The sequence below is a fragment of the Jaculus jaculus genome, chromosome 10, assembly GCF_020740685.1.
Source record: "Jaculus jaculus isolate mJacJac1 chromosome 10, mJacJac1.mat.Y.cur, whole genome shotgun sequence".
NCBI classification, from domain to species: Eukaryota; Metazoa; Chordata; class Mammalia; order Rodentia; family Dipodidae; genus Jaculus; species Jaculus jaculus.
In genome coordinates this window covers 35,208,601-35,352,779 of record NC_059111.1, presented here as the reverse complement: position 1 = coordinate 35,352,779, position 144,179 = coordinate 35,208,601, and the positions used below count along the sequence as shown (strand labels likewise).

Genomic DNA, 144,179 nt, shown 5'->3' with positions numbered 1-144,179 from the left:
TTTATTTTTACCAATCGAAATGCACAAGTGGAAACACATACACCCTCCAGAGTAGAGTGGATTGAGATGAGAGGCAATGGTACTCATATCTGGATTTATAAGCCTTATTTTAAAATTTCTCCCTCCTCTGTCCCCTGGAGTGTTATCCTTGCTGGAATAGACAGGGGCTTTCTTAGAACCCCTTCTTTCCCAGTCTGTTACAAGTAGATGCAATGAGATGTAGGGGTAAGTGTCAAAGTGTAACTATCCATCAAGTTCATAAGGTGCTTAGGACAGGGCAAAGGTGACTTGCCAGAGATTCTCAGGGGCAGTCTTCACTAAAGACCACCTGAACCTTCTGATACCGCCTCACCACTCTTTTCTCAGAGTACCTTCCTTCCCCTCATCTAGTTGGCTAGTCTGTTTCATATCCAGCTGGAAGCCCTCATATTTTTCTGCCCTAATGTTCCCAATCTCTACCTTTTCACTACAACAGTTACTTTCATATAACAATCTGCAAATAGTGACAAGATAGTCTCTTCTTTAGTTTGGATGACCTTTGTTTTCTTTCCTGATTGTTCTGTCTAGAACTTCTACAAGCATGTTGAATAAAAGTGATAACAGTAAGTATCTATGTATTGTCTGCTATCTTAAGAAATACAGCTTTTAGACATCCCTCATTTGGCTTCAAATCGTTTTTAGACTTAGTACACATATGGTATTGGTTATGTGTAGATATGGTCCTTCTACACCTAACATTTTCAGTGTTTTAATTATGAAGGTAATTTCAAATATGAAGAGAAGTGACTTTTTTATTTTCATTAAGATAATAATTTGCTTTATCTTTCTTTCTGTTTGTGTGAAATATCAGATTTAATGATTTGCATGTTAAATCTCCCTTGAATCCTTGGGATGAATCCCACTTAATTATGAATTTTGTTTTTGTTTTTGGTTTTTTTTTGTTTTTTGTTTTTTATTTTTCGAGGTAGGGTCTCACTGTGGTCCAGGATGACCTGGAACTGAGTATGTAGTCTCAGGGTGGCCTCAAACTTATGGCGATCCTCCTACCTCTGCCTCCTGAGTGCTGGGATTAAAGGCGTGCGCCACCATGCCAGGCTTATGAATGAACTTTTTTTTTAAATTTTTTTTGTTATTTTTGTTTATTTATTTGAGAGAGACAGAGAGGGACAGAAAGATGCAGATAGAGAGAGGGAGAGAGAATGGGCACGCCAGGGCCTCCAGCCACTGCAAACGAACTCCAGACGCGTGTGCCCCCTTGTGCATCTGGCTAATGTGGGTACTGGGGAGTCGAGCCTCAAACTGGGGTCCTTAGGCTTTACAGGCAAGTGCTTAACTGCTAAGCCATCTCTCCAGCCCTGAATGAACTTTTTAATATGCTATTGTGCTTTGTTGTCTAGCACATTATTAAGAATTTTTGCATTTATGCTCATCAAATATATTGACTTATGGTTTTAATTCTTGCTGTGTTCTTGTCTGGTTTTGCTATCATAGTAATTCTATGCTAGCATTTCAAAAGAAATTCCCCTTTTCATTGCTTTGAAGTAGCTTCAGAAGAACTGATTAAAGTTTGGTAGAGAGCTACCATGAAACCACCTGCTCCCTAGTTTTCCTCTGATATTGACTTTATATTACTAACCCAATCTAAACATTTTAGAAGTCTTTTCAAGTTTCTTATTTTTTAGTTTTTAAATATGCTAAGTTTTAGATGCTCAGAAAGTTGGGCTTTTCTTTTAAGCTAACAACTTGGCTGAAGTAGATGTTTATAATAATATGTAATGGCTCTTCATGTCTATGGTGTCAGTTATAATGTCACATTTTTTGTCTCTAATTTTGTTTATTTGAGTCATCTTTTGTTCATTATTTGGCTAAGGCATTTTTCGCTTTTATTTATTTTTTCAAATAACTTTTATATAATCTTTATATCTGTATTTAATTCATTTTTGCCCTATTCTTTATTTCTTGCTTTTCTTCTACAAACATTGGGATTGATTGATTCTCCTCTCATTTTTCCTTTAGAAGCAGGAAGGATGGAGTTTGCTCTGCTTTGAAATGTAGGTGCTCATTACTATAAGCCTTACCATTTGTGTCAGTATTGCTGTTTCTCACAGTTGTTCACATTTTGACTCAATTTTCTCTTCTCTTATTTTTTTTTTAATTCTTTATGGCTTTCTGCCTTGATCCATAGATTATTTAGGAGAACCAACTATCTTTAATCTCATAAATTAGCATAGCTTCTTTGTTTTTAAATTATTTTCAGTTTATTATATTGTTGTTTTATTTTTTTAATTGAACAATGTTTTATATGCTGACAAGATGCTGTTAAGTGCCATGTTCCATGGAATAGTAGTCTGGTGAACAATGAACTTTATCTTTCTTTGACTTCTGTTAACTTTCAGTGAAATGGTAAAATTTCCTCTTATTATTTCATGTGACTTTATCTCTCCCTTTTGGTTATTAATATTTGCTTTACTTATTTAGATGCTCTGATATTGGGCACATATGTACCTAGAGTTATTTTGTCTTTATCATCATTTATTCATGGTAAAATGACTGCCCTTGTCTCTTTCAAGTCTACTTATCTGATCAAAGCATGATTGATTCTGTTTTCTTGCAGACTCAATTTGCATGGAAACTCTCATTTCATTCCTTCACCCTCAGCCTATATTTGTCCTTAGAAGTGAGGTTTTCCACGAGCTTCATGGAGTTGGTCTTGGTTTGGTTATGGTTGTTGCTGTTGTCTTTTAATTCGTGTGTTCAATCCCTGGACATTTAATGACTGATAGGTGAGGTCTTACTACAGATATTTTATAACTTGTTTCTAGTCCTCTCTGTTTTTCTTTTTCCCTACTCTCTTACCTACTTGTTCATTTATAGACTGTGTAATTAAGTGATTTTTTTCACTGTGTGTTTGATTCCTCGGTCATTACTTTCAGTTTTTCTTTACTTTGCATTTTCCACAAAGCTTACAATTATATTTTTATTACACCAAGGTGTTTTAGAGATGATAGTAATTTAATAGGGTTGCAAATGAAAAAAAAATAGGAACATTTACTACTAAAACACACTTTGAATTTTTAATTACCCTTTACATTTTTGTACATTGACATCTATTTTCAAATAAATTTATTATTTTTATTTTTGTTTTCATGCAAAAACACAAATGGTTTATGCACCATGTGTATAGAATTGCATATTTTTAAGTTTCAATGATTTATTACTCTTATAATTTAAAGATATAGTTTCCAAGTATTTGTTTCATGCTAATCAATATTTCTACTTTTTAGTTTGAACAACTCCATTTAATTCAGGTCTGGTGAGGATGTTATTTTTTCAGCTTTTCTTCTGGGAATGTCATTAAGTCTCCTTTATTTTAAAAGGAATTCTTTCCTTGATACACTATTTCCGGCTATCAAACTTTCTTTTCTTCAATAGTATGAAAATATCTCCTGCAAATTCTCTTTTGGCCTGTAAGGGCTTTGCTGACATTACATGTACTCTGTGAGGTAAACGAAGACATAGTTTTGTGCTGTGACTTTTCTCTTGCTGCCTTGAGGATATCTTTCCTCTCACCTTTGTGCAGTGTGTGTATGCCATGTGGTAAGCTTGGCTGAGCTACATCCCGCTGACCACTTTTGACCTTCTTGGACCTGGATGTACATATCCCTCGCTGGGTAGAGGAAGCTTTATATGATGATTGATCTCTTTGACTATGATTTCTACCCCTTTGGCACTTGGGTCACTTGAATATGCTTTCTTAAAGGTGTCCCAAAGTTCCTGTAGTTTTATTTTTTTCCAATTCTTATAATTCTTCATTCATTCTTCTCTGAATATACATTTTTTGTTTATTTTTATTTATTTGAGAGTGAAAGACAGGGAAAGAGGCAGATAGAGGGAGAGAACGGGCACGCCAGGGCCTCCAGCCACTGCAAATGAACTCTAGATGCATGTGCCCCTTGTGCATCTGGCTGACCTGGGTCCTAGGGAATCAAGCCTCAAACCAGGGTCCTCAGGCTTCACAAGCAAGCGCTTAACAGTTAAGCCATCTCTCCAGCCCTGAATATGCATTTTTAAATAACCTGTCTCCAGGATTACTACTCTGATCTATTATTTGATTTATCCTGATACTGATGGTTTCTATCATGCTATAGATCTTGCCTAGTATATTTTTTAAATCTTCTAATACTAGGTGTGCAATGTTTCCTAGACTTTGAATTGCATGTGTCTAGGAGTAGGCTTGTATGTGTAGCTTTCCAGAAATTCTAAGCCCTCAAACACACACACGGGGTGGGGGGGCACTAGGTGATTTCAACTCTAGATTTACAATGAGCCTAGTATAAGTACATAGTCACTGCTTCAGCACTAGAGTATGATCCAAGCCCAGGTTTGTTCCAAATCCACACTGATTTGTCATGCAGTATTAACCAGCAGACAAACTAATGGTTTAGTCCCTTCCTGCAAATTCTTTCTGGGGCTAGTATAAAGCTAGATGTCTCAGCCACATCACATTTTTATGGTCAGGCACTACAAGTCTGCCTGGATGTAGGAAGAATCACCAAGGAAGGACCAACTAGAGGACATACACTGCAAGATGAGTCACACCCTGAGCTCACATTCTGCCTGGTATAGCAAAGCTCTAGGTTAGGATGAAAGCCCTAATGTAAGGGCTGTCTCCTGCTGAGGTGGACTTATGTCCCAAGACCACTGCAACAAACCACTTGTCATATGGCCTAACTAGAAGTCTAGTAGACTGAGATTTGGTGTCTATGCCTGACCCCTGGGGGTTTTCCAGAGTCTCTTTCCCCAGTAGCCAATTCATGTACTTGCAGCTATGACTGGAGACACAGGCTGAAACAGAAGCCTGTCCTTGGAACATAAAAATCATCACCTGATGTTGGTATAGATACAGAGGTATCATCTGTAAGCTATGGACTGGAATAGAGGACATTAGGACATTGGATTTATCTGATGCTATGTTCTCATCTGCTATGCCTCACTGAGCTTCAACACAAAGTGTTGAGCTAGTTTTCCTGTGCTGCTTCCCAGCAGGTGGGATCTCATTCTTCTCTCTGCTGCATGAAGTTGGGGGAGGCAGTCAGCAACCCAGCAAAGGAAGTGCCAGTGGCTTAGTCCCTAATTATTATTTGAGGATAGAGGTGTTTTGGCTTTGCCTTGTAATGGGTCTCAAGAGTACACTAGGTTTCATGGCCAACACATGGTTATAGTTTGTTCTTTCTGTCCCAATGACAGAAATCTCTCTTTACACTGCTTCGGGTTGGTGTAAAGATGATGTTGAGATTTCCTTCCTGCCTTCTTCAATAAATTCTTTACTATAAGCTCACTCATTCATTTATGTGTGGATCATGACTGCTAGGAAAGTGGTCTATTGCTGAGCTTTGATCCCAGTACCTCTTTTTATTTTTATTTTTTTATTAATTAGTTTTGTATTCAGCAAATACAGTCAGTTTGGTACCATTATTAGGCTCATCCATGACCTACCTCCTGCCCATTGGCCCTTCCTTGTTGAGGTATATAGGTCATGCATCGTGGAGTTAGTCCACAGTTATTGGTACAATAAATGTCTCTGCATATCAAGACCCAACATATGGCTCTGACATTCTTTCCACACTGTCTTCTGCAAAATTTCCCTGAGCCATGTTGGGTTCATTTTTGGTCTGCTTCAGTGATGAAGTGTTGGGGGCCTCTGAGGATCTGGCTCTCTGATTTCGTAGGAGTTGATTTTTCTCTGTGTTGGTCTCCTTCCACCTTGTGCTGGTATCTGGTTCATCAGGATAACAGCACTCTTGCTTGTTTTACCAATTTTCCTTAGTTTTAGCCGGGGCCCTTTTGAGGTATGATGGGGTGGCTCTCTCCTTAGGTTCTACATCTATCTGAAAAGAGAAGCAGATTATCTGATGGAGAGTAAGTTAACACCAGGACAAATGAGCTAACCCTTGCTGTTTTTTTAATAGAGAATTTAATAGATGTAGGCCCTCTTGTAGCCCATGATTGATGGTAGCTTGATATTGGAGAGTGGGCTTATGTTTGGATATGGTTCTGACTTGTTTCTCAGCTCCAGCTATGGGTCCCATACCACTGAGGGGTTCAGTTAGCCAAGTAAAGAGCAGTTGGTTCCCCACCATGGCTGTGTGCCACCGTCACACTGATTACCCACAGAACGAGAGAAAATATTTGGGGGTTATCCAACTGATAGAGGCCTAATCTCTGGAATCTACAAAGAACTCAAAAATCTAAACAGTAAGAAGTCAAACACCCCACTCACAAAATGGGGCAAAGAGTTGAACAGGTAGTTCACAAAGGAAGAAATACAAATGGCAAACACACACTTAAGAAAATGTTCATCATCCCTAATTGTCAGGGAAATGAGAATTAAAACAATATGAGATTCTACCTTACCCCAGTAAGGATAGCAAAAATCAAATGAAAATAAATGCTGGTGAGGATGTGGAGAATTAGGAATACTCATCCACTGTTGGTGGGAATGTAAGGTAGCACAACCACTTTGGAAAGCAATATGAAGACTCCTGAAAAAGCTGATTATAGAGATAGCAACAGACCGAGTTATTCCCTTACTGGGCATCTACCCTAAAACCTTTAAACCACAGGCCAAAGAGATTTGCTCAACCATGTTTGCAGAAGCTTATTTTGTAATCGCTAAGAGCTGGAATCAACCCAGATGTCCATCACTAGAAGAATGGATAACTAAGATGTGGTTTATCTACACAATGGAATTCCATACAGCAGTAAGAAAAATGACAGAATGAAACTTGAGGAAAAATGGTTGAACCTAGAACAGATCATTGTCAGTAAACTTACCCAATCACAGAAAGAAAATCACCACATAGTCTCACTCATCTACAGCACCTAATCTGAATCTACCCAAAATACCTTACATAGCCAGCAAGCATCTCATGGACTAGACACTAGGATGGAAGGGGGGGGGGAGGGCATCGAAGGGTGGGAAACACAAATCTAGACCCAAATGACAATGGTACCATAAAGTTCTACTTCCTAAAAGGCAGACCAAATGGCTGAACCTTCACCATGTCCTTACAGGGAACACCTGAACCACAAGACCCTGGAGAGTGTAGGATCAAGGCTAACCTTAATCTACATCTTCCCTCCTTCCATCTCTCTCCCTCCCTCTCTCCCTCTCTCCCTCTCTCTTTCTCTCTCTCTCTCTCTCTCTCTCTCTCTCTCTCTCTCTCTCTCTGTCTGTCTCTGTCTCTCTCTCTTCTCTCTAACTCTTGTATACTAGTTATCTTTTTTCCTCATTTTCATAGTGGGCACTGACCTGTAACTCCCAGTACCAGCATGGGGCTTATCATCCACAATGAGCTTTTGGTCAGAGAGACATACAAGGTTTCCTAAAAGACAGACAGATTTCTGTCAGAGTACTTGATGACACACCAAAGGTTAGTGGTAGGACCCTACTGCTGAAGACACCATATGCAGTTGACAAGTAAAATGGAATGGCATGGCTGGAAGCTAGAAGAAAGTCATTCCCCAGACTGTCAGCGCATCTAGTGCCAGAGGTACTACATGGGCGACTGGGGGAAAATGACCAATATCTCTCCGAGCAACTCATGGTCCAACCTACTTAGCACCCGCCTCTTTTTTGTTATTACGTGAGGACTAGTGACTATGATCTGGTTTCCTGAGTGCTTGTGAAGGTAGCTTTGTGTGTGGATAGCTGTTCTCATTGGTGTGTCTGTGAGGAAAGGATTGCTGGGAGCTTTCAGTCACCTTGTTCTGCTACCAGATGAAGTATCTTAAACACCAAGTAAAAACATTAATCTTGGGCTGGAGAGATGGCTTAGCAGTTAAGGCACTTGCCTGCACAGCCAAAGGACCCAGGTGTGATTTCCCAGTACCCACATAAAGCCAAGTGCACAAGGTGGTGCATATGTCTGGGGTTTGTCTGCAGTGCCTAGATGTCCTGGCATGCCCATTCTCTCTCTTTCTCTCAATCTGCCTCTTTCCCTCTCTCTCTTAAATAAGCAAGTAAAGATTTAAAAAAAAAAATCCTGTATTTTTGTCAACTCCTACCAGGAAAACCTTAAAAATAACTGCTATTAGGCTGGAGAGATGTCTTAGTGGTTAAGGCACTTTCCTGCAAGCCTAATGACCCTGGTTTGATTCCCCAGTGCCCAGTTAAGCCAGATGCACAGGGTAGATCAGGCTTCTGGAATTTGTTTGCTGTAGCTCAAGGCCCCGGTGCACCCATATGCTCATTCCCTCTCCTCTCTCTCAAATAACTGTATAAATAAATAAAATGTTTCTAAAGATAACTGTTATGAGCCACAGTTATAGCCATTCAGGGGAAGGCATGTGTTTGAGATTCAGTGGTGTGGAAAGTAAATGTGCTTGGGGGAACACAGTGGCCTGAGACTAGGCTGAGGCATGATTTTGTAAATGCACAGCACACTAGGAGACTACCAACTGCTATTTTAGTACCTCAGCTTCTCATGAACACACTTTATCATCTGTACCATTAGGATTCTATCATTTGCAAATGCCAAAAATGCAACTTCTACTGAGATGGAATTTAATGATTTAAGCAATTGAGAAGTTCCCTACATGAGTGAGGCTAACTTAAAGTATATCTGTTTTCCACAGCTTAATTATCTTTCTGGCCCTATTTTTCCTCCATTTTCTTTCCTTTTGAGTCTTCTCCCCTCTTCTCTTTTACTTTCCTATACTTCCCTTTATTTTTTCATGGTTCCCTCTTTCCTTTGTTTTTAAATCTGTAGTCTTTAATTTCCTCTGTTTTCTTCACTCTTAGAAGCATACTATATAATGAAAATGTTGGTCATCTGTACTATAAAATTTAATTCTGAAAGGAAAGAAACCTTAACATTAAAAATGCTGCTTCGGATAGCCCTGCTAAGTTTCATGGGCTATCCTGGTTTACCTGGGCTGGTTACTCAATGTCTCTAAACCAATGACAGTTTTTAAAACTGTGGTGTTATAAAGTGACTAAAACTGTCTCATATAACATTTCTGTGACACAAGGAGAAAACAGAATTAGCAGCTTCCAAAGTCAGAATCTCAGGCACAGGTAAGTGATGGCATAAGTGATCCCATGATTTTACATATAATGATTCAAAATGAAGACTCTTAAGACACATATAATAATTAAGTAAGCCGATGTGGGGCCAAAAATCCTGAACCAACCCTCCCAGGCTGTATGGTTGTGTGGTTGTATGGTTGTGTGGATGATGCTGGTTTGGGAACTGTACTTGGAAAACCATTGCTACTTTGTAAGAGATGCCAAGCAAGGAAAAGTAAAAGATGCTAGAGAACAACCTAACCATCCAAGCAGGTTTAGATAAATTTCCATATTAAAGTTTCATAAGCCTATTCATAATAAACAATTTATTTTTCATGAAGATAGGATTGGTCTTTCATAATCCCACATATAATAAAGAAAATCTCAAAAACATTTGTCATGTAAGGAAATGATATTATTATATAGGTCTGACTCTATGGTAAGGAATGTTATCTGTATAAAAATGATAGATTTTGAAGTGTTCTATGTTATGCTAGATGATGAATTTTACCGTGGTTGCAAATAAAATATACTTTCATATAGAAAATACTTCTTTGTCATGTGTGTGTGTGTGTGTGTGTGTGTGTGTGTATAATAAAAACTTCCAGGTCACAAATTACTGTTATTACTTAAAATTATAGTTTGTAAGGACATTCTCATGCACAACAAAACTGAAATGCTTATTCATGTACCAAATGGCTTAATTAGGAAGAAATTAGGTATTAAGGTCTATGATGTGTGAGCATGCCCTCCTGTGTCTGTTTTGTCTGGGCACTTCACATCTTTTAGGTGGGTGGTTAGATGATTACAAATGACCAAATGGCTAGATAGAACAGATTTTTTTTTTTCTATATAACAGATTTCTAGCACTGCTCCAACTGTCAAATGCCCACACTCAAGAATGAATGTTGTTGCAAGCTAAGACCATGTATCACAGCATGAGGTTTTGGTTTTTCTGAGTTTTTATCACTTCACTTATTATGATTCTTTCCATATCCATTTCATCCATTTTCATGTAAATTTTGTGATTTTATTATTTTTAATACTGATGAATAGAATTCCATTGTGTCTATTTACCACATGTTCATTAGCTTTTATAGTCAATTTTTATGTATATATAGGGGGCAAATGTGGATAAAACCCATAAATTAAACCCATTAAACTAAAGAGAATAGAAAAAAGATGAGCTATGGCTGGAGAGATGGCTTAGCAGTTAAGGCACTTGCCTGAAAAGCCTAAAGACCCAGGTTTAATTCCCCAGGACCCACATAAGCCAGATGTACAAGGTGGCGCATGCATCTGAAATTCATTTGAAGTGGCTAGAGGCCCTGGTGCGACCATTCTCTCTCTCTCTCTTTTTCTTTCTCTCTCTCTCTCTCTCTCTCTGTCTGCTTCTTTTTCTCTCAACTAAATAAATAAATATTTTTTTTTAAGGAAACGAGCTGGTGGATAGGGGAGGGAAGGGCAAAATAATACTTGTGGCACAGTGGAAATAGAATTGAGAGGGAAAGTGCAAGGGGGTAAAGGAGAAAGATGGAAGTCAACAAAAATAAATGGTATTTGAAAATGGCAGAATAAATGATACCTAAATCTCTGTATGCTTAGTAATGAGGACAAATGAAAACTAGAGGAGATGCCCAAAAGGAACTATTCTCGAGATTGTAGTAATTATTTATAGGCTATCAGGTAAAAGTATATGTCATGTTATTGTCTTGGTGTATTGTCAATTTTATCCAAGTCCTTTCCTACAATTAATGTTTAAAAATTTATTGTATTTATTTGAAATTTTGCCTAACAAGAATGAAATTTATTTCAATCTTTTTGAATAGTGATATTCTTAAAAAATCACTTTTCAAATATCTTTTTGAATAGTTATATTCTAAAAATAAATCACCGTTCAAATATGAGTTACCGTACAATTACAATAAAAAGACACCTTTTTAAGATGTAACCTTTCAGTGTTAGGTGTTTGAATTCTCAGTTCAATCCTCAGCACAGAACCCTTCATTATATATGTTCAACTAGATATCTCATGTGAGAATCATGGTGATACTTTAGTACCCATCAAATAGTGTTCACAGGATGATAGGGTGTATACGCTCTATATTTATACATCTAAAATGTTTAATTACTGTTTGTAGCATTCTTTGTATTTCATATAGCATTATGCTATAAATAGTTGAAGGAAATTTGTTTCACTTGTCATTGAAAGGTAACACTCAGCTAGACATGGCATGGCCATTGTACTCATGAATTCTTCACAGTTGTAAAAGACCTGTACAAGATAGGTCCATCACTATGAAGACAAGGGAGCTTTTGAGCTGTCCCCCTCCCTGAAGTCAATGGTTGCTTGGGAAGGAAAGCCATCCTCTTTAGTGATGCATCTGCAAGTATATAGGAGGAAGAAGGCAAAAGCAGGTGAGGGAGTTCTCCCTGCTGGGAGGGGTGTACCACTGGGTGTGGATCTTTAGTTTAGCCCTAGGTATTTGCTCAGAGTCAGTTCATGCTTGCTGGTGCTGGTTGTTGTCTTCTGCTGTAGATGTATAATGAAGTAAGCCAGAGTGAGCCAGCTTCTTCTGCCATGATGAAGCTTCCACTGGAATCTGTAAACCTGAAATATACCCTTACCTACCATAGCTGCTTCTAGCTGGGTGTTTGTCCCAGCAACATTGAGAAGGTAACTGCAACAGTTACCCTCGGAGCATTCATGCCACAGTTGCACCTTTGGAAACCTTTTGTCTGCCAAGTCAATACTGTAGCTCATAGTTTTCACACCTGGGGAAAACTGTTGATAAATTTTCTTGCCCAGCAGCATGCACAAGACCTTCTGTCACTATCAGAGCTAGCTGGTATGGAGGAGCCTTCTGGAAAGGAACCCAAATCTTCTATAGTGAACAGAGCATGCCAGCCATGCTTTGTGAAGGTAGCATTGTCTCTGCCTCCAAGGCTACAAGACAGCCTCTGCTCTAAACAAACACACAATGCATGTCTTCTAGAGTTATTGTTGTAAACAAACATCAAAGGAGGATAGTTTAAAACAAAAATGGACAGGCATGGACTCATAAGACCTGTAGAAAAAAGGCCATTGAGATGATTATTTTTTCCTTTTTCTTTCCTCTCTCCCTGAGTGTTTTCATGTGTACATGTATGTAAATTATGAAATATCATATATCTTTATGTTATGCATATATTTATAGTATATTGTATATTAATATGTATTATATATTATATAGTGTATTTAATGTGTCTATGTAATCTGTATTATTTGTTTTATATGTTCATATATGACATAATATATTATATGATATAGATCATGTTGAATTTATACATAGAGAAAATAATTAAATTAAAAATATAATGTATTTTATATGGATATTAATAAAGTTAAGTGTCTGATTAATAAACATAAGCTCACTATACCACAGTTCCTCACAAGTAAGATTTTGAATTTCAAATGAGACAACATATACAGCACAAAGTTATACCTGATTTATGTGTTAGTGCAAAAACTGCTCACTTTTTTTATTGTTTTATTCTCATATTAATGTTCAGATTCTATCCTCTATTTTAAAATAATCATCTGTTGGTTACTGCTTATTTAATAAGCAGTTGTTAATGGGATCTGTCTATTCTATCTAGGTATATGTCTATATATCTATGTAAATATAATGCTTTTGCATTACAGAAATATTTGATCTATAACTATATTTACTGCTGAAACAAGTTAAATAGTATACTTTTATTCTTAATGTGAAAAAAATCTGATTATTTTCTTATTGTTGTTGATTCAAGCAGAACCAAACTGAAGTGTAGGATCCACTAAAAAATAGAGGAAAAATATTGGATTATGAAATTTCTCTGTAGAAATCCTTAAGTACCATAATATTTCTTTTTTTTTTTTTTTCACAGGTACAGCCCTGTAATATGCTGGTAGTCATCCAGATGTCGCAAAATAAGTAGATGAAGTTTGGGAAAGAAACACAAAAACTTGTTTAGCAGTATGCTTTGTCTTTTCAAAAAGAATTCATGAGGAGCTGTTAATAGAGTGAAATCTGTTCCTCACATGGGAGAAAGCCTCAGGGATAGAGCTATTTGTATGTATGTGCATTTTTTAAGATTTCATCTACCAACAATTTCCTCTTTAATAGCTGGACCAAGTCCTACTGCCAAGATGTACAATACTACAAATGGCAACTTGCCAGCTGCACACTGGTTACTGATCATCTTTCATTTCCAATGGATGAAAGCTTAGGAGAAAGGCAAGCTCAAGTAATAGCAGGCGGGCACTTTTAGTAATTTGTATATGGGGAGGTAGAGGGATAGAGCCTGGAGGAACATAGAGATGGCAGTTGTCAGATGGAGCCTGTAGGATTTATTCTTATGTTAAATATTCTGCATTAACTTTTCTCTCTTGGACTTCAAAGTCACAGTACCTAGCACTCAGCTTGCTGAAATCACACAGGAAATGACAGAGCACTTATGATCTGGAAGGAGATTCACTGACAAGAGTTTTAGGGTCCAAACATGTCAAAAAAAATTGAAGCCTGCAAAGTCTTTTCCCAATGTCCACCTCTTTTTTTGTTGTTGTTGTTTTGTTTTTTGGTGGTACGGTTTCACTTTAGCCCAGGCTGACCTGGAATTCACTCTGTAGTCTCAGGGTGGTCTTGAACTCATGGAGATCCTTCTACTTCTGCCTTCCAAGTGCTGGGATTAAAGGCATGTGCCGCCATACCTGGCTCCACCTCTGTTTTTTTGACTGTCTTACTTTCAATTCATGGTTTTAATTTATCTTTTGCATCTTACTTTTCAATTTTAAATAAAAATTGCCATTATTACATAGCACTATTTGTCTCCTTCCACTTGCATTTGGGATCTAGTGGAAATTTCTTTTAACAAAAACTTTAATGGCTAGAGAGAATGCCCACTTGTTGGAGGCACTTATTTGCAAATCCTGATAGCCTGGTTTCAAACCACCAGTACCCAGATGAACTAAGTGGCTCATTCATCTCGAGTTCAATAGCAGTGTCAGGATGCCCTGGTGTGCCCATACCTACACTTCCATTTTCTTTGCTTGCAAATAAGTAAATAAAAATATAAACAGGGGCTAGTAAAATGTCTTAGTGGTTGAGGCATTTGCCTGCAAAGCCAAAGAATCCCAGTTTGATTCTCCAAGACCCACATAAGCCAGATGCACAAGGGGGCACACACATCTGGAGTTCATTTGCTGGGGACTCCACCAGCAGGGGCGGTAGTGCTGAGGGAAGGACCAGGCCTGCTGTTTCCTCCCAAGGGGTTAAGGAGGAAGATGAGCATATGAGCATATGATGACTCAGACTTCTCCTAGCCACCAGAGAAAAACCACACTGAGTCGGGAGTCTTTTCGAAACAGGAACTCGCTTTATTGCTATGAGCAGTTGCCTATATCATGTTGGGGACGAAGGTGGGGATTTTAGGACAGGGCTGGGAGAGGTAAGGGCCAATAGTAAACTGTAACTATTGAAATGGTAATTTCAACTCCTGGGTGGAAGTAGCAGGCCAGAAGCCATTAGGCATCTTGCTGAGTCCTAGCTGGCCAGAGACAGGTCGCCAAACTTTAGCTAGGCTCAGGAAGTTCCACTAGGCCTCACGCCTGGGCCCAACAGTTTGCAGTGGCTGGAGGCCCTGATGCATCTTCTCTCTTTCTCTCTCTCTCAAATAAAATATATTAAAATTATATATATATATATATATATATATATATATATATATATATATATATATATCATGTAAAAATGTATTCATTTATTATTTGCATGTCTGTGGGTGTTCCAGAACCTCTTGTGACTGCATATGAACATCAGGCAGTACTATCACATTTTTTGTTTGTTTGTTCCAGGTAGGATCTTGCTCTAGATCAGGCTGTCCTGTAATTCACTATGTAGTCTCAGGGTGGCCTTGAACTCACAGCAATCCTCCTACCTCTGCCTCCTGAGTGCTGGGATTAAAGGCGTGCGCCACCACGCTTAGTTTTGTGCTACTTTTTGTGTCTAGCTCATCGGGTAGGGTGGTAGGATTTTCAAGCAGATGACCTTAACCATTGAGAAATCCTTAAAGATGCCCTCCCCCAATTTCCTGTTATACTGATAGTAGATGGGTTTTGCTTGCTTGTTTACTTATGTAGTTTTTTTTTTTTATTATTTTTAGTGAGGCAGGTTGGTCAGGAAATCTAAGACCCCACCCAAGATTCCCACATAGGGGCTCCTTATTTTCTTAATTTATAGAATAAGAGTAATGATAATAGCTATTTTATCAGTTTGGGATATGACATGAAACAGGCATCTCTGTAAACAGTGGCATATGATTAGAACTTTTGTTTTGAGTTAAGGTTCAAGTTCATTCAGAAGCTCCTATATTTTTGGTTATCACAAAATTTCAAGGAAATTTTTCTTAAATGTTTTCAGACTATATAGCAAGTAAGGAACCACAAATTAACAGGTGGGAGGAGCCATTCTTTACAACTGCAATTATGTCAGAATGGTTCTTGACAGCCTGCTATTTGAGGTAATGAACAACTCTAAAAGAACAATAAAAATCTTTATTACTTCCCAGTACAGTAATGGGCACTTATACTCTTCACATGGAGAGTATAGTGTTCTCAGGTAATGGCTTAAAAAACACTTAGAGTATCTTTAAATAAAACCTCAGAAGTTAACTCCATTAAAAGTTTCAAAAGAAGAAATAACTTGCCCATAAAACATATTTTATTAGGAACATAGTTACCTTGTCATCCTTCTTTATATTGAGTAGACATGTATATTTATCAAGTAAAGAAAAACCTCATTAAAATTATCTTGTTCAAACTTACAGAGAAAGACTAATCATAAGCCATTAGTCATATATGGCATCTATTCCAATATAATAAAGAAAATGCATTATAATACATGTTCATTATTCATCTATCCTCACATGCTTTTATTTGGGGGAATTTGACTGTGTATCAAGCTTCAGTTATCTGAAAATATTATGTTGTAGAGTATTAGTATAATATTAGGCACAAATGAAGAAATCTATAACATATTTAATGGCACCTTGAACATTTTTACCGTGGTCTTAGGTAAGTTCATCTTTTGTTATTCTTTAATTTCCTCAGAGTATGAGCAACAGAGGACAGGGCCTGCCATCTGAATTTTGCTTATGATCAGAATAGGAATATTATAGGCTTTTGTCTTGCATTAAAACCATCAATGAAACTTAGCTACTGGCCAACTGTCTGGTTATCTTCATGATTTTGTTCAATGTGTCTAGTCTGTGTTTTGATATTCCCATATGTAAACAGCAAGTGGATGACTCAAGAGAAAGAAGTTGAGACTCACACCATATGGTGGTACAAGCGTAAATGGCAAAGAGACCCAGCAGGCTACCATAGAGAAAAATTAACCACCCAGAATTTGTACTATACTCAAGGGTTGAAAGGAGCACCTTACTGAAAATAAGACTTAGAAAAGGAGAGAGAAAGGGGGCAAAAATCTCCTGGTGCTTGGACTCTTAGTAGCATAAAACATTTACTCTTGTAAGCCTCTGTTGCTTTTTGAGAGGCTGGATTAGCCTCATTGCTCTCCTGACGTTTTCTGGTTTTGCTTTTCCCTGTCTTTCTCACAACTTCACTATTTATTATGACATTATGCATGGTGTTTATAAAAGCCAACAGTATATTAATTATTTTTATGTTTTTAAATATTTAATTGTTTCTATTTTGACAAAGCTTTTTCACAAAAGTAATGTATTATCATGCTATTTACATAAAAGGATAAGTGACATTATTGGCACATTTAAATATATTAAGCAATTTTTGCATCAAACAATTCATAAAGGATTGAAAAAATAAACCACAAAGGGAAGAAGTACTATCTACACAAATTCCTAAGAACAATAAGACAAAAATACAATAGATTGGAAATACTGGAAAAGAACTAAACGGACCCTACAAAAGCTAAACTTCCAATAACACATAAATTCAGGAAAAGTCAGTATATCTTATTAATAATAAGATTAATTCAAATTACAATTACTTTAAAATAATACTACCAGATTTGTTACCATCAAAACAGTTTCAGACATGTCTGTAGTGTGTTCAAATGCTCATGTATATGTGGGTACACATGTGTATGGAATTGTATGTGCATGTAGAGGACAGATGATAACCTCAAGAATTGTTCCTCTCATATATCATCCACTTTTGTTTGAGATGGATTATCTTCTTGGACTCAAGCTCCCTGATTAGGCTAAGCTGACTGCTCAGCAAGCCTTGAGGATCTTCCTGTCTCCACCTCCTCAGCTTTGAGATTACATCCCTTTGCCATCACATATAAGACCAATCTCAGGTCCTCATGCTTTCAAGGCAGTCACTTTACTTACTAACTGAACTATTTTTCCAGCTGCAAATACCTTTCCAAAATATAAGAGATAATCAGTAGAAATATAATAGTCAACATTTCCAAGGTGATGCTTCATTTAATCATTTCAACAAAGATCCTGTGTTTTTAAAAGCCAAATTTATAATTTCACTTGCTAGACTCCTCTACATGTTAGGCTTATTTCTGGTTCATTCTAACCGAACAAAACTGTATCCCATATGCTGAGATGGACTTTTCTTCCTAAGGTAAGTTTTTAGTACCAGACTAAGCCTGAATATCATAAATCCATATTATATTTATTCATTTAATAAGATAGATTCTACCCTTAATATGCTTACTTATTTCTTTATTTATGAATACCTTAAGTAAATATTCTGTTTCTTCTGGCTCCTAGGCATAAAACTGGGCTCTGAGGTCCAGAGGCAGTCATGCCAGTCATGTTGCCTGCTGCCACAGGGTTTCAGTGCTGGTTAATCATCTAGCGTGTAGGATCAGCTGCTTGTTAAACTGTTCTGGATGACTTCTCTCCCACAGAAACCTGAATAGCACTTTCTAGTGCTGCGGCATCTAGCAGCAGGGAGGTGGCTCCAAGCTCAGTTCCAGCTTGATCTCTGTACCCGGTACTATGTTGTGTCTTCAGCAACAGTGTCTTATAACAAACAGGATCACATGAAACCAAAGAAATGCTTTCATATAGCCAAAGAAAGCAGCAGATGAGTCAAGAATGGGAGAAAATCTTTAACCATTATACATCTGATTGCGAATTGATATGTAGAATATACAAAGAACACACAAAAAAAAAAACTAAGCAAAAAAAAAAAAAATCAAGAAGCCCATTCAAAAATGGGGCTTAGAGGGCTGGAGAGAAGGCTTAGTGGTTAAGGTGCTTAACTGCTAGCCTAAGGACATATGTTCTACTCTCCAGATCCCACCTTGGCCTGACATACAAAAGTGAAGCAAGTGCATGGTGGCACATGCCTCTATGTGGCACATGCCCACTAGGTGACACAAGAGTATGGAGTTCTCTCCTCTCTCTAAAAATAAATAAATAAATTAATTAATTAATTTAAAATGGGCCTTACAACTGAACAGATAGTTCTCAAAAACAGAAATAAAAAGGGTGTAAAAACACTTTAAAAATGTTCAGGGCTGGAGAGATGGCTTAATGGTTAAGATTTTTTTGCCTGGAAGCCTAAGGACCCAGGTTTGATCCTCCAGGTCCCATGTAAGCCAGATGCATAAAGTGGCCAGTGTGTCTGAAGTTCATTTGCAGTGGCCAGAGACCCTGGCACGCACATTCTCTCTCTCTCTTTATCTCTCTCTTTCTCTCTCTCTTTCTCTCTCTTTCTCTCTCTCTCTCTCTCTCTCTCTCTCTCTCTCTCTCTCTCTCTCTCTCTCTCTCTCTCTCTCTGTCTGTCTTTCTTTCTCTCCCTTTCTCGCTGTCTCAAATAAGATTAAGGTTAAGGTTAACCTTGATCCTACCCTCTCCAGTGTCTTGTGATTCAGGTGTTCCCTGTAAGGACCTGGTGAAGGTTCAGCCATTTGGTATGCCTTTTAGGAAGTAGTAAAAATAACTTATATAAAATATTCACCATGTTTAATTATCAGGGAAATACAAATTAACAACTTCCAGATTCTATCTCTCTCTGGTCAGAATGGGTATCATCAAAAATACAATTGACAACAAAAGCTTTTGTGGGGAAAGAGGAGCCCTTATTCACTGTGGGTGGGAGTATAAACTGAGGAAATAAATATGGAGGGTTCTAAAAGACCTTAAAGTAGATCTACCATATGACCTAGCTATACTGCTCCTGGGCATATACCTGAAGGACTCTACACTGTACTTCAAAGATACTTCCGCAGGCGTGTTTACTGCTGCTCTATTAACAATAGCTAGGATATGGAAACAGCCTAAGTGCCCATCAACTGATGAATGGATTAAGATGTGGCACATACATACACTGGAATATTATTCAGCTGTAAAGAAAATGAAATTCACAAGAAAATGTATCCATTTGGAAAAATTGCATTAAGAGAGTTAACTGAGGCTTGGAATGACAAACATTGGTATGCTTCTTCTTTTGAGAACTATATGTTCATTTAATTAGCTCATTGGCTATTTTGTGCTAATTTGGCAGTTCTTTATAAATTATGGATCATGTAGCTGGAAAAGATTTTCACCAATTCTATAAGTTCTCAGTTCACACTGTTGAAAGTTCCCTTTGGTGTGAGAGAATTTTATCTTTAATATGTCTTCATATGTCCATTTTAGGGCCGTTTCCCTTTGTTATGAGAGTCCTGTTCAGAAAGTTACTATCTATACCTATATCTTGTAAAGTATTCCTCAGGTTTTCTTCTAGTAGTTTCAGTATTTCAAGTCTTTTGTTTGGTTTTTGTTTTGCTTTGCTTTGTTTTTGTTTTGTTTTGTTTTTAGGTAGGGTTTCACAGTAGCCTAGGCTGACATGGAATTCACTATAAAGTCTCAAGATGAACTAGAACTCACAGTGATCCTCCTACCTCTGCCCCCCAAGTGCTGGGATTAAAGTAATGTGCCATGATGCCCAACTATTTCAAGTCTTAAATGAATGTCTTTGATACACTTTGATTTTTGTTCAGTGTATATACAGTTTTGCCAGCACATTGTTGAATATACTCTCTGTTTTGCACTGAAAGTTTTTGACATCTTTGTCAAAAATTATGTGACCAAAGCTGTGTGGGTTTATTTCTATGTCCTCTAATCTGTTCCACTGGTCTCTATGTCTGTTTTTGTTTCAGAACCAGACTGTCTTTGTCACTGTTGATCATTATTATAATTTCAGGTGGGTCTTGAGACAGTTCCAGCTGAGATTTTTTGTCAGAATTTTGTCTATTCCTGCTCCTTTGTATTTCCATAATTTTCATAAATTCTTGGACTTCATGTTTTCTAGTTCAATGATGAACACTATTAGAATTCTGATGGGGATTTCACTGAATCTGTAGATTATTTTTTAGTGATATGACCATTATCTCAATATTGGTTCTGCCAATCCAGGAGCAGGAAAATTCTTCCCATTGTCCAGCACCTTCTTTGGCTTATTTTATCATTATCTTAAAGTTTCATTATAAATAGTTTCCTGATTAAGTTTTTTTCTAACTACTTTATTATTACTTTTGGAGCCATTGTGAATGATATATTTTTCTAATTTCTTTATCTATAACTTCATCATATATACATATGTGTGTATGTATATGTGTGTATATCTATTTATCATCTATATCTATATAATCTATTAATCTTTCTATATATACTAATATATATGTTTATATATAGGTATATACATACTTATTTGTATGTATGTGTATATATATATATAGATAGATAGATAGATAGATAGATAGATAGATATTATACATATGCCTATCAAACTTAGTATGTTTATTTTTCATCTTGCAACTTTAGTGAAAATGTTTATTAGATGTGGAAGTTTTCTGGTCTATAAAATAAATAATATAATATAAATAATATAAAATGACTTAATTATAAAATCATGTCATCTGATAATGGGAATAGTTTGACTCATTCCTTTCCTTTTTTATTTTTTTTATGTCTTGTTTTTAATGGTGAGTGGAGGCCATTTACATTTCAGTTCATCATTAAAACAAGCTTTCTATTTCCAAAGAGTTTGTTGGGTCATGTTCTGGTTGCTGAATATTGGCATTACTTTCTGGTGAGTCTGCTGCTTTGCAGTGTTGGAGCTGACTGCTTCTTTCCCAGACCCTCCTTGTTTGTTTGTTGCTTTCAAATACATTCTGTCACATGTCTTTCCTTTATACTATTGCTTTCAGAATGTTCTGTAGTTCTGGCCTGATTGGCTTGGCTTAGATTGAATTGTTTTAGATTATGTATGTTACTGAAATATCCTTACTTCTCCATCAAGTTTCAGAGATAGCTTCTGGGCATGGCATTCTTGGTTGGCAATGCTTTTCTGGGTTTTGAGTATCTGTGAATGATCTGAGGTTATTCTGGTGTTCCTGTGTACATGTGAGTTGGCCTTTTTTTTCCCTCACAGCTTTTAGTATTGTTTCATTATTTCGTCCTTTTGACATCTTCACTATGACATGTCAAAAAAGATTTTTCTCTGGTCATGTCTATTTAAGATTCTAAATGCCTCAACTTCTTTCTCCAGGTTTGTGAATTTTCCTCTTATAATTTCATTTAGCAATCTATTATTTTGAGTTTATCTTCGTTCCTTCTACCAAATGAATTCTGAGGTTTGGTCTCTCGATTATGATTCAGGCTTCTTGAATATATCTTTAATTTATTTCTTTATGTAGGTCTGAGTGTATTATGACCTTAGCTTCATCTCCCATCCCCTATTATTAAAGTTTGCATTTATTTACAGAGATATGAGAGAGATATGCTACATAACAGGCCAGTCAAAGTAAGCATGTGTGATCTTTCAGATGAAAAGAATAGTTTTAGTATAAACTACTTCTTGCCAGTGTTTCCTAATGTGAGACACCTGCCCCTAGGCCAGATACAATCTAGTTCTCATGCAGGTATTAGGTCAAGATTCCCACTGGCAAGGTATTCTTTAGTTCAGGCTCTGAAGAAATGTGAATCCCTGTCCATTTATGCATCTCAGTGTGCTGTTATAAGGTTCCCTGATGGCCAGCAGCTGGTGGAGAAATATTTTCTCTGGCTTGGATAGTCTCTGTTCAGGCTTCCTAGCTTCAGGTTTACAGATCCTCTCTTGCACTTTGTGAAGAATATTTTCCAAAGTTCCTGAGCAACATGTTTGTGAAGTTTGTGGTGGAGGCAGATGATGTATTTCACTGGGAGATGTGGCCAAGGCTGTGTGGTCCCTGAACAGTGGCAGCTACCAGGAGCTGGTAGCAGCGTGTCTACAGGGCTCTTTGATTGTGTTGCTTGGGCATAGTTTTCACCCAATAAATGGCTGTGGTGTCTCCACGGTCTGCTCTTGCAGGAATACCTGAGGCAATTAGCCATAGGTTGTTGCTTCAGGGACAATAGTCCCTGGTTATGTCGTTTTTGTGGGATGTTCGCTGTAGGAAGTGTTGAGGCTGTTTTGGTAAGTATCTTCATCCACTACTTCTGAGGTGAAAGCCTGCTAGAGCTACTATGGTGGGCATGACATCTGATTGTGGACACAGCTTTGTGGCCTGGAAAGTAAATGCTAGCCCACCTGTTAGTCATGGAGTTCCCTCTTTTCAAGTAACTATGTTTCTTCACTCCTCAAAGGTAGCTTCTACTCTGCCCATTTTACCTATATCTTCCATACATTGCTATACTATTACATTAATGGATGGCATGCTATTTTTTTCTGCGTGCTATACTTATTTTAAATGAATAATTACTGTCCTTCCTAAGCCATTGACTTAACCAACATTCTATCTGGAACATAATTCTCCTCAGTTGTGTAACTTATTTCATGATAATTCAATATAGTCCTATTCTCATATGTTCACTTCAGTAGGACTTACACCTAAACAAATATTTTCATCAGTTGTCTAAGGAACACATTTGTAATTGCATATGCTGAAAATTGAGAAATGGAAAAAAATACATATCACAGAAATCTCCATGTGAGTTTGTATTAATTCTTCTCCAAAGTGTCAAAGAAGATAAAAGTTAACTCTAATAACCTATATTTCAATTTGTTCTTATAAAGAAGATTAACTGTGCTAAAATAAAATCTATAGTCCTTCCTACCTCATAAATATGAGGAATATATCAAAATTAAAACAAAATTAAATCTTTTATTTTTCTCAAAAATTTGCCTTCAATGCTTTTGATGAAAATATTTAATGTTTGGGCTGTAGAGATGGCTCAGCAATTAAGGTGCTTGCCTGCAAATCCTAACAACCTGGGGTTTGATTCCCCAGTATCTATGAAAAGCCAGATACATGAAGTTGTACATGTGTCTGCTGTTCCTTTGCAGAGGCTTAAGGTCCTGGTGGACCCATTCTCTCTGTCTCAAATTACACATAAATAAATAAATAAAATCTAAAAATAGTTAGTGAGATATTATTTATTTGAAGAATATTTCACCCAGAATTTTCTTTCAAACATTAAAAGCTATTAATATTTCACACAGGCTCATTCTACTTTTCTTAACCCTTTATCATTAAATCTTTATATTCACTGCCTTAAAAATATACTTGATATTTCTTATGAGGGAAAGGGTTTATTTTGACAGTTTGGGGGGATACACTAATCACACCATGGAAAGTATAATGTCTACAGCAGGAGGCAAACTGGTCACATTGCACCCACAATCAGGAAGCTGGAACAGGAAGTATGGCTGGGCTATAAAACCTCAAGGCCCAGCCCCCAGTGACCCAGCTAAGCTCCAGCTCCTAATGATTACCCAACATTCCCAAACAGTGCCACCAGCTGTGGACTAAGTGTTCAAATCCATGAGCCTCAGAAGGTCATTTTTAACGACAACAATATGTTTTCATGAAATAACACATACTATGTACAAAAGAATGAGAACAGTACTTGGAAACATTTCCATCTGGAGCTTCCTTATCTCTGTTTAGTAAAGTGTCACCCAAATATCTCTAGCAATTTCATCTAACATAGATAGCTGCATAGACTTTCATACACTAATTCTGAATACTTCTTAATTTATTAATTTTTTAAATTAATTAATTACTTTTGTACTCAGTGAATACAGTCAAGTTGGTACTCATCCATGTCCTACCCCCTCCACCTGGCTCCTCCTTGTTGAGGTATATGGATCAGGCATTGGGGAGTTAGCCCACAGTTATAGGTAGGAGAAATGTCTCTGCATATCATGACCCAATGTGTGGCTCTGACATTCTTTCTGGCCCCACTGAGGGGATTAGTTAGCCAAATCAAGAGCAGTTGTATTCCCACCATGGCTGTGCGCCACTATTGTACTTGTGTGAGCATCATGACAGGTTATTTGCTGCTAAGTAGGTTAGACCATAAGTTGCTTGGACAGATATTGGTCATTTTCCAACAGTCACCCATGTAGCACCTTCTGGCACTAGACATGCTGACTATCTGGGGACTCTTCCAGCTTCAGCCATGTCCTTTTTTTTTTACATGACAACCTCAGGTGTTGCCTCTAAGGGCCTGGTGAAAGTTCAGCCATTTGGTCTGGCTTTTAGGATGTAGAATTTTATGGTACCATTGCCTTCTGGGTCTAGATTTTGTGTCTCCCACCCTCTTCCTTTGGTCTGAATTTCTTCTCTTATTCTATTCCAATGATCCTGATATTAGGAGGTTTAAGGGTATCCCACAATTTCCTCATGTTCTGTTCACAGAAACTTTTGAACTCTCAAACTACTTCTTCTATCTTGTCTTCTAGTTTAGAGTTTCTATCCTCCACATGGCTGACTCTATTCTTGAGAGCTTCTAGACAGTTTTGGACTTGTTCAATTAGGTTTGCATTTTCTACTACTTTTCTATGTATAGTTTCCATTCCACTGTCAAGCTCCCTTTTCTCACCATTTTCTGATTTGCTTGATGCTTCTTGGACTTCATCCTTGCATTTCTTTATGTCTTCATTTAGCATTGCCAGCTGATTTTTGAGGTCCTCTTTCTTTCACTCTCCTTCATATCTCCTGTCTTTGAATTCCTTCCATTTTTTTTTTTTTAATCTATTAGGTCTAGTCTAGTGATGGAAACATCCACATGATTATCAGTCCTTTGTTGGTTTTCTGAAAGTTCTACCAGTAGCTTGGTCAGGGTTGCATTGCTCATAGCTTCATTTTGGTGTTCTAATCCTAATGACTCTTCTATTTTGTGATTAGAGATGTTCATTGTAGGACTGGGTGATCTAACTGGATTTTCTTGCATTTGATTTTTCATGTTATTTCTTTTGTGCTGTGGTCTGCCCATTATAGTATATGGACAGGGAGAGTATGACTGTGGTTTCAATGGGTGGGGGAAGTGGTGCCTCCTGGGGGAGCTGGCTTGGGCTATCTGTCAGGCAAGCAGAGGGGCTGAGTGTTCTTGAGTTAACATGTAGGTGGGTGGATCAGCCTGATCTAAAGCACAGTGGGAACCTGAAGCCACCTGAAGCCGATGCCAAGCAGTCTGAGCTCTCAATTAGTGGAATGCTAAAGCTGCCTGAGTTCCTGATTGGCAGGAGTGAGCACCAAAGTTGCCTGAGCTCTCACATGGTGATGCACTAAAGCTGCCTGAAGTGGCGCTCAGAGGAACACTGAAGCACCAAGCACCAAAGCAACCTAAACTCATGCATGGTGGAACACTAGGACCCAAAAGCAGTCTGAGCTCACCCACAATAGGACACTGGTGGTCAGCGGCATGGCAGACAGGGAAGAGCTTGCACCTGAGCTGGCACAGGCAGACAGCCAGAGTGAACCTGAGCTTGCATGGGCAGGTGGAATGGGTCTGGGCTCCTGTGTAAATGGGTGGTGGCTGGAGCAGTAACTGAGCAAATGGGCCCAGCATGCTTAGCTTGCACAAGCATGGATCAGCAGCATGTGTGTGGTGGGCAAATGGACTGAAGGAGACTGAGCTCCAGATAACCAGCAGGCAGAGCCTGCCCAAGGTCACATGTGGGCAGGGGTAGCAGGTCAATTGCCCATGTGCAGTGAGACAAGTGGAATTATGCTGGCCTGGGTCCCCTTTCCTACAGTAAGAGCAGGGGTATCCTGAAGCTGTAGGTACAACATCTGCTTTGGGGGATTGGGGGACTGGTGGGCTACCTGCGAGCGAGGGAATCAGCGATTCCCTGTTTGTTTCCCCTCTGTGCCCTCCAACTGGCAATCTATTAGAGATTGCTCTCCCCTAAAAGACCCTTAATGTCTTGCCTTTCTTTCCAGGGGATGTGCAGCGCCGTTATGCTGTCACCATCTTGGCCAGAAGTCTTTGAATACTTCTTTAACAATATGAATATTGGATGTTATCAAGTGTGTGAAGGAAGCAGCAAGACACAGGAAGTAAGAACCATGATAAACACAGATTCTGAGACACAGTTTACTCAGCCCTTAGCTTCTTTCTCTGCAAAGTGGGAATAGTAATTCTTCCCTCCAAAGTCCAGACAAGACTTAGATAAGATAATTAATGGAGGGTCCGGCGACCTTGTGTTAATAGAAGACAAGGTTCCAACTCCTGATAGAAGTGGATGGCAGTAATCACAAGAGGGTAGATATGATGGTTAAACAAAAAGGTTACAGGGTGGCTGAAGAATGGCTTAGGGGTTAAGCACTTGCCTGTGAAGCATAAGGACCCCACTTTGATGTTTGATTCCCCAGGATCCAGATACACAAGGTGGCACATGCATCTGGAGTTTGTTTTCAGTGGCTGGAAACCCTGGTGTACCCATTCTCTGTCTGTCTGTCACTCTCAAATAAATAAATAAAATAAAAATATACAAACAAACAAACAAAAAGGTTATAGGTCTGGAGAGATTTCTTGAGGTTAAGGTGCTTGCCTGCAAAGACTAAGGACCTAGCTTCAATTCACCAGTGCTCATGTATACCAGGTGCACAGGATGGCACATGCATCTGGTGTGCATTTAAAGTGGCTGGAGGCCTTGGCATACCCATTCTCTCTATCTGTTTCTTTCTCTTTCTCTCTTAAATAAATAAATAAAATATTTTAAAATTTTTGTTCGTTTTTTTAATTTAATTTATTATTTTCTTTTCAGTAAATACAGGCAGTTTGGTACCATTCTTTAGGATCATCTGTGATCTACCCCCTCCCATTGGACCCTCCTTGTTGATGTAAATGGGTCGTGCATTGTGGAGTTAGCCCCCAGTTATTGGTATGATAAATGTCTCTGCAAATCATGACCTAACATGTGACTCTGACATTCTTTCCGCCCCCTCTTCCACAAAATTTCCCTGAGCCATGTTGGGTTCATTATTGGTCTGCTTCAGTGCTGAGGTGTTGGGGGCCTCTGAGGCTCTGGCTCTCTGATTTGGTAGGAGTTGATTTTTCTTTGCATTGCTCTCCTTTCCCTTTGTGCTGGTATCCAGTTCACAGGAAAACATCACCCTTGCTTGTTTCACCAATTGTCCTTAGTTTCAGTCGGGCCCCTTTTGAGGTATGTTGGGGCAGGTCTCTCCTTAGGATCTGCATCTATCTGAAAAAGAGAAGCAGATTCTCCAATGGAGAGTAAGTTAGCACCTGGAAAATTGAGATAACACTTACTTTTTTGATAGACAGTTTGATAGGTGTAGGTCCTCTTATACCCCGTGATTGATAGTAGCTTGATATTGTAGAGTGGGCTTGTGTTTGGGCATGGTTCTGACTTGTTTCCCAGCTCCAGCTATGGGTCTAGTACCACTGAGTCGATCAGTTAGCCAAATCAAGAGCAGTTGGTTCCTCACCATGGCTGTGTGCCACTATTGCACTTGTGTGGGCATCACATCAGGTTATTTATTGCTAATTAGGTTAGACAATGGGTTGCTTGGACAGATCTTGGTCATTTCCCCCAGTCGCCTATGTAGCACTTTCTGGCACTAGACACGCTGAGTGTCTGGGGACTGACTCTCTCCTGGCTTCCAGCCATGTCATTGCATTTTACGCGTCAGCTGCGTATGGAGGAGTCTTCAGCAATAGGGTCTTACCACTGGCCTTTGGTGGATCATCAAGTACTCTGACAGAAGTCTGTCATTGTTTTGGGAAGCCTTGTTGGTTTCTCTGATCAAAAGCTCATTGTGGATGGTAGGCCCAAGCTGGAAGTGGGGGTTACAGGTCAGTGTCCACTAAGAAATTGAGGAAGAACATAACTAATATACAAGAGTTAGAGAGGAGAGAGATAGAGGGAAGACGGGGAGAGGGAGGGAGGGAAGATGTAGAAGATATAGGTTAGTCTTGATCATACCCTCTCCAGTGTCTTGTGGTTCAGGTGTTTCGTGTAAGGGTCTAGTGAAGGTTCAGCCATTTGGTCTGTCTTTTAGGAAGTAGAATTTTATGGTACCATTGCCGTTTGGATCCAGATTACTGTTTTCCGCCCTTTGATGACCTCCCCGCCCTCCCATCCATCCTATTGTCTAGTCCATGAGGTACTTGCTGGGTATGTAAGGTACCTTGGGTAGATTCAGGTTATGTGTTGTAGATGAGTGAGACTATGCATCGATTTTTTTTCTGTGATTGGGTAAGTTCACTGAGAGTAATCTGTTCCAGGTTCAACCATTTTTCCTCAAATTTCTTTATGTCGTTTTTTTCTTACTGCTGTATAGAATTCCATTGTGTAGATATACCACATCTTTGTTATCCATTCTTCTCATGATGGACATCTGGGTTGATTCCAGCTTTTAGCTATTACGAATTGAGCCGCTACAAACATGGTTGAGCAAATCTCTCTGGCCTTTGGTTTGAAGGTTTTAGGGTAGATGCCCAGTAACGGTATAACTGGGTCTGTTGGGATTTCTATAGTCAGCTTTTCCAGGAGTCTCCATATTGCTTTCCAAAGTGTTTGTACCATCCTGCATTCCCACCAACAGTGAATGAGTGTCCCAGCTTCTCCACATCCTTGCCAGCATTTATTTTCATTTGCCTTTTTGATGTTGGGTATCCTTATTGGGGTAAGGTGGAATCTAATAGTTGTTTTAATTTGCATTTCTCTGATGATTAGGGATGATGAACATTTTCTTAAGTGTGTTTTTGCCATTTGTATATCTTCCTCTGTGAATTGCCTATTCAACTCTGTGCCCCATTTTGTGAGTGGGGTATTTGTCTTCTTATTGTTTAGACTTTTGAGTTCTTTGTAAATTCTAGAGAAAAGGCCTCTATCAGATGGATAACCTGCAAATATTTTCTCCAATTTGTGGGTATTCTATTGGCTTTGCTTATTATATGCTTGTCTGTAAACAAACTCTTCAGCTTCATATGAACCCAGTGGTTGAGTGACTGTTAAGAACTTGAGCCACAGGGGTTTTGTTCAGGAAGTCTTTTTCCATTCCTATATCATGGAAAGTACTTCCTAAATTTTCTTCCAGTAGTATTCGAGTTTCTAGTCTGATGTTGAGGTCTTTGATCCATTTGGATTTGAGTGTAGTGCATGGTGAAATGTGTGGATCAAGTTTTAGTTTCCTGCATGTGGTTATCCAGTTTGTCCAGCACCATTTGTTGGAGATGCTTTTTTCCAGTCTATATTGTTTGGGTCTTTGTCGAATACAAAGTAGCTATAGTTGCTTGACCCAAAATCCAGGTCCTCAAGTCTATACATTGTTCTATACTCCTGTTCTTATGTCAGTACCATGCTCTTTTTATTACTATGGCTTTGTAATATAGCTTTAGATCAGGTATGGTGATGCCACCAGAGGTATTTCTTTTGCTGAGGATATGTTTGGATATGCGAGGCCTTCTGCCTTTCCATATGAAATTTGAGATCATTTTTTCTGTCTGTGAAGAACACTGTAGGGATTTTAATTGGAATTGCATTAAATCTGTATATTGCCTTTGGTAGGATTGTCATCTTCACAATGTTAATTCTGCCTATCCAGAAGCATGGGAGGTCTTTCCATCTTTTCAAGTCCTCCTCAATTTCTTTTTTGAGAGTTTTTATATTTTTGTTGTATAGATCTTTTACTTCCTTGGTTAACGTTATTCCAAGGTATTTTTGTTGTTGTTGTTGTTGCTATTGAAAATGGGACTATGTCCTTTATGTCTTTTTCTGTGTCTTTTTCATTTGCATACAGAAATGGTACCAATTTTTGTGCATTGATTTTGTATTCTGCTACTTTGCTATAGGAGTTAATCACCTTCAGGAGTTTTGGGATGGAGTCTCTCGGGTCTCTTACATATACAATCGTGTCATCAGCGAATAGAGTTAACTTAACTTCTTCCTTTCCAAATTGTTTCCCTTTTATTTCCTTCTCCTGTCTTATTGCTTGGGCTAGGACTTCCAGAACTATACTGAAAAGCAGAGGTGAAGAGAGGACATCCCTGTCTTGTTCCTGATCTCAATGGGAATTCCTCCAGTCTCTCTCCATTAAGTATTGTTTGGGCCTTTGAAGCTTTGTATACTGCCTTTAATATGTTAAGATGTGAACCGGCCATGCCGATTCTCTCCAATGTTTTGATCATGAAGTGATGTTGGATTTATCAAAGCCCTTTTCTGCATCTATCGAAATGATCATGTGGTTTTTAGGTTTAAGCTTGTTTATGTGGTGTATTACATTGACAGATTTTCATATGTTGAACCACCCTTGTGTTCCTGGGATAAATCCCACTTTGTCAAGGTGGATAATGCTTTTGATGTGTTGTTGGATTCAGTTTGCGAGTATTTTGTTGAGGATTTTTGCATCTATGTTCATTTGGGAAATAGGCCGGTAGTTTTTTTTTTTTCTTTTTTTTTTTTTTTTTCTTGTGTCATCTCTGCCTGGTTTTGGGATTAGGGTGATACTAGCTTCATAGAAGGAGTTGGGTAGCTTTCCCTGTTCTTCAATTGTGTGGCACAGTTTTAGAAAGATTGGTTTGAGTTCTTCCATGAAGGTTTGATAAAATTCGGCTGGGAATCCATCTGGTCCTGGACTCTTCTTTTTTGGCAGGTTTTTTATTACTTCTTCAATCTCCGTGAGTGTGATGGGTTCATTGAGGTGATTAATCTGCTCTGAGTTTAGATTTGGTAGATGATATGCATCCAGGAATTTATCCATCTCCTCCACATTTTCCAGTTTTGTGGAGTAGAGGTTTTTGAAATAAGTCCTGATGATTCTGCCAATTTCACTTATGTCTGTTGTGATCTCTCCTTTTTCATTTTGAATTTTTTTAATTTGGAGACTCTCCATTTTTTGCTTGATCAAATTGGCCAGAGGCTTGTCAATCTTGTTTATTTTTTCAAAGAACCAGCTCTTTGTTTTGTCAATTGCCTTAATTTGTTCCTTGGTTTCCAATTCATTAATATCTGCTCTGATTTTAATTATTTCTTTCCTTCTGGAGCTCTTTGGGTTGGATTTTTCTTGGTTTTCCAATGCCTTTAGGTGGATGGTTAGGCTATTGATTTGGGATCTTTCTGTCTTTTTTATGAAGGCATTGAGTGCTATGAATTTTCCCTTGAGGACTGCCTTCATTGTGTCCCATAAGTTTTGGTATGATGTGTTCTCATTGTCATTCAATTCCAGGAATTTTGAAATTTCATTTTTTATTTCATCCACTATCCATTTATTGTTTAAGAGTGTGCTATTCAGTTTCCAGTTGCTGTTGGGGTTCTTGTTGGTTTTTCTGTTGTTGATTTCTAGGAATATAGCATTATGACTTGATATCATGCAGGGAATTATGTCAATTTTCCTAAATATGTGGAGGCTGTCCTTGTGACCCAGTAAATGGTCTATTTTAGAGAATGTTCCATGGGCTGCTGAGAAGAATGTGTAGTCTGTGGATTTGGGATGGAAAGTTCTGTAGATGTCTGTTAGGTCTAAGTGCTCTATGGTTTTGTTGAGCTCTCTTAATTCCCTGTTGAGCTTCTGTTTCGATCATCTGTCTATTACTGATAACGGTGTGTTAAAGTCCTCAGCTATGATGGTGTTGGTGGTTATTTCTGTTTTATTGTCAAGTAGGTTTTGTTTTATGAACTTTGGTGCCCCTGTGTTTGGTGCATACAGATTTATGATTGTAATATCCTCTTGATGGATTGTTCCCTTGATAAGTAGGAATTAGCCTTCTTTGTCTTTTTTGATTGTTTTTGGTTTGAAGTCAACTTTATCTGATATTAATATAGCTACACCTGCTTGTTTCTTATTCCCATTTGCTTGGAATATTGTTTTCCACCCTTTCACCCTGAGGAGGTTTCTGTCTTTAGTGGTAAGGTGGGTTTCTTGAAGGCAGCCGATTGAGGGTCTAATTTTTTGATCCACCCTGTTAGCCTGTGTCTCTTGATGGGTGAATTAAGGCCATTAATATTTAGGGTGATGACTGTGAGATTTGATTTGATCCCTGTCATGTTGTGGTGGTAGAGGTGTGTTGGCATTTCCATGGAATTTAAAATTTTTTCTGTGTACTCTGGGTTTGGTTGCTGTGATCTGATTCTTGTAGGCATTTGTGTTTGGTTATTTGTTTCTTCTCTGTGGAGAATTTCCTGGAATACTTTCTGTAGGTTTGGTTTTGTGTTCATATAGTTGTAAAGCTGAGTTTTGTCATGGAAAGTTTTCCTTTCACCATCTATTATAAGGGAGACTTTTGCTGGATAGAGTAGTTTGGGTTGGATGCCATAGTTTTTTAGATTTTGGAGAGTTTCGTTCCAGGCCCTTCTAGATTTCAGGGTTTCCATTGAGAAGTCTGAAGTAATTCTGATGGGGTTTCCTTTGAAAGTGGTGTGCTGTTTTTCCCTAGCTGCTTTTAGGATTTTCTCTTTGGTGTCAATGTTTAGAGTCTTAATGATAATATGTCTTGGGGAGTTTCTCCTTTGGTCAAGTTGGTTAGGAGTTCTGTTGGCTTCTTGTATCTTGATGGGCCTTTATTTTAAGAGACGGGGGAAGTTTTCTTCAATTGTTGTGTTAAATAAGTTCTCCATGCCTTTGGTTTGAAATTCTTCTCCTTTTGGTATTCCAATGATTCTGATATTAGGACGTTTAAGTGTATCCCACAATTCTCTCATGTTCTGTTCACAGGAACTTTTGAACTTACTGAAATTTTTGGACTCTCGAACTGTTTTTTCCATCCTGTCTTCCAGATCAGAATTTCTATCTTCCACTTCGCTGTCTCTATTCTTGAGAGCTTCTAGTGAGTTTTGGACTTGTTCAATTAAGTTTGCATTTTCTACTACTTTCCTATGTATCACTTCCATCGCTCTGTCCACCTCCCTTTTCGCCTCATTTTCTGATTTTCTTGCTGATTCTTGGAAATCATCCTTGCATTTCTTTATGTTTTCATTTAGTGTGGCCAGCTGATTTTTAAGGTCCTCTTTTTTTTTTCACTCTCCCTCAACTCTCTTAGCTCTCTTTGAATTCCTTCCAGTGTCTTATCATATTGCTGTAGCTTAGTGATGGTAGCATCCACATGATTATCTGTCCTTTGTAGCTTTCCTGCCAGTTCTAGCTGTAGATTGGTCAGGGTTGCATTGTTCATAGCTTCCACTTGATGTTCTGATCCTAAACACTCTTCTATGTTTTGGTTAGTTGTAATCCTTGTTGGACTGGGTGATCTGTCTGGATTTTCTTGCATTTTATTTTTCACCTTATTTCTTTTGCGCTGTGGTCTCCCCATGTCAGTATATGGGCAGGTAGGTGGGTGGAGCAGCCTGGGATCTAGCTTAATGAGAATCCAAGGCAGCCTGGGGAAGTTGCAAGCAGCCTGGTTTTTTGCTCTCTCTTGCCAAAGCCACCTATCTATAGCCTGACAGAGGTGCCAAAGTTGCCTGAATTATCACCCAGTAATGCACCAAAGCTGCCTGCCTTCGAGCTTGAAAGGGGACTGAGGTAGCAAGCCCTGAAGCTGCCCATACTCTGGCTGGGAACACTGGGACCTACAAACAGTCTGCGCTCTCCCGCCTCAGGGGAGTGGGGGATGGGTGGCGATGTACAGGTAGGGGATGGCACCTGAGCTGGCGCTAGTGACTCAGTGTGGACTTGTGTGGCCCTTGCTGTGGGACTGGGCCTGCTGCACGTGCAATTGTAGTGCAGAGGCAGCTGATGTGGGTACGGGATCAGGACACAGCAGTGGCTGGCCGGCTAGCAATGATGGGAGCACAGCAGCAGGGGATCTGGCAGCCACCTAATCACGGCAGAGGTGGCCCCCACAGGCATGTGAACCAAGCACCACGTCGCTGGCCAACTCCCAGGATCAGAGAACAAGGGCAGAGGTTGCAGTTGCAGTGCAGCAGGCTGGTGGGCGTGGCTGGAGAGTACAAGATCAGAGCACAGCCACACGGGTCACGAGGTGCGTGGGGTGCGGCAGGCGCGCAGGGAGTGCAGGAGCCGCGGGGCATGCGGGGCGTGGCAGGGCTCGGTGTGGCGCATGGGACGCGTAGGGGCGTGGGGGGGGGCGCGGAGAGCGGGGGGGAGGGGTGCGGGACATGCGGTGCGTGGGGGGCGCGGGTCATGGTGGGTGCAAGCCACCGGGGTGTGTGCTTCCCTGTTTTTCTCCACTCTATGCCCTCCCACTGGCAAAAAGACCCTGATAGCCCTTAAATACTTGCCTTTTATCCCTGGTATCTGTAGTGCAGCTAGGCGGTCGCCATCTTGGCCAGAAGTCTCAAATTTTTTTCATTTTTATTTATTTATTTGAGAGTGACAGAGAGAGAAAGAGGCAGAGAGAGAGAGAGAAGGACACTCCAGGGCTTTCAGCCACTGCAAATGAACTCCAGACGCATGTGCCTCCTTGTGCATCTGGCTAATGTGAGTCCTTGAGAATTGAGCCTCAAACCAGGGTCCTTAGGCTTCACAAGCAAGCATTTAACTGCCAAGCCATCTTTCCAGCCCAATAAAATATTTTTAGAAGGTTATATTCTATTTTGGAAATACAAGATGAAGGGAACTATGGTTATGTTTTTTTCCACAAAACTATAAGGAATGTGGTACCTATGACAAAAGAAAAAAACAAACAACCATCAAACACCATAGTCCTATGAAGCCACATTTGGCTTACCTTGACAAGTCCCATTCACCAAGCCCATGCTGCATTCAGTATAGCTTATCACTATGGCTCCACTAAGTGACCACCTATGTTATTGAGGAACATGACCAACTCTTTATTTCCAAAGCATGGCTAAAGAGTACAATTACCACACATGGATATTGTGCTTTGGATAAACTTACTTGAATAACTGAAAAATATCTTCTCAGGTAACTGTTCTGTAAATGATGTAGGGACATGAGTAATTGCTTAGATTAAAATATTTCTACTTGATATTATGTACTATATTAGCACCATGGTTTCAAGTTAATTTTTTTTTGATGAAATGGGATGATGAGTATCCAAATATTTCAGTTCATTTTCTGTGAGCAGGGAATGTGTATAGATGTTTTCAAACATGGAACAATTAAGTCTCCCACAGTACCCAGGCTCTATCATCAGGACAAAGCTGGACATTTCTCTGAGAGCAGCCAACTATATGTCATTAGCTTTTGATACTATTAAGGAAGGTGACCCTTCCTTGGAATCAGAAGAGAGGGAGGCACACATTTTCTACACCTGAAGAGCTTAATCTTGGAAGCAATAGTCACTGTGCCACAGGAAAAATGTTAATGGGGCTTTGAGTGAATTTCTTTAGAGTTACCACTAAGTAGGCAGGCCCTCAGTGGAGTGGAGGGGAAGGATGAGGGGAATGATGATACCAACACTTGATGTATCCATACAAAATTTTAACTTAATAAAAAATGTAAAAGAGGTAAAACAAAATAGGATGGAATTCTGTATTTGGAGCCTAAATTAGCATTTATAAGATACTTTGTGGCTTTTATTATTTCCATAATAAAATAAATAAATAAATAATTCCATAAATTATAGCAATGACTGAATTTTGTAGCTGAACAGGTTCATTATTTAGAAAGAAGATAGGAAGGATACATTACTGTGAGAAGGAACACATGGACAATTGGCATACTACAATCATGAAAATGATATATAATAGTATATGATATTTATATATAATGTGCCCTGGTCTAGAGTGAGACCCTACCTCAGAAAACCAAAAAATGTCTAACTCCAGGGTCTTAGTTCCTTGGACAGACAGTGTGTGGGTGAGTGTGGTGATCTGGAGTGAGTAGGCCAGACCCATTTCTAGGCTCCTTTCACTTCATGGGTCTGAGTTCCTTGCTCAGACTGTATGTGGGTGGGTGCAGTGGTCTAAAGGGAGTAGGACAGACTCCTGTATCTGGGCTCCTCCCACCTCCCCAGTCTGGGTTGCCTGCACTGGACTGTGACCTGGAGAGCACAGCATGAAGTAGACTAAATCCCTGTTCTCTTGCTTCTCCCAGTACCCTGCTTTGTATAGGTCCCATTGTACCTTGCTTGGGGAGGCCTGGTCTCTGTGTGAGCTGTGAAATCAGGCCTTTTGCTCTGGTATCCAGACTAGCAACGAGGTACTAACAGCCCTGTTCACCTGTGTCAGCAGGTGAATGGGCCAAAGGACAAAAACTTACTTCCTCCTCAATAAAATAGTCTTTCTAAAATGGATAGGCAACAATGCCAAAAAAGGCAACAAGTTGAGAGATTGCCACCAAGGATGCCTAGTCCTACAGAAGCCTCCAACGAAATCATAGAAAAATCAAAAGAAATTCATTCCCAAAATATAAACACAACAACCAATGAGACCCTGATTAGAAAAATATCCCTGAGCTTGAAGCAAACTATCAAAGTATCAATAATCATATCAATGAAATTGAACCGAATCATCTCCTAGAGCATTCAGCTTTTGACAGTAGACTTAATGTGATTGAAGAAAATGTTAGGGCCCTCCAAAGAGATATGAATAAATTGAAGGAAAGTCAAGAAATGGAAGACCTCCACAACTGGATGATTAAGCTTAATGAAGACTTGATCAAATGCAAGAATGAACTATAAGAAGCATCAAGAAAATCATAACTCTAATTGAAATTGTGCCTCAAAAAAGATATGGAAACAATACAAAATAACACAACAGAAAGCAAAAATCAATTTATAATTATAAAAACCTTTCCAGAACCATTATCCAACAGTTACATATGTGAAAGACAGAACCTCAGACCTGGAATATAAGACAGAATAAACTTATCTGGAGGCCAAAACTTTACTAAGTTCAAAAAATCAAAGTGAACAGATTACCAAGGAACTGTGGGACATCGTAAAATGACCAAACATCCAGATCATGGCATACCAGAAGGAGAGGAAATCCAGACCAGAGGTATAGAGAACAAACTCAAAAAAATTATTGAAGAAAATCTTCTGTATCTTGGAAAAGAGAGGCCCATCCAAATATAAGGCCACAGAACACCGAACAGGCAGGACCAAAGAATAAACTCTCCAAGACACATCATAGATAAAACCCTGAACAACAAAAAGTGAGTTAAAAGCAGCAAGAGAGAAGCAATTCAAAATACACAAAGGTAATCCCATCAGAATTACATCAGATTTGTCTATGGAAACCCTGAAAGCCAAAAGTGCCTGGAATGAAACACTTCAAAGTCTGAAAAACTATGGCTTCCAACCCAACCTACTTTACCCAGCAAACATATCCTCCTTAATAGATGGTGAAAGAAAAACTTTCTGTGAAAACAAAACCAAACCAACAGAAAATACTTGAGGGAATGCTCCACACACAACAGTCAAATAACCAATCTCAGGAAGCAATAAGAAGAAGATCACAATAAACAAAATAGACCAGGATAAAAATAGTACATACCACAAGTAAACACCCAACTACATAAAACACCTCACCATGGCAGGGATTAATTCAAACCTCACAGTAATAACCTTAAATATTAATGGTCTTAACTCACCCACCAAAAGCCACAGGCTATCAGAATGGATCAAAAGACTGGACCCTTCTATCTGCTGTCTTCAAGAAACCCACCTCAACACTAAAGATAGACACCTCCTCAGGGTGAAAGTTGGAAAATGATATTCTAAGCAAATGGAAATGAAAAAAAAGAAAACAAATAGGTGTTGCTATATTGATAGCATTGTCCACCTTGATCAAGTAGGTTTCATCCCAGAGATGCAGGAATGTTTTAACATATAGAAATTGATCAATGTAATATAACACATAAATAAACTGAGCCATAAGATCATCTCAATAGATGCAGAGAAGGCCTTCAACAAAACACGAGACCACTTCATGATCAAAACACTGGAACAAACAGACAAGGGGGCTTTATTTCTCAACACAATAAAGGCTATATATAAAGCTCCTAAAGCTCAAATAATACTTAATCTGGGAAAAACTCAAGGAGTTCCCACTGAAATCAGGAACAAGACAGGGATGCCCACTCTCACCACTGTTGTTCAACATAGAAATAGAAGGACTAGCCCAAACAATTAGACAGGAGAAAGAAATAAAAGGGATTCAAATTGAAAAAGGAAGAAGTCAAGTTAGCCCTATTTGCAAATGACATGATCCTATATATAAGTGACACAAAGGTCTCCATCTCAAAACTTCTAAAGGTGAGAAATTCTTTAAACTAAGTGGAAGGATACAAAATCAATGCAAAAAATATCAGTATCTTTTCTATATGCAAAGGTAAATATAAAGAGAAAGAAATCAGTGATGCAGTCATATTTTTCAATAGCAACAAAAAAATTAAATACACTAACACAAACAACTAATAACTAATACTAACAAAGGATGTGAAAGTATTATATAATGAAAATATAAAAACACTCAAGAAAGAAATAGAAGAGGACTTGAGAAGATGGAAAGACCTCCCATGCTCCTGGATAGGTAGAATTAATATTGTGAAAATGGCAATTCTACCAAAAGCAATATACAAATTTAATGCATTACAAATAAAAATACCAGCATCATTCTTATCAAAGATTGAAAAAAAATTATTTCAAAATTCATATGGAATGGCAAAAGGCCTTGGATATCCAAACATATCTTCAGCAAAAGAAACACTTCTGGTGTTATCACCATACCTGATCTCAAGCTATATTACAAAGCCATAGTGACGAAAAAAAAACCCATGGTACTGAAATAAAATCGTAAACATAGAACAATGGAACAGAATTGAAGAAGCATACTTTGGGGCAAGCAATTACAGCTACTTGATATTTGACAAACATGCCAATAATGTAGACTGCAAAAAGACAGAATCTTCAACAAATGGTGTTGGACAAATTGGACGATTTTATATATAAATACAAAATTAGACCCACTCCTTTTGCCATAAACAAAAATCAAGTTCAAGTGGATTAAAGACCTCAATATAAAACCTGAAACTATCAAGTAATGGAAGAAAAAATAAGAGGCACTTTCCACAATATAGAACTTGGAAAATACTTCCTGAACAAAATCCTAGTAGGCAAGGAAATTAAACAAGAACTCAACCAATGGGATCTCACATATCATGTGCAGAGCCAATAGATTACCCACTGAATGAGAGAAAAATTTTGCCAGCTATACCACTGACAGAAACCTAATACTTAGAATCTTTAAAGAACTCAAAAACTAAACAATAAAAAAATAAACTAACCCACTCAAAAAGTGGGACAGAAAACTAATTAGGGATATCACACAATCACAGAAAGATAATAGTTTCATGATCTCACTCATCTGCAGTTACTTACCTGGATCAGTCAAAGTTGCTAACAGTTGAATAGTATCTTGAGGTTTGGACAATAGGCAGGGTAGGGTTTGAGGTAAGTAAAAAGGTGGGGGGAACTCAAAACTGAACCCAACTTGAACTGGTCCCATAGAATTCTATATCCTGGATGTCAGACTAAAAGATGGAACCCTCAAGAGGACCATAGAGGAAGCACCTGAATTGAAGGGCCCTGAAGAGAGTGAGATAAAATCTATCCTCAAATTTCTCCTGTTTCTTTCTTTCTTTTTTTTTTTCATTATTTATGTATTTTTTATTGACAACTTCCATAATTGTAAACAATGTCCCATGGTAATTACCTCCCTCCCCCACTTTCCCCCCTGAAACTTCCCTCTCCAACATATCCACTCCCCCTCTCAATCAGTCTCTCCTTTATTTTGATGTCTTGATCTTTTCCTCCTATTATGATGGTCTTGTATAGGTAGTGCCTATAATGTTTGGGGAGCATTAGGGACCTCCTGGCCAACAACTCCCTGGAAGATACCCTATCCCTGGCACTGAAAATTTTCTAGTAACAATGTATGGCTTCTGTGTGTTCCATTGTCCAAAAACAGTAGGTTACCATATGACTTATTTATATTATCTTAGATTTTGATTAGCCCTCCCTCCACCTTTTCTTTACTCAATCTCTTCCCCTGACCTCACTTAGGCCTTTTCACCCCCATCAATCTATTCTACTTACATATATATAATACCATCCTATTAAGTCCAACCCTTCCCTACCTTTCTATTCCCTTTATACCTCCTTTCTAGCTTATTGGCCTCTGCTACTGAGTTTTCCTGCTTCTCTTTCTTCTTTTGATTTTGTTTTTCTTTTTCCTTGGTGCTGGTCCACAATTCCCTGTACCAGGATGTGGTCTACATCACAATTAGGTGTTGATCAGAGAGACCTACCAAATCTCCCAAAACAAACAGTACAGGCTTCTGTCAGAGCACTTGATTACTCACCAGAGCTTAATAGTAAGACCCTGTTGCTGAAGACACCAAATACTATTGGCATGGGCCATGGAAAGACCTGATTGGAATCTGGAGGAGAGCAGGTCCCCAGACAATTAGCCCATCTAATGCAGGAAGGTGCTACAGGAGCTACTGGGGTAAAGTGGCCAATATCTGTCTGAGCAACTCAAAGTCTATGTGACTCAGAAGCAAACAACCTGACAAGATGCTCATACAAGTGCAATAGTGGCACACAGCCATAGCAGGTAACCATTAGCTCTTGGATTGGTAAACAGATCTAGTGGGTGGAAAGGAAACTGTATCTGGAACTGGAAAACAAGTCAGAATCATATCCAGATAATGATTTTCCTTTTCATTGGCTAGCTCCCCCTAATCATAGACCATAACAGGGTCTAAACTCTTTTAATTATTTCTAAATTAATAATGGTTATCCCATTTAACTAGTGCTGACTTCATGCTCTGTTGGAGAATCTGCTTCTCTTTTTTAGATGGCAGCTGTACCTGAGGAGATAAACCAATGCACTCCATCCCAGCCCCAGATGAAACCACAGAGGAATTGGGGAAATGAGCAAGAGTACTACTTTTTTAGTTAAGCTGATATCAGCACAAGCATAATTAAGAAAGATAATGAGGTCACTCAACACCTACCACATCAGAGATCCAGATGCTCCTAAGTGCCCATCACTAAAGTAGGCTTAAAATGCTCCCAGCATGGCTCAGGGAATTTTGCAGAAAAGTGGGCAGAAAAATTGTTAGAGCCACAAGTTGGAACAATTTGCACAGAGACATTGCCTGTCCCCATGCCATGGCAATGGTGTTGACCTGCATCCCCAGTGAGGAAGACCTCTTCAGAAAAGGAGCAGGGAGGAGGGAACGGATGGTGCCAACATGTGATGTTTACATACAAAATATGTCCATATCTTTAAAAAGCACAAAAAATAAATTAATTAAAGTTAAAAATAATTAGTAAATATGAATTAAATAGAGTAGGCAACAATCATAGTTGTATCTCAGGGAAAACACTAATCCATATATTAAGGGAGCAACCAAGGAGTATTTCACAGAGTAGGAGAAAAACTGGATTATATTTGACAAGTCTTACATAAAACTGCCAGATCATCATTCTCTTGTAGGCATGTACAAAAGCCTGAAGTTTCCCTTCACCATACTTTTACATACGTTTAATTTTCTTGCCAACTTCAAGGCGGCAGCTACTAGCAGCAAGATCATTCAGTGACTAAGTTATTATGATTTCTTTCTGTAAATCTTTTATTTGTTTGTTTGCACATGTGTGCATGCGTGTGTTTGTGCATGCACAACAGGATCTCGACCAACAAGTACCAGGCCCTTGAACCACTTTGCATGTGACTTATGTGGGTAGCTTGAGACATTTACCTGGGTCTGCAGGCTTTGCCAGAATTACATTAACCACTGAACCAGGGTACCTGGCCTCAGTTATTGCTGTTTCTTTGAGTCATTCCAACATTTTCAGTATTTCTGTTAAATGCATTTTGGTAACAATGCTTTCATAAATGGAAAATGCCTTCCTTCTTATTGAATAGTTCTAAAATTCTTCCTCTACTACGACTTCTTAGATTAAATTGTATAATTCTCAAAACTCCTCTACACCCCTCTTTTACAATCCCTTTCCTCTTCTTGGTCTGAAAATATGCCAAGAACATGGAATTACTCACTGCTGATGTTGTATCCATGTTTGAAGAAATGAACTGCACTATCTAGAACAGCCAGGGCTCACAAATCTTTCAAATCCTGGAAGTGAAGAACTTCTGCATGGGAAACAAGTTAACCCTTTATATCATAGGTGAACATTTGAGAAATCTTGAAAATATAATGTTTATTTTAAGTCAAGTTAGGAGATGATGGAAAATTACATAAACTGGAAAAGCTACTTCAGATCATACCCATGTAACAAGAGCCCATGGATAGTATATAATTTTTTAAAAATAAGGTAAACTTAGCCAAGCTTTTTAGTGCCTTAGTATATTATTTATCCATATGCTTGACCAGAGTAAGATTATTTCTTCATAGATTGTAACAGCTTCCTTTGAACAACTTGCTATTCGTGGTTTATTGTTGGAAAAGCTTTGAGTTTTGCAATGAATCATTTCTATTGGCTATAAAATAGCAGTGTAGTGAATGTTTTAATTTACTTAAGAGATATAATAAAAAATGTACAGAAAGCATTTTGCATAGCCACAAAATGATTTCACATTCAGAAGATTAATATTTGTATAACTAATGCTTCACGGATCAAACCAGAGAAAATGTATAGATAAAAGATTTCAATGAGAAATCAATAAAATATAAATATAGTCCAATAAGAAGAGGTTTGGGAGTTGAAAGAAATGGAGTATGTATTCTCTCAGATTATCTATAATGAACAGAGTAAAAGGCTTTGCTGATGAGAGGGAAAATGCCATCAGAATGGGGTGCCAATCATGTCTTCATCAAAGTGAAGTTAGAAAGTAAATTTTGGCAAAGCAACAGAGATAAATGGATGCAGAAAGAAAGGACTGCCAAAGCTGCCAGAAAAGAGAAAGATAAAAGGTTCAGAAAAGGCAAACAAGGATGCTCCCCAAGAAAAGGTCATACATATCAGAAGGGCAATCCCATGGGGAACTTGAAACTGGAAAAATATTTTATCTGCAGGCTAGCAGAAAATTAAGCAACTAAAGTAAATTTGTCCTTATATTAACAATTCTCTTTGTACCCTACATGATTATCATTTGACAACAATTTAAAAAAAGCATATAATATAAATTCAGAATTGACCATTATTTTGAAGACTAGATGAAACTATGATTTCATTCTAAAAAAAATAGAAAATCAATGAAATAATCAGATCCCAAGGTTCATGGCATTCAAAGAGCATTACCCACATGCAGATGATCTTCTAAAGGTTTACCTTCCATTTAACTGACTTTGGCTATGGAGAGCTTATATCCTCTCAAGGCTACATGTTCTGGTCAGATACTGTCACAGAGTGCTTCTCTGTTCAGTTGAGCTCTGTCTTTGAGAGTTTGACTAATTAGTCTTTACTCTAGAACCATATACCTTAGGCTCACATACCAGCTAATGTGCCTTCTGTCATGCAATCTCCTTAAGATTCACCTAAGGCCAAATTTTATCAATGACCATAAAATATAGTTTACAAACTATGCCATCAATGTACCTCTCCGAGCTTGCACCATTTATAATGTAAAAGTCTTTCAATTAGCTAATTAGCATCCTTGAAATTCTTATTTTGTCAATGTGGTATATATCAATTGTTTTTTGTAATGAGTCATAGCATAGTATTACTATACCCCTTTAAGTTAAGCAGAACTCAGCTAAATTTTATTTACCAGATTCTATATGTGTATATATATATAAATAATTTTGTTCAATATTAATTTTGGGATTTGGTGCTTATATCTAGTGATGACTTACTGTATTGATTTGTTATTCAATATGTTAAGATTAAATTTTTGGCTTTTCTTTGATTACTAGATGACAAAGCTTGACAGCACTGAGGATTGGCCTCATCATTTAAGAGTTTGATGCAAGCCACTAAAAGGAAATGATCCACATATGTCAGAGTCATGCAATATGTTAGCATAGGTAGCACAGAGGTTTAGGATCTAAACATTCCTTAGTATATAATCAAATGAAATACATATGTCCTCCTTTCTGTCAAAGACAACTTAAAAACTATCAAATACCTCACTTTTGCTTTTCAACTGCACAATTAGTAATGGTACATAAAAGTTACATAAAATGACAGAAATAATCGAATTGAAGTTATACAAGATCACAAGAATTACTTCCTTTTGTTTCTTCTCATGCCTGAGTTTATGTTCATAAACAATGAAGTAAAAGGCAGGAGACATATATCGCTCAGTGGGTAAGATGCTTGCCGGACACGCATGAGGACCTGAGATTGGATTGCCTACACCCACATAGATTCTGGGCCTAGTGATATGTTCCTTTAATCTCAACAATGGGCAGGCAGAGACAGTATTTCCCTGGGTTTCCTGGTTAGCAGTTTATGCTGAATTCTTGAGCTCCAAGTTTAGTTAAAGAGATTTTGTTTGAAAAATAAGGTGGAGACCAACTGAGAAAGACATGATATAGACCACTGGCTTCCACAGACAGCAAACATGCATATGCACATGTGTACACACAAGTGCACCCACATACATATGAACATACATTCACAACACTCATATGCACGTGCAGAGATAAACACACAGAGATGGTAAAACAAATCTATTCTCATTATCAGAACAAAATTAAACAATATGAAGAGTATGAATTTTGCTTTATTTCTAGTATTCAGCCACATCTCTTTAGAAGTAAATAGTTAACAATTTAGTGTACATGTTTTACTTTCTTTGGCAAAAGCAGGTTATATTTAATTATACAGCACTTTGCATTGATATTTAAATGTATGCTAAATAATTGGCTATACCATGTATCCATCAATATGATTACAAATAAAAATAATACTAGTATGTTTCACATGATTTATTAAGATATCCACCTAAGTTATAACTGAAACTATGCTGCTATTTGGCTATTTTATTTTAAATACCCTGACTTATTTTAATTTGTCAATATAAACTTATTGCACATTTGTTTCATGTAAATATCTTCTGTGTCCTCCATAGTTACTTGTTGCTCTTCCCTGCTGTCGTTTGTATCCTCTGAAGGTGCTCTGCATGGGTGATAGCATCCTGCTTTTTGACCTTCAGTTTGCTTAAGCCTGAAGAGGGCACCAGCAGCCAATTGGGGAGAAGAAAGTTACTCTTCCTCTTCATTCTCATACTCTTCTGCCTGTTCCTCCTTCTTTCCTTATTTTATTTGGCTTTTGTATGAAACACAGACTTGCCTCTGACTCACCCCACACGCTGGCATTTGAGCTGTGTGCTACCCGATCCAGCTTGCTCAACTAGCTCTTCTAAAAAGTGCCTTGGGATAGCTCTAATACCTGAGGAAATCTCCCAGCTTTAGTAGGGGTGACCATTTCCTTTTCTCTACCAGTAAGAATCATCCACATTTCTCTTAAGGTACAGGTGGTAACTGTTCCCTCTATCACCAGCACTTTTGTCAATCTATCATGCTAATATATTTTTTAATTTTTTCCTTAAATTCTGCTCAAATTATACAATGTGCAAAAGCATTCAATTTCTGACCAGAATGCTGGTGGGTACACTTATCTATAATCTTGAAATGTTTATAATATTTTACTATTTCAAAAGTATGTCATTGATCATATTGTATATGTATTTGTGTAAAAGTGAGCTTATTTTGGTAGAAAATTTCTACAGAAGGAAAAGTCACAGATATATATCTTCTAATTTTTCCCTATATTTTATCCAACTTACCACAAAATGTTATAAATTTATTCTTAGAATCCATTAACATGTTTATAGATTCAAAAGATTGCAAACTGAGTTGCTTTATTCACTATGCATGTACACAAATTGTTTAACGATTCACTTTACAATTCTTCCTTCATTTTAGATATAAAGCCCATTTAACTGTGTTTTACAATCTATTTCTGATGTTTGAAGAAAACTGGTAATACTGCACTTTACAAGGTTTTATGTCCATTCTCTCTCATCTTCTCTTCTTATTCCAGCGACCACAGTGTATCAGGGCGCCTGAGTTACTCTGTCATGGGAGGTGATTCTTCTGAAACATTTCAGGAAATTCTCTTAAATATCCCTCAATATGTTCTGCTAAAGCAGTTTCAACTTTAAAAAGATTTCACAAATTTAATGTCTTTAATGGAGATTATGGAGGCCACTTAAGATGACAGTGTTTTTCTATATAATGGGTGACTCTTGTTTCCTCACATATTGGACCAATCCCTACTTTATGTGAATCCCATTTCCAATGAGGTCATTTTAGCAAACGACTCATATTACACTTTTTTTTAATCCACACTTTAGTCTGACATATTCCTCAAATCTAATTTTCTCATTTTATTATTTTGTGGTTTTGCTCTAGTTATTACGTTTTTTGAAATGAACATTATATGAACTGTGTACATTTTAAATATACAATTCAATGACTCTTGCCAAGTATGTATATATACAACTACATTTGTTTATTTGTGTACCATCATCAAGTTATATGTACATTTTCTCATTTCCTCAATAGAAAATTCCTCATCCTGTACATCATGGAGGGTTTTTTTTTTTTTTTTTTGTCTTATGTTAGTAACCTTTCATGGTTATAACAAAATACCTTTGCAAACCAAGTCAAGGAAGGAAGGATTTGTTTTAACAGACAGACTCAGGGGTTTCAGTCCATAGACCATCATGTGGCTTGATTCATTGATGGGGCAGAACATCATAGGAGAGAACAGGTGGTACTGCACAGTGGTCACCTCATTGCAGGCAGGAAGGATGGAGGAAGGAGAGCAGAGGAAAAGAAAGGGATAGAGAGAAAGACAGGCATATAAACAGATTAAGGATAAGGTTCACTCTTCAAAAGACATGCCTTTTGGTGACCTACGTGCTCCAACTATATGCTTCTTTCTAGCTTTCACACCTCTCAACAATGCTAATCCATTGATGAGGTCAAATCCTGCATGACACAATCACTCCCCCAGGGTTCTGTATGAGCAGTGCATGAGCCTTGGGAGGGAGAATTTCATATCTACGTCATGGTATATTTTGATTTCTAGACTTGCAGACTTCTGTATTGTTAAGTATGACCATCACAAATTATTTTTGTATGATATGAAGTAATAATTGCTGTACATTTTTTCATTTGACATAGGAGTTGTTTTGGTACCATTTATAAAAGTTGATGTTTTCGCTTAGTAAATCACATTGGCTATATATGTATAGACTGAAACCCCTGTTCCAAACAAATCAATGTGCATTCTCCAATGACATCTGCATTCCCACTGACTTACATACTCTGTGTGTGAGTGCATGCACGTGTGTGTGTGTGTGTGTGTGTGTGTGTGTGTGTGTGTGTGTGTGTGAGCTCTTTGTCATAGGGCAGAGTTTGTTTGCTTTACCCCTCACCTGAGGTAGCGTCTCTGGTTTTCCACCACCGTGTTCCCCACCATAAGGTAGCTAACCCACAAGCAGAGGATTCCCTTGCTTCTGTCTCTCATCTTGCTTTAGGTACATTGGGATTACAGAAACCACCGCAGTCTCCATCTTTCCATGGGTTAGGATCTGAAGTCAGGCTCTCACACTTGCATAGTAAGTGTTTAATCTGAGCCATTTCTCATCTTGAATATAGTTCTTCAAAGTAAGTTTTTCAAATCAAGTCTTTAAAGTGCTACACTTTGTTCTTCAAAATTATTTTGGCTATGCTAGGTCCTTTGAGTGAAACCTGCTTTTCATCTTCCATAAAATTCCTGCTGAGATTTTTGATTGAGACAGCATTGGTTCTGTAGCTCTGTTCAAGGAGAATGACTATCCAAACAGGCTCGAATCTTCCAAATAAAGGGGAAAAGGTTCTTATCTTTCACTTACATCTTTTAATATATCCCTCAGCAACATACAATTTCTTCATATATTTTGTTAAAATTTATTCCTAAATAATTCACTGTTTGTTCTATTGCCTGTAACATTATTACAATGTATTTTGTAATTTCAATATGGAGAAATGCTGTAATTGTTCACATGCTGGTTTTTTTATACTACAACCAGTGCCATCAGTCAACAGACTTTTGGGGCATCTTCCTGAAGACTATGACTTTTGCTCTGTGTTGAAGTAGCTTTTTACAATGTCCTCTATCAGCAAGAACAATAGCTTTCTTAGAACGCTTTCTGATTTTTCTCTTGGGCAACCAATGGGGTTCCAGGGTGGGGGATCCCTCTGTCATGTCTCTTACTGCTAGTGAATTTAGTAGTTAAGTCAAAGCTCTGGTGATCCTGTAAATACTTCAGTGTTGCAGTTCCCTTCCAGTTGCTGTGATAAAACATCTGACCAGAAGCCACTTATTGAAGAAAAAGGCTTATTTCTACTTACAGCTTCGAGGGGAAGTTGGAGGGAGGTTGGGGAGAGCATGGCAGAGCAGGTAGCAGGCTGGGCAACACTCCATTATTAGCTCTCTCACTAGCCCTGGCTGGACTATAAGGTCTCAAGGCATGAACCTACCATTATACCTCCTCCAACAAAGCTACACCTCCCAAAAGAGCCAATTAGCTAGGAATCAAGAATGACGTTTAACCACAAACACATTGAGACTACGGGACATTTCACCTTCAGATGACCACACTTAGTAATGTTTTTAAACTATTTTTATTTATTTGTAAGGAGGGTGTGGACAAAAGTAGATAGACAGAAAGAAAAGGGGTACACCAGGCCCTCTAGGCACCACAAATGAACTCTAGATGCATGTGCAACTTTGTGCACCTGTCTTTACGTAGATACTGGGGAATCAGATCCAGGTCCTTAGGCTTTGCAGGCAAGTGCCTGAATTGCTAAGCCAACTCTCCAGTCCCACATTCAGTAATTTTTGCTAAGTGTAAGTAAGGTAATCAGTGATTACTCAAGTGTGAATCCCCTCAGGTAAGTGGGGCTCTATTCCATCATCTGTGAGGATACTAGTAACAGATGAAAAACACAGAATTATCAAATACAAATATAAAAGTCTAGTAATTATAATGTCCTGTGAAATGTATAGTATCATCATCCTTTCTAAAAAAAAATAATCTTATCACTATTCTTTTGCTTTAGCTTTATAGAAATGTAATTGAATGGTTTCTGAAATAATTGATACATTCCACACTGAGGATGTACATTTGGGGACCCCATGGACCCAAGTCAGAAGCACACAATGCTTGCCATCATGAAGATATTGTGTTTCCTGAAGTTGTTTTATTCAAAAGTACTGCACTTTATCATCTTCTCAGAGTTCCCAATTACCTACATATGTATATGAAAGGTGTTTTATTTTTTTTCAAATAAAGCTAATCACTTAAAGGAGATTAAGGTGGGTACTTAATTTAATGAAGAAATAACTGCTTTTGGGCTGGAGAGATGGCTTAGCGGTTAAGCGCTTGCCTGTGAAGCCTAAGGACCCCGGTTCGAGGCTCGGTTCCCCAGGTCCCACGTTAGCCAGATGCACAAGGGGGCGCACGCGTCTGGAGTTCGTTTGCAGAAGCTGGAAGCCCTGGCGCGCCCATTCTCTCTCTCTCCCTCTACCTGTCTTTCTCTCTGTGTCTATCGCTCTCAAATTAATAAATAAAAAATTAAAAAAAAAAGAAATAACTGCTTTTAAGCATACTTTTGCAATTAAAAACTATAAATTTAAAACAAAGGAATTGAAAGACTAATTAGAAATCACTCTTATCTTTTCAATGAAGCAAGAACAACATTTCAATTGTAGTTGAGGATCTTTATTTCTAATTTAATGTGTAGCATTTTCAAATTGTTTTCTTCCCATAGTAACTCCATGGCTGCTACTGGTATCACAGCAAGTCAAAACTGTTAGTTTGCCATTCTGTTCCTAATCATTGTCTCAGTCAGGTCAACTTCCTGGTCCTCATTTTCAGTAGAGCCTTGAATGACATAGGTATACACAGAAATTTGGTTGTTTGTATATTCTTTTATAACCACTAGGGCTCCATAATTTCTCTGAGGGATATCTTAATACATTTTAAATGAAAACTTCAAATTTCATTATACCAAAATTCAGAGAAGTTTGATAATATAAAAAAAATCAACTCCTACCAAATCAGAGAGCCAGAGCCTCAGAGGCCCCCAACACCTCATCACTGAAGCATGCCAAAAATGAACCCAACATGGCTCAGGGAAATTTTGTGGAAGAGGGCACAGAAAGAATGTCAGAGCCACATGTTGGGTCATTTTTTGCAGAGACATTTATCTTACCCATAACTGTCGGCTAACTCCACAATGCACGATCCATATACCTCAACAAGGAGGGGCCAATGGGGCTGGGGTAGGTTATGGATGAGCCTAATAATGGTACCAAACTGACTTTATTTGCTGAATACAAAACTAATTAATAAAAAGATAGGCTAAAATATTGATCAAAAGAAATTTCATGTAAGTCCATAGTGGTTAGTGATTTAGTGGTTAATGATAGAATACAGCTGAGGAGTACCACATTGAGCCCTCTGTATTAGTTTATTTCCTTGCTGTGTGACAAAATACCTGAAAAGAAGCTATTTAAGAGAGGTAGGGTTTATTTCCATGTATATTTAAAGGATGGGGAAGGATTCAATCTACCATGCTGAGAGAGGCATGATGGCAGAAATGTGAAGCAGCTGATCACATTCAGTCTACAGTCAGGAAGCAGAGAGCAATAAGGATTGGTTCTCAATTCACTTTCTCCTTTGTATTCAGTCCAGGACCCTAGCCAATGGAATGGCACTGCTCACAGGTACAGTGGGCCTGTCCATCTCAATTAATATAATTGATCTAGACATTTCCTCACAGATATGCTCAGAAGTTTGTTCCCCAGGTGTTTCTATAATCTGTCAAATTAACAGTTGATATTAACCATCACACCCTGCCACCTGAAAACTTTGGTCCTTAGTGAGGTACATCATCCAAATGTAGTTACAACTCCACAGAGCCTAGCTACATGTCCTACTTTATGTCAGATGCTTCTTGTGTATTTGTGTGACAAGATTGAGCTTGCTATTTGCCTAGGCTGGCATTGAACTCATGATGCATCAGCGCTGTTTTGGGGAAGAACCACAGTGCATATACAATTATAATCTGAAATTTGTTTACTAGGAATAAAATATTAAAGGGCTTAAGATTTATGAAAAATAAAAATGAGTGTATATATATATATATATATATATATATATATATATATACTCATTTTTATTTTTCATATATATGTTATATATATATATTAGTGTTATATATATATATATTAGTGTTATATATATATATATTAATGACATTGCAAGTATATATGAAGTAATGAATGTCCACCTATAGACAACTTATCATAGAATAACATATTTCCTAAATAGCATTACTCTAAATATATTTTTTTAATATAAGGAATACATGTTATCAGAACAAGAGAGGGTTAGCTGGTTATCTCTTGCAAAATCACCTAAGACTGAGGAATGTCATAAAAATTGACTTATTTTATGTTTTATTTTATTCTATTTTTTAGTTATTTGCAAGTGGAGCAATATAGAGGAGACACAAAGAGAATGGGTGTACCAAGGCCTCCAGTCACTGCAAACAGACTCCAGACACATGTGCCACTTTGCATCTGGCCTTATGTGGTGCTGGGTTGTTAAGCTCTGCAGGCAGGCACCTTAACTGTTAAGCTATCTCTCCAGCCCAAAGCATCTGTTTAACTATTTTTAAAATAATTTCTTTATATTTATTTGAAAGCAGCGTGAGGGAGAGGGCAAAAAAGTGAGCATCAGGGCCTCCAGCTGCTGCAAAGGAACTCCAGATATATGTGCCACTTTTTGCATCTGGCTTTATGTGGCTACTGGAGAATAGAACCAGTGTCACTGGGTACTCTGGATTAAACCCCAGAAGTTTCTAGATTTCTGCTTTTGTATATTTTGAGTATCTTCAGTGTCTATCTCCTTCATCCTGGCATAAGTTGTCAGGCTCATCAAGAAAGCATTCTTGCCCATCTCACCAATTCCTCTGTGGTTTAACCTGGACTCTGGCTAATGTGCAAGGGGTGGATTATCTCCTAGGTTTTCACTACCTTCTGAAAATGAAGACATTCTCAAAAGGAGAATGAGATCAGCATAGATTAAATTTGATAAGCATTGTTAATTTAGAGAGATTTTTGATGGATGTAGCCCCTCTTTTAAAAAAAGAAATACAGAGAGAGGGTATTATCATGGGATATTTTTTTTTATAATCATGGAAAATGTTAATAAAAATTAAATCAAAAAAAGAAATACAACCTACCTAGGGAATTTATTTCATTTGGCAGAAGTTTTGTAATTTTCACATTTTAATCATCTATTTATATTTTTCATTTAATACTTTCTTATTTTCCATTTAAGATAGCAAAAGTTAACAAACAGGATTACATAAATCTATAAAGCTTCTGCTCAACAAATCATATAATCAGAAATTAGAACACAATCTATAAAATACAAGAAATATTTTCAAACTATGCATCCGATAAGGGAATATTTATAATATAAAAGAAACTCAACTAAATAGGAAAAAGGAAAATATTCTAAACGTCTAATTAAAAATTTGACAAAATACACTAATTGACATTTTTTAAAGTAAGACATACATAAAGTTACTATAAAAATTCTCAATATCAGTGATCAACAGGGAAATGTAAGTAAAAACTACAATGAGATTTCATGTTATTCTAATTAAAATGGACATAATAAAAGAAAAAAAATTACCAAATTTTGATGTGGATATGAAGAAAAGTGATTGTATTTGTGTGTGTGTGTGTGTGTGTGTGTGTGTGTGTGTACTTTTTCATGTGTGTGTGTATGTACATGTGTGTAGAAAACTTCGGATGTTGTTTCTTCAGGTCCAGTCTACCTTTTCTGAGACAGGGTCTTCAGGTGGTCTGGAATTCTCTAAGTAAGCTTGGCAGGTGAGCTAGTGAGCCCCAATTATCCATTTGCCTTGACCTTCCCAATACTTAGGTCCTCGTGCTTGTCAAACACTTTACTGACTGAGCTTCCTCTCCAGTCCCAAGAAAACGAATTCTTATATACAGTTAGTGGAAACAAAAATTAGTACAGTCATTATGTGAAACAGTGTTGAGGTCCTTGCAACAGTTAATAGTTTGATATTGTATATATGTAATTACAATGATTGTAATGGGGAGGTAATATGATGGAGAATGGAATTTCAAATGGGAAAGTGTGGGGGTGGGGAGGGAGGGAATTACCATGGGATATATTTTATAATCATGGAAAATGTTAATAAAAATTAAAAAAGAAATAAAAAAAGAAGAAAAAAAAAGTTAGTGAGGGCTTTTGCAACTTAAAGGAAAATGAAACCATGGCAGTCAGAAGCAATTCTTATACACTGGATAGTTTTGTTCTTTTAAGCTACCCAGTTGGTCCTTAACCATTTAGTCCTGAAAGAATAAAACACAAAATCTTAAAAAAAAAAAAAAAAGTAAAATTGGCATATGATTCAGCAATTCCATACTGAACATACATACGCACAGGAGTTAAAATCAGTGTCAGTGAGATATGTGCACTTTCTTTTTTTTTTTTTTCTCTTGATCTTTTATTGAAATATATTCTTTCTTATGCTTCTTAGCCAACTGGGCATTCCACTGCACCACTGTTGATATCTTCTATGATATCGTGTGGGTGGAGGCCATCCACATTTCATCCCACAGACTGTGCAGTGCCCAGGATTTCTTTGATGGTTCTAGAAAGTTCTCTGGCCAAAGACCGGTGGCACATCTGTCGGGCAATGTTGACAATCTCATCAAAAGAAATATTGCCACTGTGTTTAATGTTTTTCTGCTTCTTTCTGTCTCTTGGTGGCTCCTTGAGGGCTTTGATGATCAGGGCAGAAGCAGAAGGCACCACTTCAATCTAAGCCTGTCTGTTCTGAATGGTCAGCTTCACTGTAATCCTCAGACCCTTCCAATCACCGGTTGCCTTGGCGATTGTCATCACCAACTATTTGTGGAGACAGACCCAGGGGACCGATCTTGGGGGCCAGGGCAGATGTGGCGCCGACTTTGCCTCCGGTGCAACTGAGGTACACCACTTTGATCTCGTTGGGGTCGAACTTAGGTGGCATGGTGGAGGCGGCTGGTGTCGGATGAACCCGGATTCAGACGACGGAAAAAAGTTGCACCTTAGCCTCCTCCGAGCCGAAAGACGAAAGCCACTTTCTTGTTTATTGTAACAGTATTCAGTCTACTCAAAGGTATGAAAAAATTTAATTGTTCCCTAATATATGAGTGAATAAACTGAATATATGCAAATTTTAATACTGTCATAAGAATATGCCCATAAAAATATGCCTATAATTTGTAGCAACTTGACTATAACTAGGGGACACTGAAAATAAAATAAGGTAGACACAGAAGAACAAATACTATTTGTGTTTGGATTCATTGTACCTGGAGTCTGGAAAGTTAATCTCATAGAAATAGGAGTAAGCAACTGGTTACCACAGCCTTGAGATGGAGGGTGGAGTGAGGACAGATTGGTCAATAGCTACATAGTTATAGTTAAGGGGGAGAAATACATTCGACTATTGCTGTAGAAAGCAGAAATAAGACTAGATATGATTTCCTTCATAATGAAGCCAGGCATTCCCCCTTCCCCAGCTACAGCCAGCTCCTCACACTGAGCTGGGTTCCACAATGGAAGTGTGGTAAGGGTCTCTGGACACAGAGCTCTGCAAGCACTGGGATGAGGCAGCTCATGCTGTTGGAAACTTCAACTGGGGACTGACCTTAGCATTCTGGAGAAGAAGGCCGGGTCTTGACAACACAGACATTGGACCAGAAAAGGGGAGTCCGAAGTTGAAAGATTAGTGACGCTTTCTGTCCCTTCACCTCTGCCCCTGCCAGAAGGTTTGGGACTATAAGAAGAACATGGTGGAAAGTCTGAATGCAGAGGAGGCTGAATCCAGCACATTGGAAGAGGGAAGTGCAACATAACAAGCTACAAGCATTGTCACTACTCACCCTTGTCCAGAGGAGCAAGGGATCATGACTGCAGGAAGAACAGTATTTAGAGCCTGGTGCCAGCATCCACTGATGTGAGCTACAGAGCCAGACAGTATAGAAGGTGAGGCAGCCACAGATGAAAAGAGAGTCAGGAGCTGGTAGATCTTCAACAGCCCATACTCACAGACAGGTGAAAGCTCTACCAATCACAGAATATTTGTTGTAGAACTGTAGTAGAATTTGCAGCAGTAATCTGATAAACAAAAATAGCTACACACAGGAGGTAGGCTTCTGCAGCCATGAAGAAACTCTGGTTGCCAACATAAAACCTTCTATTTATTTTATAGTTCATTTTGTATTTGAAATCATTCTATTCTTTAAGTTTTTGAACTTTTTTCTTTTTTATGCTTATATTTTAATTATTCAGTATGTGTAGTTTTGTATTTTAAATAATTATTGCATTATAACTTGCATCTCATTGTAAAAGGTTTTTATGTCTGCTCTTCCTTTCTCTAAATCTAATATACAACATTTCCTTATTAATTTTAATACCTACAATTCATATATATATTTCTTCTCATTCTAATTTTGCAACTTCTTTTCCCCTGTTCCATTCCTTCCTCTCTTCACAACTTAAATATTGATACCCTTAACCATAAAAAAAATTCTATAGCCTAGTGCTGTTATCTCTGAACCTTACATGTTAAGTGTACACGTGTCTTCCCCTGTAGGTAACACTGGGACTGCTGTTAAACCATAATATTGTTACTGTAATCAACTTCCTCTGAGAACATAAATCCAAGCAGAGGCAACTCATCAGGAGGACTCACATAAAACAACATAGAAACAGTGGGGAGAGAGGGAACAAGTAACTACTGGAGGATGCATGGATTGCAACATAACAAAGGAACACAAAATAAAAATGAGACAGATTTTAACTATAAAACCCCACTAGCTGACAGCTCCTCAATGCTGGTAAACAAAGTTATGAGACAGATACTGAAAATTCCAGAGAAAGATTTCAGAGTCCCACTTTTAAAAGGGCTCAATGCAGCCCTCTCTGCATCCAGACTCAAAATATTGAGGACTTGAATCAATAGATATGAAAATCAATTCAGGAGCTAGAAAAGAAAGTTAGAAAAGTCACTGAAATTATCAGTAACTTGGCAGACAAAAAAATTAATGGAGTAAAAATTCAGCAAATAAATTAAGATGCTGCCAAAGAACCAAGAAGAAATTCTGGAAATGAAAGCATCAGTCAGTCATGTAAAGATGGCAGCAGAAAGCATCACCAATGCAGAGTGAAGCAGAAGAGTCAATCTTAGGGATAGAGCTTGACATCTAGATAACAGGCATCTCAAATCAAAGCCCTTTAGAAGAAATAAAGATAGTAACTACATCTTCATAAAGGAGATAATTCACCAAGAAGTTATGTCTATTGGAAACATTAATGCACCAAATCTTGGGACTCCCAGGTTTATAAAATAAAGGTAAATGGCATAAAAGGATACACAGAGCCTGGCACTGTAATCGTAGGGAATTTCAATACACCACTCCCATGTTTCCCATATCGACATAAGTGAAAAATCAACATAGAAATCTTGAAACTAAGTTATAAAATAAGTCAACTAGATTTAATAGAACATTCTATTCAAACTGTGTCACAGTAGTATATGGAACTTCATTAAATATGAATTGCAATGTAGGTCACAAAGCAAACATCAGCAATCAGAACACATTGAAGTTATTTTGTGCAGGCCACAGTGAACAGCACCATGATGCCTTCCGAGTCATTCCAAGGTCACTGCCATCTGAAAAGAGAAGCTTCTCTAACCAAAAGTGAGAGTAGCATTAATATATGGATATGAACATTAATAGAAGTGTTTACTGAACAGTTTGGTGAGCATAGTGTATACATTTAGCCAGATCCCAACAGACATTACACCCTAGGGCTCATGACTACCCCTGTTGTAGGTGTCCAGTATCAAGGATGTATGATCTTCCATGGAGTGGGCCTCTAGTCCAATTAGAGAGTGGTTGGTTTCCCCCATAACAGAAATACCACTATTTCACCCTTTGGCTCATTTGGCCTGGCTGGCCAAATATAAGCTTGCAGTGTCCACTGTTGAGTATCTTCACTGGAGATTTCTCTCTCTCCCATTGACCTGTATGCACCATAGCTTTTTCCAGCTTTTCTGTCAGCTGGTCTACATGGAAGAAGTTTTCAGCTTAGCACCAGCAGGATTTCTCAGTGGCCTTGCAGCACAAGTATGTGGAGTCTTTAGCAATAGCGTCTTACCATCTATTCCTGGTGGGAAACCAGGAGCTTTGACCTCCCTGGTCAACAACTCACTGAAAGGTGTCCCATCCATGGCACCATTTTTTTTTTTTTTTTTAGTAACAATGTATGGCTCCTGAGTGTTCCATTATCAAAAAAAATAATAATAATAATAAGGTTTCCATATGACTTATTTATATCCTCAAGATTTTGATTAACCCTCCCCCTCCACCTTTCCTTTACTCAGTCTCTTCATCTGACCTCACTTAGGCCTTTTCAGCTCCACTAATCTGTTCTTCTACTTACATATATAAAACACCACCCTATTAAGTGCCCTTCTCTTTCTATTCTGTTTATATACCCTTGCTAGCTTACTTTCTTTTTTTTTTTTTTTTTTTTTTAATTTAATTTATTAGTTTTCTTTTCAGTAAATACAGGCAGTTTGGTACCATTATTTAGGCTCATCTTTCTTTTTTTTTTTTGTAGTTTTCTTTAGTTGGGATACATCATATGGTAGTACAATCATTTCCCTCCTCCCTGCCCCATTCTGCTGAGGGCCCTCCTCAGTGAGATTGCTGGTATTCCACCTAGATTTGTGAGTCAATTTGAGAGTCATTCATTCTAAGGGTAGTGGTGGTGGGCAATGCCTCTAGCACTCTGTGGCTCTTACATTCTTTCTTCGCCTCTTCCACAAAGTTCCCTGAGTAGTGGTAGGTGTGTTTTAAATCTATTTTGTGTGTGTGTGTGTGTGTGTGTGTGTGTGTGTGTGTGTGTGTGTGGTTTTTGAGGTAGGGTCTCACTCTAGCCCAGGCTGACCTGGAATTCACTATGGAGTCTCAGGGTGGCCTCGAACTTACAGCAATCCTCCTACCTCTGCCTCCCGAGTGCTGGGATTAAAGGTGTGTGCCACCACACCCGGCTTTAAATCTATTTTAGTGTGCTGTCAGCAGGATTCTGGATTTCTGCTTTGGTGCATTTTGAGTGTCCTCAGTTTCTGTCTATGACTGTAGCATTGGTTGACAGTCTCACTGTTGAAGTAGCATTTTTTATCAGCTCCCCAGTTCATCTGTGGTTTCACTTTGACCCTGGTTGAGTGTGTGAGGGGTGGTTTATCTCCTCATTCTATCTGCCTTCTACAAAGGAAAAACAGATTCTCCAAAGGAGATGGAGGTCAGAATAGTTTCAATGGGATAAGCATTGTTAATTAAGAGAGATTTAGGTGAGTGTACCATCTCTTTTGGCTAAAGACTAGTGAGAACTTCTTATTGGGTGTCCATGATTTTAGTTTTTGGAAGATTCTGTTTGGGTTCCCAGTTCCAGCTAAGTGTTCCTTTCCACTGAGTGGATCTCATAGCCAATCAGAGAGGAGTTGTCATCTAGCCACTATTATACAGGCATATTTTCAGGTTGGTTACTTTTTTATAGCAGTGTCCCCTGTTATTACACAACGTTTTTGACCATTTCCCTCAACAACTCAGGTAGTGCTTTCCAGCACTATGCAGACAGATCATCTGGGGACTGGCTTCCTTCCAGATTCCAACCAGATCTTTCAGTGTTCTGTGTTGACAACATTTCATGTCTTCAGCAATAGAGTCATACCTTTTACCTCAAGTAGGTAATCAAGTGCTTTGACAAAAGCCTGTCTTGTTTGGGGTACCTTGTAGGTCTCTCCAATCAACAGCTCAAAATGGGTTGTAAGCAATTTCAGGTATTGGGAGTTATAAGCCCGAGCCAAATGTTTTAGGATGGGCTTCATCCCACCCTCCCCAAGGCACTTCTTACCCCCAAATCCCTGTATAATCTGGTTGAGGATTTATCATTTAGTCTTCTATCCAGGAGAAAAGTTTCTTTGGAATGAATTCATTTTGGATTTAGTTTTGTGTGTATTTCCCCCACCCTCCTACTCCCCTTCCCCTAACAAACTTCCTTCCTTATTATCTGACCCTTGAGTTGCCTGTCAGGTGTGCCTGCAACTCAAAGTATTCTAGGTTAGGAACCATTGGTGAGGTAAAACATGCAGTGTTTGTCTGTCTATGCTTATATGAGTTTGCTTACTATGATCTCTGCTAAGCTTTCTTATGTCATTGTATCATGTTTGCTTACTTCTGAGTAGAATTGCATTGTGTATATATACTACATCTTCATTATCTAATCACCAAATAATGGGCATCTTGGTTGATTCCTGTTCTTGTGAACTGAGCAGTTATATACATAGTTGGGCAAATATCTGTGCAGTGAAGAGTGGAGCTATTAGGGTAGTTGCCCAATAAAGGAATAGCTGAGTCTATTGTTAGCTCTATTTTCACCTTTATCAGGAGTCTGCATATTGATTTCCATAGTGGTTGTAAAAGTTTGCATTCCCACCAGAAGTGAATGAGGGTTCCTCTTTCTCCACACCCTGACCAACATTTATTGTCAGTTGATTTTTTAATGATTTCCATTTTCACTGGTGTAAGGTGGAACCTCGTACTTGTTTTAATTTGCTCTTTCCTGTTGGTTAAGGGTGTTGAACATTTTAAGTGAGTATTAACCATTTGTATTTCTTCCACTGAGAATACTGTATTCAGTTCTTGGCTCCATTTTTTGAGTGAATTATTTGCTTTTTCTATTGTTTAGTTTTATGAGTTCTTTGTAGATTTTAGATATTAGGCTTCTTTTAGTGGTATACCTGGTGAACATTTTCTCTCATTCTGTGGGTAGCCTATTGACTGTTTTTTTTTTTTTTTAATTTGAGAGCGACAGACACAGAGAGAAAGACAGATAGAGGGAGAGAGAGAGAATGGGCGCGCCAGGGCTTCCAGCCTCTGCAAACGAACTCCAGACGCGAGTGCCCCCTTGTGCATCTGGCTAACGTGGGACCTGGGGAACCAAGCCTCGAACCGGGGTCCTTAGACTTCACAGGCAAGCACTTAACCACTAAGCCATCTCTCCAGCCCTCTATTTACTGTTTTTGAAATTGTTTGTTTGCACAAAAGCATTTAAGTTTCATGAGATTCAACTGGTTAAGTGAATGTTTAATTTTCTAAGCTACTGTGGTATTATTCAGAGAGACTTTCCACACTCTTATATCATGGACAGTTCCCCTATTTTTTCTTCAAGGCAATAATTTCAGGTCTTATGTTACTCTCTTTATTTTTAATATTTTTATATTTATTTGAGAAAGGCTGAAAAGGGAGAAAGAGAGGGGAAGAGAATGGGTGCACCAGGGCTTCAGCCACTGCAAATGAACTACAGATGCATGCATCACCTTGTACATCTGGCTTACATGGGTACTGGGGAATATAACTGAGTTCCTTTGGCTTTCCAGGCAAGTGGCTTAACTGCTAAGCCATCTCTCCAGCCTTATGTTGATCTCTTTAATCCATTTGGAGTTGATTCTTGTGCATGGTGAGAGGTGTGGTTCTAGGTTCATTTTTCTACATATTATTTATTATCCAATTTAACTAGCACCATTAATTGAAGATATTCTCATTTCTCCAGTGAACATTGTTGGCTCCTTTGTCAAAGATCAAGTAGCTGTGGTTACTTGAATTAAAGGCTGGATCTTCTATTCTGTTCCAGTGATATATATGTCTGTGTCAGTACCATGCTGTTTTTATTACTATGGCTATGTATTATAGCTTTACATCAGGTATTGTGATGCCTCTAGATGTGTTTATTTTGCTGAATATATTTTTGGATATCCAAGGCCTTCTGCCATTTCATATAAATTATGAAAATGTTTTTTCTATCTCTGTGATGATCACACTGGAATTTTATTTCTATTGTATTGAATCTGTATATTGCTTTTGGTAGAATTGCCATTTTCTAAATATTAATTCTACCTATCCAGGAACATGAACATCTTCTCATGTCCTTCTCCATTTCTTTCTTGAGTGATTTTATATTTTTATTATATAGGGTTTTTTCACCTCCTTGATTAATGTTGTTCCAAGGAATTTGATTTTGGGGGGCTATTGAAAATGGGAAAGCCTCACTGAATTCTTTCTCTGTATATTTGTCTTTTGCATATAGGAAGGCTACTGATATCTCAGTGTTGATTTTGTATCCTGCCACTTTGCTAAAAGAATTTATCATGTTCAGAAGTTTTGTTTGTATTTTTGGTTGATTGGTTGGTTGGGTTTTCAAAGTAGGGTCTCACTCTGGTCTAGGCTGACCTGGAATTAATTATGTATACTCAGGGTGGCCTCAAACTCACAGCAATCCTTCTACTTCTGCCTCCCAAGTGCTGGGATTAAAGGTGTGCGCCGCCACACCCAGCTAAGAGCTGTACCTTCAGAAATTTTATGGTGAAGTCCTTCAGGTCACTTATGTATAAGATTATGTTGTCTGCAAATAGGGTTAGTATGACTTCTTTCTTTCCAAGTTCTATCCCTTTTATATCTTTCTCCTGCCTTATTGCTTGAGCTAGTATTTACAGTACTCAGTTGAAGAGCAGTGGTGAGAGTGGAAACCCTTGTCTTGTTCCTACTCTTACTGGGAACTCCTTTGAGTCTTTCCCCATTAGTTATGATTTGGGCTTTAGGTGCTTTGTATGCCTTTATTATGTTGAGTTATATACCCTCCATACCTAGTCTCTCCAGTGTTTTGATCATGATTATATTTTGTTGAAGGCCTTCTTTGCATTTATTGAAATGATAATATGGAAATTATGTTTAAGTTTATTTTTGTGGTATATAACATTAAGCAGTTTCCATAGGTTGAACAACCCCTACCTCCTAGGATGAAGCCTGCATGATGAAAGTGAATAATGCTTTTGATGAGTTGTTGAATTTGGTTTGTGAGGAGTTTGTTCAGGATTTTGCATCTAAATTCATCAGGGATATAGGTCTATAGTTTTCTTTTTTGTTGGAACTCTGTCTGATTTTGGTATTAAAGTGATTCTATCTTCATAAAAGGAGTTGGGGAGGGTTCCCTGTTCTTCAATTGTGTGAAATAGCTTGAGAAAAAGTAGTTTCAGTTCTTTGATGAAGGTTTGGTAGAATTTGTCTGAGAATCCATCAGGTCCTGGAATTTTTCTTTTGGGGAGGAAAATTGATTACATTTTCAATCAAGATGGATATAATGGTTCTGTTTAGGAGATCTATCTGCTCTGGACTTAGTTTTGGTAGGTGGTTTGAGTCTAGGAATTGGTCCATTTCTTCCATGTTATCCAATTTTGTGGAGTAGAGGTTTTGGAAATATCTCCTCATGATTTTTCAAATTTCATTGACGTCTATTGTGACCTCCCCCTTTTCATTTTTATTATGTTAATTTGAATATTCTCTTTGCTTGTTGGGTCAAGTTAGCCAAGGGTTTACTAATTTTATTTTTTTAAAGGAACCAGCTCTTCATTTTGTCAATTGTCTTAATTGTTTTCTTTGTTCCCAATTGATTAATTTATTTTGTGATTTCATTATTTATTTTTACATGGAACTCATAGGGTTGGATTATTGTTGTTTTTACAACTTCATGTACATTGTTATGTTATTAAATTGAGATTTCTCTGTATTTGTTATGATAGTATTTAGTCTTATAAGTTTTCTCATTAGGACTACCTTCATTGTGTCCCATAAGTTTTGGTATGATGTATTTTCATTATCATTCAGTATAAGGAATTTAAAAATTTCCTTTTTTATTTCTTTCATGACCAATTCATTGTTTAGTACCATGTTTGTAAATATTCAGTAGCTGGTGAAATTTATGTTGTTCCTTTTGTTTATTTCTAGCTTTAAAGCATTGAGGTCTGATATGATACAGGAAGTGACCTCAATTTTCCTGAATTTATAAAGACATGCTTTATGTCCTAATATATGATATATTTTGGAGAAGGTTCCATGAGATGTTGAGAATAATATGAATTCTGTAGATTTGTGGTGGAATGTTCTGTTAGGTTTAATTGATCTATGGTTGGTTTGAGTACTATTATTTCCCTATTGATTTTCTGATTAGATAATTTATATAATAAGGATAGTGTGATACTGAGGTTCCCTACTATAATAGTATTGGGAATTATTTCTGATATGTTGTCAAGTAGGTTTCCCTTTGTAAAATGTGATGCACCTGTGTTTTGTGCATATAGATTTATGATTGTGACATCCTCTTGTTTGATCACTCCCCTGATGAGTGAAAAGTGGACTTCTTTGTTCTCTTTAAATACTTTTGGTTTGTAGTCTATTTTGCCATATATTAGTATAGACACACATGTCTGTTGCATATTTCCATTTGCTTGGAAAGTTATTTTCCATTCTTTCACCCTCATGTTGTGTCTATCTTTAACAGTGACATGGGTTTATTGAAAGCAATAGACTGAAGGGACTATTTTTCTGATCTACCCTCTTAACTTGTGTCTTTTTATTGGTGAGTTAAGTCCATTAATATTTAGAGTTATAACTGTGATATTTGATATATTCCCTATCATGCAGGAGGGATTATGGGGAGTAGGAGACAGCCTCAGTTTTCTGAGATGAACCTCCAGACCAGAAACAGTTTTAGGCAGGAAGAAGCAATTTATTTGAAGCTTATAGATCCAGTGGAAGTTCCATAATGTTAGAAGAAGTTGGCCACATTTTATAGGACCAAGCAGAGAAAGAGAAGCCAAAAGCCACCAGGACAGGCAAACACACTTCAGGAACCCTAGACAATGCTCAAACTCCTTACATATATTTAGAGTGGAATTCCAAATTCACCCCATAACTTAGGGTTGGACCCTAGAATCAGCCCAGTGATACCTCCTTCAGCCAGGTGGCTGGGACTCTGAATTACAATTATTTTTTGAGGATATGCACACGTATTTTATTTATTTTCCATAGAACATGGCACATCTGTTTGGACACAAATACCCAGAGCACAGTGACACTGAAAATGATGATGGAAATCATGAGCCAGACCCCCTAATCTAAACAAACAACAAGACAAAGACAGAAACAGTTTTCCCAATGTGAAAAAGTATCCTGACTATTGTTTCATCTTACGCACTAAGTATTTTTTTTCTTTTTATTAGTTATGTACACAGTGTGTATACAGTAATGTTGGTATAATCATTAGCCTCCTCCCTATCCTCACCCCTCTGAAGGGACATTCCTCCTTGGTGATTGTGGGTCATGCATTGTGGGGGTAGCATTCAGTTATGGGTAAGAGGCAATGTCTCTGTGTATAATGACCCAACTTGTGGCTCTAACAATCTTTACACCCCTTCTTCTGCAAATTTCCCTGTGCTATGTTGGGTTTATTTTAGGTCTACTTCATCAATGAGGTCTTGTGAGCCTCTGTGTCTCTAGATATATGGTTTGGCAGGAGTTGAGTGTTCTCTGTATCGATCTCCTTCACCCTTGTGCTGGTACCAGGTTCATCAAGAAAGCAGCACTCTTGCTCACTTCCCCAATTACTCTTGGTTTCACCTGGGGCCCTGTTGAGGTGAAATGGACTGATTGTGTCCTCAGGATCTGCATCCATGTGAAAAAGAGAAGCAAGTTCTTCAATGAACAGTGAAGTCAGAATGAGATAAATAGGATAACCATTACTATTTCAGAGAGAATTTAATAGGTATAGGCCCTCTTGTTGCCCAAGATAGGTGGGAGCTTGATAGTAAAGAGTTTGCTCATTTAAAAGATACTGTTCTGACTTGTTGCCTAGAGCCAGCTATGGGTTCCATTCTTAGCAGATCAAGAGCAGTTGGTTTCCCACCATGGCTGTGTGCCACTATTGCACTTGTGTGAGCATCATGTCAGGTTGTTTGCTGCTGGGTAGCTTAGACCACGAGTTGCATGGACAGATGTTGGTCATTTTCCCACAGTTGCTAATGAAGCACCTTCTGGCATTAGACAAACTGTCTGCGGACTGACTCTCTTCCAGATTCCAGCCATGTCACTCCATGGTCTGTACCAATGGCATATGGTGTTTCCACCAATATGGTCTTACCACTAGCCTTTGGTGAGCCATCAAGTACTCTGACAGAAATCTGTCTAATTTTGGGAAACCTTGTAGGTCTCTCTGATAAACAGCTTGTTGTAGTTGTTAACCACATGCTGGTACTGAGAGTTACAGGCCAGTGCCAAGGAAAAGAAGGAAGAAATAGATAGGTAATATAAACAAGATAGAGAGAAGGGAGAGAGAGAAACAGGAGAAGATTAAGGTTAGGCTTCATCATATCCTCTCCAGAGCCCTGAAATTCAGGTGTTCCCTCTGAGGACCTGATGAAGGTTCAACCATTTAGTCTTTCTTTTAGGATGTAAAATTATATTGTACTATTGCCATTTGGGTCCAGTTTTATGTCCTTCACCCCCACCCTTACCCTCCCTTCCAACCCACCATTACCCACTCTTCCTGCCCCACCCTCCCTATTGTGCTTATTAGGTATGTCAGCCTCTTGGGCCTATTTGTGTTAGGAGCCAAGAATAGCAAAACCATGTGCCAATTATCTTTCTGTAATTGGGTGAGGTCACTGAGAATGACCTGTTCCGGGTTCAAACATTTTTCCACAAATTTCATTGTGTCATTTTTCCTTATTGGTATGTAGAATTCCATCATGTAGATATACCACATCTTGGTTATTAAGGTGTGGAGCTATTAGGTTAAACGCCCAGTAAGGGAATAACTGGGTCTATTGGTAACACTATAGTCAGCCTTTCTAGGAGTCTCCATATTGCTTTCCAAAGTTGTTGTACCATCTTACATTCCCACCAACAGTGAATGAGGGTTCCTATTTCTCCACAGCCTCACCAGCATTTATTTTCATTTGATTTTATTTATTTATTTATTTATTTGAGAGAGACAGGCACAGAGAGAAAGAGATAGAGGGAAAGAGAGAGAATGGGCACGCCAGGGCTTCCAGCCTCTGCAAACGAACTCCAGATGTGTGAGCCCCCTTGTGCATCTGGCTAACGTGGGACCTGGGGAAGCGAGCCTCAAACCAGGGTCCTTAGGCTTCACAGGCAAACGCTTAACCACTAAGCCATCTCTTCAGCCCTGATTTTTTTTTTAATATTTGCAATCCTTACTGGGGTAAGGAGGAATCTCATGATTGTTTTAATTTGCATTTCCCTGGTGATTAAGGATGATGAACATTTTCTTAAGTGTGTGTTTGGCATTTCATTCTCTGAGAACTGTTTGTCGAGTTGTTTGTGAGTGGGTTGTTTAACATTTTTTTGTTTAGGATTTGTGTTCTCTGTACATTGTAGAAATTAGGCCTCTGTCAGTTGGATAGCCAACAAAAACTTTCTCCCATTCTGTGGATAATCTATTGGCTCTGCTTATTGTATGTTTGTCTGTGAAGAAACTTTTCAGCTTCATGAGATCCCAATGGTTGAGTGATTGTTTAACTTACTGAGCTACTGGGGTTTTATTCAGGAGCTCTATTTCCATTCCTATATCATGGAAATATCCTCCTATATTTTCTTCCAGTAGTAGCTGAGTTTCTGGTCTTATATTGAGGTCTTTGATCCATTTGGACTTGATTTTTGTGCATGGCAAGATGTGTAGATCTAGTTTCATTTTCCTGCAAATGGCTATCCAGTTTGTCCAGCATCATTTGTTGAAGATGTTGTCTTTTTTCCATCCGACATTGTTAGGGCCTTTGTCAAATATCAAGTAGCTGTAGTTACTTGACCCAACATCTGGGTTCTTGATTCTGTTCCATTGGTCTCTACACCTGTTTTTATACCAGTACCATGTTGTTTTTGTTGCTATGGCTTTGTAATATAGCTTTAGATCATGTATGGTGATGCTTCCAGAAATGTTTCTTTTGCTGAGTATGTGCTTGGATATCTGAGCCTTCTGCCATTACATATGAATTTTAAGATAATTTTTTTTTCTATCTCTATGAAGAAAAATGTTGGGATTTTTATTAGTATTGCATTATATCTGGTAGTGGGAGACCCTAGGGAGGGGGGATCCCTAGCCTGTTGCCTGGGTCCATGCACAGAGAGGCAGTGGTGTGTGGAGGTTACTGGTAGTGGGGGGCTAAGCGCTAGCCTGCTGACCTGGGTCTGCCTAGGGAGGTGGGGGATGGCAGTGAGTGGGACTTTGTTCACATATGAAGGACCCCTCGTCGAACACTAGCCTGCTGGCCTAGGTTGATACACTGCAGTCGGGGGCGGGGGTGGAGGTGGTGAGTGGGAGGTTGTTGCTGTGTGGAGGCCCCCTGGGGGAATGCTAGCCTGCTGGCCTGGGTCTGTGCACAAGGTTGGGGCCAGTGCCAAGTGGGACAGTGTTCATGCCTGGAGATCCACTAGGGGCATGCTAGCCTGCTGGCCTGTGTCCACACAAGGGGGTGGGGGGTGAGAATTTTCAATAAACTTCTTCATCTATTAGGGTCATCCATTCAAACTAACACATGGGGTTTGGTGCTTTGAACATTTTCATGTCAGCTCTAATTTTGATTATTGTGTTCATACTCTTATAACCTCTTGAGGTTGGTTGGTTGACTCTCCTGTGTGGAATATTTCCTGAAGTATTGTCTGTATGTTTGGCTATGTGTTCATATAATGATAGAGCTGGCTTTCATCATGGAAATTTTCCTTTCTCCATGTATTGTGAGGGATATTTCTACTAGGTACAGTAGTTTCAACTGGAAGCCATAGTTTTTAGCCTGTCAATTGTTCCATTCCATGCCCTTTGCAAGATTTCTTCAATAATTTTATTGGATATGTTTTCTATGACTCTGGCCTGGAATTCTTCCCCTTCTGATATACCATGAATTGGTTATTCATTGTTTGAGGATATCCCACATTTCCTTCATCTTTTGTTCACAGGATTTTTTGAACTTACCAATGTTTTTGAACTCCCAATCAATTTCTTCTGTTTTGTCTTTCAGTTCATCGTTTCTGCCCATCACATGATTGACTATGTTAGTGAGGGGTTCTAGACAGTTTTTTTTTAAAGCTCTATCTGACTTTTGTTTTCTGTTGTGCTTTTTTGCATCATGTCTATCACTTTTTTGAGGTCCATTTTCAAGTCAAAGTCTGATTGTTTTTTGATGTTTCCTGGAATTCTTTCTTGCATTTTATCATGTCTTCATTCATCTTAATAAGCTGGTTATTGAGATCTTCCTTTTGCTGACTCACCTTTGATTCATTTATCACACTTTTGAGATCTCTCTGGTTTTCTTCAATTATAACAAAAGCTGTGTGCTGCAAGAGATGAGTCTGCTCAATTTCATTTTTTGTGGTTGTAGGTTTTGTGAAGATGGTTTGCTTCCAGTTCATCTTTTTTTTTTTTTTTTGGTCAGAGTTACATAGCTCATTGTATTTTCATTTTGGGATTCAATATCTATTGTTCCCCCTAGTTTTTTTTTTTTTTTTTAATTTGGGGCTTCCATTGTATGACTAGACATACTTGGTTGAGATATTTCAGTTTTCTGACTCTCTCTCTGTGTGTGTGTGTGTGTGTGTGTGTGTGTCGTGGTCAACTGATCTTGTGATAAAAGTCTTATTTTATTAAGGAGGAAGCTAACATTTGTCCTTACAGCATCTCCAGTGAGGGTTCTGTCTTAGGTTTGAATCAGATTGGAGTAGGATGGGGTTATTATTGCAGATATGCAAGTTGTGGAGGTTGCAAATGCAACAGGGGTACCTGGAGAACTGTGAGGTATGGAATGGGGTTCACAGGTCTACTCATTTTTCTTGCACACACCCTCCAGCACAAGAAAACCCCAGATTTGATTTGTGACCAGGAGCAAGAAGCTGTAGAGCTCTCACAGGGGCATGCATACCCTCTGGCACAGGGGAGCAGGGAGTTGGGGAAGTAGGAGTTGGGAAGTCATGTAGCTAGGAACAAAAGGTCTGTTCCTGCAGCATGGACACAGGGTCCAGACTGACCCAAATCAGCAGCAGGGGTACTGGGAAACCAAGAGGTGGGGAATGAACCAGGAGCTCTGTCCTACTCACTCCCTGAACAATACATTTTTGAATAAACAGTAGATAACTAAAGAAATGAAACAATTAAAAAAGTCTATTCTATAATCAAATGCAAATGCAAATGAAAGTACAACCTCCCAGAACCTCTGAAATACAAATAGGGCACAAAAGAAAGCTCAAAAAAAAAAAAAAAAAAAAAAAAAAAAAAAAAAAAACTAAACTAAATCTCAAATAAATAACCAATGGTATACCTCAAGGTCCTGCAGCAAGAAGAAGACAATGTTGAACTTACTAATTATGTTTTGACTTTTTAATCTTTTTAAAGTTTATTTATTTACAAGGAAATGGAGGGAAGAAAGAGAGAGAATGCGCATACAACCTCTAGCTACTGCAAACAAACTCCAGATATATGTGCCACTTTGTGCATCTGGCTATGCATAGATAGTGGGGAATAAAACCTGGGTATTTAGGTTCTGCAGGCAAGCACTGTAGCCTTCAGACATCTCTCCAATACTTTCTTTGACATATCAATCAGCATTGGTGTTAAGCACAGCTGCCATCTAAACACATCAACTAAAGGATAGATTTCCAGATTAATTTTTAAAGCACAAAAATAATTTGTGAGCCACAAACCAAATTAAAACATAAATAAAAGATGAGTTATAAGGAAAATGATGTAACAGATGTACCATGTAAATAGTAAACAAAGGGGGGAATATAAGCATGAATTTCAGAAATATGGAAATGAGCAAAAATTCAAAGATTCTATTGTGGGCTGAAGAGATGGCTCAGTGGTTAACATGCTTGCCTATAAAGCCTAACAATCCAGATTCATGTAAAGTCAGAAGCACAATGTATCACATATGTCTGAAGCTCATTTGCAGTGGCTGGAGGCCCTCGCATGCCCATTTTCTCTCTCTCTCTCTCTCTCTCTCTCTCTCTCTCTCTCTCTATCTCTCCTTCCATCTCACAAATAAATAAGTAAATAAAATGTTTTTAAAATAAACAAATATTGTATAACAATAAAACAATCAGTATACATCAAATAAAACAACCTACATATACATGCATATTTGTAGCAAGGTTTCATCATTGTTATTGAGATATGATTTATATGGTAAGAGTATAGTTGATTGCCAGAGACTAGGGAAAATGAGATAATGGGAAGTTACTAATTAATAGGCTTGAATGGGTAACATGAAAAGCTAAAGATACTCACTGCACAACACCACTGAAAATGTCTGCCCCCACATCAACCATTAACTTTTTTATTTTATTTTATTTTTTTAGAGAGAGAATTGGTGAGCCAGGGCCTCAGTCACTGAAATTGAACTCCAGATGCTTATGCTACCTAGTGGGCATGTGCGAACTTGCGTTTGCCTCCCCTTTGTACATCTGGCTTACATGGGATCTGGAGAGTCAAACATAGGTTTTTAGGCTTCACAGGCAAGTGCCTTAACCACTAAGCAGTCTCTCCAGCTCATCAACCGTTAAGTGTATAAATTATCATACAGCAGTGGGGCCACACCCTTACTTACGACAGGATGTTCACATAACCTCACTTGTGCAAATCTTGTGAACATAATCTCAAGTGCTGTGAATTTGAGGGTGCAAAAATCATGTCATTTCTAAAATTCACTCCCCTATCTTCATTTTTCTCTTAAATTATTTCAGCTGTTCCTTCCATGATCTTCCCTGAGCCTTGAAGATATAGATGTCCCATTTATGACTAAGCATTCAACAGTCACTTATTCTCAGCACTTTTCCAGTGACACTGATGACCAGTATAAAAAGAAGCTTCATGGGCTGGAAAGATTGCTTAGTGGTTAAGGCACTTGCCTGTGAAGCCAAAGGATCTTGGACCCACATAAACCAGATGTACAAAGTGGTGCATACATCTGGAGCTCATTTGCAATGGCTAGAGGCACTGGCACACCCATTCTTTCTCTCTCTCTCTCTCCCTCTTTCACACTCTCAAATAAATAAATAAAAATAAGATATATTAAATAAAAAAATCTTCTCTAGCCAAAGATGTCATCAGCACTAACCCATGAATGTTTAGCAAAGTTCTTTAGAAGGCATTATACTGAACACATCACATCTACGTAACCAAATAACAGCCGCAGCTTGCCCACAAAGGCTATGGCTGTTGATGGGGTTTATAGTAGCACATGCGAATTCCCACCTATGGAGAGGACTGAAATTTGCATCATAAAGTGGTTTGATAGCCTCTTTCCAGACTTGCACCCATAGGTACATCTTGCCTGGCTGGTGTCTGGATTTGAGTTTTATTAAAGTGTAATCACAAAGATGGAAATACTCACTAATTGCCAAATTATTTTTTTGGTTATATATAATTATGAATTTATTTGGGAGAGGAAAGGGGATATAAAAAATGAAATTGTATTTTTAATATTATATTTATTTATTTATTTATTTCAGATAGAAAGTGAGAAAGAGGCAGAGAGAGAATGGGCATGCTAGGACTAGTAGCCAATGCAAACAAACTTCCAGATGCATGCACCACCTTGGACCCACTTTTATGTGGGTACTGGGGAATTGGACCTGGGTCCTTAGGATTCACAGGCAACATCTTTACTCCTAAACCATCTCTCTAGTCCAAAATTTTAATTTTAACATTATGCAGCACTCACAGAAATATTATACAAGCCATCCAGTATAATAGTCAGTGATCTCTAAAGGGAATAACTAATAGGATAAATACATATTCCAAACAGGATTGATTTCTTAGATTGGCTTACATGGAATGCTTTAAGCAGTCTGCAGTGACTCCCTGCATGCTGCAGAAGCCAAGAGCCCAGTAACTGCTCCATCAATGAGTTTGACTGCCACACATTCCGTCCAATCTGGTACTGAAAGTGTGGGGGAATCCTAAAGAACCACTGGTCTTCAATCCACATTGGAAGGCTAAGGAAATGGGGTTCTGATGTCAGCAAAGGACCATATCAGTGGGGTTAATGCACTGTCCTGTGCAGCCAGGAGCAGGGGAAGCCAGGCCAGAGCACTGCCTTCCTTCCTGAAACATTTTTTATGGAGGCTGATACCTGGAGGACTACTCACCCTGTCAGAGGGCATTGTCTACTCAGCTAATCCTCACAACCCTGCCTGAGAGGTGTGTCTTTACTTGGTTTTTGATTCAGTCAGCTTGAAAATGAAGATTAGTTATCAGTAGTCTATATACATAACTCTCCTAACCAGTTTTCTGCTTAAGATGTTTAGAGGGCTAGAATGTTTTTCATGGTATATGAAAATCTGTTTGCACTTCAAGTATATGTTCATGTGATCTTCACACAGTGAGTATATCACTGTACTGATAGGGAGTCAGGATTCTAGAACCCCAAAGGTGAATGGTATTTTTCCCCTTGACTGGAACTGGAAATGCCACTAGGTCTACAAAAACCTTAATGCTTTCCTTGTCTCCTTTCTTCCACACCTTCTAGGAAAGATATCTAAATTAAGCTTTGACCCTTCTAGATGACAGAAACCCCCATCCTATCCCTTACCTAAGTCTTCTGGGAATATTGTCCCATATTGCTGAAACCCAGTCTAACTCACCTTGAAACTGTGAAATCTGGTCCTTATCACATAGAGATTTGTGAATCTGGTCCTTGGCACATAGCAGATGGCACAATGTTTCATAAAATCCCTAACTGAAACTGCCCAATAAATTCTTCTCCCTGGAGACTCCCCCAACTGTACAGACAGTTGCCTTGCCTTGCCTGGCCTTGCCTGGCCTTGCCTGGATTGGCTTTGTCTTTCCTACTTTTTCTTTTTTAAGACTTGGATAAAATTGTTTATTTGGTCTGTCATTGGCACCCTTTGTGGGATGAATAGACATTTGTTGACATTTCCCCAGGAAAAGTTAACATATATTCTTTTGAAACTGGAAGCAACCAAGATGTGTTTCACTAAACAAATGTGTAAAAAAAACAGTAGTACACACATTCAGGGTTTCCAGCAATAAGTTGAATAAGCTATCAGACTATAGAAAGATATGGACAAATCTTGAATACATCTGAAATCCTGGCAAGAAGCCAGTCTGAAAAGATCATTCTGAACTATTCTGTTTTATATAATATTCTAAATAAGTCAAATCTATAGAGATGGTAACAGATCATTCACTGGCTCCCAGGGATTGAGGAAGAAGAAGGGTGAGGGTGTTGAATAGGTGAAACAATGACATATTTTAGGTCAATGACACTACCTACATACTATAATATGGACAGCTGGAACAATGAATTCATAAAATTCCATAAAGAGTAAGTTTATTATATACATATTTTAAAATATCATTTAAGAGGTTGTATTTAGAATTCAGAATGTAGCTGGGTGTGGTGGTATATGCCTTTAATTCTAGCAGTCAGGAGGCAGAAGTAGGAGTATCTTGCTGTGAGTTTGTGGTCAGCCTGTGACTACAGAGTGAATTTAGTGAATTCCAGGGCTGGGCTAGAGTGAGACCCTACCGAAAAAGTAAAAATAAATAAATAAATAAAGTAGAATGCACACTGTGACAAAAAGAATCTTAACTATTACTAACATAGAAAGTAAACTCATTGTTAGGATAAGTGGCATTAACTTGTATAATTTTGGCAACTAGTGGAGTCTGTGTAACTAAAAGCAGAATAAACTTCACTGAAGCACTGTATAAAATTGTTTCCCACAGTGATATGGGTGAATAATTTTTAAGTTAGTGTATATGGAACAATTCAAGTGCATGGATGGTAGGTGGTAGAAGCTGTATTTCTTGCTATTGGAATGGGAGGACACAAGTTAGCACTCTAACTAACTGATCAACCAGGCACATGAGAGGACATACATGGGAAGGGTAGAAGTCTAGAACAATCAGTGATTTCATGGCTTGGAAATATCAATATGCATATGCACATAAATATATATTGTTGGTCACATATAGAAATGTTTATAGATAAGTTACTATACACTGATTCATGTACACATGTATTTCCTTGCTTTGTCAGCTCAGTGAAGCAGCTACAAATGTGTGCCACTAGTGCCCAGATATTTGTTTCTAATATTTTCCAATAAAAAGAAACAGCTGATCCCAGGACTGACTGAGAATTTACATTATGGGTATGGAGAATTTTGTTAAACCAGACATTTAGAAAATGCTTAAAACCCACACCTCAGAACAATGGGATTTTATCCAAAAAACACTGAAACCAACTGAAAGAGCTCTCTATGGTCAAAACTGGATAATTTAGCCAGCACAGTCAATGAAATAAACTTCTACAATCTGTTTCTCCCTTCTGTGGTCTGTGAGTCTCACTCACTGAATTCACAGGACAAGAACAAGAGAAGACCACTGACACTGGAATTTCCCCAGCCTTGAGTTATGATTGTTTTAAAAAAAATTTATTTATTTATTTGAGAGCGACAGACACAGAGAGAAAGACAGATAGAGGGAGAGAGAGAGAATGGGCGCGCCAGGGCTTCCAGCCTCTGCAAACGAACTCCAGACGCGTGCGCCCCCTTGTGCATCTGGCTAACGTGGGACCTGGGGAACTGAGCCTCGAACCAGGGTCCTTAGGCTTCACAGGCAAGCGCTTAACTGCTAAGCCATCTCTCCAGCCCGAGTTATGATTTTTTGACATATACACATATACACAGAGCCACTGACACTGGTATTCAGATTCATGCATTGAACAGCTACTGGGATCTTTGCCTCTGTAACATGCAGGGAGTGGAAGCTCTGTGTGACCGTGAGTCCTGGCACCTTCGCACCCGAGTTACAGCCCACCCAAGAGCAGAGAAAAGGCTCCATCATTCTCAAGGATACCTCAACAAGTCCCATATCAGTACTATGTAAAAATGTAAAATCCCATGTCTACATAGGAGTCTAGAAGATGGACAGAAGAGGAATTTTTTTTTTCTTTAAGTTTTACTTGAATAAGTCACAGATTTGGTTTTCACTGAGTACAACAGATACATACAATAGTCAATTTTATCTGCATGATGTGTGCTATTCTGCACTCCATTTATACCGCTAGGCACATGTAATTTGATTGTCTATATATGATTGCCTGCATGAATCATGTACTACTCTGAACCTGTTACATCACTACGCACTTGCAATCTGCATGTATGTCCATGGCATGTGTGCTACTCTGCACGACTTTTATACCACTAAGCACCTGTAATCTGAATGTCTACTTGTGTTCTCCTAGTTCAAGAGAAGAAACGTCATCTACTTTGCTCATCTTCAGTGATATGAATAGGCTTGGTGCTTAGGCATATGACTTTTCCTGATGATCTGCAGTGCAGCATCTTAGCATCTTGGCCAATTAAAGAGCTATCCTTAACCTGTTAAAGAAGTCAGTGTTCCTGTTCCACTCTTGTGCTCATACTTCTGTTATTAATAGCTTTCTTGACATCTTATTAAAGTGGAGTGGATTTCAGGACCAAGATCAAATAGTATGTATGAATCTCTTTATATTATTTGAAATGTATAAGCTACTCTTTATATTATCTTTATTTTGTATGGAATTATGAATTATATGGAGTATTTCTTGTCATTGCACTGAAGACCAAGCTTTTAGCTCATGAGTCTTCTAAGAAAAGACTAAACCACCCACTGATATCAATACTTCAATTTAAAACAGATTTTATGACTTATTGAGGCATATTTTAAACAAAAGACACATTTTAAGAATAGAGCTTATGATTTTTATTTTATATTTTTGGTATGTGTGTGTGTAGTTCATGTGTATGTATATATGTGTGTCTCTGTGTGTGTGTGTATGTAATAGAGCTTATGATTTTTATTTTATATTTTTAGTGTGTATGCAGTTCATATATATGTATGTGTGTGTGTTTGTGTGTGTGTGTGTGTATGTGTGATGCACACATGCCACAACATGTGTGAGCTCAGAGGACAGCCTCATGTATCTGTTCTTGTCTTCAATGTCTATAGAGGCAGAATATCTTGTTTCATTATTCACTGCTGCATTCACAAGGCTAGCTGGCTCATAAGCTTCCAGGATGATTCTCATGTCTTTGTCTCCCTTCTCATACCTAGACATGCTAGGATTAGAGATGCTAGAGCATCTGGCTCTTGTCGATTTTAGAGATCTGAATTTAGATATTCACACTTACACAACAAATGGTTTTTTCACTGAGCCATTTTCCCAGTCCAGAGTTATGATTTTTTCACATATATATATGCACATAGCCATATAACAACGAATGATAGAAAGTTTTATGACCCCTATAAATATTACTTCATGTAAATTGCCAGTTAATTCCTAATCTTCATTCTTGGCTACAGCAATTGCTTTCTTCCTTTCTGTCAGTAGAGAATAAAATCATATTTTCTACACTTTCACACAAATGAGTCTCTATAATATTTATTATTCCATAATTTGTTTTACTAAGTTTATTAATTTTCAAAATAGTTATTTTATCTTAAGATAAATTTAGACTTTCATAAAAATTACAAAGAGGGGGCTGGAGAGATTGCTCAGTGCTTAAGGTACTTGCCTGCAAAGTCTAATGGCCTGGATTTGCTTTCCCAGGGCCCACATAAAGCCAGATGCAGATAGTGGAATGTGTATCTGGAATTTTTTTTCAGTGGCCAAAACCCCTGGTATGCCTGTTCTGTTCCCCTCTTCTCTCTCATTGCAAATAAGTAAATTAATTAAGTTAAATTTTAAAAATTACAAAGAGAATATGAGAAGTTCCAGCTGTCCCACAGACTATTTCCTCTAAATTTGTATATTAGTTTAATGCCTTTGTTACTGAAATAACCAATACAGGTGGATTATCAAAAAATAAAGTCTGCATTTTATGCCATGTTCTTTGCACCTAACACCTCTTTTCCTGTTCCAGAGTTCCCACCAAGGTGCGACATTACCTTTCCTGATGCTGTCCTTGGCTGTGTCAGTTTCTCAAATCATCCTTGTGTTCCCAGTGGAATTTCTTGGTGTTTTCTCCTCTTGAGTGGATGGCAGTTATGAACCTGGTAAGAAGAGCACCCACATAAATTGTCATTTTATCATGCAACATGACATCAAGGGTCCTGGCTATGCATCTGCTTTTCCTTGTTGAACTTGGCCTGCCTCCCTTGCTGGGGTACTGACTGAGGTTTACTTAAGGTAAATTCACTCTTTCCCCACTTCCCATCCTGTACTCTTCATGGAAGAAAGTCACTGTATGTTGAGCATGTTTCAGGAGTGGGAGATCAATAATGAGCATGCTTAAGGAGTGGAAGATTGCGCTCTAGCAACTCTAGAATGCAGTGAATCACTATGGTGATTAGAACAGTTCTGTACTGAAAATTTACCTAATCTGATTTACCTACTAATTTATTTATGTAAGTATGGGTGCATTAATGCCACAGTCTTTAGTGTTATAGTCTATACGGGTTTCCTTCTTTCTTTCATCCTTTTTTTCTGTTTTTAAAGGTAGAGTCTCACTCTGGCCCAGGCTGACCTGGAATTCACTATGTAGTCCAGCATGGCCTCAAACTCATAGCAATCCTCCTGCCTCTGCCTCCCGAGCATGGGGATTAAAGGCATGTGCCACCACGCCTGGACTGCCTTTCTTTCTTCTTTCTTTCTCTTTTTAATCTTTATTTATTTGTGTGTGTCCTGCCACTTCTGATGCCAGATGCTTGAGTCACTTTGTGTGTATGGCTTTATGTGGGTACTGGAGAATTGAACCTGGGCTGGCAGATTTTACAAGAGAGTGCTTTTATTCACTGAGCAATCTCCCCATCCACATGCAGTGATTTCTATTTAAGTTCATTCAACACCTTTTCTAAGCCCTTTTCCTCTTGGGTGAGTTATTTTACACATACTTTGCATTCTATCCTAGAATTTGCCTAGTTTTTAATATTTGCAAATATATTAACATTCAGTCTATGCTATGGAGATTTTTGAGTTTGGCAAACACATAGTGTTAACACAGTGGCACACAAAATACTGTTTAATTGCCCTAAAATGTCTCAAGGGGTCATCTATTTAGACCCTGACCTTCCTAAGTCCCTATCAACTACTAAACCATTTATATCTCCATTGTTCTGGCTTTTCCAAGCAGTCATCCATAGCTATACATTATATAACTTTTTCAAACAAACGTCTTTAATTTACAAATACATAACTAGGATTTATTCATGACTTTTGTGCTCTAACAGCTCATTCTGCTTCCTTACCAAAATGTACTACAAGTATGGGCATGTCAGGGCCTGTCTGCATTTACCTTTTGAAATAGATCTTGGTTGCTTTCAGCTTTTTACCGTGGTAAGTACTCAGTAAATTCACACCAGTGAAACGCTAGACACTTCTAATATTTCACTTCCTAAGAAACTGCTAAACTATCCTCCAAACAATTGCATTATTTTTCAATCCTACCAGAAAAGTGTGAGAATTTGCATATTTTCAACAGTAATTGATATTGTTAGACTTTGGAATTGTGTGTGTGTGTGTATGTTGTTCATTTGTGTGTGCATGTAGCCATTTTTCACAGGTTCATATACACATATGTTAGTGTGCATGTGGAAGCCAGACATTGGTGTAGTGTCTTTCTTGATTGATCTCCAATTTATTTATTGGTACAGGCTCTTGCTCTCAATGCCAGGGCTTGCCAATTTGCCTAATCTAGCTAACCAGTTTGCCCTAGGAAGCCCCTGCCTCTAGGGGAATAACAAATAGGCCACCATACACACAGCATTTGCATGACTGGTGCATATCCAAAGTTTACTTCTCATGCAAACCCTTTATCCACTGAGGCATCTCCCTAGCCCATATTTTATGATTTGTATGCATTTTAATGTGACAAATAATTTTAGGTATATACTGGTAAGTTATTGCTACCTATTTTATATTTCACAATAATAAATTATTTTGAAGAACTCTGTAATTTTGCTTGCTGCTTGAATATCTTCTTTAGTGAAGTTTTATGTAGGCCTTTTATCTTTCTTTAATAGGGCCATTGGGTTTTGAATCACTGAGGTTTAAGTGTTCTTTGGATATTTTATATAAAAAACCATCATCAGGTACTTGTTATGCAAATGTTTTATTGTACTAGTTTATCATTTCATTCTAATAATGTCTTTCACATAATGTTTAGTGTTAATAAAATATAATTTACTTACTTGTTTGCTTTTGGCATTGTGACTTAGTATTATACTGAAAGTAACATAGAAAATAAACAAAGACAAACCATTTGAGGACCATTTCACAAATTAATGATCTACAAGAGCCCATAAGTATATAAAATAATATTCAATGGTATTAATCAACAGAATAATTTAATTAAATTAATACTTAGATAATATCCTCATATCAAAAATGTTTGAAGGAATAGTCAAACAAACACAATATGAAAGTGGAGGGGTAATAAAGGGGGGAAGGTTTAGATAAGCATAGGGGTGGAGGATGAAAAAGGAGAGGATAGGAGTAGAGCTAACCAAAACTAAGGTTATATAAAAAAACTATAGAGACATTGTACTTTGTAAACTAATTAAAATATTGCTATAAAGATGAGTCAAGGGGCTAGAAAGATGGCTAAGTGATTAAGGTACTTGCCTGCTAAGCCTAAGGACACAGATTAATTCCCCATACCTATTTAAGCCAGATGTACAAAGTGGCACAGTCATCTGGAGTTCATTTATAGTGACCAGAGGCCCTGTTATGCCCATTCTCTGTTTCTCTGTATCTCTCCCTATTTCTCTCAAATAAATAAATAAATAAAACATTTTTTAAAAAGTCAAGGATGGCTCAGCAATTAAGGGATTTGCCTGCAGAGCCTAATGACCTGGATTTGATTCCCCAGTACCCACGCACAAAGTGACGCATGCATCTAGAGTTCTCTCTTACATACACACACACTCTCTCTCACTGACTTACTGAAGACACCATATACTTAGCTTGCAGGTGGCTGGGGGTGAAAAGTTATCAACAATGTTACCCAGATGTGCACCACAATGGATCTGCTAAGCAAGAGTCCCCATGGGTGAAATAGTGGCATGTTTGTTATGGGCATAGCCAACAGTTTTCTTATTGGATGTGAGCCTTATGCACCAGAAAGAATTCATGTGTGGCATTGTAAACCTGGTCAGAAATCCATGGCTGGTGAGGTCATGGGCCCTATGGGGGAACCTATTATAGTTATTATGATAAATGGACATGTTTTCAAACTCCTCTTAAATATTCATGTTTATACTTGTAGATTTGGTATTGCTCTCTCAGCCTCAGTTACAGAAGTTCTTTTTGTTTAATGGAAAAAAGTTAATTCAAGGTATATAGCTAATAAAAGTGCCAATAACAAGTCACTCTTGTGTGTTCAGCCATAACCATGACACTTAACATCACACCCTCCAAGGCTTAAGGCACATTTCAGAAGACAGAGTGAAAAAGTGCCAGAGGAAGAAGAGTGTTATAGAATCCCATCTTCTGGGTACAGTGTGGTTACTACACATATGAACTTGCAACAGCTGTGGTTTTCTTCACAAGATTGAACTTGTCAACCTTACATCATGGATGGTAGAGAAGCACATAAGATCCTATCCTTCTTGGAGAAGCTATTGACAATGAATGGCTGCTGGAGGAAAAGGAGTCATGTTGTAGTCACTGTTATGTTGCCTATACTCCAGCAAATTGCTCTCCACCCATGCTCATACAAGCAGCCTGTCTTAACTCAGAGGGTCATAAAAAGTAAATAAAAGTGGGGCTGGAGAGATGGCTTAGTGGTTAAGCACTTGCCTGTGAAGCCTAAGGACCCTGGTTCGAGGCTCGGTTCCCCAGGTCCCACGTTAGCCAGATGCACAAGGGGGCGCACGTGTCTGGAGTTCGTTTGCAGAGGCTGGAAGCCCTGGCGCGCCCATTCTCTCTCTCTCCCTCTATCTGTCTTTCTCTCTGTGTCTGTCGCTCTCAAATAAATAAACAAAAAATTAAAAAAAGAAAAAAGTGCTGGCCATGGTAGTGCATGCCTTTGTTCCCAGCACACAGGAGGCAGAGGTAAGAGGATCACTATGAGTTTGAGGCCAGCCTGAGACTACTTAGTGAATTCCAGGTAGGTCAACCTGGGTTATGGTGAGACCCTACCACATAAAACCAAAGCAATAATAAGAAGAAGGGAACTAACTGGGATGATGATGTTTAGCAGAAGTGGGTAAGAAAGAGTAATGGGCAATGAATATGAAGAAAATACATTATATACATGTATGAAATTGTCAAAAACAAAATAAGAAAAGTTTTTTTTGTATTTTTTAAACAATAGCAACTACTATGAGGATGCAGAAAAACTAGAACTCACATTGATTTTATTAAAAATGTAAAAGTTACATGCTAAAAACATGCTTATCAGTTTCTTATAAAACTATATATAGGCTTACCATATAGTCTAGCATTATAAGTGATTTATAAGAGAATAAAACCTTCCTGCTGAACCCAGAATAATGTTCTTGGGGAAGTAGAAGTAATTCTGGTAGAAGGAAGCCATGGAAGTGACCTGAGTGCTTGCTGAACAGCAGTGGGGGGAATAAGATGGAGGATGCTTAGACTGTCCTTTGGTCAGGGATTTGTCTACATGAAATGTGAAGAATGAGGAAAATAGAGGAATGAGAGAAAAGTTAATGCTTTACTCAGAGCTGCTGGTATGGATGAAGGTACCATTAATTGGGACTCTAAAAATTTAAGGAATGAGAAGATAATTTGCCAACCAAGAATGATAGATTTGTGGATTAAACTGGAGATCTTATTCAATATATAGTGAAAATATTTAGGTGGGCTGTCATGTGAGTTATAAATATTTCCCTAAGTTATTATTTGTCTATTCAATTTGATTATGTTATAATGATACATGAGTATATACTGGAAATTACATGTAAATAAATGCATTGTGTGTTGTATATGTGAATGTATATGTATATACTCATTCTAATGCTCTGAATGCCATAAAACTTCATACTAGATGAATTAAACTGGTGCTTAATGAATGTCCTTGAAATTGAATTTTTCATCTAGTGTTACTGAAATTCTGATTTATTCATACATAAAGCAAAGTTCAAGAATTTGCAGGGACAGGGCTGGAGAGATGGCTTAGTGGTTAAGCGCTTGCCTGTGAAGTCTAAGGACCCCAGTTCGAGGCTTGGTTCCCCAGGTCCCACGTTAGCCAGATGCACAAGGGGGCGCACCCGTCTTGAGTTCGTTTGCAGAGGCTGGAAGCCCTGGCGCGCCCATTCTCTCTTCCTCTATCTGTCTTTTTCTCTGTGTCTGTCGCTCTCGCTCTCAAATAAAAAAAAATAAAAATAAAAATAAATAAATAAAAGAATTTGCAGAGACATAGTTGTTTTTGTTCTAAGTAGTACTAAAAGAAGACAAGAATCTTCCATGTTTGGTGTTCTAATGTTTTTTGATGGTTTTTGGAAACTTAACATTTCAGAACTATAGTAAAATAAACTACGCAATTGTATTTACATTATTGCATAAGAGTTACTTTCAATACTACATTTTATAAATGTTTATTTTTCACATAAGAGGTATGTGATTTCATAAAATGTTATATACTTTTCCATTTACTATTTCAGACAACATAATCTTTCACATATACAGTGGGTGAATGGATGAGAAATGCATTATCTCTACATTCCATTATGACTAGCCTACTTTTATAATTATTGAATTAATTTAATCATATTTATTCAGAATATCAAATCTATAACAAAATAATATATTTGGTATGCAATATATAAAAAATAGGCTAAACTCGCCCCCGATCTGAATTTATTATAAGATGAAGACTGATCTGGTCTTTCACCCTTTTAGTCTGTGCTAATCTAAGCGTGACATCTTGGCACAGCCTTTCGGTGGAAAGGGATGGCAACCAAAATACAGATGCTCAGGAAGACAAAGGGGAATTGGGCAAGAATAAATTTGTATGTTTTCTTTCTTATTATAAATGTCTTCAAAAGAGGCCAGAACAAGGCTTAAATTTGAAGGCAGTAGCTCTTTTTACTTAATGATGTCTTTTAGAATTTTACCTCTTATGACATGAGAAAGAGGAATAAAATAATAAGGTTTTGTTCATAATTGGCAAAATTATGTTATAGGAAGCTCTGGGAGCATAAAATCTCCAACATAGGTCAATGTACTGAAAAGGATTCACTGTAAGTGGACATAAGTATTGTGTACCCACTTTCTTTTATGGGAGGCCATTGGGCTTCAAGTAAACTTTAATTGGTCATTTTCATTGGTTAGCTAATAACTTAATTATGTTTGATGTTTGTAGAGTATGTGCTGTGTGGTGCCAGATGTGATGTGGATGTAGTGTTAAGTGCATGTGTATGCATATGTGCATGTCTTTTGCACTTGCGAGTGAGGAGCAGAGGAGAACATAGGTGTCCTCCTCTCTTTGCGTACCCATCTGTTTCCTTAGGATGGAGTCTTTCACTCAACCCAGAGTTACTGTTTTCACTTTTTTTCAACCATCAAGTCCCAGCAATTCTTAGGTCTCCATTTGGCCCATAGGACTGAAGTTACAACTGTGCATGCTTATGGAGCAAGTGCCCTTAACCTCTGAGCAATCTCCCCAGCCAGTTTTTTCTTACTTTTAATTTTTAATGAAAGTGGGTACATAGGCAAAGTTGGGCCTCTAAAATATGGTATACATAAATATGTATGAATATATTGAATTTACCAGTTGATGTGCCTCTCTTTGTACTTTGACAATGCATACGTTAGCACCAGAATAAACTTTTTCAGTGCTTTATCTCCTGCCCAATGTTATTTTTCTCTGATATATGAATCTTTCAAACCACATTGGCATGAGCCATCACCTGGGAACTACAGGTCAAGACTCAAAGGGCAGAAGGAAAAGGTGTAATGGGGGGACATGGGAGCTGCTTCTTAGATGCTCTGCATTTTCCTAGTAGCTGCTAGTGCTGGCTTTATGAAGTTGCACCTCTTAGAGAAATCACAATGAATACACTACAAGAGAAATTAATTTTATAAGGGATTTAAAATTTGCTTACTCCACAGTCAGTTTAGGGATTAAATCATAGAGCCTAAAATGCTATTTTTTAAATGCTTAAAAATGAGAGAATTGACAAAAGAATATTGTTCTCAAAAGATTCTCATCTAGTTTACAAGTACATACTGTCATGTTTTCCACAAATATTATGCATGGAAATGCCTGCCACCATGGCATTGATTTAATGAATTCAGTGACTCTGTCCTGGGGAGGTCAGTGATATTAAACAAAGGGCTCAGCCTTCAGGTTAGTGGGCATTGGCCTTTTTAACCAAAATATTTATTGGTTTCCCAACAAAGAAGATAGTATAATAGTTTATTGGAATCAATAATAACAAAATAAATAACTATATTTTTCATTAGAAATGATCAAATTATGAATTTATAAATAATATTTTCTAGACAAATATAGCCCACCAAACATGATTCACAATAGGAGATCTGTAAAACAAAATTTCTAAGACATCCACATTGTAGCAAGGTAAATTATGGTTATGAAAACTGTTAATATACTGATAATCAAATGCTAAATTAAAAGTTTCACTTAGGTCTCAACAATGTAAAATTATATATTATTAACATCTAAGATATAATAAAATTAATTTTAATTAGCTCTTAGATTAATTTCAAAACTTATCATTTACTATGATTTTAATTTAATGAAAAATAAAATTATTAAAGAAATGTCTGACCTCAGAGATTACAGGTACTTTGCCTTCCTTTTTTTACACTTTTTGAGGTTTTTTAGGCTCTCTACAGTCAGCCAGTAATGCTTTTATAATCAGTGAAACACATACATTTTATTTCTTTAATAGCTTTATCTAGCAAACCAAATCTTTTGCTCACACATTATCTTGGTGCTAATAATTATGTTCTAAAAGTGAGTTTATCTGTGAAGGTCTTAGAAACCATAGGCAAACCTTGCTAATGATTTATAAATAGCCCCAGGAGTTTTCCTCAACATAAAAAGCACAGCGTCATGTTCCCTTTGCCTTAACTTACAATAGCAATTTGGCTTGGAATTCAACGGATTCTTAATTAATGTTGTTTTCATTTTGACAGTATTCTCAGCTTCTGTTCAATTGAGAATAGCTTCTGGGTTGAAAACTAAAGTAGGATCAGGATTTTTGAAGTTTTTGGGCCAGAAAGAATATTCTTTTGTTTCTTTTGCAGTATTGTGAATATGCACATTCATCACCTTGGAAACTGATCAACATTTGGCATACTGCTATTCAAATAACCCAAATCATAGTGATGAATACTATCTCTTCATGAGCAAGGGCATAGTCTGAGTTTTAAAAAAAGAAAGAAAAAAACAAACTCTTAACTCCAACAATAAAATCCAAAATAGTCCTGTGGAGGAAAACTCCCACAAAGATTGCACCAGCCTCTGAACTAGATGATCTCGTTCATCTAATCCACGTTGTGTAGTAAATGAAATTGGATAAATGTGAAATGTGATTATAAAGTAACAAGGCAGTTAGTGTAAGCTGTTAACATAATTTATAGATATGAGTTACACTACCCAATAACAAGGATCGTGTATGAAAGACCAGTAATGCTCTTAATGTCTGACTGTAGCTTTTTTAAGCATAAAATATAGATTTGAAAGTCAGAACTCCCTGCTCTTACATTGTGAGCCTATGTTCTTGAGTAAAATAACCTAATTTCTGAAAAGCTCAAAAATCTTCCTTTGCAAAATGGAAAAACTATTACCTAACTCACAGAGCAGGAATGAAAATTACATGGAAAAAAAATGTGGCCAGAGGAAAGTCTGAGATACATTAGGTATTTTAATGGTTAAATTTGATTGTCAGTTTGATTAAATTAATAAACACATTGGTGAATCACAGATTTTATTATTTATGGAAATACTTAGTATGTAAATAGCACATGTTGGTACCATCCTTACACTCATTCCCTCCCCTCCACCAAGGGACCCTTTCTCATTGGGAATGCTGGTTATCCTCATGGAGATTGTGAATCATGCATTATGGGGGCAGCCATCAGTTATGGGGAAGAGGCAATATCTCTGTGAATAATGTCCCAAGTTATGGCTCTGACACTCTTTATGCCCCATCTTCCACGAATTTCCCTAAGCCATGTTGGGTTCAGTGATGGACTCTTAGAAGCCTCTGGATCCATGGATCTCTGGTTTGGTAGGTGTTGAGTGTCAGGTTCACAGAGTAAGCATCACTCTTTTCTCTTTTCCCCAATTCTTCTATAGTTCCAGTTGGGGTCCTGGTGAATTACGATGGGCTGTTTTTCTCCTCAGGTTCTGCTTCTATCTGAAAAAGAGAGCAGATTCTCCAATAGAGAGTGAAATCAGCACAGGTTAAATCATATAAACATTGTTAGAGAAAATTTAATGGGTGTAGGTCCTCTCATAGCCCAAGATTGATAAGAGCTTGACATTGGAGAGATAACTTGTTATCTGGATATAATACTGACTTGTTTTCCAGTTCCAGATATGGGTTCCTTTCCACTCAGAGAATCTTTTAGCCAATCCAAAAGCAGTTGGTTACTGTTAGGAGCAATAGTTATAAATAAAAATGGGGCACTGACTCAGCATTGCATGATCACCATGGCAACCAGGGGTCAAAACCAGAGACTGACCAGAGACCCACTGCAAGCTGATATGCAAATGACCTAACCCTAAGATGGCTATCAGCAGCCAAGATGGCTGAGAAAATGGATATAAGAACTCCAGCAAAAGCTCAGAAAATTGCCATTCAATGCAGAAAGGCAGACTCCACTTCTCTCTGTGTGTTGATACCTGTTGTGAGAAGAAGCAGCCCTTGGGACCCCCAGGCAGCCTGGCAGAGTAGAGCAAGACCAGGACCTCAGACACCGCCCATGGGCCAAGTGACATCTCATGAGTGCCCCAGGGGTTTAGGCTCAGGAGGCTAAACTAGTTGAGATGATAAGAGAGAAAGGGACCTGTCTTAATTAACATGTGTGAAGAGTGAATAAACTGTGGCAACTGAATTAACATACTCTGCTTCTTGACTAATTGGTTATCCATTCCTCCAATTACAAGCATATGGGTTGATTCCATAGGAATCAATCTTCCAAAGGAAGAGAGAAAGAATGGACACACCAAGGTGTCTAGCCAGTGTAAATGAACTCCTGATGCATGCCACTTTGTGCATATGGTTTTATGGAGTACTAGAGAATTGAATAGGGGTCATTAAGCTTTGCTGGCAAGTACCTTAACTGCTAAGCCATCTCTTCAGCCCAGAAGCAATACTTTTTGAGTATGTCTGTGAGGGCATTTCCAGAAAGCATTACCCGAGAGGGAAGACTGACCCTGAAGGTGGCCAGCAACATTCCAAAAAGGTAGGGGCCTAAACTGAGTCAAAAGGTCAAAGTGGGAAGGCAGCTGGGCACCAAAATTCATTTCTCTTCTCTGTGACTATAAAGTGACCATGCCTTCTACACCATGGTGGACTGAATACCATTAAACCATGAACTGAAGTAAACCTTTTCTTTCTCAAGTTGCCTTTTTCAGATATTTTGTCATAGCAACAAGGAAAGTAACTGCTACAAAAAGTGCAATTGATTTTCATGCTCAATACTCTTAAGTGAATTCATTCTGTGTTGTTAAGAGCTAGTACCTTGCATACCAATACAAATTAAGGCTTTGTAGTATGTGTTTGTATAATTCTGGCTTCAAGTCCTATATCATCTTACAGAAAGCCTGGGAAATAATTCCCATTTAATACTTGATAAGCCAATCTCTGTAGTCATTTTCTGTATAATGATTTTGGACATGTATCACTAGATTTTTGCTTTGTTTTGCTTGTTTGGTTTCAGAAGTGTCCTCTAGGCTGTCAAGGCTGGCCTGAAATTTGTTATGTAGCTCAGTATGGCCTCAGATTAATGATCCTCCTGCACAGATTTACAAGAGATTTACTTACAAGGCTGAATCAACACCTATGCGTAGCTATCTTAAGTTTACCTATGTCTGATACAAATATAAATGGCCTTGAGATTTGATATTCAAACTTCATTGTTTACTGCCAGCATCAAGGAAATTCTTTCCAATTTTCTACATAGATAAATCATTTCATTCTGTGGAAAATTGGCTATAGTATTTCTTTTACCTGACTTAAATACCTTTTATTTATTTTCATTTTCTCTTTATACTGGCTAGAACTTTAAGTTTGTTCCTAATAGGAGTGGAGAAGGGACAAGCCTCATATCTTTCCTGTGGTTGGGGAGAAGGCATCTCATTTCTCTCTTGCTATTATCACATCAGCTGTAAATATTTTGTTGATATTCATTGTTAATTTGAGTAAGTTCTTCTCTATCCCTAGATTGCTGAGGTATCATTATTCTAAACATACCTTGGTTTCTATGAATTATTCCTGTGTCCGCACCATTAGTTTTCCTTCTTTGAGAAGTATAATAAATCTATTTATTTTTATTTTTATTTTTTGAGGCAAGCCCAACAGACTGCCTTTTGTTTTAATGCGAGAAAGAGAGAGAGAAAAAGAATGAATTAGTATACCAGGGTCTCCAGCCACTGCAATTGAACTCCAGACATGTGCACAAGGGAGTGCACATGTGCAACTTTGAGCACTGGTGTCACTGTGTTTCTGGCTTACATGGGACCTAGAGATTTGAGCTTCACAAACAAGTTCTTTAACCATGAAACCTTCTCTGCAACCCCATCCATTGATTTTTAAATGTGGAATCAGTCCTGTACACTTGAACAAAATTTCACTGGCATATTTTTTTGAATGTATTCGTATTCAATATTCTATTCTAAATTTTGAGAATTTTTGCATTTCTATTTATGGCTGATATTGGCCTATAGCTCTCCTTTTTGTAATGTTCACCTCTCAGAATAATTTAGTAAGTGTTCAGTTTTTATTTTCTGGAAGATATTTAGAAAATTTTGTATGATTTTCTTCATAAATGTTTGCTAGAGCTTACTACTTAAATCACATTGATCCAATATTTTATACTTAAGAAGGCTTGAAATGGCTTATTCAATCTCTTTAGTAGATATAAACAAATTCAGATCATCTGTTCCTCCCCAGTGAGTTTTGGTAGCTATGTGTTGAAGGAAATTGATCATCTTATCTCATCTAAGAACCCAAAATCTTTGGATATGGAGTTTCTTAAAACATTTGCTTACCAATGTTTTATTTTGATTATAATTTATAATTTCTATATTTTTCTTCTTAACTGTATCTGCCCTTAAACCGCAGAATTATTGTTAAATTTAATTTTTTTTTATTTCTTACTACTGTATTTATCTCTCTCTAAGAGCATCACACTGGTGTATTTCAAAATATAACCAAACATTTTTCAAAGCAGACATAGTCAAAATGTAAATATTTCAATATTATTTCTCATGTTGCCAGATGAAAGGACATAAGAGTTGAATAGGATACTTCCAGTTAAGATGGCAGTGTAGGTACCATGCCAAAGCAGCTAAGGGGGAAAAAGCAAAAACAACAAAAAAACAAACAAACAAACAAAAAAAAAACCTCCCAACAAAATACACACTTTTACTAAAAAGTGAGGTGTATAGGAAATTGAAATGGCAGCAGAGAAGTAGGAGAGATCCAGAGCATCCAGAGCCCACACAGGCTGGCAGAAGTGGGACCTCAGAAGCAGTGTGCCAGCCAGCTGCCAAGCTCTGCTTGAGCCACTGAAAAGCCAGGCGAGGGGATTTTCCACTCTCACTGGAGCTCTTCACCAACTCAAGAAACGTGAAGGAAGAATGGAAGTGAACAATGGAGGAGCAGATCACAAGGTAGAAGAATACATGGAACAGCGAGAGAACGAGAGCAGCATCTGCAGCTTCCCCTCCCCCACCACCAGTGCCCAGCTCCAGTGAACAGAGCAGCGGAAAAGAAGAAATCAAGTTATTATTATTTGCAGATGACATGATTCTTAATATAAAGGACCCTAAAAACTCTACTAGCAAACTGTTAGAGCTGATAAACTCCTATATCCATGTAGCAGTATACAAAATAAATACACAGAAATCAGTAGCATTCCTATGTGCTAACAACAAATGCATAGAGGATGAAATCAGAGAATCACTCCCATTCACAATTGCATCAAAGAAAATAAAGTACCTTGGAATAAACCTAACCAAGGAAGTGAAGGATCTCTACAATGAAAACTGTAAAACACTCAAGCAAGAAATTGCAGAAGACACTAAGAAATGGAAAAACATCCCTTGTTCCTAGAGTGGAAGAATCAATATCGTGAAAATGGCAATCTTACCAAAAGCAATCTACACATTTAGTGCAATCCCCATCAAAATTCCAATGGCATTTTTCTTTTTTTTTTAAATTTATTTATTTTATTTGTGAGCGTCAAACACAGAGAGAAAGACAGTTAGAGGGAGAGAGGGAGAATGAGCGCCAGAGCTTCCAGCCTCTGCAAATGAACTCCAGACGCGTGCGCCCCCTTGTGTATCTGGCTAACGTGGGACCTGGGGAACCGAGCCTCGAACCGGGGTTCTTAGGCTTCACAGGCAAGCGCTTAACTGCTAAGCCATCTCTCCAGCCCATCCAATAGCATTTTTCATGGAAATAGAAAAAACAATCCAAAAATTTATTTGGAATCACAAAAATCCTCAAATATCTAAAATAAAACTGAGCAACAAAAATAAGTCTGGTGGTATCACCATACCTGATTTTAACTTGTACTACAGAGCCATAGTAATAAAAACAGCATGGTACTGGCACAAAAGCAGACATGTAGATCAGTGAAACAGAATAGAGGTACCAGGTGAAAGTCAGGTAGCTATAGCCACCATATATTCAATAAAAAATGCCAAAAATACTCATTGGAGAAAAGACAGCCTCTTCAGCAAATGGTGCTGGGAAAATTGAATATGTATCTGTAGAAGGATGAAAGTAGATTCTTCTATCTATGCACAAGAATTAAGTCCAAATGTATTAAAGACCTTAACATCAGACCTGAAACTCTGAAACTGCTACAGGAAAAAGTAGGGGAAACCCTTCAACATATTGGTCTTGGCAAACTTTCTGAATACAACCCCAATTGCTCAGGCAATAAAACCACAGATTAACCACTGGGACCTAATGAAATTACAGAGATTTTGTACTGCAAAGGACACTGTGAATAAAGCAAAGAGGCAACCTACAGAATGGGAAAACATCTTTGCCAGCTATATATCTGATAAAGGATTAATATATAGCATATACAAGGAACTCAAAAAGTTAAATAATAAGAAATTAAACAAGCCAATTAGAAAATGGGCTATGGAGCTAAATAGAGAGTCCTCAAAAGAAGAAACATGAATAGCATATAACATCTAAAAAAATGTTCTACATCCCTAGTTATCAGGGAAATGCAAGTTAAAACTACATTGAGATTCCATCTCACTCCTGTCAGATTGGCCACCATCATGAAAACAAATGATCATAAATGTTGGCGGGGATGTGGAAAAAGAGGAACTCTTTTACACTCTTGGTGGGAATGCAATCTGGTCCAGCCATTGTGGAAATCAGTGTGGAGGTTTCTAAAACAGGTAAAGATTGATCTACCATATGACTCAGCTATAGCATTCCTAGGCATATATCCTAAGGACTCATCTCATTTCCTTAGAAGTACCTGCTAAACCATCTTTATTGCCGCTCAATTCACAATAGCTGGGAAATGGAACCAGCCTAGATGTCTCTCAACTGATGAATGGATAATGAAAATATGGAACATTTGTACAATGGAGTTCTATTCGGTGGTAAAGAAAAAAGAATTGATGAAATTTGCCAGAAAATGGGTGGATCTGAAAAGGATTATATTAAGTGAGGTAACCCAGGCCCAGAAAACCAAGTGATACATGTTCTCTCTCATATGAACAGATGATTGGGCTTCTGTGTGAGAAGGAGAAAACTCAGTAGCAGAAGTCAGTAAGTTGAAAAAAAAAAAAAGAGATATAAAGGGAAGAAAAAGGAAGGGAGGAGAGTACTTAATAGGTTGGTGTTGTATATATGTATGTAGAAGAATAGATTAACAGGTGTGAAAAGACCCAAAGTGAGGTCAGGGGAAGATTACAAGTAAAGGAAAGGTAGAAGGAGGGCTAATCAAAATCTAAGAGGATATAAATTTTTTTCTTCATTATACCTTCGTACTACTTTTTTAAAAAATTTAATTTATTAGTTTTCTTTTCAGCAAATACAGGCAATTTGGTACCATTGTTTAGGTTCATCCATGATCTACCCCCTCCCAACGGACCCTCCTTGTTGATGTAAATGGGTCATGCATTGTGGAGTTAGTCCACAGTTATTGGTACAATAAATGTCTCTGCATATCTTGACCCAACATGCGACTCTGACATTCTTTCCACCCCCTCTTCTGCAAAATTTCCCTGAGCCATGTTGGGTTCATTTTTGGTCTGCTACAGTGCTGAGGTGTTGGGGGCCTCTGAGGCTCTGGCTCTCTGATTTGATAGGAGTTGATTTTTCTCTGTGTTGGTCTCCTTCCCCTTTGTGCTGGTATCCGGTTCATTAGGAAAACAGCACCCTTGCTTGTTTTGCCAATTTTCTTTAGTTTCATTCGGGCCCCTTTTGAGGTATGTTGGGGCAGGTCTCTCCTTAGGATCTGCATCTATCTGAAAAAGAGAAGCAGATTCTCCAACGGAGAGTAAGTTAGCACCCATAAAATTGAGATGACCCTTACTTTTTTGATAGAGAGTTTAATAGGTGTAGGCCCCCTTGTACCCCATGATTAATGGTAGCTTGATATTGGAGAGTGGGCTTATGTTTGGATATGGTTCTGACTTGTTTTCCAGCTCCAGCTATGGGTCTCCTAACACTGAGGGGATCAGTTAGCTGAATCAAGAGCAGTTGGTTCCCCACCATGGCTGTATGCCACTATTGCACTTGTGTGGGCATCACACCAGATTATTTGTTGCTAATTAGGTTAGACCATGAGTTGCTTGGACAGATATTGGTCATTTCTCTCAGTCACCCATGTAGCACCTTCTGGCACTAGACAGGCTGACTGTCTGGGGACTGACTCTCTCCTGGCTTCCAGCCATGCCGTTCCATTTTACGTGTCAGCTGCGTATGGAGCCTTCAGCAATAGGGTCTTACCACTGACCTTTGGTGGGTCATCAAGTACTCTGACAAAAGTCTGTCATTGTTTTGGGAAACCTTGTAGGTTTCTCTGATCAAAAGCTCATTGCAGGGCTGGAGAGATGGATTAGCGGTTAAGTGCTTGCCTGTGAGGCCAAAAGACCATGGTTCAAGGCTCAATTCCCCAGGACCCATGTTAGCCAGATGCACAAGGGGGTGCACGCGTCTGGAGTTCGTTTGCAGGGCTGAAGCCCTGGAGCGCCCATTCTTTCTCTCTCTCTCTCTCTCTCTCTCTCTCTCTCTCTCTCTCTGGCTCTTTCTCACTCTGTCTGTCGCTCTCAAGTAAATAAAAGTAACAAAAATAATTTAAAAAATAAAAGCTCATTGTGGATGATAGCCCCATGCTGGTAGGAGGGTTACAGGTCAGTGCCCACTAAGAAAATGAGGAAAAACATAACTAATATACAAGAGTTAGAGAGGAGAGAGATAGAGGGAAGACGGGGAGAGGGAGGGAGGGAAGATGTAGAAGATTTAGGTTAGTCTTGATACTACCCTCTCCAGTGTCTTGTGGTTCAGGTGTTTCCTGTAAGGGTCTAGTGAAGGTTCAGCCATTTGGTCTGCCTTTTAGGAAGTAGAATTTTATGGTACCATTGCTGTTTGGGTCCAGATTAATGTTTCCCACCCCTTCGATGCCTTCCCCTCCCTCCCCACTCATCTAGTGTCTAGTCCATGAGGTGCTTGCTGGGTATATAAGGTATCTTGGGTAGATTCAGGTTATGTGTTGTAGATGAGTGAGACTGTGTCGATTTTTTTCTGTGATTGGGTAAGTTCACCTAGAATGATCTGTTCCAGGTTCAACCATTTTTCCTCAAATTTCATTGTGTCGCTTTTTCTTACTGCTGTATAGAATTCCATTGTGTAGATATACCACATCTTAGTTATCCATTCTTCTAGTGATGGACATCTGGGTTGATTCCAGCTCTTAGCTATTATGAATTGAGCTGCTACAAACATGGTTGAGCAAATCTCTCTGGCCTGTGGTTTGAAGGTTTTAGGGTAGATTCCCAATAAGGGTATAACTGGGTCTGTTGGTATCTCTATAATCAGCTTTTTCAGGAGTCTCCATATTGCTTTCCTACATTCCCACCAACAGTGAATGAGTGTTCCTGCTTCTCCACATCCTTGCCAGCATTTATTTTCATTTGATTTTTTGATGTTGGTTATCCTTATTGGGGTAAGGTGGAATCTCATAGTTGTTTTAATTTGCATTTCTCTGATGATTAGGGATGATGAACATTTTCTTAAGTGTGTGTTTGCCATTTGTTTATCTTACTCTGTGAAATGCCTGCTCAACTCTGTGCCCCATTTTGTGAGTGGGGTGTTTGTCTTCTTATTGTTTAGAATTTTGAGTTCTTTGTAGATTCTAGAGACTAGGCCTCTATCAGTTGGATTACCCACAAATATTTTCTCCCATTCTGTGGGTATTCTATTGGCTTTGCTTATTATATGCTTGTCTGTAAATAAACTCTTCAGCTTCATATGATCCCATTGGTTGTGTGACTGTTTAAGAACGTGAGCCACTGGGGTTTTGTTCAGGAAGTCTTTTTCCATTCCTATATCATGGAAAGTACTTCCTAAATTTTCCTCCAGTAGTATTTGAGTTTCTGGTCTTATGTTGAGGTCTTTGATCCATTTGGACTGGAGTATAGTGTAAGGCAAAATCACATGGAATCCACTGGGTTTGGACAATGAAACACTAAGGAGCCATAGATCTTTGCTAGAAAACTTTCAGTGCCAGGGGTGGGATACCTTCCAGTGAGATGTTGGCCAGGGAGGTCCCTGATGCCCCCAATACATTATAGGCCATTGCTGAGACCCTTGGTTTCCCACCAGAACTAGATGATAAGAACCTATTGCTGAAGACTCTGCATACTTGGGCTGCAAGTCCACTGAGAAATCCTGCTGGAACTGAACTGAGAACCTCCTCCATGAAGACCAGCTGACAGAAAGCTGGAAGAAGCCATTCTACATGCAGTTCAATGGAAGAATGAGATACCACCAGTAAAGACACTCAACAGTGAACACTGCAAGCTTTATAGTTGGTCAGCCAGACCAAATGAGCCAATGGGTGCAACAGTGGCATGTCTATCATGGTGATAACCAACGGCCCTCTAATTGGACTGGAGGCCTCCTCCATGGGAGGGAATATATCCCTGATACTGAAAACTTAAGCAGGGGTAGTCTTGAGCCCTAGGGGTGTAACTGCTGATGTCTGGATAAATGTATATACTATGCTTATCAAACTGCCCAGTAAGTACCTCTTTTAATATTCATACCCTTATATTAATGCTACTGTCACTTTGGGTAGAGAATCTTCTCTTTTCATATGGAAGTGACCTTGGGATGACTCAGAGATATCATAGTATTTGAAAGCAGTCACTGGAGTACTAAGTAACATCTTGATCACACCTTCCAAGGCTCAGGTTTTAATGCGGAAGAGGTGGTGGAAAGAATGTAAAAGCCAATGGAAGGGTAGGACTCCTTACAATGTGCTCCCTCCAGACACAAAATGGCCTGGATATCCATGACCTCATAGTGCGTGACACTACCTACACAAGACCATCATAAGAGGAGGAAAAGATTATGACATCAAAATTAAAAGAGAGGCTGATTGAGATGGGGAAGGGTTATAATGGAGAATGGAATTTCAAAGGGGAATGTGGGGGGAGGGAGAGTATACCTTGGGATATATTTAATAATCATGGAAAATGTTAATAAAAATTGAGAAAAAAATAAACAAATAAAAATTAAAGCAGGAAAAAATCAGTTGGATAGGAGAGTAAAATCAAACTGAAGTTGCCCTAAACTTCAAATTTTATTAACAATATTAATTTGATGAGATATTTAGCATAGTCATAATACTGTTTGGTGACTCTACAGCCAATAATTATTCACAAAAATTGATTAGTAAACACTGATTTTTTTGGTTGGTAATTCACCTATATAAACTGTTCTAATAGTAAAGTATAAAGCTAAAGAGAAGATCACATTGTGGAAGATCACATCTATGGACATTATAGACTTTTCTTTTCTTTTTTCCTTATTTATTCCATTTTTCTTAGACAGATGCTTCTGCTTTTATTTCATACAGGTGTTTTTAGGTAGTTCAGGCTGGCCTTGGACTTACTATAGCCCAGGCTAGCCTTCTACTCATCTGAATCGTCTTGCTTCATCCTCTTGAGTGCTAGAATGATAGATGTGCACCACTATGACCAGATTAAAATAATCTTATGCTTCATTGAAAAATAACATATTAAACAGGCTGGGAATGTTGCTTATTTGGTAGAATGCTTGCCTAGTATGCACAAAGTTCTATCCTTAGCACCATATCGGTAAGATGTGGTGTTGCTCACTTGTAGACAGTTTTGTGGTAAAAGTTCTGAAATTCCATTCTTGATGTTTATATTTCATATTTCTATGGCATCTAAAAGATAGAGTATGCAGTCAGAAGTAGGTATCCACAGCTCAATTTGGAAATGAATTTGAGAGTCACAAGTGATTATTAATTATTTCAAGGTGTGAGACTAGATGAGCTAACCAGGAGCAGCCCTTAGGACAGACAAAGTCATGCACTGAACCACAGGTATATTAACATTAGGTTTTTGAGAGGGTAAGGAATGAACTAGAAATAAGAGTAGAAAAAATACCCATCTACTAATTTCATTAATCCATGAATTTAGCCAGTCTGAGGAGAAAAAAAATGGTCTAGGGTGTGTCCATGCTTTAGCACTTTGAGGTCAGTAGTGAACAAGACAAAGTGGAACAGAGAGATAAAAGCAGGTCTTGTTTGTGTAGGACTGAGAGAGAATGGCAGGAATAGGAATGGAGACAGCATGTACCAGTGTCCTTAGAACAGTGTTCTCTTCTAAGTGTCATTGGTCTGTTGGTCCCATTTTGGTAATCTTTTAATGTAATTGAAGTTGTGAATGTGCTGATGATAGGAATTGTCTGCTTTCTCTCTTCCTTGAGCTAAGTCTCTGCCTCCAAAGTTGTTTTCCATGACAAGTCTTTCACTTCAAAGTGGATTCTCCTGCTGTTCTGATTCCCTGTGTCTTTTGGATGTGTTATGTGCTTCTTCAGGAGACAGTCTAGGATGCTCCTCATGAATGGTGTTACCTGCTGCTGGAGGCCATCTAGGATCTTCTGCCTTCTTAGGACTGCATTCAGTGTCCCACAGGGGCAAGGCACAGCTTCTCCAAAAGAGAAAATGTGACTCCACCCTGTGACTTCTTTTAAATTGCATTTAATCATATAGAGGAACTTTTTGGCCTAGGAGGCATTAATTGTAATATTAATTTTTACCTACTATCTAAAGCTGAGATAAATATACTACTATTTTTGAAAAAAAAAGTTTATATTTTAAAATAATTTTTGGTCCTTTGACTTATTTTGTAGGATGAACTTGAGGGGGGAGGACATCTATGTTCAGATCATACATCTTGTATGATTAGCTCTGAAGTTATATTTTGAGCATTTACCAAGTTACTGGCATTGCACAAATTTAATGTGCTTCTCTGGAAACCAGTGCTTTTATTCATAGTTTGATTGAAATAACACAAGTGCCATGAAAATTACTGTATTTGGCACAAGTTAAGAGCTCTTTTTAATGTTTTGCTACTTAGAAAACATTTAAGGAAAATTCTGTATATTGACTGACTCAACATCCATGGCCTACCAATGAGATTTTCCTACAATTTTGTATGATGTTTTCACTGGAGCAAACCAGGTAATGAATACATGGCACCTGAGTTATCACTTAAAATTGCATATGAAGCTATAGATATCTCAAAATAAACATAATTTAATTAAACATAAAAAAGAAATTGGCAAGTGTATATGAGCATTATGGCTTATCTGTTATTAGCAACTTTAAAGACACATTAAACACTGGGAAAAGACAAGTTAACTGAACATATGAAGGTATATATGTATTTGTATATTATTGCATGGGAGAGAAGAAGTGCATATTATTGCTGTGAGTTAAAGAAATTTCTTGGGCTGTAGAGATGGCTTAGCAGTTAAGTGCTTGCCTGTGAAGCCTAAGGATCCTGATTCGAGGCTTGATTCCTCAGGACCCACGTTAGCCAGATGCACAAGGGGGTGCATGCGTCTGGAGTTCATTTGCAGTGGCTGGAGGCCCTGGCATGCCCATTCTCTCCCTCTCTCTCTCTCTCTCTCTCTCTCTCTTTCTCTCTGTCTGTCATTTTCAAATAAGTAAAAATTTTAAAAAACTTATAAAAAAGAAATTTCTTATAAAATTCATAGATTTTTTTTTATTTAATACAGTGTGTTATGAAGTCATGCTAGGAAGATTAAAAATATGACAGCAGATCACCAAGGAACATGCTGGTCTTAGATGATGTGATGAGTGGAAACATTATTGTGTATCTTCTAAAATTAATTTAGAATATTCTTAATGCCCTTAGAACATATGCCAGGGTAATGTACGGTCACAACTTTAAAGATAATAATCAATCCAATCCAATTTCTTCATGCTGGTAGCAATTTAGTTATTTTTCCTATGAAAGCTGCCCTAATTCATGGAGTAAATAAGCAAAGCTTATATTAAGCCTTTCTGGTTTACACGTTTTCTTCCAGGCTTGAGATGAATGTAATGTGCTAACAAGATCCTTTTAAAGAATTAAGTTGAGATTTTAGAAAAATAAAAATTTTACTGTGCATCCTACACCTTAAATTTTAAGGCAGTGAATATTTTTTTAAAATCTCAAGTTTTATTTTATTTACTATTAATTTTAAGATCCCATCTAGAAAAATTTGGTTTTGCTGTTCAGCAAGATCATCAAATATTTTTAAAATCAAAAACATAGTATGCTTTCTATTATAGTTCTTTATACATATTATCATGTCATAAAGGGTTTAGTTTTTGAAATAACTTATTTTTTCTTAAATTTTGAGAATGTTTACCTATGAAATGGAGAGAAATGAAAAAGCATATTTTTTATTTTATTCAGTAAATATTTATTGCTTAGCTATTCTTCACAGCCCCAATACTATGCAAAATATGTGGGAAAGTCAGTCAGTAAACAGGTTCTAAAACAACCTAAACCTTCCTACAACACAGGAGAGTAGTGAACACAAAGGAGGGGCTGATAAATTGGTGATCATGGGCAAGGCACAAAGACAGGCCTTTCTGCCAACATCAGGTGGAAAACAGCAGCAGGAGAGTGTGACCAGGGGAAGCTGGCTTTAACACTCATAAGCCCATCCCCAACAATACACTGCTGCCAGAAGGCTTAAATTCCCAAATTGCCAACACTTGAGGTTTCAGCATTCAACACATATAAGTTTATGGGGAACATCTGAATCAAACCACTTCCATCTGTAAAAATCTTTGAGTTCAAACTGGAAATAAAAATAAAAAGTGTTCTGTCATAGGTCATATAAGACTTTAACATATTTCTATTAATAAGGTTATTGAGAAGATATTAAAGGGTACATATGGGAAACATATTTCCTAAAGAGCAGAGAGAAATAATTCTTTATTGTGAATTAACAAATTTGCATTGATTTTTTTAAAAAAGAAAACTTCATCTTCTTGGAGTTGACTGTTATAAGGCAACTTCAGATCTCAAGATCATTATCCCCAATAATCAGATCCTTACTGATCCTTACTTACATAGGGACTCATTAACAAAGAACTCTTCTGGTAAATGCAATCTGATCAGCTGGCCTAAATCTCTTTTAGTAGCTAAGAACTTTAGCGCTATAACCTAAATTCGTATCACCTCTAGAATATAACTCCTTCTGCAGGTGTGACAATGAGGCCGTGAGTACTGCATAACAAAAGAAACAGTAATGTTTCTGTAATGAACACTGTTGACATTTATGGGGACACACTGAGGGCTTTGTCTTCTCTTCTAAGAGGTAACAAGCATGTAGCAAAATCTCACAAACACAGTTAAGAGGGTTAGCACACTGATGACACTTACAATATTAATTCTTTTTTTTAAAATTTTTATTTATTTATTTGAGAGTGACAGACACAGAGAGAAGGACAGATAGAGGGAGAGAGAGAGAATGGGCACACCAGGGCTTCCAGCTTCTGCAAACAAACTCCAGACGTGTGCGCCCCCTTGTGCATCTGGCTAACGTGGGACCTGGGGAACCGAGCCTCGAACCAGGGTCCTTAGGCTTCACAGGCAAGCGTTTAACCGCTTAGCCATCTCTCCAGCCCCAATATTAATTCTTAATGATGCAAATTTGACAAGTTTCCTTCCTTCGTTTCTCTGACCTTTTCTCCCCTTAACCTTTCTCTCCTGTTCTGTCACCTCCTCATCCCTCCTCTCTTACCCAAATTAAAACAACTGAGATTCTACTTTACCCCAATAAGAACAGAAAATATTAAAAAGTCAATGAGGGGTGGAGAAATGGCTTAGCAGTTAAGGCATTTGCCTGCAAAACCATAGGACCCAGGTTCAACTCCCCACTACCCATGTAAAGCCAGATGTGCAAGGTGACACATGAATCTGGAGTTAATTTGCAGTGGCTGGAGACACTGGTGAGCCCATTCTCTCTATATATCTGCCTCTCTTTCTCTCAAAATAAATAAATAGAGATTTTTTTTAAAGATCAAATGAAAAGAAATGCTGGCAAGGCTGCGGAGAAATAGGAACTCTCATTCACTGCTGGTGGGAATGTAAGAGGGCACAACCACTATGGAAAGCAATATGGAGACTCCTAAAAAGGTTGACTATAGGGGCTGGAGAGATGGCTTAGCGGTTAAGCGCTTGCCTGTGAAGCCTAAGGACCCTGCTTCGAGGCTCGGTTCCCCAGGTCCCACGTTAGCCAGATGCACAAGGGGGCGCACGCGTCTGGAGTTCATTTGCAGAGGCTGGAAGCCCTGGTGCACCCATTCTCTCTCTCTCCCTCTATCTGTCTTTCTCTCTGTGTCTGTCGCTTTCAAATAAATAAATAAATAAAAATTGTTTAAAAAGGTTGACTATAGAGTTACCAACAGACCCAGTTATTCCCTTACTGGGAATTTACCCTAAAATCTCCAAGCCTCAGCTCAGAGAGATTTGTTCAACCATGTTTATAGCTGCTTAATTCATAATGGCTAAGAGCTAGAATCAACCCAGATGTCCATCATTAGATGAATGGATAACCAAGATGTGGCATATCTACATGATATAATTGAACTCAGAAGTAAGGAATAATGACAATGAAATTTGAAGAATAATGATTGAACTTGGAACAGATCATTATCAGTGAACTCACCCAATCAAAGAAAGATAATCATTGCATGGTCTCACTCATCTGTGGCTCCTAAACTTCATCTGTCAGAGATGCGGACATACCTAATAGGCATCTTGAGGACCAGACAATAGGGAGGTTGGGTTTGGAAGGGAGGAAAAGGGTGGTGGTGGGGGACACAAACCTGGTCTCAAAATGGAACTGGTACCATAAAATCCTATATCCTGAAAGACAGACTAAAAGGTTGAACCATCATCAGGTCCTTAGAGGGAACACCTGAGTCAAAGGGCCCTGGAGAGAGTATGGTGAAGACTAACCCTAATCTCCTATTTCTCCCTCTCCCTCTCTCTCCCTTTCCATCTCATCTCTCTTTCTCTAGCATTTTACCTATCTTCTTCTTCCTTCTTTTCATTTGGCAGTTGTCTGTAACTCCCAGTACTAGAATATGGGTAACATACAAAATGAGCTGTTGATCAGAGAGACCTACAAGGTTTCCCAAAAGAAGACAGATTTCTATCAGAGCACTTGATTACCCACCAAAGGTTAATGGTAAGACCCTACTGCCAAAGACATCATATATACAGAACATAGAGAGACCTGATTGGAATCTGGAAGACAGTCAGTCCCCAGACAGTTAGCTTGTCTAGTGTCATAAGGTGATACATGAGTGCCTGGGGGAAATGGCCAGAATTTGTCTAAACAACTCATGTTCTTAGCTACTCAACAAACAACATGGCATGGTGCTCACTCAATTGCAATAGTAGCACACAGCCATGGTAGGTAACTAGCTGCTCTTGAATTGGCTAACAGATCTGCTCAGTGGAACAGAACCATAGCTGAAGCTAGGAATCAAGTCAGAACCAAAATATCCAAAAATGAGCCTGCTCTCCATTATCAAGTACCCGCCAATTCTGGGCTACAAGAGGGCCTACACCTATTAAATTCTCTCTAAAATAATAATGGTTATCCTATTTATCTGGTGCTGACTTCATTATTTGTTGGAGAATCTGCTTCTCTTTTTCAGATGGACACAGAACCCGAGGTGAGTATCAGCCCATCGCACATCACCAGGGCCCCAGCTGAAACCACAGAGTAATTGGGGAAATGAACTTTCTTGGTGAACCTGGTATCAGCACAATGATGAAGGAGATAGACACAAAGAACACTCAACTCCTACCAAACCAGATATCCAGAGACACAGAGGCTCCCAAGAACTCATTACTGAAGTAGACCTAAAATGAACCCAACATGGCCAGGGAAATTCATGGAAGGGGCAGAAAGATTGTTAGAGCCACATGTTGGGACATTACACACAGAAACATTGCCTCTTACCCATAACTGATGGCTAACCCCAAAATGCATGAGCCACTTTTCCCAATGAGGAGGGTCTCTTTGGAGGGGTGAGAACAGGGAGGAGGCAATGATGGTACCAACATGTCTGGTTATACACTGAATATGTACATAACTAATATAGAAAAAAAAAGGAAATATGGGGGCTGGAGATATGGCTTCTCAGTTAAGAGTGCTTGCTTGCAAAGCCTGACAGCCTGTGTTCAATTCCTAAGTACCCACATAAATACAATGGAACATGAATCTCAAGTTTGTTTGTAGTGGATTTCTTTTTCTCTCTCTTCTTACATAAATACATATTAAAAAATAAGAATTATCTTAAAAGTTTGAGTCCTTGACCAAAATGAATTTTGTGGGTAGGAGGTAATGGCCAGAGTAAAGTAAGTTTAAAAGATGATCAAGCCATAGTCATCTCTAGCTAGGGAGGTTTCTGGAATGAGATTTGGGACTAACATAGAAATACCAACAAATACTGCAGTTTTGTATTAGTTTCTGAGATCAGATGACATCAGGAATGCTCACAGCATGATGGCTATAGGTAGGGCAGTATTAGTAAGTTTTCCATTGCTATAACAAGATACCTGAGAAAATCAACTTAAAGAAGGAAAAGTTAGGTCTGGAGAAATGGCTTAGCAGTTAAGCGCTTGCCTGTGTACTAAGGACCCCAGTTCAAGGCTCGATTCCCCAGGACCCATGTTAGTCAGATGTACAAGGGTGCACACATATCTGGAGTTCGTTTGCAGTGGTTGGAGGCCCTGGCATGCCCATTCTCTGTTTCTCTCTATCTGCCTCTTTCTCTCTGTCTGTTGCTCTCAAATAAATAAATAAAAATAAACAAAAATAATTAAAAAAGAAGGAAAAGTTAATTTCGTCTCATGGTTCCAGTGAATTCAGTCGATAGTTTCTCTGTCCCATATCTTTGATATATCATGATAATCTCAGCAGAGTATATCCCAAGGAACCTATTTCTTCTAAGTAGGCCCTACCTCTCAAATTTTCTACTTCTTTACAATAGCACTATTGGCTGGAGACCAACTCTTCAAAACATTGACAAATTATGTGATATTCCAGATTCAATCTTCAATAACAATGATGGGGCCTACTGAGTATAATATGGAAAATTGGTAACACAGGGTAAAGATGTTCTAGCTTCCAGACTATGTTCTTGAATAGATGGTGGACAGAAGGTTTATGGTTCAAATGGAGGGATTTTCTGAGCTATAAACATAGGCTAATCATAACAGGAAGAGTAGAGTTTACTGTGACAGATGCAGGTGAGTAAAGGGACATGCAGATGACTGCTGGTTCACATCTTTTCCCTATTCCTTCTTTCTCTATGGAATAGGAAATAATATCCTCTGCTGACAATGATTGTGGACATGGGGGTATAAGTATTTAAGGCAGGCAAAGGGATGAACTTACTTTCCACTTCCCATAGGGAATATGTTCTAAGACACTCTGATGAGGCCTGAGACCATGGCACACCTTTAATCCCAGCTCTTGGGAGATACAGGTATGAGGATCAAGGCCACTGAGTAAATTGCAGGTCATCTTGGGCTAGAGTGAGACCCTACTTTGAAAAACCAAAAAAAAAAGACCCACTATGAAAGCCCTTATATATCACAACAGCCATGCTCTGATAAATGAGAATCCTATTAACTAAGGGGTGAGTGTTATATACCATGTGGATATGATGAACAAAGGTGCAATTCACATCCTGAGTTGTGTGGTGAAGCAATATTTGAGATTTCATTATAGTACTCAGAATGGTGCACAATTTAGAAGTTAAACATTGTTTAATTGTGGATGACTACATTTAATATTTTATCAGTTACTTTTTCCTTGCTGGACAAAATACCTGACCAAAAGCATCTCAATGAAGGGAATGGACGACTTTTGGTTTACACTTTCATTATCGTTCACAAAACATAGCAGGAAGAGATAGTCAGCTGTCACATCTTCACATCAGCAAGGAGGAAGTAGAGCAACCCTAGCCCACCAAGTGTGGCTTGCCTTTAGAACTTCATGGCTTGCCCCCAGGAAATTATTTCCTCCAGCAAGGAAGCACCACAACATTCTCAAACATTAACACCAATTTTAGAATCAGTATTCCAACACACAAGTGTATGGGAGAGAATTTTATGTTCAAACCACCACAAATGTGTCTGGACTAACATTGACCATGAGAAGTGAAATCACAGAAGCAACAGCACAGGTGAGGAGTGGGCCACTGTTATATTCTGGAGTTGAAGTCACTATGGAGACTGGAATGAGTTTCTAGTTGCATCTTTTGCTCTATCCAGAAAGCTGGAGAGATTGATAACCAGATTTGGAGCACAGGCATACAAATACACACTTCCTAATGTAGAGAGTCTTGAAGGAAAGAAATAACCCAACTTAGTGTACTTCAGTATTAATGAAGTCTTGTTCATCATCAGTGACACTACAGAGTGCAGAGCTATAATTGTGAGGCAAAATGTTTCCAATAAAAATGGCAGATCAAGCTAATTTATTGAAACCATTTTTACTCTGCTGTAATCACTTTCACATTAAATTTCTTAATAAATGCTTTATGTCAAAGGCAACCATGGTGTAGCTTATTGTAACTTCAGAAAGGTCCACAGCTAACCTCCCACATAGAGGAACTTTTTAATACTGGTGAACTTAATAGTAATTTTTCCAACTGTTAACTAAAGAACAAACCAGAAGAAGCTTAAATTTCAGGTTTGCTGAAATAACTTTTTACTTGAAACCCTACATTTTAATAAAATTGGTTACTTTAATATGCAATTTACCTCCTTTTAAAGCATTTTCCTATCCATTTCTAAAAATGATATGTAGTGGTTACTTTCATTTTAATGACATACTCTAAATCCACTTAATGGAGATAGAGCAAAAAAAAAAAAAATCCTTTTCATCTGCCTTGCAATTTCTTTGAAGTCCAAACTGCATTTCTCCACTTCAATTTTATAGCAATTGCCAACTCAAAATATTCCACTAATATAAATATTATTTTATAGGAATCTGATGATATTAGATTTAAAATGTAAAAGTTTCAATGTATTTTAAGTACAAATACATTTTAAGACTTGTTTTTTGCATATAAGCAGATTTTTATGCGCCTGATGCATGAGTGTGTGCAGGTGTGTTTGCACACAATTGTGCTTGTTTATGGTGGCCATAGGTTAACGGGTATCCTCCTCAATCACTCTCCACCTTTTTTTTTTTTTTTTTTTTGGTTTTTGGCCAGGCTGACCTGGAATTCACTATGTAGTCATTGGGTGGCCTTGAACTCTTGGCGATATTCCTATCTCTGCCTCCTGAGTGCTGGGATTAAAGGTGTGCACTGCCACGCCCAGCCTCTCCGCCTTAGTTTTAAGATATCTTACTGAATTCAGCACTAACCAACTAGGCTAGACTAGCTAGTCAGCTTGTCCCAGGGAACCTCTAGTCTCCAACTCTCCCAGTACTGGGATTATAAATGGGCACCACCTTGCCTAGTTTTTATGCAGGACTGGAGGATCCAAGCGCAGGGCCTCAGATTTGTACAGTAAGCTATTTACAGACTGAGCCATCTACCAAGCCTGAGAGTTTTTTTTTAATTAATCTCACATACCTTTCTAATTCAAATGCTTTGATTTTTATAAATACTATCAAAATACAAGAGACAAAATATGTTTGAAAAGTCAAATTAGTTCATTCTAATGATTATTAGAAAAAGTTCACAATTGTACAGTTAGCATTTGTTAGGTCAAGGCTAGAAGATTGTTGTGAGAGTGAGGCTGCTAAACTACATACTGAGTTCTAAGCCTGTTTGGAACAACAACAACAAAAGACTATCGGAGTAAAGCAAACAGTGCAAATTGTATAGCTAAGCTATACTACTAAAACAAAGTTCACTCATGGGCTGGAGAGATGGCTTAATTGTTAAGGTGTTGGCTGGCAAAGACAAAGGACCTAGGTTGGATTTCCCCAGTACCCACTTAAGCAAGATGCACAAGGTGACACATGCATTCCCTCTGCCATCTCTTAAATAAAATATTAAATAAGTTCATTCATATTTTTAACCCATAGACATCCAAATCGCATTTATTAAACTTGTATAAACTTGTTCTTTTGGGATAAAGTTTGCAATGATGATCTTCAGGCTTTGAAATATATGGTTGCCAGTTCTTAGCCTACTCTAGAAAAATGATGTGAATTCCAAAGATCTGTTCCATGTAGTAAGGATGAGGATGCTTCACCTTTGCATGTCTGCTGATCCCGTCACATGTCTGCTGTCACTCCCTGCGTCAGAGAACAACGGCCTTTCTGCACAGTGAGGGGGGCATGTGTCCAGCTAACATCTTGTGGGGCTTCACGCTGACATGGATGTTATATAAGCCAGTGCATTTCTTTTTATTTCACTTAGTCATTTTCGAAAAGGAAGAGAAAAATGCTTGGGTAAATTGCCACTACTCTGGGAATCACATGAGAACTCCTACTGAGGCCTGCCACTGTACAGCACTGGGCATGCTAAATCACCATAAGAAGAGTCAAAAGAGATCTTATAATGTTTTAGCTTCATGTTTATTCTTTTAAGTTTTAAAATATTATTTGTGTGTGTGTGTGAATAAGAGATTATGGGCATGCCAGGGTCTTCTGCCACTACAAATGAACTTCATGCACATGCACTAATTTGTGCATCTGTCTTTACATGGGTACTGGGCAATTGAACCCAGGCTGGCAGGCTTTGCAAGAAAGTACCTTTAATCATTTTATATTTCCTCAGATCTAGAGTATAATCATTTTTAAATCTACTTTTTAATTATGTATGAACTTTATTGTACTGTATGAACAAAGTGTTAGTTCCATTTGCTTCAGGTACCACTCTTACCTGTTCCCATTTTACTGAGGGCGCATCCGAGTGGGGCTGTTGGTATCCACCATGGGGTTATAAATGTATCAGACAGTCTCTGTGAGGATACTGCTTCCACCCTGTGGCTCTTACAATCTTTCTCTGTCCTCTTTCACAATGCCTCAGTGGTGGTTGGGGGTGTGTGATTTAAGTCTACTTTAGCGTTCAGCGCTCAGCAAATTCAGGATTTCTGCTTTGATACATTTTGTGTGTCCTCAGTGTCTATTACTATCCCCCTGGCTCAGGATGTCAGGCTTTCTGTGAGAGAAGCATTTATGCTTAACTCACTATCTCCTCTGGACACTGGCTCATGTGCAAGAGTTGGCTCATCTCATGATAGAGAATTGGCTTTTTATTATCATGCTGATGAATTTTGGTTCTCCCCAGGTTTCACTTCCTTCAGTAAAAGAAAAAAAGAGATTCCCCAGTGGAGAATGAGAGCAGTGTGAGTTAAATGGGATAAGCATAGTTAATTCAGAGTTTTTGATGGGTGGACCCTTTCTTTTTGATCAAAGACTAATGAGAATTTCTCTCTGGAGTCTATCTCCATTGTGTTCATAGAATTCTGACTTGTTCAGTACCAGGAATAAGTTCTCTCCCACTGAGTTCGCCTTTTCTCCAATCTGAGAGTAGTTGGTAAACCACCTAGATTGTGTGCCATTATGGCACAAGTGTATACATCTTGTCTGACAGGTTAATTTCATATCTATAGTAGGATCTCCAGCTTGTTGTCAACATTGGTGGCCATCTTCCCCCAGCAGCTCTTGTAGCACTTTCCAGCACTCTGAGGGTTAGCCACTGAGGAACTGACTTCCTTCCAAACTCCAGCATGATCTCTCATGATTTCTCCATTTCCTGTGTCCAGAAGCCTGTGGTGTCTTTGGAAACAGGATTTTACCATTTATATCTGTCAGGTAACAAAGTGTTTTTGCAATAGCCTACATTATTTTGGATCTCATGGATCTCCCTGACCAACATCTCACTGTGGGGTGTAACCTGTTTCTGGTACTGGAAATTCATGGAAACTCATAGTTTTAGGACTAGGCTTTCTCCATCTTCTCTGGGGCCTTCTGCTTGGGTGATTACCCCCTCCTTCTTACTAACGAGGAAGTTATCTATGTATGACACTGAATCATGTTGTCATTAGTTATGTGTAACTTTCATCCACTTTCTCTTCCTCCCTATAATACCTGCTCCTATATTCTGTTTTACCAGTTGGCAACTAACCCTTCCTCTGTTCCCTCCCAGTTTCCACTTTCTCCTCACTTCATTCTAGTTCCCTGTCAATACTATGATGTTTTCTGCCACTTACACACAACCCAAGCTGTTTCAAGTTAGGAACCTTATATTAGGGAAAATATGTGGGATTTGTCTTTCTGAGCTCTGTGACCTTGCTTACTTTGATTTTTTTCCCAAGTGCACCCATTTTCCTGAAAATATCATTATTTCATTTTTTTATTACCACAATGTAGAATCTCATTTTGTATATGCACCACATCTTTATTAGCCATTCATGAATTGATGGGCACCTGGATTGATTTTAATGTCTAGATATTGTGACTAAAGCAGCAACAAACATGGCTAAGCAAGTATCTCTGTGGTATAGAATAGAGTCTTAGGGTATTTGCAAAGGAGTGCTATACCTGGATCAGCTTCTCTTTTTAGGGCATCTCCATACTGATTTCCATAGTGGTTGTACAAGTTTGCATTTCCACTACAGTGGATGAGGGTTCTGATTTTCCACTTCCCCCCAGCATTTGTTGTCATTTGATTTTTTGATGATTGTTATTATGATAGAAATGAGATGGAATCTTGATGTTGGTTTAATTTTCATCTTCCTCATTGATAAAGATATTGAGCAACTCCTTTGTTATTTATTAGGCATTTGAATTGCTTCCTTTGAGAATGCTCTGTTCAATTCCCTTTCCCATTTTTTAAGTTGGTTGCTTGACTTTTTATTGCTTAGTTTTTCATGTTCTTTGTAAATTCTAGATTTTATACCTCAGATGTATATTCTGTAAAGATTTACTCCCATTCTGTTCCTTCCCTATGGACTCTGTTGATGGTTTGCTTATCTATATGACAGCTTTTTATGTCCATGAAATCAAATGGTTGAGTTTCTAATTCCCTGGACTACTTTGGTCATATACAGAAAGCCTTTTCCTAATGTGTATCATGAAACATTCTTCCTATTTTCTCTTCTAGTCATTTTAGAGTTTCAGATATTATATTTACGTCCTTAATTCATTTGCAGTTGATTTTTGTGCAGGGTGTGAGAAGAGGGTATAGGTTCATTCTTCCACATGTGGCTATCCAGTTTCTCCAGCACCATTTGTTGAAAATGCTGTCTTTCCTATAGTCTCCTTTTTTGCCTCCTTTGTCAAAAGATCAGGTAGCTGTAGTTATAAGAACTTAGACCTTGATCTTCTATTCTATTCCATTGAAGCGTGTTGCTTTTATGCCAGTACCATGCTGTTTTTAGTACAATGCCATCATAGTATGTCTTGAAATCAGGTAAGGTAATGCCACCACAGTTATTTGTGTATGCTGAGGATATTTTTTGCTATCCAAGACCTTTTATTCTTTCATATGAATTTTGGGACTACTTTTCCTAAGTCTGGAAAGAATGCTATTGGAATTTTGGTTGAAATTACATTGAAAATGTATATTGCCTCTGTTAGAATGGCCATTTTGATGATATTAATTCTTCCAATTCGTCACATAACTTTCTTCATTTCTTTCATTGTATAAGTCTTTCACTCCCTTGATTAGCTATATTTCGTTGTTTTTTTTTTTTGTGGCAATGGGACTACTTCCCTGATTTTTTGGTATATATGAAGTCTACTAAGTTTTATGTGTTTCTTATATATCCTGTCACACAATTCTTCTGACAGAATTTATCATCTCTAGGAGTTCTATGGTAGAATCTTTTGAATGGCTTATATATAAAATCATTTCTTTTATTTATTTATTTTTTTTTATTAATTAGTTGTGTATTCAGCATATACAGACAGTTTGGTACCATTATTAGGCTCATCCATGACCTACACTCTCCCCATCGAACCCTCCTTGTTGAGGTATATGGGTCATGCATTGTGTAGTTAGCCCACATTTATGGGTAAGATAAATGTCTCTGCATATCATGACCCAACATGTGGCTCTGACATTCTTTCTGCCCCCCTTCTGCAAAATTTCCCTGAGCCATATTGGGTTCATTTTTGGTCTGCTTCAGTGATGAGGTCTTGGGGGCTGCTGAGGCTCTGGCTCTCTGATTTGGTAGGAGTTGATTTTTTCTCTGTGTTGGTATCCTTCCCCCTTGTGCTGGTGTCCAGTTCATCAGGAAAACAGCACCCTTGCTTGTTTCGCCAATTTTCCTTAGTTTCAGCCAGGGCCCTTTTAAGTTATGAAGGGGTGGCTCTCTCCTTAGAATCTGCATCTATCTGAAAAAGAGAAGCAGATTCTCCAACGGAGGCTAAGTTAGCACCAAGACAAATGAGAAAACCCTTACTTTTTAATAGAGAATTTAATAGGTGTAGGCCCTCTTGTAGCCATGACTGATGGTAGCTTGACTTGTTTCCCAGCTCCAGCTATGGGTCCCATACCACTGAGGGGATCAGTTAGCCAAATCAAGAGCAGCTGGTTCCCCACCATGGCTGTGTGTCACTATTGCACAGGTTATTTGCTGCTAAGTAGGTTAGACCATGAGTTTCTTGGACAGATATTGGTCATTTTCCCCCAGTCGCCCATGTAGCACCTTCTGGCACTAGACGCACTGACTGTCTGGTGACTGACTCTCTTCTAGCTTCCAGCCATGCCATTCCATTTCACGCGTCAACTGCTTATGGTGTCTTCAGCAGTAGGGCCTTACCACTAACCTTTGGTGGGTCATCAAGTACTCTGACAGAAATCTGTCTGTCTTTTAGGAAAATTTGTAGGTCTCTCTGATCAAAAGCTCATTGTGGATGATAGCCCCATGCTGGTACTGGGAGTTACAGGTCAGTGCCCACTATGAAAATGAGAAAAAAGATAACTAATATACATGAATTAGTGAGAAGGGGGGGAGAGGGAGAGGGAGGGAGGGAGGGAGGGAAGATGTAGAAGATTAAGGTTAGCCTTGATCCTACCCTCTAGTGTCACGTGGTTCAGGTTCCCTGTAAGGGCCTGGTGAAGGTTCAGCCATTTGGTGTGCCTTTTAGGAAGTAGAATTTTATGGTACCATTGCTGTTTGGGTCTAGATTTGTGTTTCCCACCCTTTCAGTGCCCTCCCTTCCCTCCCCATCCATCCTAGTGTCTAGTCCACCAGATGCTTGATGGGTGTGTAAGGTATCTTGCATAGATTCAGGTTCAGTGCTGTAGATGAGTGAGACTATGTGGTTATTTTTTCTGTGATTGGTTAAGTTCACTGAGAATGATCTGTTCCAGGTTCGACTATTTTTCCTCAAATTTCATTGTGTCATTTTTTTCTTACTGCTGTATAGAATTTCATTGTGTAGATATACCACATCTTAGTTATCCATTCTTCTAGTGATGGACATCTGGATTGATTCCAGCTCTTAGCTATTATGAATTGAGCTGCTACAAACATGGTTGAGCAAATCTCTCTGTCCTGTGGTTTGAAGGTATCATGTCATCTGCAAATAGGGCTATCCTGACTTTTTCCTTTCCAATTTTTTTCTCTTTTTCCCTTTTATTTCTTTCTACTGGTTTATTACTTGATCTAAGACTTCAAGAATTATATTGAAAAGTAGTGGTAATAATGGGCAACCCTGTCTAGTTCCTGACTTAATAGGACTGCTTCAATTCTCTCCATATTTAAAATCATATAGGACTTAGTTCTGGTATATAGAGCCTTTATTGTGTTGAGATATCAACTTTCTATATAGTCATTCCAGTGTTTTCATCATGAAGGGCTCTTGTATTTTGTCAAAGGCTTTTTCTACATCTGTTAAAATAATCATGTGATTCCTGCCTTTTAAGTGTATTTATATGATGTATTACATTCATCAGTTTGTATATGTTGCATCATCCTTGCATCACCGATGAAACATACTTGTAGTTGAAACTTTTGATATGTTCTTATATTTTATTTGAAAGAATTTTATTAACAATTTTTTTTCCAAGTAAATGATGAATACCAGTCTGTAATTCTCCCCGCCCCCCACTCTCTCTCTCTCTTTTTTTTTTCCAAGGTGGGGTCTCGCTTGAGCCCAGGCTGATCGGGAATTCACTCTGTAGTCTCAAGGTGGCCTTGAACTCATGGGGATCCTTCTATTTCTGCCTCCTGAGTGCTGGGATTAAAGGCTTAGATCTCTTTTCTTGATTATTCTCTGTCTGGTTTTGGTATTTGTGTAATTCTGGCTTCATATAAGGAGTTAGAGAGCATTAACTCCTTTTCAATTGTGTGAAATAATTTGAGAAATAGTGGCATTAGTTCCTAAGCGAAGGTTTGGAGAATTTTGGCAGTGAATCTATCTAAGCTATTTTTGTTGTTGTTGTTGAGAGGCTTTTAATTACATTTTTAATCTCATTTGATGTTATGCTCCATTTGGGCAATTTATCTGTTCTGGATTTAGTCTTGGTAGATGGTGTGAGTTAAGGAATTCGTCCATTTCTTGCAGATCATTCAGTTTTGTGAAATATAGGTTTTAGAAATATGTTCTTACAGGTCTCCAAATTTCTTTAGTATCTGTTCTAATATCTTTTTCATTTATAATCTTGTGGACTTGAATATTTTCTGCCTTCTTTTTTCTTTTAAATTTATTTACATTTATTTTTATTGTGAATATACTTTGTATGGGCACATCACATCTTGGTACCATTATTTCTCTCCTCCCTGCCCCCTTAGTGGGGTTGCTGGTGTTCCCCATGGGTATGTGGGCTATTAGTTGTGACAGCAGCAGTCAGTCACTGGGGAAAGCCAATGCCGTCACAACCTGTGGCTCTTCCCACCACCTCTTATGCATTATTCCCTTATCCATGTTTCCTAAGAGCTTTCCTTGTGATTTGGCCAAGTCTTTTTCAATTTTATGTATTTTTTTTCAAAGAACCAGCTCTATGCTTCATTAATTTTTAAACTTATTTCTGTAATTTCCAATTCATTCATTTATTTTTGTTTTGTTTTGCTCTGGTCTTGATTATTTCTTTGGGTCAGGCACATGCGAATTTTGATTGTGCTTGTTTTTCCAGTGCCTTCAGATAGGTGTTTAAGTTATTAACTTGAGATCTCTCTGTCTTTTTAATATAGGTATTTAAAATAGTGCTATAAAGTTTCCTCCTGGAACTACTTTCAGTGAATCCCATAGGCTTCATTATGTTGTGTTCTCATTATCACTCAGTTCTAGAAATTTATTGATATTCTTTTTTATTTCTTCAATGACATATTCATTATTTAGTAGGGAGTTGTTCACTCTTCAGGAGTTGATAGATTTTCTGTTGTTTCTCTTGTTCTTGATTTGTAGCTTCATTGCTTTATGGTCAGATATAATACAGAGTTGTGTCAATTTTCCAGTTTGTGGAGACAGACATACTTCAAGCCTTAATATATCGTCTATTTTAGAGAAGGTTGCCTGAGCTGTTGAGAAGAATGTATTTTCTGTAGGGTTAGTGTGGGATGCTCTGTAAAAGTCTGTTAAGTCCAGTCTATGGTATTGATTAGCTCCACTAATCCTCTGTTAATTTTCTTCTTAGATAATATGTATTTTGATGTCAGTGAGTTATTAAATTTTCCTACCATTATCTTATATTGACTTATTTCTGGTTTATTGTCCACTAGATTTTGCTTTTTAAAATTTGGTGTACCTATGTTTATTATATCCTCTTGATGGATTGCCTCCTTAATTAGTAAAAAATGACCTTCTTTATCTCTTTAGATTACTTTTGGTTTCAAGTTTATTTTGTCACATATTATCATAGCCACACTTATGATTTCCATCCTTTCACCTTAAGGTGGTGCCTATCTTTAATTATAGGGTGAGTTTCTTATAGACAGCAAATAGAAGGATCTATTTTTCTTATCCAACCTGTCTTTTGGCTGGGGAGTTGAGACCATTAATGTTCAGAGTTATTACTGTGAGCTTCAAGTTAAATCCCTGTCATGTTGATGGCTCTGTGGAGTTTGGTGCTTTCTTGAGCGTTGTTTTGAGTCAGTTCTAGTTTTAATTACTGCTTTTGTTCTCTTGTAGCCTTTGGAGCATGTTTGTTCTTCCCTTTTGTGTGGAGTACCACATGCAATATTCTCTGTAAGGTTGGCTTTGTGCTCATATATTCATAAAGCTGACTTTATCATGGAAATATAATAATATAATATAATATATATAATATCTATAATATAATATATATAATATAATATAATATATATAATATAATATAATATAATATAATATAATATAATATAATATGATATAAGAGATGCTTTTGAGTTGAGAGGCATAGTAGTTTGGGGCAGAAGCCGTGGTCTTTCAACATTTGGAGTTCACCATTTCAAGCCCTTCTGGCATTTATAGTTTCAAGTGAAAAATCAATGGTAATTCTGATGGGCTTGCTATTGTATGGAACAAAGTGTTTTTGTCTTGCTGCTGTTTTGACTGTCTCTTTGTTTTCAGTGTTTAGTTTTAAGTATAATGTGACATGGGAGTTTCTTCTCTTGGCCTGACTCTTTGGTGTTCTGTTTACATTTCTTATCTCAATGGGTTTCGATTTTGGGATATTATTTTGTTGCTGATATTCTCTGTGACTTTGACCTGTGTCTCTTCCTTTTCTTATATGACAATAATTCATATATTTGCTTTTTTTAAGGTGTCCCATATTTCCTTCATACTCTGTTCACATTTTTAAATTTGTTGTTAGTTTTAGACTCTTGGTCTATTTCCTCCTTTTTGTCCTTGCATCTTGATGTTCTGCCTGCCACATTGTATATTCTCTTGGTTTGTCTTTTCAAGGAGCCTTGTAAAAAAGTTGTTTCATTTTTGCTTTCCATGGCGTTTTTCTCTAGCATTTCCATCTCTTTATTGAATTTCATTTTCTGTTTCAACTTTCTTATTGTCTCTTAGAATTTGTTTTTGCATTTGATCACATTCTCATTGAGTTTATTCCAATGGCTACTGAGTTCATATTTTATTGATTCTCCCCAATTTATTTATTTGTCTATTGAGATCTTTTTGATTTTTTTCAATTTTCTTGAAGCGTCTTTTGAAAATGTTTTGTTCTTGTTGGTTCTCTTCTATTTAATTCATACATCTATTGAGTTCTTTTTGTCTATTCTCTTTCATTACATCCATTCATTGTTTTCATCAGTTCATTAAGTTTGTTTAAATAGCTTATCATGATTTTATTTGGGGATCCTTGTCTGGAGTAAACTCTACATTTTTATAATTTAATTTATTTATTTGGAAGCAGAGAAAGATAGACGAAAGAAATACAGAAGAATGCATGCCAGGGCCTCCAGCCAATGCAAATGAACTCCAAAATACATGGACCACTTTGCGCTTCTGACTTTATGTGGTTACTGGGGAATGAACCAGTTGTTGGGGTTGTTAGTCTTTGCCAGCAAATGTCTGACTTCTGAGCCATTACTCTAGTGTTAAACTTTTCATTTTTCATGGAGTCTTCCTTTATGGGACAAGGTATTCATGATTGGGATCTCTTGGCTTGATGTCTTTTGTTATTTGTTTTGTGTTGGTGTTTGCTTATTACTAAGCATCCTTGTATTTTTTTCTAAAATGTAACAATAATACCTTTTGTGGTATCTGTGTCATATAGCTTGGTCAAGGAGGGAGTTGGGAGGCAGGCTATTCAGTTGGTTGGACCTGGTACGTCAATCCTTCTTAACCACTGTCTCCAGCCTGCCTCTGCATGCTTGGGTGAAAACCGTGGATGCAGTACACATGACAAGGCAGTAACCTTGCACATACTTCAACACCAATACACTGTATTAATGTCCCATCCAGATTTCTAAAAGTGCTTAAATTTTGATCTATATGCATGTTTTAACAGCACTGTATAGTGACATATTATGACTGATTTATAACCTTCCAGTCATTTTTGTGAAATTTTTGTGTAAATTCTCTTTCTATAAATTCATGTTTCTATTTTTCTCAGTTGAGATCTGATATATTAGGAATATATAATTTTTATTAACTGTTCACTTGTAAATTTATAATATTTTATTGTTTAGCAATCAATGAACTCATTCAGCAAACACTTAATGATCATGTGCGAAATCTTAGTACCTCTTTTCCTTGTTTCATTACTTCCTTCTGTTTCTTCCCTTAATAACAAGCAAATATCATCAGAGCAGAGACTCATATCTTGTTTTTCCATCATCCTTCTGAAACTGTTGACAAATGTTCTGTTGTTTCTGGTAAAATAATAAATTATTGTTCAATGACTTGAATAAATACTATTAAAAGAGCGATTAAATAATCAAACTCTTAATCCCACATGTATTCCCAATGAAAAGTCTGATTCATTATTGAAACTAAGTTCTCAACACCTTCATCAGTCTCCTTACAAGTTAAATGTAAATCAGTGTTGCATGAACACAATGCAATTTTCCTTCATTTGCAGAACTGTTGATGGCTTCCTGAAAATAATCAATAATGTGATTTTGTAAATAATCATAAATATAGAATAAAATGTAAAAGGCAACATTTAAATTGAACTGTCAATGCAGTTACAAATAATATTTGCTCTGTTCTCTTTCTTTGTAAAAGTTTTGCTTTTCTTAAAACCCATGATATTTTGATAATGTAGTAACCAGAGTTATCCAAGTTTTAAAAATGTCTGAAATCTTGATACTGCATTTACTAATGATGTGCTTTAATATGAAAAGATTAAAACATCAGTAAGATTTTGGAAAATTTATTTTCATTAAAACTTAATTGTGAACTGGTGCTGCAGAGATGGCTTAGCAGTTAATGATACTGTCTCACAAAACTTGACAGTCTGGTTTCAATTCCCTGGTACTCACATAAAACCAGATGTACAAAATTGTATATGTATCTAGAGTTCATTTGCAGTGACAGGAGGCCTTGGTGTACCCATAATCTCTCCCTCTCTCTCTTTATTTATTTCTCAAATAAATGAATATAAATAGTTAAAAATAAACTCTTACTTGGGTGTGCTGGTAACATGCCTTTAATCTCAACACTCAAGAAGATGAGGCATGACTATCATCATGAATTTCAGGTCAACCTGGGTGAATTCCAGGTCAGCCTGGACTAGTATAATACTCTGCTTCAAGAAAAAGAAAGTGCTTCTAATGACTTGACTTAATTAGTTTGAAATAAATTGACATGCAGGAATTAGCTGTCAATGTCCAATTTTTCTTTTGTAGCAAAATCCCAAATCACCAGTTAGAATAATTCTAAAAGAAGCATCTGTAATAAACAGAGGTATCTAGCCCTAAATCAAGAAACAGTGGCACTATGATGAGTCTTTGAATAGCTTCTAGAAGTTTTCTTTTTTTAAAAAAATCTTTCTAGTAAATACTTTGTTCTTGCTAATTCTGTATTAAAGATTTCAATAATTGCTTGTTCTTCTATTCCATAGCCATTTACTTGGTGTATTAGACATACAAACTTTGAGAATACATGGTGTTGAATATGGTCAGTATATATGATACACAGAAAAGGTCTTTATGAGATTCATTGCTATGTACAATGAACATATACCAAAATTCAACTTTCTGCCCACTGATGTGTTCAGGAAAACTTGAAGCTATTCCCATATTTCTAGGATTAGAAACCAGCCCATATATTCTACTTAGTAATTTGGGATTTTAAAGCTAGTAAGAAAGAAATGAATATAGAGGACATAGTATACTTTATTACTCAGGGCTGCTAAGATCAGTCAAACATTAATGGACTAGCAGAGGAAATATGAGACAAAAAGGTATATCAAAGGCATATGAAGGACACTGGTATTTGAATCTCTGATCTTAGAGGAAAAGGTCTGTGAGATAAGAAATAGTCAATCCCTAGACGTTACAAATAACCCTAGATGACAGCCAGTAAGGAAAGTGGGCCATCAGTCCCACAATGGCAAGTAACTGAATTATGCCACAACTTTAAAGAGCTGGGGAGAAGATTCAGTTCCAGAGACTCTAGCAAGGAATGCAGGTACCACCATTTTATTTTTCTTGTGAAATCAGAGAAGGAAAGGTAGCTGTGCTGTGATGAGATTTCTAACTTGTCTTATTGTAAAGTAATAACCAGGTGGTGCTTGCACTGCTAGATGTGTGGCAATTTGTTACATGAGCGAGATGACATTAAACCAACCTGCATGGGCCAAGAGAATCAGACCACATACACCAGAAAAATAGAAAAAACAAAACAAAACAAAACACTGTGGTGCTTCTTTTTAAAAATCACTTTACCAAATGAGGCTTTAAAAATGTTTATGAGAAAGTATATAGTCCATTATCAGAGTTCATTAATGCAGCCTCAAATTCTCTAGAATTTGCTGAGGGGAATCAGAGAGAATGCACAATATTATTTGACTGTTTGAATCTTAGGTCCAGTGTTTACTTAAACCTCATCATTTCATTTGAATGCACAGCTAATTTCCCATCACTTTGAATTGAAATGGATGCCTTTGGTTTATATTTTCTTTTGTTAAATATTTTATTTTATTTATTTGACAGAGAAAGAGGGACAGAGAGAGAGAGAATGGGCATGCCAGGGCCTCCAGCCACTGCAAATGAACTCAGATACGTGTACCCCCTTTTGCATCTGGCTAATGTGGGTCCTGGAGGATCAAACCTAGGTCCTTTGGCTTTGCAGTCAAACACCTTAACTGCTAAGCCATTCCTAAAGCCCTGGTTTATATTTTCAGTGCTGGGAGTTTCAAATCTTATTTTATACTTTATGCACAAAATCATCATATTCCCTCTGCTGTGGTGTCATGAGGAAGGTGGCTCTCATTTGGAATACAGTACATTTGGAGACAACTGCTTCCATCTGAAAACACATTCTGAAGATACACCTGTGACATTGCAATACCTTAAGAACCAATGAACCTTCAGAAATAGTGACCTGATACAAACCATTCAAAATCTCAGTAGTTTTTTTTTTTTTTAATATAATAATGTACTTTTGTTAAGAATTGGTTCTGTGACTTGTGCATGGGAAACTGCTATGATGACATGGGAAAACAACAGAATTTCAGATGAATGTTGCTTGGAATCAAATCTTTTCCACTTGTAGCATTGCTTTTTCTTAATTTATTTTTAAAAGACAACTTCTATACTTACAGACAATAAACCATGATAATCCCCCCCACCGCTTTCCCCTTCACAACTCTGCTTTCCATCATAGCCCCTCCCTCTCTCCATTAGTCCCTGTTTTATTTTGATGTCATTGTCTTTTTCTCCTATTATGAGGGTCATGTGAAGGTATTTCTAGGCACTATGATGTCATGGATATTGAGACCAATTTCTGTCTGAATAGTTTCATTGTAAGGAGTGGTACCCTTCCTTTGGCTCTTACATTATTTTCACTACCTCCTCTGCAATGGACCCTGAGCCTTGGAAGGTGTGCTAGAGATGTTTCAGTGCTGAGCACTCCTCCATCACTTCCTTTCAGCACTATGTTGCCTTTTGGGTCATCCCAATGGTCACTGCCATCTGAAAAGAGAAGCTTCTCTAAACAAAAGTGAAAGTAGCATTAATATATGAATATGAACATTATGTGTAGTGCTTTCAGGGAAGTTTGGTAAGAACTATATATGCATTTAGCCAGACAAGAGCAGGCTTTATACCACTAAGGCACATGACTTCCCCTGCCATAGGCTTTTGATTAGGTTTTCAGTACCAGACATGTATTCCCTCCCATAGAAGAGGCCTTCACTACAATTAGGGAGCAGTTGGTTTCTCCCAGAGCAGACAGGCCATTATTGCACTCATTTGGTCATTTGGCCTCTGTGGCCAAACTTGGGGCTTCCAGTGTCCACTGTTTTCACTGATGATGACTTTCGTCTCCCATAGGGCTGTGTGATGTGCAGTTTTTGTTTTGTTTTGTTTTGTTTTCAGATTTCAGTTGGCTGGTTTACAGGGAGAAGGTTTTCAGCTCAGCACCAGCTTGAATTTTCAGTGACCTTGCTGCCCATGTATGTGAAGCCTTCATCAATAGGGTCTTATTATCTGTTACTCATTGGTAACCAAGAGTCTCAGTAATAGCCTGTAATGTCTTGGAGGCAGCAGGGCCCTCCCTGGCCAACAACTCACTGGCAGGTATCCCACACCTAGCACTGAAGATTTTCTACTAGCAACCTATGGCTTGTTCCATTATCCAAAGAAGTAGGCTTTCATATGTCTTACTCAGAATATCTTGAATTTTGATTGACCCTCCCCTCACCCTTCTCTTACTCAATCTCTTCTCCTGGCCTCTATTCAGAGTGGGACCTCAATGCAATTCCAAGTTCTGTGATAGGAAAGGAGCAGAGGAATATTTAACAGCAATGATGAGAAGACATTGACTCCAATAGAATCAGAGAATAGAATAACAGAGCCACTATCCAAGTGACGTCTCCAGAGAATATGGTATGCCAAATAATGCCATCCTCCTTTGGCAGAGGTTCTGTCCTACTGATACATTGATTACAGAAAACTGATGTCCAGAACTGTGAGAAAATAAATTTCTATTATTTCAAGCAACCAAGCTTTTTGTGATTTAATAGAGAAGCCACAGGAAACTAATAGGATACTTAATGCAGTTAGTTGGCTTTTGTATCTTTAAACACTGTTTTGTTGTCCCTACATGGTAAACCACACTGGGGCTTTCAGTTCCATTATTGGAAAGTAGATGTCATAACCCTTACATTACCACTCTATGGTGTAACATTTGTTCAGTTTTCATTTAATTACTTTATTTATTTAAAATTATGTCTGTAAGTAAATGTTTGCTAGCAATCAGTTCTCTGCAGGATTGAAACAGGAGAGACAGAGGATCACAAAACAGTAAGTCCACAAAGTTCTCCACTAAAAGTATGTGTAATCTGTTTAGTAATACATGTCTATGGAAAATTGTATTAAAAACATTAAAAATTGGGCTGGCAAGATTGCTTAGTGGTTAATTACTTGCCTATGAAGCCTAAGGACACGGGTTCAAGGCTCGATTCCCCAGGACCACATAAGCCAGATGCACAAGGGGGCTCACATGTCTGGAGTTCGTTTGCAGTGGCTGGAGGCCCTGGCGTGCCCATTCTCTCTCTGCCCCTTTTTCTGTCTGTTGCTTTCAAATAAATAAACGAAAAGAAAAAGAATTAAAAAAAAACATTAAAAATGGAAAATCAAAGAAGAGAAAGGTTATTTCATACTATAGAATGAAGAAAAGCTATTTGGAAGAATTTTCATCTCATTCTGTGTCATCAAGACAGCTTTACTTTTAGAAAAAGAAAGTGCAGGAATAACAGTAAGCACATGGAAGAACTGTGGGACAGCTTAGTAATGAGGGCATTATACGTATGTGTACGATAAGTTTTTTTGAAGGGGGAGAAATATGTTGATTTGTGACAAATAGATACTATACAATTAACTCAGTGTGGTTGTGTGATTCACATGTCCCCCATAAAATTGGGTGTCCTGATGCTAGCTTCCCAGCTGATGGAGATTTGGGAATTAATGCCTCTGGAGGCAGCATATTGTTGGAGGCAGGTTTATGGGTTTTAAAGCCAGCACCCCCTTGCTAGTGTTTGGCACACTCTCCAGTTCCTGTTTTTCACATGATGTTGGCCAGGAGGTGATGTTCACCTTCTGCTCAGGCCATCATTTTCCACTGCCACCATGGATGTTCCCCTAGAGTCTGTAAACCAAAATAAAACCTTTTTTTTTTTCCCACAAGCTTATTTCTGCAAGCAATGCCAACCCAACTGCAACACATAGAATTACCACTGCATACTGTACAATTACCGCATACAAACAGAACAGCCTCTGGATATTACACAATTACCTGACAAAATTAGAATATTCTCTGGATATTGTACAATTAACTTACATAATTAGAACTGCTTCTAAATGGATCTGTACAATTACCTCATACAGTTAGAACAACTTCTGGATACTGTACAATTTCCTCATATAGTTAGAACAACTTCTGGATACTGTACAATTTCCTCATAGAGTTAGAACAACTTCTGGAGACTATACAACTCATGATAAAGTTAGAATATCCCCTGGGTCCTATACAATTACCTCATACATTTAGAATAGCCCATGGATATGTATAATTACCTAGTAGAGTTAGAACCTTCTCTGGATACTATACAATTACCTCACATAATTCGAACAGCCTATGGATACTGTACTATTATCTCATACAGTTAGAACAGCTTCTCTATACATGCAGTTACTTCATACAGTTAAGGCTACGTGTGATTATGTTAAAAAGTCTACATTGCTTACATAATTAAACACTGGAGGCTCAGGAAGACAAAATACCTTTGGCAAATAATATGAGACATACCATCAAAGGTGTCCTAGGCAATTAGCTTCAAAGAGAAAAGATCCAAATGAAAGTATACAGGCAGTTGACTTAATATTCAAAATTATTATCTTTTGATGATCAAATTCCTATGTGAATTTCATAGAATTTATATAGAATACTAAAGTATTCTAGTTTTGCCATATGATTTTTTTTAAATTTATTTTACTACAGAGTGCCTATAACTTTAAAATGTTTCCATCACTGTCTTCCTCTTTTCAGAAGACGTTGTGAGGAGTCCTGAGCACCCTTTTTTGATACACACACACACACACACACACACACACACACACACACACACACACATATATATATATATACATATATATATATATATATATATATACTTTTAAAGCCAGTAAAAGAGGACGAACTTCAAAAATTGAAAACAAGGCTCACCAAACACAAGTTGTTGCTATTGTGAGTTTGACTGTTAGATATTTGTACATCTAAATTTTCTCTAAGTCAATCCTGAGCTGCTGTGGTTTTGGAACTAAATTTGAAAATCAATATTCATTATCTTGTGTGTAGATGATCATCCCTTTTATGATGATGTAGATCAAGCAAGGGAAGGAAAGCAAGACGCTTTCAATTGTATAGTATCTATTTGTCACAAATCAACATATTTCTCCCCCTTCAAAAAAACTTATCGTACACATACGTATAATGCCCTCATTACTAAGCTGTCCCACAGTTCTTCCATGTGCTTACTGTTATTCCTGCACTTTCTTTTTCTAAAAGTAAAGCTGTCTTGATGACACAGAATGAGATGAAAATTCTTCCAAATAGCTTTTCTTCATTCTATAGTATGAAATAACCTTTCTCTTCTTTGATTTTCCATTTTTAATGTTTTTTTTAATTCTTTTTCTTTTCGTTTATTTATTTGAAAGCAACAGACAGAAAAAGGGGCAGAGAGAGAATGGGCACGTCAGGGCCTCCAGCCACTGCAAACGAACTCCAGACATGTGAGCCCCCTTGTGCATCTGGCTTATGTGGTCCTGGGGAATCGAGCCTTGAACCCGTGTCCTTAGGCTTCATAGGCAAGTAATTAACCACTAAGCAATCTTGCCAGCCCAATTTTTAATGTTTTAATACAATTTTCCATAGACATGTATTACTAAACAGATTACACATACTTTTAGTGGAGAACTTTGTGGACTTACTGTTTTGTGATCCTCTGTCTCTCCTGTTTCAATCCTGCAGAGAACTGATTGCTAGCAAACATTTACTTACAGACATAATTTTAAATAAATAAAGTAATTAAATGAAAACTGAACAAATGTTACACCATAGAGTGGTAATGTAAGGGTTATGACATCTACTTTCCAATAATGGAACTGAAAGCCCCAGTGTGGTTTACCATGTAGGGACAAGCAAGATGCTTCTCAGGCAGATGATGGAGAGGAGACTGGTGAGATCATGGAAGCAGCTGCAGACAACTTGTACCTTGATCTTGGTACTGAGATCCACAGCCACACATGACAGGCCCTGTGAGTTTAGAAATGGAGAATTATGGAGAAATATATCCATGGAAAAGCAAGTATGTTTTACTATCATTATTCATGGGCAAATACGGAAATGGTCACTGGCTAAAGGTACTTGATTCAAAGCCTGACATTGCAGGTTCAATTCCTTAGTTCCTATATAAAACAACTCATGGGATAGACACATTTGGAGTGGCAAGAAACCTGATTCCCAAAGAAGGTGGAACACAGACAACACTGACCTCTACAAGTACACATATAATCAGACACACATATATAAATAAATGCTTAAAATATCTAAAATAATTTTGGCTGTGCTACTACTCTTTTGAACATGTTTCTTGTTCACATGGTTGAGGAAAACCAATGTAGTCTAATAGGTATGATAATTTACTAAATAGGCACAGGCCTTGTAGGATTATAGGACTTTGTAACTTACTTCTATTCAGTCAAAAATCACACTTGTTTTCTATGATTATATACATGTGACATGTATTTGTATGCATAATTAAGTCTGGAACCACAGTTGTTGATTTGTCAATATCACCTTACCAGACACTTGCAGAAAAGGTTAGGTTCAGGGAGTTATTATTTGTTTTGTTCAAAAGCCAATGAATGCTCTTTACCAAGATTGATGTAGTTATTTGTTTGTTTTTGTGGATATTAAACCCCATTTGTTGGGTATTAAACCCAGGGCCCTGCATATGCTAGTGTTGGTAATTCTGTAATAAGAACAACTCATATTTTAAGCACTTACTATGCTCCAGATGTTATTCTGTGTATTGGAGACTTACAACCACTTGCTGAGGTAAATGTTGACATTATACTCATGTTACTGATGGGTAGAGTGACAGGAAGAAGTCATACAGCTAATGTGCACCCACACTTCCAATGCAAAGAGTTGATCTTCAAAGGCTGTGCTAATACTTACTAAGTATATCGTGTCAAATTAAAATATGTAGGGTACAATGAAAAGACTTGGGGCAATAATAATCTGAACCAGAAGCCAGAATCCATGTAGAGAAATAAAAAGGTCCATATCCTTTATTAACACATTTTAAAAATATTTTATTTATTTATTTATTTATGAGACAGAAAGAGACAGAGAGAAAGAGATAATGGACATGCTAGAGCCTCTTGCCACTGCATACAAACTCTAGACACATGTGCCCCCTTGTGCTTACGTGGGTCCTGGAGAATCAAACCTGGGTCCATAGGCTTCACAAGCAAATGCCATAACCACTAAGCAATTTTCCCAGTCCCCTATTAGCACATTTTTAATCATCTGTGTCATGTTATCAGACTGGCTAGCTCAGATCCCAAAGTTGATCCCTTGGATGGATGTTCAGATTTCTCCTTTATTAGTCTAGGAAAACATTCTCAGTGTCAATCATTTACATTTCAATAAAAAGAAGAGTGCTATACCACAGACTAAGATAGTGTCTCTTGGTGCTAAGCAGGATCATGTGACTAGTTCAGGTTAGTGAGGTGTGATTTTTAGTGGTCAGTCAGTCAGATCTACATTAATTCATTTTTTCAATACTGTGACAATGCTTAGGAAAACAGTGTTAGCAGGACAGATTGTTTGGTTGATGGGTTCAGTCCATCATCAAGGGAAGGCTATGGCTTAACAGAGAAGCTCACATCATGGTGAGTAGAAGAAGCTTCCTCCATCTTTGTTTTTTTCTCTCTAGGCTTTCAGCCGATAGGATCATCCCCTTATATTCAAGATATACCTTCAGGGCTGGAGAAATGGCTTAGAGGTTAAGCACTTGCCTGTGAAGCCTAAGGACCCCGGTTCGAGGCTTGATTCCCCAAGACCCACATTAGCCAGATGCACAAGGGGGCGCACGTATCTGGAGTGTGTTTGCAGTGGCTGGAGGCCTTGGCGCGCCCATTCTCTCTCTCTCTTTGCCTCTTTCTCTATCTGTCGCTCTCAAATAAATAAATAAATAAATAAATGATACACCTTCCTCTTTTACTTAATCACCACTGGAATAGCTTCAAGATACATCCAGAGATGTTTTTACTAATCTCTTCAGATCTCCTCAATACAATCAACTTAACAATCAAAATTATCTAACATAAAAACCATATATTTTCAACGTTTTATCAAAGCATATCTTCTTATAGCTTTTTCCAAATAAAGAAATAAAATGGCCATAATTCAGGTTAATGTGATAGAACTTTTCTACAATAATAAAAATGCAATAATTTCATTCTCACCCCAAAGTTTCAATCATTCAATTATCGTACAAAAGTTAAAGTACAAAGTTTCCTTTGACACTCAAGGTACACTTACCTGTAAACTCCTGTGTAATCAAAAGGGAAACTACAGGGGCTGGGAACCTAACTCAGTGGTAGAGTGCTTGTCCAGAATACCTGAGGCCATGGGTCCATTCACATGCCCAAATTACAGTGAAAACAGTAAGCGTTGTCATGGCAAATTAAGAATGGGAGCATAGGAAAGAGGGATGGGACCAAAGTGAGGCCCAGACCTGGTAGAGCCAACAATGACTCCTGAAGCTCCATGTCCAGAGTCTGAGAAAGAGGGTGGTCAGATATGGAAATCAGGAGTCTTTGGAAACTCCATTCCTATGTGCTATGGTCTGGACAGCTGTAGCTCACATGGCCTTACTCTTGGATTAATTTTCCTACTTGTCCATGGCTTTCTTTGGAAGATGTTCCATGTTATGACATGTCTGTATTCCTGGTTCTTTGTTCTATCTTTAGCTTCACTCTAAAAGCATCACACACTGCCTTTTCAAGGCTGCCTTCAGAGAACCTTACCCTGCCCCACATTGCCTGGCCTTCCAGGAACTTCCTTTGAAATTTGGGTGGAAGTCTTCATGACATCACAAGTTTTAAATTCTGTATGCATGTAAAATGTATGCTGCCAGCTCAAGCAGTAGGTAGGCTGTAGTGGCCTCCGAGTATACTTGCAGGAAAAAAAAAAAGATCTATAGCTTACCATGGAAAAGTAAAAGTAGTTTATACATTTCATCCTCCTCCAGGCAACTAAGAAATCAGACTAAGATTTGTACTATAATATTTACTTGTATCAGTCAGCATTCTCCACAGAAAGAACCAACAGAGTTTGTTTATGAGGGAATGGGAGATTTGTACTAAGTTACTCAATACTATTGTGGAACTTGCCAGACTGTTTGAGAGCAGGCTAACAGGCTGGGACTCAGGTGGGGTTTCTTTGTTACAATCTTGAGGAAGAAATCCTTTGGAAAACCTACTTTTGCTTTTAAGGCTTTAACCTGTGTTATCAAGGCAATGACCTTTTCTTAAAGTCTACTGATGATAAGTGTGAATTACATCTACAAACAAACTGTCTTCAAAAACAATATCTAGACTAGTGTTTGACCAGACAAGTAGGCCCCAATGCCTAGCCAAGTGGGCACATATGATTAACTATTATAATCAGTCAGGATTCCCTGCTTTTATCTCTTGTCATCTCTACATAGAGATAAAATAATTGTTCTAGCCCTCCTTACCTGTTCTAATGTTACCTCCTCCTGCACCTCCTGAAAACTTGAGAATTATTCAACACATTGACACCACTCGCTGTGTCCATGGGCAATATGGACAAGAGAAGTCTTCTTTCTGGATACTCCATATCTGATTTCACTGACCACATGAACAATAACAAACCTAGACTACTACAGGCACCTAGAAGTGGATGTGATTCTAGCCCTAAAATAGGTTTAAAATTTAATGTAGTTCTTCTGGTATCTCCTGGGAACAACAAAAAACACAGATAAGAATATACTTGCTTTTATACTCATAAACACAATCTGTCATTTCTACTTCTTTGGACCACAAGATACATAATTCGCCTACAACATGCCTCTTTACTATTCTTTCTTCCATCCAGTTTCACCAACTGTTGTAGTTTGAGTTTTATGCCCTCCAAAATTCATGGAGAAATTTAATTACACTGAATTACTATTATGAGTAAGAAGAAATTTATGCTATTGAAAAAAGAAAGAGTTCAGCTCCTTTTTGTCACGTTTGACCTCCCACCTTCTTCCATGGAGGCGCCCACCCTCTTCCCTTCTGAAGGACTCAGAACACAGACAAATATCTTGTTTCAAAATTCCTCTCTACACACTTAACCCAGTGACACCTTCACTTTTGCTGTCCCTGACTTCAGAATTGTAAGTAAATTCATCTCTTCTCTTTATTTAAAAACCCAGTCTGTGGTACTTGTTATAGTAGCTTAAAATGAACTGAGAGACCACTTTAGTTTTTGAATCACATTAAGATCATTTCCTTTTGTAGTCTGATAATTACTATCACTTGTGTTTATGTGCAGCTTCTCCAATCTCCCAAATGCCTTATTCCTATTTATCACACACATCTTAAATAAAAGTCTTCAAAATTTTTCTACCTAAGTTATGTATTTCTCTTCAAAGCTGATTTTTCATATCCAACGAAACTGCTAGATTTTCTTTACTATATCTCTTGCTATGTTAATCTCTCCTTTACCTTCTAGCTGTACAGAAGTAAATTGGCTTGGAGATTTTGCCTTATTCATTACTACTATCTGAGATCAAGATAAATGCTTATTAAATAATAGGTGATTAAAATATTGCTTCAGTAACTATATTTGTTAAATTCAATTCTGAAAAGTAGGAGTATGAACAAGAATGAGTGCAATGGACATCTTGAACAAGAATGAGTGCAATGGACATCAAGAGCAGGAATAAGTACAGTGAAAAACAAATACCCAGAATTTCTCCTGCATGTAGAGCAATGTTCAGAATATGGATGATCATGTGTATGACTCATTTTTTATTTAGTGAATCGCTGAACATCATGATAGCCTATAGTTTTATCTTGCTAATAGTAAGCATACTTTTTTCAAATTTATTAAAACTTGATTAACCAGGGATGGAGGAATGGCTTAGTAGTTCAGGTGCCTGCTTGCAAAGCCTAAGAGCTCATGTTTGAATCTCTAGTTGCCATGTAAACCAGATGCGTAGCTTTTTATCAGTAAAAATCTAATAATTCCTATTCCAAATCTTATCTAGAAGCATTCTAATAAAGGTTTTATTCTTATATATTTTTTTATTGGCTAGAAGCTAGGTTTGTGATATACAACAGTTTTCCATAATAGTTAATTTGTTCATTTTCACTACTATGTGTTACTATGTGTTGTCTCATCATATAAATCAGAATTTATTTATCCACATTCAAATTGTTAGACATTGGAATTAATTCATTTTAATGATAGCTGTGAATACATTTGCCATGAATTTTCTTGTATATTTAATCCAACACTTTTATTAACACATATGTATATGTGTATATGTGTGTGCATACACATGCATATCTGTCATTGGGCATCCCAACTCACAACAGTTAGTGGTTGCTATAAGTCACAACTAATCCCAGTAACTGGCCATGAACACTGCTTTTAGTTGAATGTGAGTGGGAAGGCAAACAAATATTATATATTTAAGAAAGCTTTAGACAATCTTATAAATGGATTTAATTAAGCTATGGTGGTTTGTCTGTTAGGATACCATTTTCTGGGTAAGAACAGTAATCTTATTTACTAGGAGTAGAGAAAAAATGTATGAGAGTTGCTCTTCTTTATTTGTTACCTAACAATCTCTTCTCTTAATTTTGCTGGGTTCTGTGCTCAAAGGAGCTTTAGTCATGGAATGAGGTGAATTACCTTCTCCTCTTACCAGAGCCACACACTACTGAACGGTCTATTACTTATTTTTAAAATGTTTTGGGCCTCAATTTAATTCATTCATAAAGTAAGAAGTTTAGACCCGATTACCACTGAGTTTACTTCAGCTCTAGAATAAGCTCCCATAGACCCCTCCCTAATCTTTCCTGTAGGTTGTGTTGAATCTTGCAAGAATTCGTAAGTGATAAATATTTCCAAGTCCAATGAACATGCCAAATCACCTAGAATGTTATTAGAGCCCAAAATTGTGTTTGATAACTTTCAACCATGAATAATTATTATTCATTTAGAGAAGAGATGTTCATTCATCCTCTAGCTCCATTATTGTCATTTAAATAACTGATATTTAGAATATTGCATTTGCTATGTTAAGGCATTCAGTTAGAGGAGTAACATTCAAAACACCACAAATTTGTGATTTAAAAACATGTTATTATGCTCTCTACAAGATATAACCATGAGTTAGAAAGGGATCCACAACAAACTCAAAATGCTACATTACATTTGAGAATTAATTCAACTAAGGTATTTGCACATGCTTTCAGAAAGCACCACTTTCATTACATTTGCTTTGATATAGGGTTAGCACCAGCTTCGTGCTCTGAATGTACTCTTCAGATGTTAGATGATAAGTCTACACGATGTGAATGTTTTCAAGATAAACAGAAGGTTAGTATTATATCCCTATATCTCTTTAGATGACTGAATATCAAACTTGTAAATGATTTTTGTTGAAGTCAGAAATAAAGTTTGTTAGCTTTGCACACACTTTTAATCTAAAAAGTCTTATTTCATGTGTAAAGAATATATTGTGTTTCTAGCACCATAAATAACTGCATACAACATACATTTACTTTCATTATATGAATGATAGAGATAGAGAGGGAGGCAGAGAGAGGAGAGAGCATTTGCATATGTTCACTTGTACTATTAAACTGTAAGAGCACAGAACATTTTTAAAAGCAGGATTTAAATAGATTTTTTTTCTTAATTTTTAATTTTTTAAATTTATTTTCAATCAGAGAGAAAGAAGAGAGACAGACAGAGAATGGGCACACCAAGGCCTCTAGCCACTGCAAACGAACTCCAGACACATGTGCTGCCATGTGCATTTGGCTTACTTGGGTTCTAAGGACTCAAACTTGAGTTTTTAGGCTTCTTAGGCAAGCACTGTAACCATTAAGCTATCTCTCTCTAGCCCTAGAAGCAGGATTTTACATAGAAAACTATGAGAGTGATCGTAAGAAATGTTTAATTGCCTTTTGGCACATTGATAAATGAAAATCACCTTGCATCATTTATTGTTTAAAATCTTTCACCTCATTCATATATTCCATTAGAATAATATACTGATTTCTAATTATTTTTGTTGTTATTTATTTACTTACTTACTTAAGAGAGAGAGTGCAAAGGAGCTTGCCAGGGTCTCTAGCCACTGCAAATGAACTCCAGATGCATGCACCCCATGGTAGTCTGCTTTAAGGAGTATTATGACAGTCTAAATTTTACTTCTGATGTCTCTTGACTTCAAATACATGGTTTGTCCTGTCCCTAGAATAGAAATGGGCAAGAGATATTTTGCAAACAGGGGATTAAATAAAGCACGGATTGGGCTGGAGAGATGGCTTAGCGGTTAAGTGCTTGCCTGTGAAGCCTAAGGACCGAGGCTTGATTCCCCAGGACCCAAGTTAGCCAGATGCACAAGGGGGTGCACGCATCTGGAATTCGTTTGCATTGGCTGAAGGCCCTGGCACACCCATTTTCTCTCTCTCTCTCTCTGCCTCTTTCTTTCTCTGCCTCTTTCTCTCTCTGTCGGTTGCTCTCAAATAAGTAAAAAAAAAAGTTAAAAAAGCACGGAAGCAGTCTCCTTGATGGGTTGAAATATTACTATTTTCAGAGGTGGTGAAAGCCTGCTGCCCTAGCTAAAGATTTGTGCATTTAAGAAGCAGCCTATATTATTTGTTAAGAGGTGCTGTGTAAGGACAACACAATGAAAGATTGTGCTGCTTTAATTCTCTATTATAAGGAATTTATATCCCTTATAAATACAAAAGATACCAAAAAGCCATTTTGGCTTAGATTTTACCACAGGGTAACAATGATATGTAAACAGAAGGAACAACCAAAACAGAGAGTCTTCTGAAAGATGCTGGCTGTAGCCCCAGCACTCAGAAGTCCGAAGTAGGGGGCTTGCTATGATTCTCAGGTCAGCCTGAGACTCCATAGTGAATTCTAGGTCAGCCTGGGCTAGAGTGAGACCTTACTTCAAAAAAATCAGGATAATAATACTAATAAATACTTATAAATAAATAAATTACTAAATGAAAGAATGTTTGGCATGAAAGAGAAATACTTCAAAGCAAATTTAAAGTTGTATCAACCACTTACTAGAAAAAAAAATGAATGTCCAAGAGGAAGAAATGCAAAAATAAAAGCAAGCCACAAATAGTTTTTTTTTGAGTTTGCAGAGTATTTTCTGAACTGCCACAGAAAGATAGAACAAAAAGACTAAAATAAAAATAAAATAACAGAATTACTGAATGCAAAGTGAAATGGAAAAGATAGGTATTAATGAGATCATTAGTTGATATATAAAATAAGTCAAGTATAAAAAATTGCCAAGGGCTAGAGAGATGGCTCAGCAGTAAAGGCACTTACCTACAAAGCCTCATGACCTGGGCTCAATTCTCCAGGACCCACGTAAACTCAGATGCAGTGGCACAAGCAACTGGAGTTCATTTATAGTGGCTGGAGGCCCTGGCATGACCATTCTCTCTCTCTTTCTCTCTCTTTCTCTCTCTGTCTCTCTCTCTCTCTGTTTCTCTCTGTATCTCTTCTAGATCTACTTGCAGCTAAATAAACAAAAATATTTTTAAAAATAATCCCTGAGTGTTTGATGTATATAAAATTAAATTTAGCATGGAAGGATAACCCTTTGTGACCTATGTAATGCAAAAGATTGCTTAAAGAAATTCATTATTGTGAAACAACTGCAATGCACTAATAAGTTGACATGAGAGTTAGTATATATGCTATTGCATAAGTCATAGACTTGTGTGATATTGTCTTTTCTGAAAGAAAAATAAATAGTGCATCTCAGTAAATTCTTTTTGTCTGTGTTGTGGTTTGAATATAAAATATTTCCAATACGGTTGGAGAGATTGCTTAGCGGTTAAGCATAGCAGTTTAAGCGCTTGGTTGTGAAGCCTAAGGAGCCAGGTTTGATTCTCTAATACCCATGTAAACCAGATGCACAAGGTGGCACATTTGTCTGGAGTTTGTTATCAGTGGCTAGCCCTGGCATGCCCATTCTTCTCTATTTCTATCTGCTCCTTTTTCTGTCCCTCTTCAAATAAGTAAATAAGTAAATAAATAAATAAATAAATTCAAAACCATTAAATGTTCCAGATAGACTCATGTGTTTGAATACTTAATCCGTAGTTGGTGGCAGTGTTTGGAAATGGAACCCTTTAGGAGATGGAGTCTTGATGGAGGAAGTGTGTCACTGGGGGGTGGGGCGCCCTTTTAGTTTCAATAGTCAAGCCTCTCTCATTTTCCTCTTCCTGTCTCTCTACTTCCCCCATTGATGAGATGATGTAACACCAGCCTGCTCCTGTCATGCATGCCTTTCCCAACAAGATGGACTGTACTTTCCAGAACTATAGGCCAAAATAAACCATTTGCTTTTCTTATAGAAATTGTTTCTGGATGGTCATTTTGTCTCAGAAACAAGAAAGTAACTGACATGGTGGTGTTTTTGTGTTTCATGTCTTGATAAATCCTTTTAGTCACTGTATCACCCCAGTCTTTCCTAGTCTGTTTTCCAGGGCATCCTCCTGCTTTCAGCTCTGATAGATAGATGACAAATAGACCGGTTTGCATATGAAAGAAAACAAGTGATATTTCATTTTTCTTTACCTCCCCATTATACTCTCTTGTTCTCTCCTTTTAGATACTTTCCTCCTCCCACGACACATTCCTCTTTCTACTTGCATTATATACCATATTATTTTTGTCTGAATCTGACTTATTTGGCTTAATACAATGATCTGTTTTTTTTTTCACATATGGTATGATTTCATCCTTTATAATAGAATAAAATTTTATCATGTATATATACCTATTGTGTATATATTACATATTATTCTGTTGATGGTAATGTAGGTTGATTAGTCCATATCATATCTATTTTGAATTATGTTGTGATATCCAGAAATGTGAAGTATTGCTTTGGCATGCTTGCATTCTATTATGCATAAGAATTGTAGTTGTATAGCTTGATCATATAATATTTTATGTTTATTTTTTGAGGAACTAGAGGCCAGTTTTTACCTTGACAAGAACAGTCTTGGGAGACTAATCACACAAATTGACTAGTAAAGATTCAAAGGCTCAGAGGAGATAATATGAAGACAGTGCATATGGTCAACTATTTCAGGAGCATTGCTATTAATGAGAAAAACATTTGCAAGCATCTGAAATAAAGTATGAGAACAGGCATAATTGAGAGATAAACAAAAGAGGGAGAAAAACTAGTGTTGTGCAGGCATAGAGATAAAATTCTTTAACTGGTGAGAATAGAGGGGAACAACTCATGCCCACTAACAGAAGTAAGGCATATAATGTGGACATAAGTGCACATTAACAGGCTCTGCTAGAACTGTTCTGGGGTACCAGTAAAGATACCAGTAAACTAGACAAATGAATAGTGGTGGTCAATTGATTAGATTCTTACCACTATGTTATGAAGTTATGTAAAATTTCCAAATATTGATAATTATAAGTCTTAGGCAGTTAGCGGACAGAGCATGAAAGACATGAGCATCAAATAAAACACATCCATGTGGATCTTAAAGCCCATATCTGAGAGGAAATGAAGAATGATGTGTTGTGTCAAGGTGTGGGAATGTAGAGTAAGTATGTGTATGTTTCTTTTTCAATGATGTTAACAAGTACTTGACTAGAGAAAGTTAGGGCTTGAAAGAGGGATTTTCTTTTGGGCATGCAGCTCTAGAGAGTAGAGTCCACCCTGGTAATGATGGCATGATAGCAGAAGCAGATGCCAGATATACTCATTGTCACAATTGGCAGATGTGAAACAAAGGAGTAACAGACAGCACAGCTAGACTACAAAATTTAAGGACTATCCCAACTGACCCACTTCCTTCAGCAAGGCTTCACCTACTAAATGCTCCAAAATTTTCCCAAACATTGCCACCTAATGAGGTCTAAGTGTTCAAACACATGAGCTTATGGCGGATATTTTACAAGTAAAGCACAAAAACTCCACCCCTGGCCACCATAGGCCCCAAGGCTATCTCATAATACAACACGCATTCAGTCCATTTTCAGTTGTTCAAATGAGATGTTCCCCATGAGCTCATGTGTTCTGAATGCTTGTTCCCCAGCTGATGGCAAGTTAGAAAAGTGGCTCAGCCTTTGGGAGGTGGAGTCTTGATGAAGGAGGTAATGTCTCTGGGGGCTGGCTTTGTAGTAATACAATCCACCATCAAGCTTAGTACTCAGGTTACTTCTTTTATATTGAAGTGCAGATGTGACCCAGGCTTCTTGCTCAGGCTTGGCATGCTTTGTCCGCCATAATTAAACTGTACACCAAAATAACCCGTTTGTTGCCATGAGCTGATTCTGGTCTGGGGTTTGATCCCAGCAGCTAGAAGGTAATTGCTACATCATCTCTAAAAAGTACTCATCCATCATCCTTATTAGTCCCAACATTGGTCACAAGTCGAAGGGTTCATCTGAGACTTAAGGAAATCTCTTAACTGTTAGCTCTGAAGAAACAAAACCTAAATTAAATACTTTCAACATATAGTGGCACAGACTAAAAATTCTCATTTTACAAAGGAGGAATGGATCATAATAAAGAATGATTGGACCAATGACAAAACGAAACTCGGTAAGATAAACATAAAATCCTATGTAATGTCTGGTATCTGAAACACATGATGAAAGCCTCTGGGCTCCAGAAGGTTTGGGTAGCTCAGCTTCTCCCCAGCTCTACTGCCTAAAACATTCATAACCTCGCTCTTGGGCCAAATTCATTCCAAGCCTACTGTTTTTCTTGGTGGATGTCTCATGGTTTTGGCCTCTCCAACATCCTGACATCTCCATTGTAACTTAGGGTTACCTCACAGCTTCATGCAATGGTCTCTCAGGGCATCCTTGCAAAGATTCAGTTTCTGCTATATATTTGCTGGCTTCAGCAACTCTCAGGAACCATGAGCAATACTCTATGTTTCCCCATTCTGTGAAACCAGTACCACGTGGAAGATATTGCCAATTATACTTCCAGCTCAGAATGGAGTTTGGCTTCTCTGGAATACAGCAGTAATAGTCTCTATATGCTGACCAAGGGGTACAAAAACCTCTTCATCAATTTTTTCTCCAGGTTTTCTGCTTTCAAAAGAATTTGCATTTGTACTAGTTAGAGTCTTCAATGGATTGGGCCTTAAGCTCAGGGTATTTTCCCTATTGTCCTAGTGAGAACAGTATGAAGCTTCTCCTCAATAGTGTTCTCATATTTAAGAAATACTGCCTGATTGGCTGTAATCTCTTTGCCTGGGACTTCAAGCTTGTTTACATTTCTTTCTTTGTCAAATTCCATATTTTTATACTTTGATGTTCTACATTTTGATCTTTTTCTGTACATCTGAATCATAACAGTTAGTGAAAATGCAATCTTTTTCTGCATTTAAATTTATTCTGCCAAACAAAGTGTCCATTACTTTTAAATTCAATTTTAATCAAATTCTCAGGACACAAGAAACATGCAGCCAGATTCCTTGCCAGAATATCTCATGAACTTCCTCTAGTCCACACTAGTTCCTAATAGAGTCCTTTCTCCCCTCTGAAACTTTATGAGGTGGGCCTCTACATTCCATCTTTCTCTCAGCTTTCTAGTCTTCTAAATTTCCATTTAAATGGCCCATAAATCACAACTTTCAGCAATGTAAGGCTTCTCTAACTCAGAGTTTCAAATTCTTCTACATTCCTTCTGCAAAGCAGTTCCATAAGACTCAGAACCACATGGTAAAGATTATCACATCAATGGCTCCAATTTTCTATGTCAATTGTTTTATTATTGCTATGAAAATATATTTGATCAGAGCAACTTAGGGAAGGAACAAGTTTATTTTGACTTAGTTTTGCAGAGGCTCATGATCGTCATGGTGGACATGGCATGGTGGCAAGAGCAGATTCCAACCAGTCATATCATTGCATCTGCAGGCAGGAAGCAAGGAACAAATAAACAGTCAGTGGGGTCAGAATACAAGAACTCAAGGTCTATTCCCAGGGACCCACTTCCTCCAGCAAGGCTCCACGTATGGAAAGTTCCACAACCTTCCTAAACAACACTCAGAAATAAGTGTTCAAAAAATAAAAAAAGTCTATGGGGAACATTTTATTTGCATGCACAAAGAAAATCAACAGTTTAATTACAACCTTGTAATTGGAAGTTTTTTTTTTTTTTCTGAAGTAACTCTATTTGTAATGTACTTTCTCTCTGCATGTGACATCTTGAACACACCTTTGCAGCTAAAAAAATGAAGACATTTGTAACAGAGGGGTCTTCATTGGTGTAGTTCCTCATTAGCCATACTTTTTGCTGTTTCTTCTTTGGCATTGGCAGCAGGCCTCAGCTCTGACTTATATTTGCCTGCATGTAATATTTCAAAAACACTAATATTGGCTGGAGATGGATGGCTTAGCAGTTAAGGTGCTTACCTGAAAAGCCAAAGGACCCAAGTTCAATTCCCTAGTACCCATGTAATCCAGATGTACAAGGGGGTGCATGCATCTGGAGTTCGTTTGCAGTGGCTGGAGGCCCTGGCACACCCATTCTCTCTCTACCTCCTTTCTCTATGTCTCTGCTTGGAAATAAATAAATAAAATAAAATGCAAAATTAAAAAAATAATATATCTGAAAAACTTAAATTTATGCCTCACAAACATAATAGTAATTAAAGTATAATTACTTAATATGAGATACATGTTTGAGTCTAATGTATACCATATTGTCTAATGTAGTATTACTCCTCTGAACGCAGGATATCAACTTGGGTTCTCATACTTTCGGAGAAAACACTATCCATTGAGCCATCTCAGCAGTCACCCAAAATCTAATTTTTTTTAAAAAATTTAATTTATTAGTTTTCATTTCAGTGAATACAGGCAGTTTGGTACCATTATTTAGGCTCATCTGTGATCTACCCCCTCCCATTAGACCCTCCTTGTTAATGAAAATGGGTCGTGCATTGTGGAGTTAGCCCCCAGTTATTAGTATGATAAATGTCTCTGCAAATCATGACCCAACATGTAACTCTGACATTCTTTCCGCCCACTCTTCCGCAAGATTTCCCTGAGCCATGTTGGGTTCATTTTTGGTCTGCTTCAGTGCTGAGGTGTTGGGGACCTCTGAGGCTTTGGCTCTCTGATTTGGTAGGAGTTGATTTTTCTCTGCGTTGATCTCCTTCCCCTTTGTGCTGGTATCCAGTTCACAGGAAAACATCACCCTTGCTTATTTCACCAGTTGTCCTTAGTTTCAGTTGGGCCCCTTTTGAGGTATGTTGGGGCAGCTCTCTTCTTAGGATCTGCATCTATCTGGAAAAGAGAAGCAGATTCTCCAACGGAGAGTAAGTTAGCACCCGGAAAATTGAGATAACACTTACTTTTTTGATAGACAGTTTGATAGGTGTAGGCCCTCTTATACCCCGTGATTGATGGTAGCTTGATATTGTAGAGTGGGCTTGTGTTTGGGTATGGTTCTGACTTGTTTCCCAGCTCCAGCTAAGGGTCTAGTACCACTTAGTGGATCAGTTAGCCAAATCAAGAGCAATTGATTCCTCACCATGGCTGTGTACCACTATTGCACTTGTGTGGGCATCACATCCGGTTATTTGTTGCTAATTAGGTTAAACAATGTGTTGCTTGGACAGATCTTGGTCATTTCCCCCAGTCGCCTATGTAGCGCCTTCTGGCACTAGACACGCTGACTGTCTGGGGACTGACTCTCTCCTGGCTTCCAGCCATGTCATTCCATTTTACGCGTCAGCTGCGTATGGAGTCTTCAGCAATAGGGTCTTATCACTGGCCTTTGGTGGGTCATCAAGTACTCTGACAGAAGTCTGTCATTGTTTTGGGAAACCTTGTAGGTTTCTCTGATCAAAAACTCATTGTGGATGGTAGGCCCAAGCTGGAAGTGGGGGTTACAGGTCAGTGTCCACTAAGAAATTGAGGAAAAAGATAACTAATATACAAGAGTTAGAGAGGAGAGAGATACAGGGGAGAGGGGGAGAGGGAGGGAGGGAAGATGTAGGAGATTTAGGTCAATCTTGATCCTACGCTCTCCAGTGTCTTGTGGTTCAGGTGTTTCCTGTAAGGGTCTAGTGAAGGTTCAGCCATTTGGTCTGTCTTTTAGGAAGTAGAATTTTATGGTACCATTGCCGTTTGCGTCCGGATTACTGTTTTCCACCCATTGATTCCCTCCCCGCCCTCCCATCCTTCTTATTGTCTAGTCCATGAGGTGCTTGCTGGGTATGTAAGGCATCTTGGGCAGATTCAGTTTAGGTGTTGCAGATGAATGAGACTATGTGTCGATTTTTTTTCTGTAATTGGGTAAGTTCGCTGAGAATGATCTGTTCCAGGTTCAACCATTTTTCCTCAAATTTCTTTATGTCGTTTTTTCTTACTGCTGTATAGAATTCCATTGTGTAGATATACCACATCTTTGTTATCCATTCTTCTAATGATGGACATCTGGGTTGATTCCAGCTTTTAGCTATTACGAATTGAGCCGCTACAAACATGGTTGAGCAAATCTCTCTGGCTTTTGGTTTGAAGGTTTTAGGGTACATGCCCAGTAATGGTATAACTGGGTGTGTTGGTATTTCTATAGTCAGCTTTTTCAGGAGTCTCCATATTGCTTTCCAAAGTGGTTGTACCATCCTGCATTCCCACCAACAGTGAATGAGTGTCCCTGCTTCTCCACATCCTCGCCAGCATTTATTTTCATTTGACCTTTTGATGTTGGCCATCCTTATTGGGGTAAGGTGGAATCTCATAGTTGTTTTAATTTGCATTTCTCTGATGATTAGGGATGATGAACATTTTCTTAGGTGTGTGTTTGACAATTGTATTTCTTCCTCTGTGAATTGCCTGTTTAACTCTGTGCCCCATTTTGTGAGTGGGGTATTTGTCTTCTTATTGTTTAGACTTTTGAGTTCTTTGTAAATTCTAGAGATGAGGCCTCTATCAGTTGGATAAACTACAAATATTTTCTCCCATTCTGTGGGTATTCTATTGGCTTTGCTTATTATATGCTTGTCTGTAGAAACTCTTCAGCTTCATATGATCCCAATGATTGAGTGACTGTTTAAAACTTGAGCCACTGGGGTTTTATTCAGGAAGTCTTTTTCCATTCCTATATCATGGAAGGTACTTACTAAATTTTCTTCCAGTAGTTTTCGAGTTTCTGGTATTATGTTGAGGTCTTTGATCCATTTGGATTTGAGTGTAGTGCATGGTGAAATGTGTGGATCAAGTTTTAGTTTCCTGCATGTGGTTATCCAGTTTGTCCAGCACCATTTGTTGAAGATGCTATCTTTTTTCCAGTCTATATTGTTTGGGCCTTTGTCGAATATCAAGTAGCTATAGTTGCTTGGCCCAAAATCTGGGTCCTCAAGTCTATTCCATTGGTCTATACTCCTGTTTTTATGCCAGTACCATGCTGTTTTTATTACTATGGCTTTGTAGTATAACTTTATATCGGGTATGGTGATGCCACCAGAGGTATTTCTTTTGCTGAGGATATGTTTGGATATGCGAGGCCTTCTGCCTTTCCATATGAAATTTGAGATCATTTTTTCTGTCTCTTAAGAACACTGTAGGGATTTTAATTGGAATTGCGTTAAATCTATATATTGCCTTTGGTAAGATTGTCATCTTCACAATGTTAATTCTGCCTATCCAGGAGCATGGGAGGTCTTTCCATCGTTTCAAGTCCTCCTCAATTTCTTTTTTGAGAGTTTTTATATTTTCGTTGTATAGATCTTTTACTTCCTTGGTTAACGTTATTCCAAGGTATTTTATTTTATTTTTTACTATTGAAAATGGGACTATGTCCTTTATTTCTTTTTCTGTGTCTTTGTCATTTGCATACAGAAATGCTTCCGATTTTTGTGCATTGATTTTGTATCCTGCTACTTTGCTATAGGAGTTAATCACCTTCAGGAGTTTTGGGATGGAGTCTCTCGGGTCTCTTACATATTCAATCATGTCATCAGCGAATAGAGCTAACTTAACTTCTTCCTTTCCAAATTGTATCCCTTTTATTTCCTTCTCCTGCCTTATTGCTTGGGCTAGGACTTCCAGAACTATATTGAAAAGCAGAGGTGAGAGAGGACATCCCTGTCTTGTTCCTGATCTCAATGGGAATTCCTCCAGTCTCTCTCCATTAAGAATTATTTGGGCCTTTGGAGCTTTGTATATTGCCTTTATTATATTAAGATGTGAACCGGCCATGCCGATTCTCTCCAATGTTTTGATCATGAAGTGATGTTGTATCTTGTCAAAGGCCTTTTCTGCATCTATCGAAATGATCTTGTGATTTTTATGTTTAAGCTTGTTTATCTGGTGTATTACATTGACAGATTTTCATATGTTGAACCACCCTTGCATTCCTGGGATAAATCCCACTTGGTCAAGGTGGATAATGCTTTTGATGTGTTGTTGGATTCGGTTTGTGAGAATTTTGTTGAGGATCTTTGCGTCTATGTTCATTAGGGAAATAGGCCGATAGTTTTCTTTTCTTGTGGCGTCTCTGCCTGGTTTTGGGATTAGGGTGATACTAGCTTCATAGAAGGAGTTGGGTAGTTTTCCCTGTTCTTCAATTGTGTGGCACAGTTTTAGGAAGATTGGTTTGAGTTCTTCCATGAAGGTTTGATAAAATTCGGCTGGGAATCCATCTGGTCCTGGACTCTTCTTTTTTGGCAGGTTTTTTATTACTTTTTCAATCTCCATGAGCGTGATGGGTTCATTGAGGTGGTTGATCTGCTCTGAGTTTAGCTTTGGTAGATGATATGCATCCAGGAATTTATCCATCTCCTCCACATTTTCCAGTTTTGTGGAGTAGAGGTTTTTGAAATAAGTCCTGATGATTCTGCCGATTTCACTGATGTCTGTTGTGATCTCTCCCTTTTCATTTTGAATTTTGTTAATTTGGAGTCTTTTTTTTTTTTGCTTGATCAAATTGGCCAGAGGTTTGTCAATCTTGTTTATTTTTTCAAAAACCAGCTCTTTGTTTTGTCAATTGCCTTAATTGTTTCCTTGGTTTCCAATTCATTAATTTCTGCTCTGATTTTAATTATTTCTTTCCTTCTGGAGCTCTTTGGGTTGGATTTTTCTTGTTTTTCCAATGCCTTTAGGTGGATGGTTAGGCTATTGATTTGGGATCTTTCTGTCTTTTTTATGAAGGCATTGAGTGCTATGAATTTTCCCCTGAGGACTGCCTTCATTGTGTCCCACAAGTTTTGGTATGATGTGTTCTCATTGTCATTCAATTCCAGGTATTTTGCAATTTCATTTTTTATTTCATCCACTATCCATTTATTGTTTAAGAGTGTGCTATTCAGTTTCCAGTTGCCGTTGGGGCTCTTGTTGGTTTTTTTGTTGTTGATTTCTAGGACTATAGCATTATGATCTGATATCATGCAGGGAATTATGTCGATTTTCCTAAATATGTGGAGGCTATCTTTGTGACTCAGTATGTGGTCTATTTTAGAGAATGTTCCATGGGCTGCTGAGAAGAATGTGTAGTCTGTGGATTTGGGATGGAAAGTTCTGTAGATGTCTGTTAGGTCTAAGTGCTCTATGGTTTTGTTGAGCTCTCTTACTTCCCTGTAGAGCTTCTGTTTGGATGATCTGTCTATTACTGATAATGGTGTGTTAAAGTCCCCAGCTATGATGGTGTTGGAGGTTATTTCTGTTTTATTGTCAAGTAGGTTTTGTTTTATGAACTGCAGTGCCCCTGTGTTTGGTGCATACAGATTTATGATTGTAATATTCTCTTGATGGATTGTTCCCTTTACAAGTAGGAAGTAGCCTTCTTTGTCTTTTTTGATTGTTTTTGGTTTGAAGTCAACTTTATCTGATATTAATATAGCTACACCTGCTTGTTTCTTATTCTCATTTGCTTGGAATATTGTTTTCCACCCTTTCACCCTGAGGAGGTTTCTGTCTTTAGTGGTAAGGTGGGTTTCTTGAAGGCAGCAGATTGAGGGGTCTAATATTTTGATCCACCCTGTTAGCCTGTGTCTCTTGATGGGTGAATTAAGGCCATTAATGTTTAGGGTGATGACTGTGAGATTTGATTTGATCCCTGTCATGTTGTGGTGGTAGAGGTGTGTTGGCATTTTCATGGGATTTAATTTTTTTTTTTTTTCTATCTACTCTGGGTTTGGTTGCTGTGATCTTCTTCTTGTAGGCATTTGTGTTTGGTTATTTGTTTCTTCTCTGTGGAGAATTTCCTGGAGTACTTTCTGTAGG

At 38.0% G+C, this 144,179-nt stretch overlaps 1 pseudogene; it reads right to left on the bottom strand.

Moving 5' to 3' along the window:
* Nucleotides 1-53,855: 53,855 nt before the first annotated feature.
* Nucleotides 53,856-54,377, bottom strand: LOC101594671 (annotated as a pseudogene).
* Between the last annotated feature and the right edge of the window lie 89,802 nt (nucleotides 54,378-144,179).